General features: G+C 36.9%; 12 protein-coding genes and 1 long non-coding RNA gene across 13 annotated transcripts; 8 read left to right on the top strand and 5 right to left on the bottom strand.

The window, feature by feature from the left end:
• Window positions 1-9,290: 9,290 nt before the first annotated feature.
• Window positions 9,291-11,601, top strand: LOC130726363 (probable WRKY transcription factor 40). Its single transcript, XM_057577623.1, has 3 exons — window positions 9,291-9,871; window positions 9,996-10,112; window positions 10,924-11,601. Exons 1-3 carry the CDS (start codon window positions 9,470-9,472, stop codon window positions 11,284-11,286), a joined length of 882 nt encoding a protein of 293 aa, XP_057433606.1. The 5' UTR covers window positions 9,291-9,469; the 3' UTR covers window positions 11,287-11,601.
• Window positions 11,602-17,833: 6,232 nt separating this feature from the next.
• LOC130709610 (uncharacterized) lies at window positions 17,834-18,760 on the bottom strand. The gene has a single exon (XM_057558964.1). It carries the CDS (start codon window positions 18,758-18,760, stop codon window positions 17,834-17,836), a length of 927 nt encoding a protein of 308 aa, XP_057414947.1.
• Window positions 18,761-24,631: 5,871 nt separating this feature from the next.
• Window positions 24,632-27,647, top strand: LOC130726355 (protein POLAR LOCALIZATION DURING ASYMMETRIC DIVISION AND REDISTRIBUTION-like). Its single transcript, XM_057577613.1, has 3 exons — window positions 24,632-25,082; window positions 25,228-25,715; window positions 27,025-27,647. Exons 1-3 carry the CDS (start codon window positions 24,794-24,796, stop codon window positions 27,361-27,363), a joined length of 1,116 nt encoding a protein of 371 aa, XP_057433596.1. The 5' UTR covers window positions 24,632-24,793; the 3' UTR covers window positions 27,364-27,647.
• A 2,079-nt stretch (window positions 27,648-29,726) lies between these two features.
• Window positions 29,727-35,436, top strand: LOC130726337 (DNA-directed RNA polymerases IV and V subunit 2). Its single transcript, XM_057577592.1, has 7 exons — window positions 29,727-30,300; window positions 30,424-30,636; window positions 30,839-31,722; window positions 31,842-32,133; window positions 33,056-34,000; window positions 34,209-34,504; window positions 34,783-35,436. The coding sequence occupies exons 1-7, from the start codon at window positions 29,806-29,808 to the stop codon at window positions 35,282-35,284; spliced, it is 3,627 nt and encodes a 1,208-aa protein (XP_057433575.1). The 5' UTR covers window positions 29,727-29,805; the 3' UTR covers window positions 35,285-35,436.
• An 8,589-nt stretch (window positions 35,437-44,025) lies between these two features.
• Window positions 44,026-47,979, top strand: LOC130726321 (uncharacterized). The gene is made up of 3 exons (XM_057577573.1): window positions 44,026-44,165; window positions 44,282-44,384; window positions 45,863-47,979. The coding sequence occupies exons 1-3, from the start codon at window positions 44,127-44,129 to the stop codon at window positions 47,695-47,697; spliced, it is 1,977 nt and encodes a 658-aa protein (XP_057433556.1). The 5' UTR covers window positions 44,026-44,126; the 3' UTR covers window positions 47,698-47,979.
• A 2,629-nt stretch (window positions 47,980-50,608) lies between these two features.
• On the bottom strand, window positions 50,609-51,630 carry LOC130709543 (uncharacterized). Its single transcript, XM_057558931.1, has 3 exons — window positions 51,373-51,630; window positions 51,068-51,293; window positions 50,609-50,964 (listed from the first exon to the last, which is right to left on the bottom strand). Exons 1-3 carry the CDS (start codon window positions 51,565-51,567, stop codon window positions 50,609-50,611), a joined length of 777 nt encoding a protein of 258 aa, XP_057414914.1. The 5' UTR covers window positions 51,568-51,630.
• A 2,792-nt stretch (window positions 51,631-54,422) lies between these two features.
• On the top strand, window positions 54,423-56,639 carry LOC130732160 (uncharacterized). The gene is made up of 3 exons (XR_009016956.1): window positions 54,423-54,588; window positions 55,252-55,376; window positions 55,576-56,639. It is a non-coding gene; the product is annotated as an uncharacterized LOC130732160 (long non-coding RNA).
• Window positions 56,640-64,066: 7,427 nt separating this feature from the next.
• Window positions 64,067-74,104, bottom strand: LOC130726274 (uncharacterized). The gene is made up of 7 exons (XM_057577523.1): window positions 73,653-74,104; window positions 73,244-73,448; window positions 72,541-72,742; window positions 71,921-72,114; window positions 71,263-71,416; window positions 65,176-65,340; window positions 64,067-64,747 (listed from the first exon to the last, which is right to left on the bottom strand). The coding sequence occupies exons 1-7, from the start codon at window positions 73,804-73,806 to the stop codon at window positions 64,289-64,291; spliced, it is 1,533 nt and encodes a 510-aa protein (XP_057433506.1). The 5' UTR covers window positions 73,807-74,104; the 3' UTR covers window positions 64,067-64,288.
• A 2,768-nt stretch (window positions 74,105-76,872) lies between these two features.
• Window positions 76,873-81,118, top strand: LOC130726263 (transmembrane 9 superfamily member 8). Its single transcript, XM_057577513.1, has 7 exons — window positions 76,873-77,115; window positions 78,203-78,367; window positions 78,639-78,748; window positions 78,843-78,948; window positions 79,031-79,143; window positions 79,294-79,450; window positions 79,768-81,118. Exons 1-7 carry the CDS (start codon window positions 77,011-77,013, stop codon window positions 80,923-80,925), a joined length of 1,914 nt encoding a protein of 637 aa, XP_057433496.1. The 5' UTR covers window positions 76,873-77,010; the 3' UTR covers window positions 80,926-81,118.
• A 1,744-nt stretch (window positions 81,119-82,862) lies between these two features.
• On the top strand, window positions 82,863-87,199 carry LOC130726228 (transmembrane 9 superfamily member 8-like). Its single transcript, XM_057577466.1, has 7 exons — window positions 82,863-83,125; window positions 84,198-84,362; window positions 84,629-84,738; window positions 84,821-84,926; window positions 85,008-85,120; window positions 85,280-85,436; window positions 85,756-87,199. Exons 1-7 carry the CDS (start codon window positions 83,021-83,023, stop codon window positions 86,911-86,913), a joined length of 1,914 nt encoding a protein of 637 aa, XP_057433449.1. The 5' UTR covers window positions 82,863-83,020; the 3' UTR covers window positions 86,914-87,199.
• A 6,003-nt stretch (window positions 87,200-93,202) lies between these two features.
• LOC130726244 (uncharacterized) lies at window positions 93,203-94,129 on the bottom strand. Its single transcript, XM_057577483.1, has 2 exons — window positions 93,667-94,129; window positions 93,203-93,595 (listed from the first exon to the last, which is right to left on the bottom strand). Exons 1-2 carry the CDS (start codon window positions 93,850-93,852, stop codon window positions 93,245-93,247), a joined length of 537 nt encoding a protein of 178 aa, XP_057433466.1. The 5' UTR covers window positions 93,853-94,129; the 3' UTR covers window positions 93,203-93,244.
• Window positions 94,130-94,351: 222 nt separating this feature from the next.
• On the top strand, window positions 94,352-95,236 carry LOC130726236 (early nodulin-like protein 14). Its single transcript, XM_057577475.1, has 2 exons — window positions 94,352-94,597; window positions 94,713-95,236. Exons 1-2 carry the CDS (start codon window positions 94,426-94,428, stop codon window positions 95,063-95,065), a joined length of 525 nt encoding a protein of 174 aa, XP_057433458.1. The 5' UTR covers window positions 94,352-94,425; the 3' UTR covers window positions 95,066-95,236.
• Window positions 95,237-97,526: 2,290 nt separating this feature from the next.
• On the bottom strand, window positions 97,527-98,644 carry LOC130732159 (seed lectin-like). Its single transcript, XM_057584267.1, has one exon. It carries the CDS (start codon window positions 98,550-98,552, stop codon window positions 97,764-97,766), a length of 789 nt encoding a protein of 262 aa, XP_057440250.1. The 5' UTR covers window positions 98,553-98,644; the 3' UTR covers window positions 97,527-97,763.
• Between the last annotated feature and the right edge of the window lie 28,617 nt (window positions 98,645-127,261).

Below are 127,261 nucleotides of genomic sequence, written 5' to 3'. Positions count from 1 at the left end.
AGAGTAATGGATAATTTGGTAGAGGCCTTTGGAAAGGCTAGCAAGCACAAAGTTGTTGTGGCTTCAGTCCATGTACAACCATCAACAAACCAAATTGTAATCTTCTCCATCGTTTCTACATTTGTGATTATGTATTTTACAAATTCCACTTCAAAATCTCTACCCATAAATCCCTTTATGCTGAGGGTCTTTAGATGTTGACCAATATTCTGAGAGAACTCCCTTTGCCAAAATAAATGTTTGTTGAAAGGTAGACAATCATCTTCGTTTTGATTATACGTCTCACTACCACCATCATCGACCTATATAAGGGGAGAACTATGAAATGCAATGCATTTACCCATAAATAGAAATTTAACAAGAATGTGGATGAAGTAATCATGTCTGTACCTGACTATTAATTTCAAGATTCTCCAACTTATGACATGTTTTAAGGGCTGATGAGAGAATTGTGCCATTTTTTATATTTTTCAAATCTAGATTGATCTTGAGAGTTAGCAGATTCTCAAATACACAGACGAGTCTTGAATCTTGAAGGATCTGAGATAATAATAAAATAAATATATAAAAGAAATGGACAAAAATATCAATATAAATAGTAATTTTACATGATCTAAAAATCAGAGTTAGAACTTTCGTACAATTTAAATAGATTCAAAAGGGTTGTTCTTGGAAATTTTACTAGTGTCACTCGTAATATAATTAACATGTACCAATATTTAAATTTTGTGTTAAAAACTATGAAAATTTTGTTTAACTTTTCTTCACTATGAAATAAAGGTAAGGGTTTAAACAAAAATTCTAAAATAAATTAGTGTAACTTAAGGTTTGAAATTAGAAATTGTATCAACAACATTTCAACTAAATAGGGATAACTCATATAGTGTGTAATTGAATTAGATTAATCTTGAGGGAACTATAATCTCAAATATTGGACTATAACCCTATTCATACAAATGTAACCATATGTATACAACACATCACTAAAATATCATGTGTACCAAATAAAGAGTAAAACACGTACCAGATTTCTACTTGAAACTTCTAGGATCTCCTTTGCAGTCAAAAGATAGTCTCGAATTGGGAAAAAATGAAGCCCTTCCTTCTTCATATCATAGTAAGAATATAGAACCCGAAGTGTCGGAGTCTTAAAAATCAGTTTCTTAGCATTGCAAAAAACCGTATCAATCACAATGACCTCAATGTTAACTGCAAAAACTGCAATCTTTGATACAAACATGTCACATATTTTAAAAAATTTGAGACTTGGACTCTGGATCATAACATTCTCGACATGACATTTCTCTAGGGTTAGGTTTTCAAGAGATAAACAATGAGAAAGAATCTTCTGTAAACCATTTGGCGACAGACCCACGTCATTAAGGGTTAGGGTTTTCAAAAATTGGGGATGATTTCTAGTGGGTGAAATTTTAAGATAATAGTTCTTCAACTCAAGAACCTCAAAACCTGAGAAAATATCAAATGGTAAATTGATAATCCCCCTGATATAAATTTGAAATTGATTTAGTTGTTGTTGGGAAATCGCACAATCAGGTTCCCGCTCCATTGAAATTTGTTTCACCCCTTTCTCCAAAAGCTTCCTCATCCATCCCTCAACTTCGCCACTAATGCAGCTCTCTGGCAAATGTCGAATCCTACAACTTTTCAAGCCAAAGTGAGCATTCACGACCATGTTGATTAACATGGCTGCTTCAGCAATTGCATCCACATCTTCTTCCTTTATCGGAGGTTCCTGTCATTACCCATTTGAAAAAATATGAAGTGAAGATGCATTAATTATATATATTATATATCTTGCACCTCCTTTGAGAAAGAAATATTTTATGTTGCAGACTAATTTATCTTACTATGAAATTTCAAACCATTCACTGAGTAGTTTAAGTAGTCAAACTCTAGACTTGATGATGTGATAGGATATGATACCATACCCTAATGATCATAAAAAAATGTACTAAGTGAATATCAACAAATTAATTTATACCTTACGACCTATGGCTTTTGCAAGACGTTTTCGCGGGCTTGTATCTTGAAGATAATTCTCGATTAAATGCTTCAACATTTTTCTTTGATCGAGGCTGATGTGGGAAGACTCCTTCCAGATAGTTTTCCATCGTTCAGAAAGAACACTTGTTCTCACACGTTCTGTGATCGGAAGGAGAGAAACGATAACAATCAGAAGGGAGTCAGGAAGATTATTGATGAAATCCACACCTGCCATAAGCTTTGTTTTCTCTCCTTCTCTCCTTATTTTGATATTCTTATTTATAATCCACAAAAAACTAAATTTTTAACTCATGTTTGTTAATAGTTAGGTTGACCATTGACGTGAAAATATTATATTTAATATTTTTTTATAGATATTGATAAATATAATATATAATTGTTTATAATATTATATATTATATTTAATCATATTAATAATAATTTTATTGGGTATTATTTAAAAATATTAAACTAATAAATAACGCAATACACGACTTGACTTTTAGTCACCATATAGAAACAAACCAAGATAATACAAGAAGATGGCTTGAATTATATTTATAAAATTCTTTTCAATTTATTCAGAATTTTTGCCATTTTTTATAAACTTTTGTAGAGATGCTAAATGTTAGAACATGCTGAAAGTAAGTTCTAAAGAACAACACATGTTGATTAGGTTCAGCCCCAAAGCGGAACCTTAGAAGTTAGGCTAATAAATTGATCTCTTCAGACTAAAAGTATATTTTTATAAGTTATAATTCAATTCCTTAGTTAGTAATGAAAAGAAAATGACAAAGATAAGGGACAAAGAACCATCACATAAGCGTTTATACTAAGTTCAACTCAACCTTAAACTACGTTTGGTCCCTTAACTAATTAAGGGTATTTACACTACCTTCGCAAACTTACAAGTATGACACTCCCCTTTTTAGGCTAACATCGAGTAGAACTTGACCTAGCATCTTCAAGTTAAAATGAGTATTGTTTTCAATAGCCTTGTTGTGATAGAAATACACACGCAAGGTAGAGCAAGTGCACTATGTCGCTCAAGTAATATAGGAAAGCAAGTCTCAGTTATCAAACCTAAGGGACTATGTGGACAACTAAGCATCAGGTGATTCATAGTTTAAGGAGAATAATACTGAAGATGTTTGAAGTGAGTATGCAAGCAAACATATAGAAGAGATAGATAAACTTGATACGAAAGCCTCAAGATTGTAATGTTATTTGATTATCTGGTCACTTTATTGGACGAAGATGCACTGCGATTTTCACGTAGAGTGTAATCTGGTCAAGGAAGACCAATTATCCTTAATGGATTTACGCTCGAATGAGACTTTGGCGAAGATCATTGTTGAGATGGGTAAGTCCTTTAAGTGTTGGGATCTCATCAATTCCCCCATAAGGATCAGAGACCATCGTGTCAAGGATATCATCAATGTGTGCAATATTTCCTCTTCTTGTTTTTCTTGTCTCCTCGTCAATTCTAAATAATTTATTTTAGTGAGGACATTTGGCTCTGCCATGAAGAAACTCTGTCTAAGGCAGTTGCAAAAACTTGCTTCTTCCTGCTCTACTATCTCCCAAACCAAGAATTATTCTCAAGTAGTGCAAACTGAGACTTCAATAAAGGCTATAGCTGTTGTTCAAGATGGAGTTCTGTCTCGCTCCACTGGCGATTGTGCTATAGGTTGTGCCTCTTGCGAGCGAGATTGTCGTCATTGATGAGAGCCCTAATGAAGATAAGAAGGAATGAGAGGGGGCCACGATTGAGCCCCCATGGTCTAGAGACCCGATTTTCCTCTTTGAGAGGGAGGTGTCAAGAAGGCCTTATACTCTTCTTGGGATAATGAATTTCCAATCAACCGAACCGACACCCAAGTAATTTAGGCTAGAGTTCATAGGAAGTTGCAAAGTACTGGAATGATTCACACTTCGAAAAATGTTAGACCTAATGGCTCAGGATTAGGCCCGTCTTGATGATCACTTGAAACATAAGAAAGAGCTAGCATGTGGAAGGTCTACATTTTTTTTTAACTCTAGGCCTTGTAAGAAAAATAGCTAAACACATACTCCCTCCATTCCAAAATGATTGTTATTTAAGATAGTGCACATAGTTTAAGAGCTAATTTATTGATATAAAATTTGACTAAAGTAGCCCTATTTAAAGTTAAAGTATATTTAAGAGAGAGAATAATAATTATTGATTAAGTGGTTGGTGAGAATTATTATAGGTGAAAATTGGAGGTGACAGGTGCGAAACATAATATTAAATGAGGGTATATATGAAAAAAGAGGTGACAAATAGTCTTTGACTTCTAAAACAGCAACCAATTTGGAAAATATGTGAAAGCTAAAACAATCATTTTAGAATGGAGGGAGTGTGTCGGAAGTATGTCCAGAAACATGAGATTCACGTATCAATACTCTTGATTTTTGTATAGAATTAAAGTACAATTTGTAAATTGTGTGGATATCCTTAAAAATTGAAATGGAAAGTTAATTGGTTCACAAACTTAAGCCTTACGTCTTATTTAGTTAGTGAGAACTGAGACGCAAAGTTTGAGTTTTGGGGCATCCAAGTTGTCTCGAAGTTTTGTTCTAGTTCTGGGGTTCAAGTCAAGGTCCTTTCTAGAGTCAACATTCCTTTTAAAATTGAAACCATTTTTTCCTTCCATTTGCGCGTAGGTTCCTTGTCTTTGTCTTAACACCTGACATCTTGCACGTTAACGTTTCTGGAAGTCTTGTTGAAATTGATCATTAATTTGCCGACTTCAACGTGATATCGTTAATGTCGTTTGTTTGTGAGTTGTAGTTATCGCAGCCTTCATTTAACACAGGTCGACCGGAATCAATTCTACTTTCACACTGAGGTTTGATGCTATATAGGCATTGTGTTTCACATTACCTCCCAGCTACTTTTCATTGAATGCTAATAAATAGGTGTAAAAATAGCTCATCATGTCAAGTTTCGTGTGACCCAAGCTTGGTCTACGTTCAAATTTTAAGGTTTCGTCTGACGTTTTAGGCGAACTGATCTACTTACTAGTTTGTTTACATGTCTATTTAATAGGAAATGTAACTTTTAAACGGACCACAATAAAGCAATGGGTTAATATGCTAGCAGGTTAATAAGTCTTTTCTTCTACACATCATTGTCCCTTTTCAAAAGGAATAAAAAATTATGAGTTTTAAAAAATTAATTAAATAGATATTATATTTATTTATATTAACAATTACAGGTAAATAAGCGAGCCTATCAGATCAAACATACTTTTTTAGTATTTTTTGGTCCTTTAGCCACCAATCTTCACGGGGAAAGATGTCTCATGTGACTAATCTGCAGGCTCGGGATATGGTGGTGATATCCCTGACCACAAATGTTTTATTTTTTACTTTAGAGGTGATTGAAATACTTTTTTTTAGTATGGATCTGCCTTTTTAGTTAATCAGTATTTTTAGAAAAAAAAAAAATTAAGCTTGACATTTTAAATAAATGATTCAGGGTTAGAATAGACTTTTGATGAGCAAGGCAACATGTTCCTGACGAGTAACTTGTTTCCACCCTAATGTTAAAATTAATGGCTCTCCAAATATATATTGCAAATTGTAATTTTCTAAAAACTTATGATTTGTAAGTTCAATAAAAATATTTGTTTGTGACAATATGTTTATGATGTTTGGAACTTGGAAGGATATGAGATTTGGATTTTAACGATCAATCTAGAGGAGGTTGAATAAATTGCTGGACCAATTAGAAGTACAAAGGAGAAAGGAATCACAAAAAGTGCAAGATAAGCCATGTAGACTTAATTAAATGCTGTAGTTACAGAAATCTGACAGGACACGTTGGAGTCAATGAGATAATGTTGCAGTCAATGGGAAAACTTCCAAATCTTAAAATGCACCATCAACTTGCCTTTTAATTTCCGGTGACCCCTAATGTGGACCACTTTTAAAGTGGTCTAATTTTAGACCACTTTTTTTAACTTACTATAACAGATTAACACATTTTTTTTAAAGATATTTAATATATAACAAATTTTTAATAATGTTTTTTTTTAAAAAATATAATGTGTTGACCTGCTATACTCAGTCAAAGTAGGTGGTGTAAAATTACACCACATAAAAATGGTGCATATTAGGTTAGACTTTAATTTCCTTACTAGAAAAAGATGTGATTGACCAAACTGGATGAAATTATGGTTCATGCACTCTGGAATTGTAAAAGAAAAACAAAAACAATTATTTCAGCTACAAACTGTTATTCAGTCTAAAGTTATGTTTCACATGTTTAGCTAATAAGCTAGTTGAAAGTTGAAAAGCTTGCTAAAAGCTTATAAGCTAGCTGATAGCTGAAAGTTGATAAGCTAGCTGAAAGCTGAAAAGTTACGTGATTGAAACAAAAGTGTTTGGTAAAATTAGATGTTAAACAAGCTGAAGTTGTAAAATGACATACTTGTATAATTATTTTTATATTTAACATTACTTTATTTTCACATTAATACCTATATGCTATTAATATTAAAATTATTATCACTTTAAATATTTTTATTAACTCAAGTTATTTATCATATTAATATAATATTTTTAATACTTGTGGTGCGCAATGGTGTGGCGGAAATGGTGGCGGGAACTGCATACGTAAGTGTGAGGGGGAAATAAGTTTAGTGTTTTTATAAATGTATAAGGATAATGATGAAATTTTAATAAAATAATAAAGATAAAAATGAGAATAAATTTAATAAGCTATAAGCCTTAAGCTATAAGCTACCTGAGATAGCTTATAGCTTAAAGCTTTAAGCTACTGAAATAAGCTTCTTCACCAAACACTTTTGAAGAGCTTTTAAGCTAGTCAAATAAGCTATAAGCTAGTATTATCGATGTATTCTCATAATAGATTGAGATTGAGATGAGATATAATTTATTTTCCATGCACCACGTCTAGATATTAAATTATATTCTCAATTAAATGTTTAAGAAATTTAGCTAGCCAACTCTGTTGAGATTTGAGACTTGTTGGTGACAACTCTGTTGAGATTTGAGACTTGTTGGTGGGGTAAATAGCCAAGTTGGTCCCTGAATGTGTCAGCCGCCTTCAACTTGATCCCTAAACTTCTAAAATGTATCCCGTGGTCCCTGAATGTGGTAAAACCCCTTCACGCTAGTCCCTGACTTAAAAAAGGCAGACGGACGTTAACGGAAGTGTGACCTGGAATTTTTTTTTAAATACTGAAGCTTATGTGGCATATGAACATTGGGAAAGTTTGGAAAGACTTCAATTTAGTCCTTGAAGCCTTCCCAAAAAAGATTAATTCCAGAAAAAAAATTTAAAACCCCTAAACTTTTCTAATATTAAATTCATCTTCTTCAAGTTCAAAAAAAAAAAAAAATCATCTTCTCCTATTAAAATCAAACCCATAATTTTTTCAATTCTTCTCCTCTATTCTACAACACCTCTCTCATCACAACTCAATCTCAGGATATAAGAATAGCATTGTATATAAGTGGCATTTTAAAAATCCAACAAAGCACGAGACCTTTTTGTTCTTCATGCACAAAATCAAACAAAACCGAAGCTAGAAACTGCAACGTTGTGGAATCACAAAACCAGGATTGAAGAACCACGAAACCACAATTGCAATTGTAAAGCACTGATTCATAGATAGACAGAGCCATACGCTACGCAACAACCCAATGTCAATTTTCATGTTAATTTGTCAGCACCTCAAATCTGAGCTTCAAATCGGAAAAGAAAACGGAGGACGGCGATGTTTATCTGGTGGTCTCAATTCCACTTTCATCCTCCTCTCCCAACCCAAATCTCCTTCCTAAACCCCAGTTTTTTATCTTCAGAATCTCTGTTCCATAAATAATTGAACACATGACTCATAAAAATTGAATCCAGAACCATGTTCCCCTCTGATTTATGACTCATAACCCATACAAAATGAACCCAGAAGGCCAAAAACTAGAAAAATTGAATCCATAACCCATTTACCACAACAACTTCATCCAGATCTGCAAGCAATGGTTCGTGGAGGCCACGTGAGTGTTTTAGATATGATGTTGATGTTGAATACGATGGTTGAATGGTCGGGCTTGACGGCGGAGGAAGATGGTGGTGCTGATTCATGCTTGGAAATGGGTGTTTCAGAAAGAACCTCCTTCACTGACTCCTCTTCTAGCGGTGGTGGGGGTTCTTCATGGGTTGAATTTGATTTGGGGAGTGAGATCTCACATGGGGTTGCTGCTGGTTCTTCAAATAGTTTTGGTTTTGTGGATTTTGGGTTGTGGCTTTGCTGAAGCAGCGACCCATTTAGATTTTGAAGCAAAATGGAAGGAGGTTCTGATGTAGTGTTGATGTGATGATGAAGAACTATGAGATGATGAAGCTCTAATTTAGGGTTGAAGTTTTTTATTTACTGAAGTTGTTTATTTATTTATTTAACTATTTTATTTTATTATTTTTTGGTGCCACGTAGCTTCAGCATATACAAAAAAAAAATCATGTCAGCACTCCGTTAACGTCCGTCAACTTTTTTTAAACCAGGGACTACCGTGAAGGAGTTTGCTACATTTAAGGACTGCGGGAGGCATTTTAGAAGTTTAGGGACCAACTTGAAGGCGGTTGACACATTCAAGGACCAACTTGGCTATTTACCCCTTGTTGGTGAGTTCTCCTTTTTGTGTAGTTGATAAAGTTTGAACTCCGTAGGCACGGTGATATGTGAAACGTCCATGAAGGAGCAAAAAATTAAATGTACCTGCAAACTAAAGGGACTATGATGCTTAAAGTGCTTGTAAATTAGAGAGAGAAACTCAAAGTCTTAAGAATATTCAACGAGTACGTAAAATGAGTAATGTTTATGTAATTAAGCAACCAAACATGTATTTATAAGGCGCAATATATATGACATGTGTTTGAGATACTTGGCCTTAATGGAGTCATTGTACAGAACTTGAAGATATAATGACTATGTTTGGCCGACTTTTTAGTGTTTAATTATGTTGGGCATGTTTTTGCTCAGCCAACTGTTGGACGAGATAAATTTTACTTTAGTCATCATAGCCAACCAACACGACATTCGCGAATTCCTCTAGATTGATGGAAACGAGTTAATGTAAAATTAAATAGACAAATAGAAATATAGAATAATTAATCATTTTCCTTCCTTTCTGTGTTGAATGCGTGTGTGTTTATGATTGACACGACGAAACTGTAGGAGATTATGACTGCTATCTCACCCTCATTTTCCTGCTACTTTCCTTCCTCTCTCAGACAAGTCTCTCCACGCATCTCTCTACATATTTATTTCCATCCTTTCATCTCACACTTCACAGCCACTCCTTTAATTATTACTCCATATTTCCATCCTTTCATCTCACACTTCACAGGAGTACAATTTTTGCTTCAACTCTATATTTTAATTACTTAGTTTCTGTATTACTTAATTCTTCTTCTATGGAACCAACAACCTGCAGCGTGGTGGACACTTCTCTGAACCTCAACGTTGCTCCTTCTTGGGACACAGTTGTTGACGTTTCGGTTTTGGTTGAAGAGTTAGAGCGTCTGAATAGTGAGAATAAGAGGTTAACTGAGACGCTGAACCACATATGCGACAACTATCTCACCATGCAAAAACATTTAGCCCAACTCAACAGTAACAGCCCGGATGATTTTGAAAAAGAAGCAGGGATACCATCGCGGAAGAGAAAGGCTGAGAATCTGTTTGTTTATGGTAGCAGTGGCTATACTGAGTGCAGCACCATTACTGAGGAGGAGAATACAATATTCAAAAGGCCTAGCACTTCGCCAAAGGTTTCCAAGGTTCTTGTTCGGACTGAAGCATCTGATACCAGCTTAGTAAGTTCAATCTTATTTACCATATATATTTGTGTAGCATTTGGGCTTATGAGTAAAGTTTCTCAGGTTAATTGCAAGTACTGACTAAGGATTATTAATTTATTTGTGTTTTTGGGTATTGAAGTATGTGAGAGATGGATATCAGTGGAGAAAATATGGTCAGAAAGTTACCAGAGATAACCCCTCTCCTAGGGCTTACTTCAAGTGCTCTTACGCCCCTAGCTGCCCTGTCAAGAAGAAGGTAATTGACACAAAACTTTGTTGTTCTTGATTATAGAATATTAAAGTTCGATTCACAATTTTAAAACACACACCAAGTGAAAATAGAGAAGAATGGAAGATTCGATGAACGACGTGATATGAGAGAAGAGATGGATAAAAAGATAAATAAAGTGAACATGAAATGAAAAAAAAAAATGATATGTGAATAAATCAGAACTCTTGATTGTATACAAGATATGAAAAAAATAATCGATCGATGGGCATGCACCGCTTTTGATGGACACACACTCGACAACACCAGCTGAAATTTGTGAAAGGTTTCTAGCGGCCACCAATTTCAGAGTTAGGAAAAATATAACTCTGCAAAACATCACAAGTTGTAGGTGTGTCGTCAAAAGTGGTGTTCACAAATTGTAGATACAATGCATATTTTAAAATTACTCTACAGCTGATTTTAAGATGGGAAAATAGTGAATTATTAATTTCAGCCAATATTTAAAATATTTCTTTTGAAATATATCTCCAAATTTTAGAAATGCATTTGAACTAATCATTCAAAATAACTTTTTCTTTTAAGTATTGACCCTCCCAATCTTTGAAATGTGTTTCAAAGAAAAGAATTTGAAGAACCAAAGTCAATAATTTATACAGGAAAAAAAAAACATATTCAACCATTTTAAAGTGAAAACCCAATTAATTGTGGCTAGAAGCTTATTCCTGAGTGTCAAATTTGATTCCCAATATAAAAATCAGTTAATCTAACTATGCTAATAGACATCATCTGAAATAGTGATCACTTTTATGATCATGATGATCATATGTTAATATAGGTGCAAAGAAGTGTAGAAGACCCTACCATATTGGTAACAACTTATGAAGGAGAGCACAATCATGCGCATCATCAAGCTGAAATATCACTGTGTTCAAGCCAAAGTGAAACTTCAGGTTCAGTTCCTACAGCTTCCTCACCCACTCTCATGAATCCGAGGATAGGTCCAACTTTTACGCTTGACTTGATCCAGTCAAGATTAGTTGACAATCACAATGCTCAAAAGTCACCATCTTCTATCCAGCAGTTTTTAGTTCAACAAATGGCTTCTTCTTTGACAAGAGATCCTAATTTTACAGCCGCACTTGCTACAGCCATTTCAGGAAGGTTTCTAGACCACACTACTTCTATGGAAAAAAGGTGAATTAACAAATATGTATTGTTGTTACTGTTTTTGCTACATGCATGTGGAGGATGGAGCCATGTTACAACTATATGTGATCTGTAATTGTTTATCAATATTGACCAAGCAAGTTCTTGCCATGAGGAACTATATTTCCAATAGAGTTCTAAGAAAACTGCATTGTAACGAATTGAGAGCTGCCATTTGGTAGGAAAAGTGTGTTTCGTTAGAAAAAGTGACAAACAATACGCAGAGCTAATGTTGGTCAGAGTACTGTCGATAGTTGGAGGCTTCAATTACATCAAGAAGAATTTATTGGGAGTCTTATCCACTAAATGTGATTTTAGAGTTTTAAGAGGGAAACAAAACTCTCTCCCACGGATGCACTGCAGCTTGTGTATAAATGGATAGCACAGTAAAAATATAAATAATTAATCTCACACTCCAAATTAATTATGACCCTTAAATTTAAAATCAATGGATAGGATGTGATTGGAGGGGGCTGGAGTAGATTTGGCCGGAGATGACCCAAATCTTTTTAAAAGTGTCTTATAACTTCTAGTTGTGATGAGATACTCCCTTCATTCCTAGTTTTGGAATAATTTGTCACTTTTTTCCATATGCATCCTTGCATTTATTAAATTTTTATAATTTTAAAATTTTGATTGTTAATTTTCTTCAACACTATTCAATATGTAATTAATCAAGAGTAACTATAGAAGATTGTATATTTTTTTTATATCCATCTTAATTAATTAAGTTTATTATATATTTTCTTAACAAACATGATTGTCTCAAAGAAAATCTTACAATTAGGAATAGAGAGTGCCTTATAAAATAAAATTACATTGATATATATATATATATATATATATATAATGAATTGAGAGCTCCCATTTGGTGGGAAAGATTTTTGCAGTAAAATTTACCTATAGTTGATCAGAATAATAAAAATAAGGGGTGTAATAACGTTGACATGCATCAAGTGTTTAAGGGCTCGTTTGGGGTAGTTGCCAATTTTCAGTTTTTAATTTTTAAATGCAATTTTGAAAACAAAACGTGTTCGGCCAAAATGGAGCTGAAGTGGGTTTTTATTGATTTTCAAAACCGCTTTAGCCTGTTTTTCAAAACCACGAAATATGGTTTTGTGATTATGATTTTTTGTTTCAATAACAAGTAACTTCATCACCATCGTCACCCATCGTCATCACCACCACAACCACCTTCACCACCACCGCCGCCACCACCATCGCCGCCACCACCATCATCACCACATGCATCCTCCATCCGTGTCACTTCCATCATCACCACCGCCACTGCCTCCACCACCATCGCCAATCTCCACCGCCACCATCTCCACATGCATCCTCCACCCGTGTCACTATCGCCACCATCACCCTTCACTGCCACTACCACCTCACCACCGCCCCACCACCCTTCACCATTCACATGCGCCGCCACCACCTCCACCCCATCGTCACCACTACTCCTATCGTTGTCACTACCACCACCACCCTCCAATACCACCACTTCCAACTCCACCACCGCTGCCGACTGTAACCACCACAACCACCATGTCGTTGCCACCACTATCATCATCACGAACACCGGGTAACATCCTCTCCACCACCACACCTTCATTGTCACTACAATCACCTCCACCATCACCACCACCTGCACTACTACTTCCACTAGCATCACCATCCCCAACGCGGTCACAGCCCCCACCTCCGCCACCACTGTCGCTTCTGCCACCACAACCATAGTCGCCACTCGCCACTGTCACCGTCGTTAGGTAACATCAAAACTCTATCACCGCTGCTATTCGGCCCCTATATTATCGTGTCGTCACTACCACCCATTGTTGTGAATTCACAAAATTTATAATTGTTGTGACTATTATGAATTTACAAAGTTAGCACCAATGTTTTAAAACTCAAAACCACAAAAAACAAAAATAGTATTTATAAAACTGAAAACTAGTTTTAGTTTTTTAAAATTTCAAAACATAAAACCAAAAACCACCTCGAACGAGGCCAAAGGGTCTGTTTGGATTGAGGGAGGGGAAGGAGTGGAGTGGAGTGGAAGGAGTGAAGGCTTCATTGTTTGTTTTATTTAAAATAGGATGGAAGGGAGTGGTAAGTAATGGTCCAAGCTCCATCATGCTCCATTGGTTTCCCTCATATTTGCTCCCCCCAAATTGGATGGAAAGGAAAACTGACCATTAATTAAATTATGAAAAATACTATTTTACCCCTAATAACCTCACTCCATAACTCCTGCAAGTTGTGACCTAAATTTCTGCCTTCACGTTAGAAAAAAATTGGCAGCCACGTTGATGGAATTGAAATATATTCTTTCATGTTCCTTCTCAGCATCTCAACAGCCATTGAATGAAAACAAGGGTTTTCAAATGCACTGTCCATTGTATTCTTTCCTTGCAATGTGTGTTTGTATACTTTGTTAAAGCAATGTATATTGGTCACTGAGAATTCATAATCAATTGCTTTGCGGTTAAAAAATTAGCATTCATATGTTATTTTCTTGAGAAAAACAGATGTTGATTTTATACCTACATGAACAAGGCTTCTGCATCTTTAAGTCATGATAATTAAAATACAACCAACTATTAGTACAAGTCTCTGGATGGATCTAAATTAGTTATCATGAATTAAGCAAGCAAATTTGAAGAGCAAATCTGTCGGTTGACAAATTTTTAATGAAAGAATTTTGGACTTTAAAGAAAATTAATATGTTATAATAAGGGTAATATAGGAATAATAAAGTTATAACTCATTATGCTCCGTTCGTTATCCAAACAGTGGAGTGGTAACTTTGTTCCGTTCCATCAAAAAATATCCAAACAGGGGAATGAGATCTTTGCTTCATTCCGTTCCGCTCTATTCCATTCCATTATATTCCGTTCCGCTCCGCTCCATTATGTACCATCGATCCAAACATAGCCTAAGAGACTTTTTTTTACATCACGTGTTTAACAATCTCATTTTAAGTGGATTGTTAATTTTTTATTTGTTTATAAAATCTGTTTTAGTGTACCAAATTCCTCTCATAATATATGTGGAAAATATAATTGTGCAATTCATTTAATGAAAAACTGACTATTCTGTACAGTAGAGGACTTTATATAGTGCCTCACACAATTACAAGTTTCAACTAATTGAAAACAGAAAGTGTAACTGACTCTAACTAATCTTGAGATTACTTCTAACTAACTACTAATTAAAACTTCCTCAATACCCCCCCTCAAGCTAGAATGGATATCTAACATTCCTAGCTTGGAGATCAAGTGCTGAAATGGACCACAAGAGAGGGGTTTTGTGAATATATCAGTTGTTTGTTCCTTTGAACCAACTGGTAGCAAGTGTATGGATCCTTCCTGAAGCTTATCTCTAATGAAATGAACATCCATTTCAATGTGTTTGGTTCTTTCATGATTAACTGGATTATTGACAATCTGTAGAGCAGATTGATTGTCACAAAAGATGCTCACTGGTTGCAAGGAGCTTGGATGCAAATCATTGAGCAGGTAAGTTAACCATAAAGCTTCACAGCTAGACTGTGATAAAGCTCTATACTCTGCCTCACTAGATGACCTGGAAACTGTGGTTTGTTTCTTACTTCACCAGGAAATTAATGAGTTGCCTAAGAAGAAACAATAACCAGTGACAGATCTCCTTGTATCTATGCAAACACCCCAATCAGAATCACTGTAGCATTTCAGTGTGATAGAAGAAGTAGAAGGGAAAAAGAGTCTCTTTGCTGGTGCTGCTTTGACATATTTCAGTATCCTTAAGGCTGCTTCAAAATGAACATCAGTAGCACAATCTGGGAACTGACTAAGATGATGGACAACAAATGTAATATCAGCTCGAGTATTGGTTAGATATAGTAATCTACCAATTAATCTTCTGTAACTGCTAACATCTTGTAGTCTCTCCCCAGAACCCTTATGTATTTTAACTGTGGAATCCATAGGGCTGGTTACTGGCTTAGTAGCTGTCAAGCTTGTATCAGCAAGAAGATCCAATGCATACTTCCTTTGGTACAATGCAATACCTTGCTTAGACCTAGCCACTTCAAGACCAAGGAAATACTTAAGATCACCTAAGTCTTTGATGCTGAACTTGTCATCCAATAAGGTTTTGATGGAATTGATCTCAGTTATGTCATTGCCAGTTAACATCAAATCATCAACATAAACCAAGATCACTGTAAATGAAGCATTTCCTCTTTTGGTAAAAAGAGAATAATCAGCCTTGGATTGAATGTAAACTTGTTGCATCAATACTTCTGTCAACTTAGCATTCCATTGCCTACTTGTTTGTCGCAATCCATATAAGGACTTGGTGAGCTTGCAGACCATGCCAGGTTGAGGTAAATCAAGACCAGGAGGAGGTTCCATGTAGACTTCTTCATCAAGATCACCATGAAGAAAAGTTGTGTTAACATCAAGCTGCTTCAGATGCCAATTATGAATAGAAGCCAAGGCTAAAATAACTCTGACTGTTGTCATCTTCACCACTGGACTGAAAGTTTCCGGAAAATCAATGCCTTCAGTTTGTGTGAATCCTTTAGTTACTAACCTAGCTTTGCAACTTTCAACTGTACCATCTGCCCTGTGTTTTACTCTAAAAACCCATTTACAGCCAATAGTCTTCTTACTTACAGGAAGAGGAGTTAAAACCCAAGTATGAGTGTTATGCAAAGCCTGCAACTCAGAATTGATAGCTTCTTTCCAACATGGCTGTGTAATGGCCTCTTTGTATGTTTTTGGTTCTATCACAGCAGATATAGCTAAAGAATAATTCTGGTGAGGTTTAGATAAATGTGAATATGTCATGTGATTGGTAAGAGGATACCTGACAATAGAAGAAGATGGTGCGGCTGAGGTGGTGGTCAAGTTGCAGTAATAATCTGCCAGCCGCTGTGGTGCTACTCTTTGCCTCATAGATCTTCTTAGTTCAGGTATAAGAATCTCCTCATTCAATTGTTCTGCCTTAGTATGATTTTGTGGTTGGTCATCAGAATAAGATAAGTCCAGAGAAGTGGTCTTAGGAAACACAGGAACAACCGGTAGTTCACTTGGGACTAAAGAAACAGTTTTGTCAACAAAAGGATAAATGTGCTCATGAAAATGCACATGCCTAGAAATTGTGACTTCCTTGGTTGTAAGATTTAGAGTAATGTAACCCTTGACCCCTGATTTATAACCTAAGAAAACTGATTTATGGGACCTAGGATCTAATTTACCTCTATGAACTGGCAAAGAAGAAACATAGCAAAGACAGCCAATGATTTTAAGATGCTCGAAGTCAGGTAAAGCATTGTAGAGAATTTGAAAAGGAGATTGAGATTGTAACTTTACTGATGGCAACCTGTTAATAATGTAAACTGCATGTGCCATTGCAAAATGCCATAGAGTTTTAGGCACATGTGACTGAAAAAACAAAGCTCTAGTGACTTCTAACAAATGTTGATGCTTCCTCTCCACCACTCCATTCTGTTGTGGAGTATATGGACAAGAAGTTTGATGAATAATGCCCTGTTTAGCATAAAAATCTAGCATTTGAAACTCCAATCCATTATCTGATCGAATGGTTTTAACTTTTCTATGAAACTGAGTTTGAACATAAGCTATGAAAGACTGAATCAAACTGGAAGTTTCTGACTTTTGTTTCATGAAATAAATCCAAGTGAATCTAGATTTATCATCAACAATTGACAAAAAAATATCGATGACCAGAAGTAGACACAGTTGCAATGGGACCCCAAATATCAGTGTGAATAAGATCAAAAATCTCAGAAGACAATGTTACACTATTTGGAAAAGACAGTTTTTTTTGTTTTGCCATATGGCAAGTATCACAAGGAGAAGTAATATGCTTACAAGTAATAAAAGGGAAAATTTTCTGAGGAATAGCTAACTTCTTAGAAGAAGTGTGTCCTAATCGCAAATGCCACAAATTACAATCAAATTGGCAGAAATTGAAATGAGAGGCTTGAGTCTTGATGTTGTCTTCAACTGGTGGATGCTTGACCTTGACTGCTGGATCTATCACTGCATATAAACCACCCCTCTCCTCAGTTGCACCAATCGTCTTCAGGGTAGGGCGTTCATGAAGCAAACAACATTCATAAAAAATGACTAATCTGCAGTTTAAGGACTTAACAAGAGCTGAAACTGAGATAAGGTTGAAATTAAAAGATGGAACATATAGGACATTGGCTAAAAAGAACTTCTCTGAGAAATAAACTGAGCCTGCCATATGTGCAATTTCTTTTTGTCCATTAGGCATAGACAAAAGCACTGGATGAACCTGTCTTAGGGCTTGAAAAACATCCAAATTATGACACACATGATGAGTAGCACCAGTGTCTAATAACCAATCATGCTTAGCAAAAATTCCAGAAGCTGCTAAAATAACCCCAGAAACTGCAGCAGGAGTACAATGTATACCTGATGTATTTCCAGTACCATTTTCTGCTACAACAGTAGCAATCTGATTACTTGATGAAGCCTGACCAGAACTGGTAGAAAACTGAGACATTAAAGCCAATAGAGTCTTCTGTTGCTCAGCAGTAAACCCCAGTGTTGAATGATTAACTTCAGGCTTAAAAGAACAAGCTGATTTAGCATCAAAATCATCACCATCTTCTTGAGTAACACAATTAAAACTCCCATTCTTCTTGAAATTGGAGGGTACCCATATTTCTTGTAACAGTAATCAACTGTATGACCAGACCTGAGACAAAAACTACACTCTTTTGCAGCATATCGACCACTATTTCCTTTTCCCTTTGAAGGATATGAAGTTCTTTTGGATCTATTTTGTTCATGACTATCATGATCTACATTCGGAGCATACTTCTTTCCAGCATCTGAATGATAGGCTAAGATTTTGCTCTCTTCAAGATTGACTGATTTAAACTGTCTCTCTTGCTGGACTAGCAAGGAAAAAACCTTGGAAATTGGGGGCAAAGGATCCATTAACATGATACTGGACCTCACAGCAGCATAATTCTCATGCAAACCCTTGAGAAATCTTATCACATAATCACTGTCTCTATAGCTTTTAACAATTGGAATCAAATCACAAGTACAAGAAACAGCACAGGTACAAGAAGGAATTGGCCTAAAAGCTTCAAATTCTTGCCATAAACTCTTCAATCGAGTAAAGTAAGTAGTGATAGGCATGTCACCTTGTTTAAGAGAATACAAATCTTTTTGAAGATCTGAAATTCTGAACAAATCGCCTTGATAATATCTGGACTTCAAATCTGCCCAAATCTCAGAAGCAAGATCCATCCACAAAATGCTTTGAGCTATAACCGGATCCATTGCTTGTGTAAGCCAAGAAATCACCAAAGTATTGCAGCGATCCCATACGCCAAATAAAGGATCATCAGCTGCAGGTTTCGGAATGGAACCATCAACAAACCCATGTTTGTTCTTGGTCTTCAAAGAACGCCACATAGCCTGAGACCAAGAATGGTAATTGCTACCAACCAGAGATGCAGTAACCAAATTCGCACCAGGATTTTCAGTAGGATGAAGATAGTAAGGTGATGACCCTAGTTTAGTGATGTTTTTAGGGTCATTCCTTTGTTAGTTTTGAGTCTTTTTATTGAGTCTCATGTAGTGTTTCATGCATTTCCATGCATTTTTATCTTTATTAATGTTTTCCTCGATTTTGGTAATTTCATAGTTTTATAGGGACCTTTCTTGCATTTTAAGTAAGTTTAGGATTTGCATTTATTTTCCGTGGATTTGTGAGGACTAAGGTGGTTAAAGACCCTTTAAATTTCTTGATTTTTCTCTTGTCTTGGTCTTTTAGTGCTTCAGCAGATAACTCATGGAAAAGGAAGACCAAGAAGCAAAGGAATTGAAGGAAGCATTCAAAGGAGGAGTTACAAAAGCTGAAAAGCCACCAGCAACGTGAAGCTGGCGCTCAAGCGCCCTCACCTGGCGCTCAAGCGCCAGTACTCCAGAAGCTTGGAGCTTTGCTTCTGCCATATGGGCGCCCAAGCGCCCCAGGGCAGCGCTTGAGCGCCCCAGTGCGCCCAGATTGCCTATAAATTGACTTTTTGTCATTTTTTTGGAACCTTTTGTCATTTTATCATATTTCAATAAGTTAGAAGAGAGGGTTTGAGTTCTGGAGCTTGAGGAACTTCTCCTAGGCCTTATGTTCCAGGTTTTATCTTCATCTTCTTGTATGGATTCCATAGCCATGCTTGGCTAAAAACCCCTTTGTTTTGGGTTCTTTGTAAGACTTTGGATGTTTTAGCTTTTAATTCCTTTCCTATTCGTAATATTCTGAGTAAACCCTTGAATCTCACTTCTATGCTTAATCTTTCAAGCTTGAATGCATGCTAGCTTCTTACTTTTCTATAATCATAACGATAGTTTGTTATAGAATTGAGACTTGTTGTGAGATTACTCCTTCTATACTTGCTGCTAGGAATAGAGGAAGAGTTGGGGTTGGTTGGTTTGAATTGTATGCTTATATCTTCTATCAAATGTTTAGGTTATCAAGGAATTGAACCTATCTTTTGGTTAGAAAGAGTTTTCTTTACGAGGCATCGATATATGACTATCTAGGCTAGAACTTCAATGAGAGACTCAGGATTTATTGGATAGGAAGGTTTGCTAAAACTGAATTAGTTGGACAAGAACCCAAGGCAATCTCATTTCTGAATTTCGAACACTTTACTACTTGTTCATTTATCTTTACATAATCAAAGAAACAACCAATCTTAAAAACTGAATTTTACTCGCTTTTTAACCTTGAACTTGACTCTTAAACTGAATTGCCACACCAATTCCCTGTGGTTCGATAAATTAAAACCGGGTGAATTACGTACACTTGCGGATTGACCAACATAAGGACTATGAACATCAATCGGAGGATTCACCATGAATCTTCAACAGTCAACAACAAAAAAAAACAACCAACACGAAGAAAGGAACGAACGGAGAAGAAATCGAAGAACAGAGGCCGGAGGGAAAGGAATCAACGCCTCAACCAAAAAAATCACGAAGGCGAGAATGGATCCATCACGAAATCAAGAGTGGATCTATCATGAAAGCGGAAGCAACCGAGAGAAAACGAGGGAAAACGAGAGAAAATATCTGATACCATGTGGAAAATATAATTGTGCAATTCATTTAATGAAAAACTGACTATTCTGTACAATAGAGGACTTTATATAGTGCCTCACACAATTACAAGTTTCAACTAATTGAAAACAGAAAGTGTAACTGACTCTAAGTAATCTTGAGATTACTTCCAACTAACTACTAACGAGTAAACTCAACTTAGAAAGTTGGTCTCTCTCAACGTGGCGTAGAATTTCATTCAAAATTTATAAATGCTCGTGCTAATGCAAATAATGCAGACAAGCTCTCATTGATTTTCATCATATACAACTTTAAAATCTTTTTTTTTCTATGTTGCTTTCATTAATACTAACTAGTTATATATCTCACGATATTTATATTAATGAAACTAAAATCACAAGAGTGATAGCAATGCAATCAGATAGGTTAAAAAAAAAAAAAGCAATGCAATCAGATAAAACATTAAGGACCAAACATACAAGGTAGCTAAAATACTAAATAAAACCAACCCCTAAATTTCTACGAACAGTAAATCAGTGAATCAGGCTGACTTTTTGAACAATAGTTTTCTTTTCCAATTCAATAACCACAACCTAATGATTTTTTTTGGTGGACGACTAACGGACAGAAGCCCAATTTAAGTTAACTTATATTTATATTAAATTAATAGTGCTCCAGGTAGAGCTGTCAATATGAGTTTCAACCCGCGGGCCAGCTCGACGGGTTAGCTAAATGAGTCGGGTTGGGTTGGTTAAACTCCAGCTCGAAAAGAACTTGAGTTAGTGCAACCCGGCTCGTTTAACCCGCGGGTCAAGCGAGCCAACCCGTCGGGTTAGAGTTATTTTTTTATTAAAAATTATTTTATTTGTCTTTAATTCCAGGTTAGTTTTATGAATTATTTTTAGAAAGAAAAATGAAAATTTTCATTTCTTTAAATTTGAGTAGATTTTTTGTGTTTTATTTATTGTTATCCTATTATTTATCTCATTTTAAATGTGACAGTAAAATAATCGTATTCTTAAATCCTGTAAACTAAATTCTTTTTTATATTTTAAATCTGAGATAAAAATAATTGCGTTGATAAACTTCTTTTCTTTCTTATGAGTTGATACCAATTTCTGTAAGTATTTTTTTAAAATTATTTTTTTATAACATTTTAAACATTTCCTAATCAAATTTCTCTATTTTTTATATTTATTTCACTCAACCTGCGAGTTTGTAGCGAGTCGGGTTGAGTTCATATTTTCCTGACTCGTTAAGACCCCGGGTTGACACAACCCAACTCATACGGACTGACCCATATGGGCCGGGCTGTCCCGTATTGACAGCTCTAGCTCCAGGTGTACCACTCTTACAAAATTGCCCCTAATGTCACCTCTTTATGTGTCTGTCTCTTGTGTCTTATGGGACTGTTGACCAACAATTTGAATTCATGGTGTCTTCTCTAGCAACGACCTTCATGATAATGACGACACATATTAGATTGAATAGGGGAAGATGACCATGTGACGATCTCACTGTGTCAAAACTTGGTGCATACGAAGAAAGTCTCATTTCAAGAAACAAAGCGTGAGTGAAAGATAGAGTGAGTGAACTAAACACATAATTAAGGAGATCGACCGAGAGAGGTGAGGGAGACTGATGAGAGAGATAACGGTTTCATTGGAGGCTTAGGCGGCACAGTGAAGGCTTGGTTGTGATTGGAAGCTGATGGTGATGAGGATGGGCTTGAAGGCAAGGGGTTGGGCTTTAAGTTGATGGTCAAACTTGGTTTCCTTAGGGGTGGCTTGAAGCTCGACTGCTCTAGCGTGTTGTGAAGAAGGGTCATGAAGAGAAGGTTATAGAACATATGCGACGATGATTAATTAAGTTGTGGCGAAGAGGGTTTGACCTAGGTTGGAAAGGCTGATTGACAGAGTGGAAAATGTGTAGTGGTTTTCCTTTTTTTCTTCACTCAGCTCAAAGGATGCAATTATGGGTGCGTCAACCACTTTGAGGCACAACTGCTTGGAGCGCGACGCGATGGGGTCTCATGCACGGTGGCACAAGGTTTTATTGGTGATGAGGAAGGGGAGGCCAATAAGGTGGTCTAGTGGTAGACAAACTAGATTCATGTAAGGGTGAGGTCATAAAATCTAACTTTGGAGAAGTCATTTGTTAGGAGGAAATCCATCGTTTATTTAAGTACATTGCATACCATTTTCCTTAAAATTAATTCTACTATATTTTTAAGGGAGTAAAATTTTTTTTACAAGTATTTTAACTTTTTTGAATTTTTTTACAAGTAGCTGTAACATTTATAGCACAAGGTATTAAATACCACTGATATTACACTATGCTATAAGTTTGCTGGGAACAATAAATGAAAATCACGGGAATATTATTATGGTAATTAAATTAACAAATCATGGAACACACGTGGGTTGGATTTTGTGGTACTATTTAATATTTGAAAAACTTGACAAAAAAAAAAACATTTTAAAAGTTATTTTCAAAATTTGAGATTATACACTATAACATTATTAGTTTTAAAAGCTGATAAATAGAAAATTTTAGTTAATTCAATTTTAACTGTAATTAAAAAAAAACTATGTGTCACGTGATTATATGTCGAGCGTTCGATTATTGCTCACATGATGAATCACATTTTACGACCAATTGTTTACCTTTTAATGTGAGTACATGCGATTAAAGAATTAATCACTGTTGTCGACTGCGATGAATATCCTAAACTCATAAAAATTATAAATATAAAATTCTTTATTTCTTACCTTAATTGTTAATATCACAATTAATTATTTTTTATTCAAGAAAATACACAAAACTAATACCTATTTAGACAATCTCTCATGAGGTACAATTCCAACTCAAGAGGGGGAGAATCTAATACAAATGAATTAAAGATATCTTGTTCATGCTTAATGCTTGAAGTTCGAAGACAATCTCTGACAACTTCATGGTTAGTGATTGCTTAGTGCTTATTACTCGGGTTGAATTCGGACAAAAAGTTTGGTCCTGTAACAGTTCGTAGGCATTGGGCTTACTGCTTAGGACCTCAATCCTGGTTTCAGCCCAATAATAGTATCTTATTATATTATTATATTTCATATTGTTCTAAAGATTCCTTCAACCTAAACAAACATAATAGTCATTGTTAGTACGTAATACTCCATTAATTATTACAAGAAAATGTTATCACAATAAGAATATAAATAATACTATATATTTTGATAACATATACTATCTTTTTCACTATAAAAAAGTCCTAACTTTTGATTTGTGGCTTTCATTAGTCTATTAATACAATATTATCAAAGGAAAAAACACCTAAACCAACATCAGGGGACCATTCACAACAACCAAAAGAATAAGCTAAACCAGCAAGGTCTCATTGGAGGAGTCCTTAAATTGAGGTTGTACATTCTGTACTTTTGTGCGCATACCATTTAAAATTCTCATAAAAAAATCAGTGGAATATAATCAAATTTGATTTTGATTTGTTGAATGAATTAGAAACCATATATTATTACATGACCATTTGACCATTTTTTCTATTGATAGCAATTAATAATCCACAAAATAAAAAATATATTATTCTTAATTAGGAGTGGTACCGATATTCTTATACTTTGAATGGACATTATTTTGAAAAATGATGAAATAGTAATCTAAAGTAAAATCCACATAAACTCTAACTATGAGCTGAAAAATACTGTGAATTAAAAAAATTATCATTAACATTTTCATGATCAATCATTATTTTATACCAAGGCATCTTAAAAGGCGACAACAATGACATCTCTTAACAAATTATTCTCCACACATATCGTCAGAGATCGATCGAACCACACCGAAGAGATTGAACCATTAACTATATGTTTTTGGAGTTCAATTATCTATAAGTTGTGCTAGACTTGCTATAATCAATACTTTTTTATTCATGATTTTTCCTCATAGACTCTTATATCACATTAAGTGAATAAACCTCTCCCAACAAATGCTTTTTCAAACGCCACCTAAAGATAGAATCCCGAACTAAATACTCAACGAGTCAAACTATCTAGCAGTTGTATTAGCATACATAATCATCATATAGTGGTTGTAAGTTGTTGAGTCTTAACCCAAAAGAGTTGGTATATAAAATAGTACTTATATATTATAATTATAATTATAATTATGTTTATCTTGAGAAATAAATAAATAGAACGTGGGATAGTGAAAGAAAGAGGGAGAAGAAAAGAAGGACCCACGTTTTCCCTCCAAAATCCAAAACAGTCTCTCTCTTCTCTCCTTCCTCCCTGAGTGCCCTTCGAAATTGAACCCATCATTTTCAGCAACGAATTCAATGCTCTCTCTCTCTTCTGTGCCGTGCGCTTTCTGCAATCAACGATGAAACCCCTCTCCTATAAATCCCCCAATCTCACTCTCCCTCACTCTCACTCCCACTCCGCCCATCGCCGCCGCTTACGAATCGCCGATATCCTCCTCTCCGACGAAGATTTCATGGACGGCGTCCAAAAAACGCCGCCCTCGCCGAGAAGCCGCTACTCGCCTCGCCGGCTCGTTGCTTGGTTGCTGGCGGCGCTCAAACCAACCAAACACCACCGACGCTGCCTAAGCAACGCCACCGATTCAGAGACGCCGTCGTCGTCGCCGATCACCAACGATCTAACACCAGGTACCGATGAATCGAGTCAGAACCTCTAATTTGCAATTTGATGCCTAATTTCTGCAATTTATGCTTGATTGATTTCATTGCAATGATGAATTTCTGTTCATAATTTGGCTGTTAGGTTTATGATCTTGTTGTTGATATTCTGCAGGAGAGTTACAATTGAACGATGCATCGTTCAAGGTAGGAGTTGGTTGTGGATTGATGTATCTGATTGCAGCGAGTAAGAACGAGTTTGGGAAGATGGTTGAGTTGCGGAAAGAAATGGAAATGCTCCTTCAAAACGTGAAAGGAGAGTTAGAAAGTAAAGGCGGCGGCGCGATTCTTAAGCCATTCAAACAAAGTGATGATGGTGGTGGTGGTGGTGGAGCCTTTGCCTGTTCCATTACTGATGTTCCTGAATTTTGTTCTAGCTCTAACAGCCATTTGTCAGTTCACTCGCGGAAACCGCGTGCTCAGCTGGAGAGTAAAAGCAATATGGTTCGTAACCGGTTTCTGGATTATGGGGTGAGTGAACATGATGAGTATGCTGGAGAAATTACTGAGCTTCAGGAGGAATTTGAATTTGAGTTACAACGGTTGCAGCTGTATTTGGATGGAGAAGCTGCATTTGAAGATGCACAAGGAGGAAGAGTTGAGGTAGATTAGTTCATAGCTTGACTTGCCATGATTATATTTATATCTGTTTTCTGATTTTTGTTGATGATGAACATTGAGCAACTTTATATCGGGATGACTCAACCATGGAACAACTTGTTTGGATATGGGGTGAGACCAAAATCATGATGGACAGTTGCAAAAGGTAAAGATAGCTGCTCTGTCCACCGTGATTTTAGTTTCACCGTAATTTTCCACTGTGTAATCGTGTATCATATCAGAAACTATGTCAATTTTGTCTGTGGTTTGTTGTGTCACTGAGGGATGTCAACCAATTTACACTTAGGAAACTAATATGTATGTCAGTATGTGTTAAGGATATAAGTTGAGGATAACATGAATGAATTTCAGTTCAATCTAGAAGTGCATGTTTTCATTGAGAGTTAAAGTGATTTTTCAATCTAGAAGTGCATGTTTTCAAGATGTTAAAAGCTAAACAATTTACTGGATCAGAGGAAAGTCTTATTTTCTTACTTTTTCATTGAACTCAATAATTTTTCAAACATATAGTCCACTTTTTATCTTGAAGTGCAAGTGAATGTTTGTTTGCACTGATTCAACCAATTTACACTTAGGAAACTAATATGTATGTGTTAAGGATAGGAGTTGTGTTAAGGATAGGAGTTGAGTATAACATTAATGAACTTTCAGTTCAATTTAGAAGTGCATGTTTTCTTTGAGAGTTAAAGTGATTTTTCACCTGTTTCAAAAATTTCAAGATGTTAAAAGCTACTGTAAACAAATTACTGGATAAGAGAGAAGTCTTTTTGCTCATTTTTTCATTGAACTCAACAATTTTTCAAACATATAGTCCACTTTTTATCTTGAAGTGCAAGTGAATGTTTGTTTTCACTAATTTAAACTAATAACCTAACATACCCTTATGTGGTTACCTAACTGGTTAGTATACAATCTGGTGTGAATTTCTACTTTTTAAATATTTTTCCACAGATACTATTAGATACATGACTTTTCAAATTTCAATTTGGGAATAGTCTCTCCAATCAGTTGAAAGGCAACATCTAGATGTTTCAATGTAATGCCCTTTGGTTACCAAGAGCTGCTTCTAGAAAAGGAGGCTACCAATGGGCCATGGTAGATGTGGATTATGAAATATGTATTATTACTTTGCAACTATATGCTGCTTTTCCTTCACTTCTTGTGTTATTGATTCTATCTAATCTAACCATTCTTTGTCTGTTGTTGGTAAACTTATCTGATTATACTGTGTTTAATCTGTAATCTTATTCTTGGCTGTTATGACATTCTAGAATGGTTTGCAAATTGGCAGGTAAATGTTAAAGACTCTTGTTCTGAAAGCAATAGCTCAAGTTTCGGTGAAATAACAATGGAGCCTCAGGTAGCAAGTTATGATGTATCATTTGGAGTCCCTCCAGTTGAACTAGAGAGAAGGTTGCATGAACTACTTGAAACAAGACTGCATGAACACATAACAGAGCTGGAGTCTAAATTAGAATGTACCACGCAGAAGCTTGATGAGAAAGAGTTAGAGGTTACTTGGTGGAAAGACACTGCTCGACTCATCGCACTACATGTTCCAGAAACTTATCGATTTACTTTCCAACTTGATCCTGACACTGATTTGAAGTTGAGACAAGTTGTAGGGTAGCTTTTGAATAATGTGAAACTGATTAATGGCATGTTGCTTGAACAGATCTTTTTTCTCAAGTTTTTGGTTTAGTCCTCTCCATTAAAGGGTTGGGAGGATAATGTCCAATAGGTTTTGCAATGAACTAATGATCAATGAGACTATAGAAAACGAAAGAGTCAAAATAGCCTTTAAAATTGTAGAGTGGTACTCATGATGTGTGAAAGTGATTGTTCTGTTGTGGAGCTTTTTTGAGATTATTCTAAAGAGTAAAATACACTCCCCTCCCTTGAGGTTTGCCAATATGACACTCAGCCCCATTCTTAATTAAAATCCACACTCCACCCCACCAACTCCACCAAGTTAACTACATCTTAAAAGATGCTCACGGAATATTCTTTTTAATTCCAAACTAATAGATTTAAATTTTCAAATAATAAAAAAATCTTTTTTTATTATTTTTATTTAAAAAAGTTTTAGAAATTTACGATTAATATTTTTATAATAATCTATTTTAAACTATTTACTGTATTATATGTTGACGAAAGCTGCAAATATTCTCACAATATAATTTATGATATTATATGACTTTTTTCATCATAAAATTCATCTTGGATTATATAATTTCAAGATATATGAATTATATTTTAATTTTATATTGGTACATTGAAAAGATAAATTGCAACTGCCCATACCCAACTCATATATCCTCAAGCTCTTACCACTTGAGTTATCATTGGATGACATGTAACATCATGTGATTGAGATTACTAAGAATTTAAATCCTTTTTTTTTAGATATGAAACTATACCTCATTCAGTTATTCTAGTAGACCAAGCACCTCACGTAATAATCATCTGTTATTTGTTGCATTTCGCATTTTATTTGCTAAGATAATATTGCATGTTGCAAGTGCAACCAATCTATGAAGCTAATAATATACTAATTGAGAAGGTGACTAGAACAATCATAAATTTGTTTTTGGGCTTTTCATTGGAATAAATATCATCTAATTAATCATGAAATTTTGTTAGTACAATTAATCATGAAAATAAGTTAAAAGAAAAATAGAAGTATTTGTTTAGTCTAAATTTATATTTGTAAACTTAAATGTTATTGATATTTCTATACAACATTGTGAAAATATTTAATTGTAAATATCTTAAACTTTTTGAAATAAAAGGTAATAAACGGAATTTTTTAATTTTATTATTATTTAAATATTTAAATTTATTAGTTTGGAATTAAAGAGAATATTCTATTAGCATCTTTTAACATGTAGTAGTTAACTTGTTAAATTGAGTGGGGTGGAGTGTAGATTTTGGTTAAGAATAGGGCTGAGTGTCATTTTGGCAAATCTCAAGGGTGGGGAGTGTATTTTACTCTATTCTAAATTTCTAATGTCAAGATTTTAGTTGAGGTGACTGTAAGATTTTAAATGGAATTAGCCATGAACACAATCTCAGCATGCTCTTGACTCACTGCATCAATTTGGAGGGCTTAGCTTTTAAGCATCCATTATCTTGTTCAAACCTTCTCCTTCTCCATTATATGATTTCATTTTCTTCACCATCATGAATGGTTATTTAATCACTATAATATTAATAACTATAATTTTTTTTGGTTAAAGTCACTATTCTTTTATTTATTTTAAAAGATAATTTCAATTTTTGTTGTTTTGTTAAATGGGCTCTACATCGTTTTTAGCCCAAGATGTAGGCAAACTTTGACCGGCCTGCCTCACTGTAAAAGGCCTTCAAAGGAATTTGGCTCTATTTCATTTTTTTTCTGTGATGTTGTGTTATAAACCAAAAGTCATAATTGACAAAAAAAAAAAAAACCAAAAGTCATCCTAATTCTCACAACAAAAATGGTAAATAAATAATGAATTTGAATTTCTAATTTTTTTGACCAGGGTATGATACTCACACCTGTACTAATTTTAACATTTTTAATTAAAATTCATGTTGCTAATAGAATTGAAATGAAAATCCATATTTTTTTTTGAAAGTAATGAAAATCCATATTGAATTGAAGCGAATGTTTCTTTAAGAAAAAAAAGTGAATGTAATGAAAATTCAAATATTAAGAAATACAATTATTTTTTTTTGCTAACTTTAAGAAAAGTTTAATTTATTTTCGTATTACCTTTTAAAATATACTTTATGTCTATTTATCGGGAAAAACATCAATTAACACTCTTGAAATTTTAAGTAAGTAGGTATATAGAAATAATATTTTAAAATCTGAATGAATAGTTAATAAGCACAAGATTAATAAGGTTACAAAATTCATTTGTTATTTTTTGTCCTTTTTCATTTTGCATTGTAAGGAAAATAAATAATTTGTTACTTAAATTGAAAAACTCAACACTCACTCCAACACTCCAACACTCCATAGAGAGTGAGCTTGAAGAACAAACCCTCTGAACCAAAACCCTAACCCCCTTTCCTTCCATTTCCGATGGGTCACATTGGTAGCAGCAAGGACGGCATTGGCATCAACCTCGACGACGACATCGTCGACGCCATGGACGTCGACGTCGACTTCGACCTCGACGACGACGACGAAGATTCCTCTTCCAACGCCGAGATTCTCAAGGAGCTAGGAGAAGACATGGTCAAGCATTTCTGCACCAAAGCTTCCAGAATGTTCTTCGACGAGCACGGCCTCGTCAGCCACCAGATAAACTCCTACAACCAGTTCATCGCCGCCGGTCTTCAAGCCGCGTTCGATGCCTTCGGCGACCTCAATGTCACGCCCAGCTACGATCCTTCCAAGAAGGGTGACAACGAGCATTTCAAATACGCCACCGTCAAGTTCGGGAAGGTAACGCTTGATCGGCCGAAGTTCTGGGGCGGCGCGGCGAATGCTCAGGAGTTTAAGATGCTTCCGAGACATGCACGCCTTCAGAGGATGACTTATGCTGCTAAAATGAAAGTCACTGTTGAAGTTCAGGTGAGAATGTTAGCTATTCACTGTGAAAATGAAAATGAGGTTATGGGTTGGTGTTGTTTTTTGGTTTCTGATGGGTTTGATTTGAAATTTGTGGCTGGGTTGGTTTGTTGTTTGTTTTTGTAGGTGTTTACGCCGCATAAGGTTCGGAGTGATAAGTTTAAGACTGGGAAAGAAGATTACATTGACAGAGAGATTATAAAGGAAGATAAGAGAGAGATAATTATTGGGAGATTGCCTGTTATGGTTATGTCTGATCTGTGTTGGATGAAGGAAGCTGAAAAGGGTGATTGCGATTTTGATCACGGAGGCTATTTCTTGATTAAGGGTGCTGAGAAGGTTAGCTCTGTTTGATTTATTTCGAAAGTTTTATGTCCTGCCTGTTTTAGTTTTTATGCTTCTCGGTGCTGTAATTTTGGTTTCGGTTGTATTTGTATTCATGTGTTTGATTTTTTAGGTAGATATTTGTTGTGTTTTGACATTAACTTTACTTGCTTTTTTTGTGAAATTGTTTGGTCATTTGTGTGCAAAATTGTTGCAGGCCTTTGTTGCACAGGAACAACTATTTCTTAAGAAGCTCTGGGTTTCAAATACTCCAGATTGGGCAATTGGGTACAAGTCGCTGAACAAGCGAAATCGGTTGATTCTGAAACTTGTTGGCAATTCCAAATTTGAAGAAATAAACAATGGGGAGAAGGTCCTGAGTGTTTATTTCTTGGGTGTGGAGGTTCCCGTATGGATACTGTTTTTCAGTCTTGGCGTCTCATCAGACAAAGAGATCATAGATCTCATTGATTATGGGAATGAAGATACCCAAATTCAGAATATCTTCTTTGGATCCATTCGTGATGCCGATGAGAAATGTTCTGGTTTTCGTAAAGGGAAGAACGCACTGCACTACATGGAGGAACATGTGAAAGGTATCCAGTATCCTCCTTCAGAGTCTATGGAGGAGTGCCTGAACTTGTACCTCTTTCCTGGCAGCAGCGGTTTGAATAGGAAGGCACGCTTCCTTGCGTATATGGTGAAGAGTCTGTTGCTTGCATATACGGGCCGCAGAAAATGCGATAACAGGGATGATTTCCGCAATAAGAGGTTTGAGTTGGCTGCTGAGCTGCTTGAGCGTGAGCTGAAAGTGCACTTTGCACACGCCCGAAAGCGAATGTCTAAGGCTTTGCAGAGAGATCTGAATGGAGATCGTGATGTGCGCCCAATTGAGCACTATCTCGATGCTTCAATTATTACCAATGGTCTCCAAAGGGCCTTTTCCACTGGAGCGTGGACTCATCCTTATAAAAGGTTAGAAAGGACCTCTGGTGTTGTTGCAAATCTTGGGCGAACTAATCCATTACAGACCATGGCTGAATTAAGAAGAACAAGGCAACAAGTTCAGTACACTGGAAAGGTTGGGGATGCTAGATACCCGTAAGTTACTTTAAGCTTTGTCTATTTTAGTTCTTTGATATTATTATTTTCTTTATCTTTAGTTGTGCTGTGGGTGAATAAGTTCTTCCATTTATTGTAACGCAAGTTTGTTGTTGCAGGCATCCTTCTCACTGGGGCAAGGTCTGTTTCCTCTCTACCCCGGATGGTGAAAATTGTGGACTAGTAAAAAATTTGTCTGTCACAGGACTAGTGAGTACAAACATAAGTGAATCTATATTTCCTCAGTTGCTTGATTGTGGAATGGAAGAGCTTGTTGATGATACTACCACTTTTCTGAGCAAAAAAGACAAAGTCTTCCTAAATGGGGATTGGGTTGGAGTTTGTCCAGATCCAATTTCATTTGTGGCAGGTCTACGGAGTAAAAGGCGTAGAAATGAATTGCCACACCAGGTTCACTTTTAATCTCCCATTTTAAGTTGGTTTTCTATTCTATAATAGTCATACTTCATATATTTTATAGAATGTGATTTTCATTTAAGCCATGTAGAGGACCCATTGAGTGGAAAAATGTGTTTATTGTTGTTGTTTTTGTATGCTATAAATTTGAGCCATACATTGTCAAATGTTGTAAAGGCTGGCAGGTTCAATAGCTTAAAGCATGTCTTCCTGCCGAGTGGATGAAGCCTTAATTAACAAATAATATAGTTATTGATTACATTTGGAAACTTAGTCTCTTATCGGGTAATAATTGTGGAACTTTCTTTATGTCTAAGATATGGTATATGTTTCACGTGATTGGATTAACTGTTTGAACTTTGCTTTCAGTTGTCTCTCTCTTTACACTCATCAATAACTTGTCATTATATCAGGTTTGGGTATCTTTATTGTTTTGATGAGGTTGTTGCTCTCCTCTGCTGGGTATTTTTTAAATTAACTTTGCGAGGGAGATACCTTTCGTCACAAGCCTTCTATTGTATATTGTGTGGCTAATTTTGTTTTTCTGGAGGCTGCTGTATTAGCAATAAAATTGTATGATTTAGGCTGCATTTGGAAGAGAGCTTATTTGAGCTTATCTTAGCATAAGCACTTATGCAAGTGTTTGGGTAAGTTTATGAAAATAGCTTATGACCTACCTATAAGTTGTTTTGAGCTTATTTTGATCTTATTTCCATAAGTTGCTCAGACTAGCTTATGAAAAAGCACTTATATTTAATCTACCTATAAGCTGTTTTTAGCTTTTTTTTCAGTAAGCTTCTCAAATAAGGTTGGGTAAGTGGTTGTTGCCTTAAGTGCTTAATTAAACAGTTTCCCCAAACACACCCTTTGTTGATTTGTCTCAAATTGAGCCTAATGATAACTATCTCGGTGGCAGGTGGAAATTAAAAGAGATCAACATCAACAAGAAGTGCGCATATACTCTGATGCTGGAAGGATTCTACGTCCTCTTTTGGTAGTTCGTAATTTGCTCAAGATTAAAGGATCTAAGTCGGAACCTCAAACTTTCCAGTCCCTATTGGATAATGGTGTGATTGAACTGGTAGGACCAGAAGAAGAAGAGGACTGCTGCACTGCTTGGGGTGTTCAGAGTTTATTTGAAAAAGTGGGAAAATCCTCTGTAAAGTACACACATTGCGAACTTGACAAGTCATTCTTATTGGGTTTAGGCTGTTCACTTATTCCATTTCCAAATCATGACCATGCAAGGAGGGTACTCTACCAGTCTCAAAAACACTCTTCACAGGCTATTGGCTATTCCACAACAAACCCTGATATTAGAGTTGATACTTTATCTCATCAATTGCATTATCCCCAAAAGCCACTTTTCCGAACAATGATATCTGACTGCCTGGGAAAACCACAGCCACTAGCTCAAAATCAAGTTCTTCCAAAGGCTGAGTTCTATAATGGGCAGAATGCAATTGTTGCTGTCAATGTACATATGGGATACAATCAGGAAGATTCTCTGGTGATGAATCGTGCTTCTTTGCAGCGTGGTATGTTTAGATCTGAGCACGTACGGAGTTACAAATCTGAGATTGAAAATAAGGACTCTGCAGAGAAGAAACGGAAACCAGATGATATTGTCAATTTTGGGAAGGTTGAAAGTAAAATTGGCCGAGTCGATAGCCTTGATGATGATGGCTTTCCATATGTTGGTGCAAATTTGCAAAGTGGGGATATCATTATTGGGCGGGGTGCTGAGTCAGGAGCAGACCATAGTATTAAGTTAAAACACACTGAAAGGGGTTATGTTCAAAAGGTTGTCTTATCTTCCAATGACGAGGGAAAGAATTTTGCCACAGTTTCATTAAGACAGGTAACTGGTGAAACCCAAAACTGCATTAACGAGGATGCGTGTTATTTTATGCACGAGTACTTCCATGCATCCATGTCGAAATGCACATATATAGATTAGTACATCATTTGAACATGGATGTGTTATGTTACTCTACTGAAAGCCAACCTTTCTAACTTCTAAATTGAATTTGATCACTGGTATAATTTGTTATTTAATTACACTGCAGGTTCGTAGTCCAGTTCTTGGAGACAAGTTCTCCAGCATGCATGGTCAAAAGGGTGTCTTAGGATTTCTGGAGTCTCAGGAAAATTTTCATTTCACAAGCCAAGGCATTGTTCCTGATATTGTCATTAATCCGCATGCATTTCCCTCACGACAAACTCCTGGGCAACTCCTTGAAGCTGCTTTAGGAAAGGGGATTGCTGGTGCTTTAGAAAAGAGGTTTTCTCGTCGTGGATTATTGAGACATGCTACCCCTTTCTCCACTCCCTCTGTCGAAGCCATTATGGACCAGCTTCACAGGTGCAGTTTAATCTTGTTATTCAGTTTACTTCAAATGCAGTTTGGCGTGTTGTATGTTATATGGGCCATTCACTAGAGGTAGAACTTGTATTTTATCTTCTGCTCTTGCTATGATGTTTACTATTTGCCAAAAATGTCTTCCACGCTGATGGTCTCTTGCATTTTTCTGGGGTCACTTTAAATTTAGGAATTACTTTCCTAGTTCCACTTTGAAGTTGTGTATTTTGTTTTGTTGTTTACTGAGCCTTGATTCACTTTGGTTTTTTGGTATATCACAGAGCTGGGTTTTCAAGGTCGGGAACTGAGAGGGTATATGATGGGAGGACTGGTGAGATGGTGCGTTCGCTCATATTTATGGGCCCCACCTTCTATCAGAGACTACACCACATGTCTGAGGACAAAGTAAAATTCAGGAACACTGGTCCGGTTCACCCGCTAACCCGACAGCCTGTTGCTGACCGGAAGCGATTTGGAGGTATCAAGTTTGGTGAAATGGAGCGTGATTGCCTCATAGCACATGGCGCATCAGCAAACCTGTATGAACGCCTCTTCACTCTGAGTGACTCGTCCCAGATACACATTTGCAGTAAATGCAAAAATGTTGCAAATGTGATCTTAAGGCCGGTGGCTGGTGGCCGTAAAATACGAGGTCCCTATTGCCGCTTCTGTGAATCTGCTGATGACATTGTGGTAGCCAATGTCCCTTATGGAGCTAAGTTATTGAGCCAAGAGCTTTTTAGCATGGGCATTAATCTCAAATTTGAAACTGAACTTTGCTAGATGAGACAACAACTGTTTAACATGTAGCATTTCTAGCTCTTTCACCTAAAACTTGTGAACTCTGTGGTGTATATATCAGTTCGGTTCCTGGATGTTTGTTTACTTGAATGTTTATTTTGGAGTAGTGAATGACATGCACCCAGTTTAACTAATGCCTTCGCATTTCTTTTTTGTTGGTTGAAGATATTCGGTCAATGCTCATCATCATGAAGCTCCTTGACTTACCAGTTCACGAATGATGAGCAGTGAGCTCCAAGTACTACGCATTGAGTTATTCTTTTCTTCTCTCGTTTTTGGCTTTACATGTTTATTTGTTAGGTTTTGGTGAATTAATTTAACGAAACAACAAAAGCAGGATTTTTGCATATTGGTTGTGTATAGCAGTCCCTAACTGCCAGAACTACCTTTGATATAAGCTGCTTTTTTACATGGTCAATGTGCTGAAAAGGGGAGTTTTATGTTTTCCTAAGGGTTTTATATCAAAGTTTAGGTATATTATCATTAAGTTTGGTAGAATCAAGCTTGAAGAAATGAATGTGTTTAAAAGTGATTGTAAGTTTTTATTTATTTATTTGGATAGTAAAATGGAATTACTTTTGAGGCGGAGATATAGCTATATTTTATGGCTTTTTACCTATTTTTACTTCTGTTAATGTATTTCACTTGTAAATGTATCTTTACCTAGTAGAAAAAGTTGCCCAGTTGTAATTTATGTTGAATGATATTAATTTCAACACTTAAGCGTAATTATTTTTAATTAAAATTGCAAAGAGGAAACATACTCTCAACGGTTTAATAGTTTAATAAAAAGGTCTGGTATCAACAAGATGTTGGTCTAGAATAGATTCTCATAAGGATGATGTCACAAGGTCGAACTTTGGGAAAGTTATTTGTTGAGAGAGATTATCATCGCAAACATGATTACACCCGTCAAGGACCAAAAAAATAAAAGGTCTTGTGCCTCTCCAAGTGATAATATGGTGATAAATAATAACCAAACGGATCGGACTCTAGTTCAGTTGAATAATCGGTAAGTTACACACCTTGAGATAGGTGGGATCTTATTGATATTCATGGAGATGGAGGGAGGTATAATCATAAAATTTCTGAAGTGAAATTTATACATGAACTTAAGGTTATATATAAAAGTACAAATGAGACTTTCGATCTTGCCTCATCTGAAAAGCATCTATGTTACATTAACAAATGTGCCACAATGGTACACAAAAAAAGTGTCAAAATGAAAGAGCTCAAAACAATTTCTTAAAAACAACCATCTTTATGTGTATAGAAGAAGACCACCATGCAAAATCCCACTCATTTTCCTTGAAGCATTGAAACAATTCTCACTTGTGATAATTATCGCTTCCAATTCAACAAAATATTATTGGTTCATCAGGGGCGTATCTAGGTTGGGGCAGGCAGGGCCATCGCCCCCCAATAATTTTGAAATGTTCATCGACTATAGGTAATTTTATATAGAAGATGTTATAACATTTTGTGATACTCATCAAGTTGAAGTTCCTGACATGAAAACCCCTTATTTTATGGGTAATGATCTTCATAAGAAACAAGATGGAGATATATTGAACATCATTATATGATATATGTATTTTATTCTGCAATTGATTTGCAACTATATGAATTAAATAGAAGATTTAATGTAGAGGTTGTGGAACTTCTCATACTTAGTTCAGCTTTAGATCCTAAAAAAATTTTTAAATCATTTGGCAATGAGAAAATTTGTAAGCTTGTTGAGAAGTTTTATGCAGATGATTTTTTCGAGCTAGAAAAGAGAAATTTGTCGTTCCAACTAAGACATTATCATTCAGATGTTTACCGAGATCCTAATTTAGAAAATATTTCCATTTTATCCGAGTTTTATCAGAAATTAGTTGAATCTGGAAAAACAACAATATTTCCACTTGTTGTTAGATTGTTACGTCTTGTTTTGACATTCTCTCTTTCAACAACATCTACATAGCAATCTTTTTATGCAATGAAAGTTGATAAGACTTCGGCTTTGCAACAAAATTGAAGATAATCTTCTAAGAAATTTATTAGTTGTATAGATCGAGAGAGAAATTGCTGAAAAAATTTATATTGATACAATAATAGGTAAATTTAGTACTATAAAACAACGAAGAGTTGTATTTAAATAATCTTTTATAATTTAAAGTTTATATAATATTCAATGAATTTTTTTTAGTCTTATATTTCGCCCCCCAACAAGAAAATCCTGGATCCTGAAAAAGAGGTGATCCAGCCGCACCTTCCAGTACGGCTACCTTGTTACGACTTCCCTCCGGTCACTAGCCCTGAACGCCCCTGGTGTTCATGATCCTTGCTCCCTTGTTTAAGTTACTTTTCCAAACACAGGTACTACACTCTCTCTCTCTCAACGGTTTTCAAATCCATTTCCGAACATGAAAAATCAATTCAGATGTTTTTCTAGATCTGTAGATAAAGTGTATGGTTGTGAAGAGAGCTTGGTGGTTGAGAATTTATGAGCAGAATTTTTAATTATTTATTGTTGTTAGGATTGAAGTTTGACCAGATCTCAACCTTGAGCTTACAAATATTCATGATCTCTGAAATTGTACTATAATAATAGTTTTAAACGCTTGATGATTTTTTATCTCGTTTTGATTTTTGCTATTTATATATGCGTGTGTGGTGACCAGATTCAGTTGTTAATTAAGGTACAAAGGAAGAAGATGAATGGCAAGGGAAGAAGATGAAGAAGATATACGAAATAAATAAATTTTTGTTGCCAAATATAACAATTTTTGATGTAGCTCAACTGGCTTCGGAGCACCTTAAGTATTAGTGGGATAATTTTTCTTTTAAGATACATAATCTTCGATTTTATTAACGAACGTATTCTCAATTATTATTAATCGAATGTCAGTATTTCCCTTGAAAAATAAATAAATAAATAAATATGTAATAAAAATTATTAAAAACAATATATATATATATATATTAATTTTAATTTTGTAACCAAAAAAAGTATTGATTTTAAATTTTAAAAAGATTGATTATTTGTCTAATGGAGCGGTCAATTTAGAAATGCAACTCTACTCTTTTGATTATATTTCTTTTTTCTTTTCTTATCTTTTTTTTTTCTTCAGAATAAATTTTTAATTTCTTTTCTTATTACATCATTTATCATATTACTAATTTGATTTTCTCTCTTCCCCACAACCAACAAATATGGTGTAAATGTGGAGTTGGAAAAAAATCCAACTCTATTTGGTTGTGGCATGGATTTGGATTTTTGTTTTTTTTTTATAGGTAAAGAAATGCATTCAAGAGAGTACAAGGAGTACTCAACCCATAATACATGAAGAAGAGGGAAGAGAGTACAAGGGGTACTCAACCCATAATACATGAAGAAGTGGGATCATTTTTCTTTTAAGATACATATCTATTTGGTTGTGGCATGGATTTGGATTTTTGTGAACACAACATTTTTGTTAGAAAAGTGAATAATTGAGCGGCAAAAACTTTAAACAAATTGATGATCCTATCTTAAAGATAACAGATAACTAGGGTTTTTTACCCGTGCATTGCACGGTGATTTAGTTTATTGTGTAGATATATTTGTATAATAGATGTACAACAGAGAATAGATTCAAAAATATATGTGAATAGACCAACTTAAAAATGTGAAATAGAAAACGTTGTTTAGCCCACCAATGTCATATTAAGGTAAACTAATTACAGGCAGGAAGTTCATTGCCGCTCTGAATTGATTAATAATTTTTTGATCAGCACAAAGTTTTTTGACACGGTATGATTTCTCAAACTTAGAATGGAAACTATTTGCGACTTCAATCTTGAATAAAAAGGTTATGTTAATCAAATTCAGAATTTCCGTGGGAATTGTTAAAGGATCAGAACCCTGCAATTGTGGAAAAAAAATATTAAAAACTTGTTAATAATATACACATAAATTCTAAATTGAATCATACGCTACCAAAAATATACGTACAGTAGTTTCAAGCAGATCTGCACAATATTTGCCTAGAAGCGCAGTAGCCTCCTGATAAAAAATGACAAAGGTAGCAGTATCTTTTGAATCCATCACACGAAGTTGTAGTCTAACTTGTGAGCCGGAGAAACAACGTGACGATTACATGGCTCACAGAAATACATTTCGTCAGCAAGATATACCTTCTTGCTACATTTGCACGCAGGGTAACACCAATCCATACCCTCTGCAATATACTTAACAGTACGAAGAACAACACAATAGGACTTTTGCAAAATTAAATTCGAAAATAAAAATGTGTAATATATGTTGTAACTAAATATGGAATATAAATTATTATTGAATTGTAAAGTCAAGAGTATACCTTAGCAAGATCTTTGAGTTGCTCAATGGTTTTTTAGGAAATCATCTTCAGGGGTAGATTTTTTTGCCGAGTCCTGCAGCGGGCTAATCACATGTGCAGCAGTATCATTTGATTCCAAGAATCTGGAAGATAGCCAATTTCATAATTTGATATGAATAAAAAAATGAAAGAAATTTAAAAATCAGAATAAAACTCACCGAGCTTGGAGAGGAGCAGCTTCTTGTATGAGAGGATTAAAAAGAACCATTGTAGCCCCATAAACATTTTTGAGACTTGTCTTACCTGTAAAGACTTGTCTTACTTGTAAAAAAAATTAGGATTAAGGAAAAAAAAACACCACCAACTATATTTTGATTATTCGACACCAGATCAAACTTTTAAATACCTTTAAAGGGCTTGATCTTTGCACATTGCACAACCACAACAACATTTGTTGCATCTCCCGATGCAAGATAACATACGACTTCATCAACATACTTGCCAAAAAAGACGCATTCAACCTGAACCCTATTCAAAAAAATGGGAAAATATAAAACCGATTTCATAATAATAAAGATGGATTAAATGTGAATAAGCATTGAACATTAAGTGTACTCATCTTGGTCAAGTTGAATAGTAATTCTCTTCTGCTTTTCCCCATCCTTCTCCTTCTTGCTCACCAGTTGCACCGGTGAGAATTCCAATCACATCTGCTAAATCAGAAAAATATTAATCCAACTTTTAGAACAGTAATTTAAAACCAAAAATCTTTGAAAAGAGTATATACCTATAAGAAAAGACGTATCAATGTCCTTAAACATTATATCAAAGAGTGACACAAAATTGTAAGGGCTTAAGTTAATAGCCTTGTTGGGAACCAATCGCACAGAAGTATGAATATCAAAGTTGATCTTGAATGGATGCGAGGTTGGACGGAAATCACGACCGCTTTCACCAACACCAAAAAAACGAAATCTAATATACACGTCCTTCACTTAGCAAAAATTGAAATCGGTATATAAGAGTCTTTCTAACCGAAGCGTGAATCTTACAACCCTGAAATTCAATAAACAGATAACATAGGAGATTTACCAACCATTAAAAAAAACTTAAAACATGGTGATTATGTGAAAAAGTAATATACCTTGTCATCCATAAGAATCATGTCCATGGAAAATGGAAGCTTCAAGCCATATAAGCTCGGACTAAGCCATAAACGGTCCACCTTTGTAACAATAGTCCAGTTCTCCTTCGAGGCATCGAGGGTGGCGAGATCGTCAATTGCAATTAGAACAAAGTATATTTCAAAGCTAATAATTGGTGAAAAATGGAAGGCCTGATGAAGTTGAATAATAACATTAGGTGATTTATATAGTAATCAGCTAAGTGAGGCTCACAATGATGAGAAAAGGTGTAAAGAATATTTCATTGACTTTTTATAATACAATAATTATTTTTTATGATTCCTATTAGAAAACCGAAATTATTTGAATTGAATAAGATGATTAAATGCAGATTTGATTCCATTCGAACATATGCTCAAATTTGGATAGCAGTAAATAGAATCAATGCTAATTTGACTTTTCCAATTAAATTTGCGGTTTTTATTTAAGAGAATTAAATCAAATAAATAAATGCAAATCAATACTTTTTTGATTGATTTGCGGTTTTTTGAATCCTGTTTGTACCCATTTCAATTTGTCATTTTCATTCAAAATAGCCGTTTTATTTTTTATAAAAATAAAACAAACAAATAAATGGAATCAATGCTGCTCAATGCCAACGAAGAAATTCATTAATGAGGGGGTCAATTTCAAATTCATTTAAGCATTCAAAAGGTTATTCAAAATGCTTTCAATAATTGTAACAAAAAAAAATCTTTCAATAATGGGTCTCCATACAAAAGTCAAATAAATTTTTTAACCATTAATGGGTACACTCAATTTTTTTTAAAAAAATAAAAAAAAGAATTTAATTATAAAAAAAATATCTACATAAGATTTTGATTTAAATAATTTTAACCATTAATGGTTGAATATTTGATGAAATGATGTTTCTCCTAATTTAATCTGTAACGTTATTTAATTATTACTAATTTTGCTAATCAAGTAGATTGCTTAAAATTTTGAAGGAAAATATGGAGTTTTAAAACCGATCATAAATTGCAGAGTTTTAAAAAAAACGACAATCAATCACTGATTAATAAACTAATGCCAACGGAGAAACCAATTAATGAGTGAGGGTCAATTTCGAATTTGAAATAAGCATTATAGTATAAATTTCGAAAGGAAAACTGTTTCTCAAAGATGGAAACAATTGAATACAAAAGTCATTGAAATTAATGTGTAACGTTTTTTATTTATTAATATTTTCAAATTCGAGTTCAGTGCTTAAATTATGGAAGGAAAATAGGGAGTTTTAAATATATGGGCCTCCATACAAAATGCAAATGAAAATGAGCTTGTAATGTTTTGATCCAAATGAATAGGAGTGTGACACTTGTCATGTAAAGATGGAGGTTGGATGAGAATCATTCTTGGAATGTCAAATCATCTAGATGAGGCTCATAACCTTCTCTTTTCTAAAGTATATAGATGATTACTCCCTATTATTAATTTTGTTTGAAATATAATTGTCTATTATTGATGATAGCGTGTAGCATTTCATTGTGTGCAACTTGTTTAATACCAGACGCAACGCTTTCATCAATCATCAAATGAGTCCAAATACAGTTAAGGCAATTTGAAGTCATCTAGTATTAAATTGGAGTGATGAACACACAAAATTCAAATCCGGTGGAAATTTCAAATTTCAATATGAATAATGATTCATAGACATAGGAATAGTAGAAACACCCCAAACACCTCTTTTTCCTGCGGATTTGGCCAAATAATACACTGAACTAACCACCTAAAAACACATGACTAACCATAAAGCACATAACCGTGTAAACTCAGTTGAAATTCCTAAATTCAATTTTACACGGTTCTGTGCTTTATGGTTAGTCATGTGTATTTAGGTGGTTAGTTCAGTGTATTATTTGGCCAAATTCCTAATTTAGGAATTTCAACTTTACGCGGTTCTGTGCTTTATGGTTAGTCATGTGTATTTAGGTGGTTAGTTCTGTGTATTATTTGGTCAAATCCCTAATTTAGGAATTTCAACTTTACACGGTTATGTGCTTTATGGTTAGTCATGTGTATTTAGGTGGTTAGTTCAGTGTATTATTTGGCCAAATCCGCAGGAAAAATGGGTGTTTGGGGTGTTTCTACTATTCATATGTCTATGAATCATTATTCTTTCAATATAGTAGTGTCAAAAATCATTAACAGCTTTGTCCACATTTGGCAACGGGTAGGATCGGTCACGAGTTTTACAATTATCAAACCCAAACTCAAATCTCAGAATTCATACCCAAACCCAAACACAAACCCTTATGGGCGATAAAATGAAATCCATACCCAAACCCATTGGGTTTTGAATTTACCTGAAACTCAAACCCAAATCCAAACTCATTCTTTACGTGAAATAACAACCCGATCCAGAACCTACTTTCATAAAAAAAAGTGAAATTCATAGAAAGAAAAAAAAAATTATTTATCATCCTCATCCATCACCAAAGTGAGACAACAATAGTTTAGAGTTTACTTTCTCAAACATACAAAAGTACAATTAATCATCAAACACTAAGAACAAAGTTTATAAATATATACATGTATGAGAATTTTTTGTAATTTTATGTTTTGGGTATCTTTGAGTTCGGGTATGGGCGGGTATGAACACGGATTTAACTAATACCAAACTCAAACCCATGAACTGCTACAGCCTACAGTAACTAGCAAAACCCAAATCCAAACCCAAATCCAGTCAACTCGAGTTTTGTCCGTCAAATCAGATTGGGTTCGGGCGGGTACCCATGCGTTTGGGCAAAATTGCCATCGCTAGCTCTGTATATTGCTGAAACAGAATCATGCATATCAGTATGAAAATTAAAGACGAAGATCGAGATTTGCTTGATTTTTCATTATGGAGCTCGGAAAATTAAACAAGTTGCACACACAGAAATTCAAATTTGCATCATCGATCATATATTTAATTTCCGTCATGATCGATTTTTCTGCGGAAGCTTCAAATCTGGTGGAAATTTAAATGTAATACGTAATAACAATAATACCCATGATTAATTTTCATTTTCTCAAAATGATAGTAATTTACCAGCTACTGAAGTAGAAGACATTTTGGTAATATGACATTTTGAATCTACGCAATTTCCAGTTGTTTAGTCAACTTCATGACTCACATTTTCTTGCCTTTTTTGATAATTGAATGGGCATGAATCACATTTTCATTATAATATTGAACTCCCGTGATTCTCGTGGTTATTATACTAAAATTTCTTATGGGATGTAAGGCACCTCACTCTTCCTCTAAGTCTCTATATATAGCTGCAGGTTCTCTTTTCTCAGTATCACCTTCTCATCTCTAAAGCATTTCTTTCAGCTATGGAGCCTCATTGCCTTCGTGTTTTTTGGGCTCTCAATGTGAGCTTAAACTTTTTCGTTTTGATAGTATAATTACATTTCTTCATTATCTTTCTTTTTCTAAGTATTCAACTTTTAAAAAGTGATACGATGTGTTTTTGCACAAATTTATGTAGTTGATGATGCTGATGACAACCCATGCTGCCTTACCTCCGGAAATTTACTGGAAAATGATGCTTCCAAGTACTCCCATGCCAAAAGCAGTAATAGAGCTACTGAGTAAGAAATTTAAGACACTAAAGTACAATTTTCTATTAGTTTTAATTTACTTCTCAAAATTTAAGGACAACACATTCGCGAATATGATTAATATGTACTGATTGACTAACTAAGTGAATAAGTTCAACTTTACCTTTTCTTTTACTAGAACAAATTTCCCCTTTTCCATCCTCTATATTTTTATAGTATTGGCTCACTACAACAAAAGAACAGGTTTACCGGCAGCTGTAAAATGAACCGATAGCAGTTCAAGCCGCCGCTAAAATCTAGGGTCGACTATTGGCCAACCGCTGATAAATCGACTGTCGCCAAGAACTTAGGTTTTCACGCCGGTTCCTACCGCCGTAAAAATCCAAGAAAATGTGAGGGTGGGTTTATACCGCCGTCAAAGATTTGTGCACTTAACAACGGCTAGAACCGCTGTCAAATCTAAAACGAAAATTGCAGCTTTTTTTCTCACCATGCTTTGTAAATTTGGGTATATAATATCAATCTAAATAGATAAAAGAATTTCTAGCAAAAAAATCCATTCAAACAAACCAAAACACTTGCATAAATATTGTATCAATCAGTAATTTACAAAATCAAAGGTGCTTAAAATAAATACAAAAGAAAGTTAACATGAAAATAACATTGTACACACACATGATCCACCAAGTACATAACAAGAAAACTGAATAATCTAAATTAAATGGTCTCTTGTGATGGCACTATTTGATCTTCAAGCACATAACTAGACGAGGAGTGCCTCATTTCTCTTGGTGACTCCAAGTTAGTGAACTGAAATTAAAAAGAAACCATAAATTAAGTGAGACAAGTTAAAAATGCTTAGCAAATTTAGTGGCTGGACAGGTTTAAAATGTTTAGCAAATTTAGTGAAAAATTATTTACCTCATTTTCCTTATGAACTTGCATAAGGAAAATAAATTGTTCCTTCAAAACATCCATTTGAGAAACTTGTGCTTTTAAATATCAACTTCAACAGCTTTTGCTTTTAGAGAATCAATTTCAAATTGCATCTTTTCAATCTGTCATTATCTTCATGAGTTGACCTGCTAGGTCCAATGAGCTGAGTTGGAGTAACTCCAAATCTCATGCCACACACACATACATACACACACACACACACACATATATATATATATATATATATCCATGATGACGTTTCCCAAAAGCAAATGACATGAGTGTTTATGAGGGAATTCATACAAATCAGAACTTAATGAATAGGTGTTTACTAAATTGCGTTGATTTAGTAAATTCTTATTCATTAACTTCTTATATGTGAATTCTTTAATAAACTCTCATTTCATATGCTTTTAACTCTAATTTCTAAAGAAGGCAACTTTCAAAACTTATGGTAAAGGAAAAGAAAAAAATGTTAATCTATATTTAAGCATTCGGTCAATTAAAGTCATTTTGAACCGTTGCAAACATAATTTGCTTTGAAAATAACTATATCTTTAACGAACGTGCAGGAGGAGATGTGAGCATTGAGACGTGTGTTGATACCTATACTCAATCAAAAGATAAAATCTCGAAGGAGATTTCATCACAAGATAATCCACTTTGGATTCAATACACTAAAGAGGCCCAATCAAATGATCAACTCCCCATCTCAAACCTTGGTGTTAAAGAGATTCAATCACAGGATAATCCACTTTGGATTCAATACACTAAAGAGTCTCAGTCAAAAGATCAACTCCCCATCTCAAACCTTGGTGTTAAGGAGATTCAATCACATGATAATCCACTTTGGATTCAATACACTAAAGAGTCTCAGTCAAATGATCAACTCCCCATCTCAAACCTTGGTGCTAAGGAGATTCAATCACAGGATAATCCACTTTGGATTCAATACACTAAAAAGTCTCAGTCAAAAGATCAACTCTCCATCTCAAACCTTGGTGTTAAAGAGATTCAATCACAAGATAATCCACTTTGGATTCAATACACCAAAGAGTCTCAGTCAAATGATCAGCTCCCCATCTCAAACCTTGGTGTTAAGGAGATTCAATCACAAGATAATCCACTTTGGATTCAATACACTAAAGAGTCTCAGTCAAATCATCAGCTCCCCATCTCAAACCTTGGTGTTAAGGAGATTCAATCACAGGACAATCCACTTTGGATTCAATACACTAAAGAGTCTCAGTCAAATGATCGGCACCCCATCTCAAACCTTGGTGTTAAGGAGATTCAATCACAGGATAATCCACTTTGGATTCAATACACTAAAGAGTCTCAATCAAAAGATCAACTCCCCATCTCAAACCTTGGTGTTAAGGAGATTCAATCACAGGATAATCCACTTTGGATTCAATACACTAAAGAGTCTCAGTCAAATGATCAGCTCCCCATCTCAAACCTTGGTGTTAAGGAGATTCAATCACATGATAATCCACTTTGGATTCAATACACTAAAGAGTCTGAGTCAAATGATCAACTCCCCATCTCAAACCTTGGTGTTAAAGAGATTCAATCACAGGATAATCCACTTTGGATTCAATACTCTAAAGAGTCTCAGTCAAATGATCAGCTCCCCATCTCAAAACTTGGTGTTAAGGAGATTCAATCACAAGATAATCCACTACGAATTTATGTTGGTAAAGAGTCTCAACATGAAAATTCTGGTGCTAGTGACCATCATTTGCATGAGATTTCAGCACGTGTAGGTTTCTTCCAAGAAGATCAACTCCATTCAGACAACAAGTTCTACATGCACTTGAATAAGATAAGATCTTCAATCCCATTGTTGCCTCGCCAGATTACACAACAAATACCATTCTCACTAGACAAGATGAAAGAAGTATTGGAGATGCTTTCTGTGAAACCCAACTCGAAGAATGCTGAGATTATGGAGAAAACCATTAGTGGTTGTGAAGCGCCTGCAATGGATGGAGAGGAAAAATACTGCGCAACTTCGTTGGAATCCATGATGGATTTTGTCACTTCCAAGCTAGGGAAGAACGTTCATGCGATGTCAACAGATGTGCAAAAAGAAACTAAACTACAAAATCTTTTAGTGAAAGATGGAGTAAAGAAGTTAGCAGATGATCATGTTATTGCTTGTCATCCTCTGGCATACCCATATGTTGTCTTCGGGTGTCATGAACTACAAAAGACTAGCGCCTATTTTGTGCCCCTGGAAGGAGAAGATGGCGTAAGAGTTAAGGCAGTTGCTGTATGCCACAAAGACACATCAAAATGGGATCCAAATTATGTGGCTTTCCGAGTGCTCAAAGTCAAACCTGGAACGGTTCCAGTGTGTCATTTCTTCCCCGAGGGCCATCTTCTTTGGCTTTCCAAGTAGAGTACCTAATTGAATTTGTCCTCCTAGTATATATCCTTAAATAAGTGGACACTTCCATGTACATAGCATCAGCTGCAGAAGTTCCTATATGATGTTTTTATCTTTGTTAAAAACTGGGATATGTCTCAGTAGTCGGTGGCATAGAAATATGCTGATGATTTGTGTATAAAAGTAATAATGTGGCGTGGCTTTGTTTCAAAACTATCCTATGTTGTTGTGAGGAAACATGTATTGTTGCAAGTGTTGAAATTGTGTCACAATATGAAGTAGTTCAATTTGATATGCTTGAATTCTTGATTTACGCTTTTTCGGCTGTTCCTATATATGGCAGCATCCTAAATTTTAAGTATATATCTATAATATATTAATCTTCAAGTGTGATTGCTCCAAGTAGAGATAGACTAAGTCAAGAGATTCAATGTTGGGGAGTCTTAAGTATTTTTTTCGAAAGTTATGAAACCATAGGTTATGTGATTTCGTGCTAATTACACTAGGAAGCTAGACTTGATGGATTATCACCTAGTTAGACCCTAGCTAGAGGAATAAGTGATGATCAAGCAATGATTTTGGACTTCAGAGAAACATGTTAAGGTTAGCAACTGAGATTTGATAAGTTGAATTGGAATCGTAGGGTCAAGATTGATTTTGTAAGTTGAGAATCATGGATGAATAAGAGAGTTAGTGGTTTTAGTTGTGATGATAACAGTTAGATCTTTACAGGTTGAGAGACTAATGATTGATTGACGTGAGACTGATCAAGCTAGAGATGATGAGTCTCGAGCTGTGTAGAGTGTTAAGACTTGAGATAAGTTGTGATTTGATTTGGGACTAAGTGGAGGGTTACTTTTATGGGTTGTATGAGGATAGTTCGGAAAGGAGATTACGTTGATGGATTGTTAGATTTTAAGATTACAATTAGCTTATGAGATGTTGGTCGACGGATGTTGAATGATAGATTGTTGGCAAAAGGAGCTATGTGATGAGATTTGAATGGTATTAGCATGATGTTTTATGGTTGTGAATATTATGGTTGAGCTGTTAAGGTGAGAGCATGACGATACCTGTCAGGTCGTTCATGTAGCGATTGAGTTAGGTTTTGGATCATGGTGCTAGTACGCTAGCATGAGCATGATATCTAAGTCTATTCGATGATGATTGATAGACATTTAGGTTTTGCTTTTGTCTTGTATGTCACCCTTGAGGTGAATTCGTTGTGACGTCTCCCCGTTTTGGGATGTGTTCTGACACTACTTGTAAGGTGGAAGGAAATGTAAGGGAATGTTATTTACGAGCTTCCTCTAACACCAAGTTCCGAGGACGAAACTTTCTTTTTGGGGGGTAGTATTGTAAGACCTTGAAATAAATAACAAGATTATTTATTTATTTTCGTTATATTAATTAATTGAGTATTTATATTCTATTATTTTTATGTTATTTTCTGACTCGAACCCTCATGAAAACTATTTATATGAATTTAAGTTCAGTTTATGACTATGGATGATACTGTAGTCAGCTTAAGTGATAGCACGAGTCATATTCGCACCCGACTAAGGTCGAGAGTGTCCGAAAGAGGCTATTTCCGCTCCTAGAGCACTGTTTAAGCGAAATTCAAAATAGTTAGAAAAATAAGAACCTTATAGTATTTTTTTCATGACTAGTGTTCCGATACTGAACTCTGGACTGTACGCACGATAGGTTTTGCTTATCGGAAGTTTGTCGAAGCTAGACTTTACCTTTTCGGGGACTTTAATTAAGACCATGAATAAAGAGTTTTTCTATTCGGGACTTTTGACAAAGTTTGCATCTGGGTTGCCTTTATTCTTTCGATGTTTGCGATATTTTTCCAGAAGGAAGTTTCTTCATCCGACGTCAACTGCACAAAATAGTTTTTCGGCGTATTTTGATCCGTATTGCGTTTGGATCGATTTCTTCAATTAAAAGAACCTCGAATTAAGTTTTGGCAATCTGTCGCCAAATACTAGTGTTTGCAGAACCAGACTGGCCGGTTGGACCGGTTCAATTGTGAACCGGGACTATCTCCAGTTCGGTTGTCTTCTATAACTAGAGGATAAGAAAACCGGTGAAAAACCGGTAGAACTAGTGGAAAATCGGTAAAATTGGCCAAAACCGGTGTCAAACCGGTTTCAACCGGTTCAGGCAAAACGACGCTGTGAAGCTTTCCGGTCATCCTCCTCGCAGCTTTCCTGCGTTCTTGTGTGAGATCTGATCTGTGAGTTCTGATTCCCTTTGCCTTTTTCATGTCTGCAAGTCATCAATCCATGCAAAACCTTAGGTTGTGTTTGGATGGAGGATTTGAGAAATCCAAGGGATTTTAAATGCTAGGGAATTCAATTGAATCAAAAGAATTCCCTTGATTTTCAAATTCCCTTGTTTGGATAAAGTATTGAAATTCCCTCAATTGTAAAGTTCTTTGTTTGGGCAATGTAATTGAATTTCCTTTATCTTATTTTTTTAATCTAATTAATATTATTTGAATAATTATAATAAAAAAACTTAAAATCAGCCCAGAATTTTATAATCGGCCCAAACCCCCTGAATTGACTCAAAAATCTGAAATTAGTTGGATCACAACAGTGGCATAATGAAAAGTTGGAAACACTTTGTTTTTAACAAGTGCTAACATCAATCCAAACAAACATTCATAAAGATATCACATTTTCTATTACTTTAAATTTAAAACTGTGTTTTTAACAAGTGCTAACATCAATCCAAATGAAAATTAAATAAAACAAAGTCTCAACGGTGGCATAATGAAAAGTTGGAAACACAACAAATGGGTCCATAAACTATAGCAAATCACAAATCAGTGCATAAAAGCTAAGATGTAATCTTTCTTTCCCTCCACGGGAAGAGCTTTCAAAATCTCCAATTTATTTGGATTTTCTGAAAGTCAATCCACTGCTTTTAGCCATTGAGTGCCATTAAGGTCCGGAATGTTCTTTAGCTCATCCATCACATCATGAACCACTTCTTGGACATTTTTCACCCCTTTTCTAGTTGCTTGCACAAATTCACTCAATGACTCAGCCACTTTATTCATTGAAGTAATTATCCCATTCTTTTCTCCACTTTTTCCCTTTTTGAATTCCATTGGTTGTTTGCTTTTCCTTGTTGTAGAGCTTTGTTCATCAGCATCAATATCCACAATATAAGCTCCATCCTCATTTGCTTCTTTACTCATGATGTCATCTGCATCCAAGGATGTCTCCGCTCCAATTCTTGTTGCTCTATCTTTAGCACACAAGTCTACAATGTCATCCCAATTAGCAATCACCTTAAATCCAAGAAAACAAAAATCATATAATTGAATTTAATATAGTAAAAAAAGTATCAAAGTTGAGAATATTACCATTCGGAATTTGAAGGTGATTTTGACGACGTAAAGCATCTCGCAATACTCGTGAATCTCCTGCCGAGCCTTCCCAACCAGGTAACACGTAAATAAACTTTAAATCTGGACCACAAACCCCTAACACATTCGTAGAGATGTCACCCTTTCTATTACGGTATCTAGGTTTATCTTCTGCTGCCACTGTTACTGGAATATGTGTCCCATCAAGTGCTCCAATCGAATTCTAAAAAAGTTTAAAAATCATAAATAAGTTGTAATTACTAGAAATCTCATATAATTACTCAAGCTTATGATAAGTTTACCTGAAACCATCTCCATTTGTATGCCTCAGAGCCCTCTAGATTATTATGGTCTTGAAACTTCAAATATTCCCCACTCACTTTCATCACAGCTCGTAGGACATTGTTGAATTGCCTACTTATTGTTTCTTTGGATCTATAATAGGTAAAGTGCACTACTCTGTACTTTAGGTTGTGAGCAAGGATGTGCAAAAACATTGCCACTGCTTCAATCGTTGGGACATTTCTTGTTCTTACCAACTGTCCTTTATCTTGTAAAATTCCACAAAGTTTAAAAAATGCCCTTTTACTGACTCTTAACTGTTCAATGCAATCACTTTCGGTTCCTCTATATAGACGATTAAGGAAATTGCGTCTTTCCAATTCCCAATTTCGGGACGGTTCCTTAATAAAATGCATCTCATGATACCAAGCTACTACACCTAAAAGCATAGCAACGACACTAGCAACAATGAATGTTATTTGCTCCTGCAATTTTGCCTCTTCTTCTTCATTTCTTTGTTACCTAGAACTGAAGTGTCAACTACTCTAAGATCCATTTGTTAACTATAAAAAAAACATATAATAAAACATCAATATTGCATGACACTATAAAGAAAATAGGAAGTAAGATAAGCTAACTCAATCAGATTCAGAATCAGCTAGTTTAAACATTAAATGGATAAGACCAATCATGATTACATCTTTGTGCAAGTACTCAAGACCAATCAGTAATTGCTTTGTGTAAGTTCTTATGATCTGTTGAATGAATTAGTTGAAATAAACTGGCATTCAGAATTAACAAAGTACATTAGTTTAGTAGCCTAAACTTACAGCCTCAGGGAAAGCTTCAAACTTCCCTAGTAATGATGATAAAGATCCACCAAGAAAAAACTTTGAATCACATGCAAATAACTAATAATCAATTGGCCATTATCAATCTGTTGTAGAGCCTTGACATAGAGAGCTTACCATTATTGGTTAGTGCTTGCATAGGGATTTTATCGATTTATATTTGAGATTTCGGGTAGGTTCCGGTGCATTGCTTTCCTGCGATTCCCCAATGTGGAGATCGTAAGGAGTATATCGGATTTATGGTGTCATTGCATAATATATTCTTTGTTGAATCTGATACTATTTGTTAGGTTTTGTAGGTTGTGTTCTTTCGTTCTTACCTTCGAGTACTTGCCTTGTTCAAAGCTAGATGTAATTTGATTTACAGTTGGGAGTAGGCATGACATGTTTTGGAAATACTTTGAAGAGAAAAAATGATACTCATGTTTTTGAATCTTTTTGGAAAACATTGTACATTTATTTTAGCAGGTTACTATGAATCTGCCGATTACATTGTGGTAGCCAATGTCCCTTATGGAGCTAAGTTATTGAACCAAGAGCTTTTTAGCATGGGCATCATCAATACCAATATATATTAGAAAAGAAGAACTTCTATCAGACTGATTTAGTGACGTGTCATTCTCACGTTAATTCTTAGTGACGTGTCATTCCCACGTTAATTCTCATAAACAGAATTCCACGTGTCATTCTCAGATTAATTCTCATAAAAAAATACATTTTTAAATTTTAGATTTGATTAGGATTTAGGTTTTTTATTTCTTGATTTTATCTTAATTTATTTTTGATTTATTTTTAGAGTATTAATTAATTTTTATTGATTTTTCGAATTTTTAATTAATTCAGGATTTTATGAGTTTTTATTGAGATTTGCTAGATTTTGATAGATTTTATCTATATTTATTTAGTACATTTTTAAATTTTAGATTTGATTAGGATTTAGGTTGTTTATTTCATGATTTTATCTTAATTTATCTTATTACTTATTTTTAGAGTATTAATTAATTTTTATGGTATTTTATTGAATTTTCGGATTTTTAATTAATTCAGGATTTTATGAGTTTTTATTGTGATTTGCTAGATTTTTGTAGTTTTTATCTATCTTTATTTATTACTTTTTAAAATTTTAGATTTGATTAGGATTTAAGTTGTTTATTTCTTGATTTATCTTAATTTATCTTATTATTTATTTAATGTTAATTTCAGGAAATATATTATTTTATTTTAGAGTTATTTTTAGAGTATAAATTAATTAGGATTTAGGTTGTTTATTTTTATCTTAAATTAATTAATACTCCAAAAAAATCACACGTGTCATTCTCAGGTTAATTCTCATAAAAAAAATTCACGTGTCATTCCATTTGATAGATTCTCTTATGTTGTGTATCCCACATGTCATTCTCAGGTTAATTCTCATAATAAAAATTACACGTGTCACTCCATTAGATAATAACTTCTCTTTTGTTGTGTTATTTTATCTTGAAATTGTATTTTAAAAGATTTACCCTAATTATCTAAGATTTACCTAGATTACTCCTTACTAAATTTATTTCCAAAACAAATCTTGAAACCGTTTTCATTATCTTTTTAAATTAGAAAAAGTCTCAAGTCTAATCGACATCGTTCCTTGGATTCTTCCCTACTCCAAATCGCGATCATCGTCGGATCTGGACATGTTGAAGGAGAGGAGTATTGCTTCTACTGGATGGCTCTTAGATGGATGGATTTGTACGATTGTTAAGGTTTTCATGAGGTAAGAGATCATTGAGTTCCTTTTGCAACAACTTTTTTCATCACTTTTGTTGATATAAACATCTAACAAGGGGCAGACATGTAGCAGCATACGCACACATGTGACATGCTGTCATCATATTATGGATTTGATTTTTAACTTTTTATGAATCAGGAACTCTGTAGTCTGTAATCAAGATAAACAATCATTCTATGTAAATGGAAAAGTGATCAGGGTCATGTGGCTGCATGGTGGTCCTAATATAAGCAAAGGTTGCATCAGGAACGTGTTTGTTGAGGTATCTACTACACTATTTTGATTTGAACGTCATTATTGTTTCTGGAATGGAATATCCTTAAAATATGATGAAGTATGAGTATGTATTTTTCAAATCCCTCCAGGCTCTACATTCCAATATTCTCATGTATCTCTATCGCAGATTTGTAATATCTTTTCCTAATTTAAAGCTTTCTACTAAATCAGTATTAATTGCCTGGATTTTGATTTGTGGAATTTGGGTTTTGTAGGCCGATACAGATTCCATGGTAGTTTTTCGTATTCGAGTTCGTCTTTGTCGATCTTTCAAGCAGTAGCTACTCTTACAAGGCTGGGAACACCAAGTTATGAGTGCCGATGGAGTTCATGCCAGTCATAAGGTAGTATTTTATTGATCGTATTTGTCTTCGTTCTGCTCCAACTTTGCTTCTGTGACTTAGTTGTGGCCACTTTAGCCCCTAAAGTTGTTTTGTAATTTATAAGAGTCCAAGAAGAAAGGGAATTGATTTTTTTTCTCCTTTTTGAAGCATTTTTTGGTATGTTCTTTCACAAGTGAGGGGGAGAAAAATTAGTAGATTTTTATTTCATTCTGACTGAATCTGTCTGCGAGGCCTTCCAATTCAATGAGACTTTTCCATGCCAGAAGAGGCATCTGTTATTCTGATTACTATAGCACTCTTTACCACTGAAATTTGTAAGAGTCATTTGGAGGGAAGTTCCAGCAGCTACAGTTAAGTAGTAAATAGTAGTTTTCTCCCTGCCAAATCCAATGTTACTAAGACCCCATGTTTTAGATCACCTACATCTGAAATAGAAGACAACAATAGAGTTAATAATGCTGATTGCTATCCTATTTTCAGAAGTGTTGCAAATGCTCTTTACAATTATACAGATAGACCATTTTAATTTATGTGTGCTGAGTTAAATAATTTCTTTTTAAATCAATTGGAGGCACTCATATGTCAATAAAAAAATGTGGGATATGGTTCTCTTTTTATCTGTGTTGTTTTAGAACTCAAATGAATTTGGTTCAACTAATGCAGGATTAGGCTGAAAGCAGACTGAATTGTGAATACTTGAAAAGAAGTTGTGAGAATCTAACTGAAGGACTATTATAGTGAATATCCAGTAACTCTTCCTTTGAGGAGACCATATTTAGGAAATCCAGGTATATTCCAGGATCCATCTTTTGATGAAAAGAGAATGGAAAGTAGTAAAGTACCCATTGATGAAATTCTAAAAGAAAAATTTAGGAAATATATAGTTGCATTGAATCAGACATGTTCTTGATAATAGGAAAATGAAGTTGCTTTCTTCTCTTATTTATTTAGGCATTACGTTTCTAAGTCTCAGTATTTTTTATGCAGGATGCTTCCAATGTACAATACATAGTTATTGGTGGAAAATTTCGTACCAAGCTATCCACGATAGTTTTCCAAAATATGCCAAATAGTCTTTTGTGGGAAACACATGAGTTCAATATGCAGTTCCTATAAAAGAGTTTACCCTGCTAGATACTACTCAGCTGATGAGTTGCCTAACTACATGCTGCTATCTCTTAAGTTTTTTTGCTTTGATGAATCACTATTAGTATATAAGGATGTGTCTCTGATTTCTGAAATTGTGTTCCTCCTTATCATCCTCATGTCTGAATCATGCTTATTTTGGATTGAAATAGAATATAACTGGATAATGGTGTTGATGGGTGGTGATGTGAAAAATGGTTCTCTAGAGATTGTAGCGTGAAAGAGAAGAAGTTGATTTGATGGAGATTATGGAGGGTAGAAGGAGTGTAGTGTACCCTCCTCCCCTAAATGAAGCTCTACTTTTTATGTGTAAGAGGGGGAAGCAAGAACAGATAGAGAGGAGTTTTTTTTTCCGTGCATCATCACTCTCTTCAACAGCAATAACTCATTTGGTTGCTAGGCTTTCACCTTACAACTACCTTTTTCATTTGAAAATAATCAGCTAATATAAGCTTATTATTATAAGTGATCATAAGTAGTCCTTTCAGTTGTTTGGTCCTTTATTTGTTTAACTTTGGCACTGAAATTGTAATTTTGTGTTCATGGCTCCTTTCAGTTGTTTGGTCCTTTATTTCCTAAGCTTTGGCACTGAAATTATAATTTTGTGTTCATGGCAGGTGTGCAGGGGTCACTTAGAATATGAGATTGCTATTAATAATTTTGTGTTCATGGACGCGTTGTTAATGTTGGGGATGACTCTAACGGTTCTCTCCCAGTCAAGCGCCCTTCCCCTCCTGAGGTTGAAGCTAAGGGTCTTTCTGGTGCAGAAAAGATGTTAGACCCAAGTTTTTAAGTTTAGAATAAGGGAATAAAATTTCTATTCACGATTAGGTTTGATGTATCGTGAAAGAAAACCTGAACAAGTGTTTATTGAATGGAATAAATTTATGAAGGAGAAAGTTCAGGAAAAGGCTAAGGATTGTATCAAAGTCGATAAAAGTTATAGCACGATTAGTATACGCTTAAACCTAGGGCAAGAGCGCTAGTAAATAGCTAATTTGCACTTAAAGACACGATGGAAACTAATTCCAAAAATCTTTAGAGAAATGTTAGAACTTCTCTTAATCCTTCCATGACAAGCGTTTCGATGCGAAACCCTGAAATGTACGAACGTCCGATTCTAATCTTCGGAGGTTTGCCGAAACTAAAACCCTGATAGTTCAAGAAACCTAAAATAAACGGTCAATGAATACTTTTTCTATTCGGAGCTTCAAATGAAGATTCCACACGCATACACCCATTTCTCTTGATGTTTCCAATCTTTCTTCAGAAGGAAGTTTTGTCTTCCGACATCCACTGCAAAAAGTAGTTTTTCGGGTAAAATAGATTTACACCGACTTTGGATTGTTTACCTTAATTCCAAGAAACCTCTTTTGAGTTTTGAAATTCTGTCGCCAAAACCTATCTTATAATTCACGGAGGATGGCGCCGGAAAAATCGAAATCGCGAAATTTTCATTTTCCCGCATTTTCCATCCCCTATAAATAGGAGAAAAAAATCAAAACCTTCACCATTTCCATCACCCAAACCCGCGAGCTTCAAGGAGGAGGAGGAAGAGAAGATTTTCGCCGTTTCTTGCTTGATCGTTGCTCTGACATTTGCTACTTGAAGGTATCGAGGTATAGATGTTAATCCTTACTTCTGATCGTCAATTCCGTCGTTTTTCACTATGTCTTTCTGTGCTCTAAGTTTTGATAACTTCATCTTTGTATCTAAACCTCTTCCCTACGTGCCCAAGAGCATGTTTAGCGGATTACATTTCGCCGATTCTCGCCGAATTGCCGCCGAGTTTCAATTCTGCTCCAAATACCCATTTTTAGACAAAGTTTCATCCTTTATACTGAAAACTCTCGACTTAGCTTAGCGCTAGTAGGATTAGTTGTCATAAACGTCGTTGGTGACGTCCTCATCCAATTTGTTTTTCGAATTTCCAATTTTGAAATTCTGAGCTAAAAATATTGACCAAAATACCCCTGCGACAGTTTTCGATCCGATAATTTTTCCGAGTTTAGATTCGCCTTAGTTACGACTAATGATAACCTAGGAACCAAGTTTGATCGAAGAAAAATCGGCGCACACAATTAAAGTGTGTGGCCGTGAGCTCTCCAAGGGAGGGGAAAAATTCCTTTTTCGAAAACTTGTCCGATCGCGTTAGATTATCGTACTTCGGAGTATATGATACTTCGTGTAACCTTAGTGAGTATTGAGTGCTGAGTTTCTGACTGATTATGATGGAATTATGTGGTTTTTGCTCTAAGGTTCATTTGAGGAGTTTCAAGAAGAGGAAGGCGTAGAGTGTGAAGGAACGCTTGAGGATAACGCTGGAGGAACTGCAGGTGAGGGCTACTCATTGAACTATTAGTTAATGCTTTAGGTGTCGACAAATTCGACTTGATTTACTGTTTATGCACTTGTTTGTGTTTGACTGGGAAAATGTTTTCTGAGGCTTCGACTGACAATGATGATTATTCATCTCTTGATTGTTTTTGAGATTGATTTACATGCTATGTGCTAAATGGTTAAACTAGGATGTGTGATATTTGCCCTATATGCTAAGTGCTACATGGTTAATCTAGAATGTGTTGATATATGTGCCAGGACTGTTGGATTGCGCTAATTTGACTATGCAATTACACATATATATGTTGTACTACCGAGTGAGGATAACGGGCATGTTATGCCAAATTTATTATGAGATTTTGGGAAGTTTGACGGGACGAACGGAGATTCGGGCCTCGTTATTGTTTTAGTGGATCGAGACATTCTCTGAGAGTTATTTGGGATTATGGGATCTTTGAAACTCATAAGATTTGCGATAAAACTAAATGAAAACTATTTTACAAGGAAAATTCATAAGACATTAAACAACCTCTAAATCTTTAAATAATGATAACCATCTCGAAGGAAAGCTTAGGATTCAAATCTTAGTTTTGGAAAATGAGAAGTGTCGTCGAGTCCAAGTGTTGAGGAAACTAATAAGTTCTGAGTATGTTGATACTCTTTTGCTCGAGGAGCAGTTTTGTTGTTGGGATATCTAAAAGATAAGCCGGGAAACGGGTAGTTTCCGAGTATGTTGATACTCTTTGCTCGCTGAGCAGTTTTGACCATCGGATGGAGATGAGTCGGATGATTCGAGAAATCATCATGAGATAATGTGTTTTATAATTAATTGTCTTTTGTCGCAGAATCGACATTTGCCTTAGGGTATGCCTTTAGAGACAATAAGTTAGCTAGAACACGTGGCGACGTGTCGAGTGAGGTCGGAGACGTTGTTTGGCTAATCACTTTGCATTCATGCACACATTAAGAGGTTAATACACGGTGGGATGCCGGACCTCGGTGGATTCCAAAATGGTCATAAGACCCGGATTTCCACGTAAGAACACTGCGGTGATTCTTAGTAGCAGACCGAAATGGCAGACCTTCGGGTTTACTGCTGATCTGACTACCGTTGTTGTTGGTGTAAGAGGCACGCGGGCCGAAATGGTCCCACCGTGGCTGGTGTTAGGGCTGATCCGTTGATGCTCATCCCTCCGGAATGCATCTTGTCAACCGGCATCTCATTCATGCAACATGCATACTGACTTAGTTGCCGAGTGTGATTGATACTTGTTAATCTTACTTGATGCATGTTAATTGTTATTATTGTCATTTATATTCATTGGGAGATATACAATGTTATGATGCTATCACTAACTACTAAGCCTAAGTAGTTATCCCTTAAACTGTATCTATTGGAGTTATTACTTACATAATTCTTTGGAGTTGACCCTCGCGTCTTCTGTGTGTGTTTTGGCGGACTACGCCCTTGGTCAGATGTCCATGGCAGACTGGTTCACGATGGTTCATCCTTCGGGGGGGACTAGATTCGAAATGCTCGATCAGGATGACCCCGACTCATGGGTGGTCGACCCCGCTGGCCACCGAGCGACTTACTCGGGGAGGATTATGGAGGACCGTGTCGACCGTCTGGGACACTTGACGGAAGGAGTGCTGAGGAGATACACTGTGAGCTTCAACCTGCCACCCGGCGTGCACTGCGGACTCGGTGTAGGAGCACCACCACCACCGTCATCTTCGGATGATGAGGACCCCTCAGAGGAGGAGCCTGTGGGAGGGACTTCTCCGGAGTCTAGCTCACCCACTGTTGCTGTCATTGATGACCATGGCTCGGGCCCTAAGCCCGTGAGGCCAGCACAGGAGCGTGTCGCGGTAGCAAGAGGAGGGAGGATGTTGTAAATTGACTTAGTCGTTCTGGATTCCGATTCGGACGATGACCATGCTAGCATGTAGTTGTGAGTGCTGGTGTGAGCTCCTCTAGACATGATTAGTGTAGGAGTAGAGTCATAGCTCTGACCGTCATGTTTCATTTGGGGACAGGGTAGTTTCCTGACCGATAGCTTTTTGTGTGGTTTCTCTACGGAAATCACAGAGAGTTGGTTGGACTAGGGGGTCTTGTTTTAGGCCGTTTGGGCTGACTTATTCTCATTTTTGAGGGATTGTGTTGCGGACACTTGACCTTTCCTTTTGGATTGTACATATTGCCTACGGGCGTTACTTTCTGTCACTTCCCGTCACTGAAGGATACTCGTGACGTGGTTCGCTACTTACAACGGGGGCTGTAATTATATATTGTACATTAGTCATGCTGTCTTTTATCTTGAGTTTTATTTCATTAAGTTCGTAGTTTTATCAGTTAAACAATTCATCAAAAAAAAAATATTCACGTTTTTCCGCTTTAATTTCTTTTTGGTTACTAAAGTGACGCCACCGAAATCGGGGTGTTACAAAAGAAGTGGTTGAAGGTGGTGAAAAATGAGAAGATTTGAAGAGTCTTTCTTTTTAGTCTTCTCCAGTTATTATGTTTGTAATTTCCGGTGGTGTTTTTTCCTTTAGACTAAAATTTTGCGATTTTCATTATGTTGTTATTGCCAAAGTGGTGCTATGCACCCATTCTTTCGTTGTTTTGTGCTCATTGGGAAATTTTGGTTGTTTTTTGCTCATTGAGCAATTTTGAACTGTTTGGATACTTAGTCTTTGTGGTTGAAAATAATGTATCGCTTGAGATTCGTTATTTACCCTTTTATTTCTTTTAAAATTGAAAAAAATAATATTGAGATTTGAGCTTGAAATTTAAATTGAGTACTAAATAATAGTAATTGGAGCCAAATTTTAACTCAGATTTTAAAACCTTTTTTCTTAAACACCTAATACGTTATTTTTCACCCTAAATCATTTGTCAATTCTTTCAAATTAATTAATAGGGTTTCTTTTACTTTTTAAGAAATAAATATAAAAAATAGAATTATCACATAGATTATGGTGTGAATATTCAATATCTTTTGTTACATCACAAAGATAAATTGCACCCGCCAGGAATCGATCCTTGGACCTCCTCATACCCAACTCATACGTCCCCCAACTCCTACCACTTGAGCTACCCTACGGGGACTGTGAATATTCAATTTTAACTAATGCATTTATTATTTTGAGTATAAAAAAGGCAAATCTGTTTTTAGAATAAAAAGGAAATGAATAATTAATTTAAAAAAAACTTTTAATTTGGGATACATTTAATTTCGTAGTAAAATAAATTAAAAAAAGTCAATTCCGTTTTAGTGAGTAGATTTTGATTTATATTAAGCATATTCCGTTTTAGTTAATTAATTCGAATACGGAGTTTAAAAAAAAAGAATGAGTATCCTGTCATTTTTTTTGAGGATCTATAATGAGTAGAAATAATCAAAATCCATTTTTTTGTTATGAAAAAGGGAACGAATATTTTAACTATTTTTTTATATGCACCGACGGTGTAAAGTTTTTTTACACCGTCAACCAACCAAATTTCAAAGATGTGAGAAAATTTCTCATTTTATTTAATTTCATTAATTGACGTGGCACATCCTTGAAATCTGATTGGTTGACGGTGTAAAAAAACTTTACACCGTCGGTGCATCAAACTTTTTCTCTTTTTTAAAACATTTAAGAAAAATAAATTAAAAAACTCAATTCGGTTTTAAATGGGATCAAATTTTGATTTTTCCTTTCATAATAATTATTGGGGTTTCTTTTACTTTTTTTTAGAATAAAATATAAAAAATGGAATAATCACATAGATTAAGGAGTAAATATTTAATTTTAGTTAATGCATTTTTTATTTTTAAAATTGTAAAAAATAATATTGAGATTTGAGTTTGAAATTTAAAATGATTACTAAATAATAGTAATTGGAGCCAAATTTTCACTCAAATTTTAAAACATTTTTTTAAACTCTGAATACTTTTTTTTCACTCTAAATCATTTGTCAATCCTGCAAAAATAATTAATGGAGTTTCTTTTACTTTTTTAAGAAATAAATATTAAAAAAGAATGATCTCATAGATTATGGTGTGAATATTTAAGTTAAACTAATGCATTTATTAATTTGAGTATAAATAAGGCAAATCCGTTTTTCCATATTTGCCATATCCTATGTTTTCTGAAATAGTGAATTTTGAAAATGTTTTATTAATGATTTCTTATATCTATGATTTGTTCTATTGGCTTCATGTTCATGAAGAATGTGAAACGAGTTCCCTATTATCTCGATCAGGCTTAGAAGATGAGTTTTTTTGTCCATTTTGCTTAGCATTTCAGACTCTTCTATTTCATCTGTTGTTTAATATATTTTAAAAAATCAAGGTATTGGTTGATGTATCAAATACAATAGGCATATTCCCCGTGCGGGTAAAAAAACACTAGTTAATCTCAAATTTGAAACTGAACTTTGCTAGATGAGACAACAGCTGTTTAACATGTAGCATTTCTAGCTCTTTCACCTAAAACTTGTGAACTCTGTGGTGTATATATCAGTTCGGTTCCTGGATGTTTGTTTACTTGAATGTTTATTTTGGAGTAGTGAATGACATGCACCCAGTTTAACTAATGCCTTCGCATTTCTTTTTTGTTGGTTGAAGATATTCGGTCAATGCTCATCATCATGAAGCTCCTTGACTTACCAGTTCACGAATGATGAGCAGTGAGCTCCAAGTACTACGCATTGAGTTATTCTTTTCTTCTCTCGTTTTTGGCTTTACATGTTTATTTGTTAGGTTTTGGTGAATTAATTTAACGAAACAACAAAAGCAGGATTTTTGCATATTGGTTGTGTATAGCAGTCCCTAACTGCCAGAACTACCTTTGATATAAGCTGCTTTTTTACATGGTCAATGTGCTGAAAAGGGGAGTTTTATGTTTTCCTAAGGGTTTTATATCAAAGTTTAGGTATATTATCATTAAGTTTGGTAGAATCAAGCTTGAAGAAATGAATGTGTTTAAAAGTGATTGTAAGTTTTTATTTATTTATTTGGATAGTAAAATGGAATTACTTTAATTTTTTGAGGCGGAGTTATAGCTATATTTTATAGCTATATAAAAATACAAAATATTTTTACTTTTGTCAATGTATTTCACTTGTAAATGTATCTTTACCTAGTAGAAAAAGTTGCCCAGTTGTAATTTATGTTGAATGATACGTTCAAATATTTTTTTTTATGTTGAATGATATTAATTTCAACACTTAAGCCTAATTATTTTTAATTAAAATTGCAAAGGAAACATACTCTCAACGGTTTAATAGTGTATGGTACCAACAAGGGGTTGGTTTAGGGTAGATTCCCGTAAGTGTGATGTCACAAGCAGGGACGGATCTATGTTATAGGATATGGGGGCATTTGCCCTCACCAATTTTTATATGTTTCCTTAATATTATGTGTTGTTTGTATTATTCTCCTTACAAAAAAAATTATTTTTTTACTGTCATATGCGTTATTTGCCCTCACTACTTATTTATTTGTGTGTGAGTATGTATATTGCCCCCACAACTCAAACTTTCTGGATCCGTCACTGCTCACAAGATCGAACTTCAGGAAAGTCATTTGTTGAGAGAGACCGTCATTGCAAACATGATAACACCCGTCAAGGACAAAAAAAATAAAATAAAAGGTCTTGTGCCTCTCCAAGTGATAATATGGTGATAGATATAAACAAATGACTCGAATTCAGTTGAATAATTGGTATATTACACACCTTGTGAGATACACCTTGAGATAGGTGGGATCTTATTGATATTCATGGAGATGGAGGGAGGTATAATCATGAAATTTCTTAAGTGAAATTTATATATAAACTTAAGTTTATATATAAAAGTACAAATGAGACTTTCGATCTTGCCCCATCTGAAAAGCATCTATGTTAAATTAAACGTGCCACATGGTAAAAAAAAAGTGTCAAATGAAAGAGCTCAAAACCATTTTTTAAAAACAACCATCTTTATGTCTATGGAAGAACACCATGCAAAATCTCACTCAATTTCCTTGAAGCATTGAAACAATTCTCACTTGTGATCATTATCGCTTCCAATTCAACAAAATATTATTGGTGTTCATGATCCTTGCTCCCTGCCTCCCTTGTTTAAGTTACTTTTCTTTTCTATCTTTTCTGTTGGATCCTTCAAATACCACTGATTAAAGAATGAACATAAAGCTATTTGAAACTATAAATACAAAACTAATTATTAGATTGAACATTTATGATCTTTCTCCAGCTCTGGAACTGGAACAGCATAGGGTGAGGTCCAATCAGCATCGAAAATTTCACTAAGTTGAGAGACTATGGCAGTGTTGTATGTCCCAAAGCTGACACCTGCTGTTGTATAGAAGTAGTCCCAAACAAGATTGCTAGTTCCAATGTGAGCCCTCACATTGCTAACTGCATATTTTCCATGATTGACTCTGCTGAAACCAGGGTACATGTTTCCTGTTCTATTTTCACCTTCAATGGCAGGTCCTGTCTTGTTGAAACCAGGAACCACATAATATTTGATCTCAACTTTGCCAGAGCATTTGTTGTATTTGGAGGAAGAGCATAGAGTGTTGGAGTAGAGAAGAGACTTCAGGTATGCATCTGTGTTACTGATGGAGTGTGCCCAATATGAAACCAATATCTTCACTGTTGCATGCTTTGAAAACACAACCTGCAAGGTGGAACTTTTTGTTAGAGTTTTTTGGATACATATTCTCTCCAGACTCCAGCATCTGCAGACTACAGCCTCTCCAGCCAACAAATAATCATAAACTCTTTAATTTAATATTAATTTTTTATTTAAATTAATCTTAAGTTCTTAACCATTGATTGAAAAAATCGATGGCTATAGTTGTTTAGGATGGAGGCTATAGAGAACATCTGCCGCAGAGGATCCAAATACGAGTTTTTTCACGCTAAAAGTATCAATTACTATAAAAGTTGAGGATTCTTGCAAGGATCAGGGACTTTGGCAGGATCCCTTTATCCAGATAATAAAAAGCAACTTGATTTGTGTAGAACTCATCATAATTGTAGAAATACTAGACTTATTAAAACAAAGAAAGAAAGGAAACAGAGAAAGCCTAACACTTGAGTTACCTCTGATATTGCAGAGGATAAGGATGACCAGTAAATTGTTTGGTCCAGAAACTGTGATTGGCCCAGCCAGTCCATGGTACTGATTCTAACTGTCTCATTCATTTCAACAGATTTTATTGTGTCAATCCATGCCTGCTCATCAGCCTGATAACTGCCAAATGATAGCTGCAACCACCAATAATATTAAAATCCAATGAAGATTGGCAAGATAACAAGTCAAAGATCATCATAATACAATCTAATGACAGAAGTTTTTCTTTCTTGAAAAAAGTTAATATTAATCAAGTTATTCAATAATGCAATAAGGGTATAATATAATCACAATATAATACAAGCCAGTAATATAATCACCCGCTTCTACATAAGCTGGATGGCCACATAAGCTTCATGATCAAATTTATGGGAATAAAAATTCTCACTAAAAATTAGTACCAAATAAAATTACAATAAACATCATGCCAAGGTAATTTAGTTTTCACTAAAGAAAGGGATGAGTATGAGTTGAATAAGAAAAAACAACTCACTTCTTTAGAAAACTGCAGATTTAGATCTTAACCAAACCAACTTCAAGGGCAGAACAAAATTTTAATGACTAATCTACTGGACATGGGATGTTATGGATAAATGAAGGACCATAAATCTATGAGCAAGCAGATTCTGCAGCAACTTGAACTACATAATTGATTTTCATTAGAAACGTAAAGAATGGCTTTGAAGTTTGTCTACTAATTAGAGATGATATATGTAGATTTGACGGCAAATTTGGCCCTTCCTAGATAAAGTATCTAAAGCCCTGTTACAGCAACCTCTAGTTATGCATTGCCATATTTTATTCAAATGCTTAATTGAGAGACCTAGCTGTTTTTCCATTAAGATTACTTTCTGATAGGAGAAGAAGTGAAAGAGAGGAGAAAGAGAGAGAAAGAGAGAGAAAGGAACTGAGAATTGAGATTAGAGAGATAAAATTCTTGTTACAACTAACATAACATCTCTAACTGCCTAATGACCTTATTTATACTACTTTGCTGCCAGCTGTTATGACAGCTGTTCTAATTCTTATTTAACAGATGCTAACAAGTGCATCATATTCCTACTTAACAGATGCTAAGTGATGCTAAGTGCATCATATCCCTCCCCTTAAAACTCTCCTTGACCTCAAGGAGAAGCAGTAACATCAAAGAAGGGGAACTGCTGCTTCAGCTTATATAGCAATTCCCAAGTGGCCTCTTCTGCACTTTCCCCTTTCCACTGCACTAAGACTTCAGTAACAGCTCTATGGTGTTTCTGCACAGAGCGCCTCTTCAAAATCTTGAATGGTTCCTTAGGATTATCCATGCTGCCCCAATCTTCCGGAAGAGGATAAAGAGAAACTGTAGCGTCTGGGCAAGGTTTCAGCAGGGACACATGAAAAGTGGGATGAATGCGTGAGGTAGCAGGTAAATTGAGGGTGTAAGCAACCTTGCCTACACGATGTAGTATCTGATATGGGCCAAAGAAACGAGGGGACAACTTTTGTGAAGCCCTAGAAGTGAGAGAGGATTGCCTATAAGGCTGGAGCTTCAAGAAAACCCAATCTCCAACTTGAAATTCTCTATCAGACCTGTGTTTATCAGCCAAGGTCTTCATGCGAGCTTGAGCTCGAGCCAAGTTACCTTGCAACTTGTTGATCATCTCCTCTCTAGCAACAAAGCTTCTGTCCACAGCATCCACCACAGTGCTTTGAGGGCAGTAAGGTAAATGCAAGGGGGGCGGCTGACCATAAACAACTTCATAAGGGGTAGCTTGGATTGCGGAGTGAAAAGTGGTGTTATACCACCATTCTGCCATAGGCAGCCAAGCAGCCCACTCCTTTGGTCTCTGCCAAGTCATGGCCCTCAAGTAATGTTCCAAGCAACGATTGAGGACCTCACTCTGCCCATCTGATTGAGGATGATAGGCAGTAGACAAGCTCTGAGAAATGCCCAATTGTTGCAGAAATGCTGCCCAGAATTTGCTAGTAAAGAGGGGATCCCTGTCACTCACTATATTTGCTGGGGCTCCATGAAGTTTGTAAACATTGTTGATGAACACCTCAGCCAAAGTGGAAGCTGAGAAAGGATGTGACAAGGCTATGAAATGAGCATACTTACTAAGCCTGTCAATAACCACCCATATGGTGTCCTTGCCATGGGACTTAGGTAACCCTTCAATGAAGTCCATGGCAATACTTTGCCACACTCCATCAGGTATAGCCAAGGGCTGCAGTAACCCTGGAACAGCATGAGGTTCATACTTGCATCTCAAGCAAGTCTCACACCTTTGAATAAACTCAGCTACACTCTTGCTAAGTCCTTTCCAATAAAATAAGGACTTGATCCTATGAGTAGAGGCCCTTATACCCGAATGCCCCCCTTGATGAGAGGAGTGCAACCATTGCAAAATAACCAATCTGACTTGGTCATTATTGGGAACTACCAATCTGTGTTTCCGGAAAAGGAAACCATCCACCACCCTGTAATGAGGATGCTGGTCAGGAGAAGCATACACCTCTTGCATAAGATCCTTGAGGGAAGAATCTGCAACATAGGCTTGTTGTATTAGATCCCACAATTCTGAAGAAATGGAAGAGACTGCCAAGTGTAGCAACTCTCCATGATTGGCCCGGGATAAGGAGTCCGCAGCAACATTGTCCTTTCCCTGCTTATACCTAATTTCATAAGATAGACCCATCAATTTAGTAACCCATTTATACTGTGCAGGTGTAGACAACCTTTGTTCCAGTAAAAATTTCAAACTATGTTGATCCGTTAAGATGAGGAAAGGTTGAAGAGACAGATATTGGTGCCATTTAGACACTGCATGCACAAGTGCTAGTAATTCCCTGTCATAAACTGATAGCAACCTATTCCTGGGAGAAAGAACCTTGCTAATAAATGCAATAGGGTGCTTGTCTTGCATCAGAACTGCCCCAGTTCCTGTACTGGAAGCATCAGTCTCCACTACAAATGGCTTAGCCATATCTGGAATAGCCAATACAGGAGCAGTACTTAAGGCTTGTTTGAGCTGATTGAAAGCATGGGAAGCCTTATCAGACCAAAGGAAGGCATCTTTCTTGAGTAAGTCAGTGAGAGGTGATGCTAGCATGCTGTAATTTTGAATGAATCTTCTGTAGTAACCTGTGAGGCCCAAGAAACCTCTGAGTTGCTTAAGTGTCTGAGGTTCTGGCCACTCTTGAACTGCCATGATCTTGGCTGGATCTGTAGTAACCCCTTCGGGAGTAATGAAGTGGCCCAAGTACTCAATTCGAGTAGTAAAGAAGGCACATTTACTTCTCTTGACATAGAAGGAATGAGTCTTTAAAACAGTGAAAACATGTCTAAGGTGTGCCACATGCTCAGCTATGGACTTACTATAGACAAGGATGTCATCAAAGAAGATGAGCACACACTTCCTTAATAGACTAGCAAAGATGACATTCATGGTACCTTGAAATGTGGCTGGGGCATTGGACAACCCAAAAGGCATGACCACATATTCATATTGTCCACCATGAGTCTGAAATGCAGTCTTAGCTATATCTTCTGGTTTCATCCTTATTTGATGATAACCAGACCTAAGGTCCAATTTAGAGAAAATTTGAGCACCCCTTAGCTCATCCAGCAAATCTTCAACAAGAGGAATAGAAAATTTTGCTTTAACTGTCATGTCATTAAGCTTCCTATAGTCTACACACATCCGCCAGCTGCCATCCTTCTTCTTAACCAAGACCACAGGAGAAGCAAATGGAGAAGAACTAGGTTGGATAACCCCTGAATCCAACAGCTCTTTCACCATGTTGTCAATGACATTTTTCTGTGCAGGAGGGTACCTATAAGGTCTCAAACTAACTGGGTTGGACCCTTCCTTCAGAACAATCTGGTGGTCATGGATGCCTCTGAATGGGGGTAGCTGTGTAGGCTCCTCAAAAACATCCTTAAATTCCTCTAGGACAGTGGTTTTATGTTCTTTAGTTGCAGGATCCTCAGGTTCCTCTAAGCCAAGAGCACAACACACTTTCTCTTGGGAACATGGAAACAATTGTAGCATAAAACAAAAGCTTTCCTCAGCTACAATTTGATTAAGTTTAGCAGCTGAAACTACTCTATCCTTCCCACTCTTATCAGCTTGCAATCTCACCTTAAGGTGTCCCATATCAAATTCCATAACAAGGGCTTTGAAATCCCATGATATAGTTCCCCACTGAGTTAACCATTGTAAGCCTAAAATCAAATCAAAACTACCTAAAGGAAGAGCAATAGCACTAGTGAAGAAATCATACCCTCGCATCTTCAACTGTATTCCATCACATAGGCCTGTACCTTGCATGACTCCACCACCTGCTACAGTAACTTGTAAAGGCTTCAGTAGAGGATGCACGGGTCTAAGGTAGCTCAGGCCTTCCTTGCACAGTTTTTGATCAATGAAGTTGTGTGAGCTTCCAGAATCAATGAGGACATGAATCCTCTTCTTTCCTATCCATGCAGTCAACCTCATCAAAGGATATTCAGAGTCCCCATGTATGGCATTCAAGGATAATGTAGGAACAACTGGTTCAGAATCAACAGAACTTGCAGAGTCAACAGCTTCTGGTTCACCTTCCTCAACCTCCATTAAGAAAACTTGGAGCTTCTTCCTTTGCGGACAATCATGCCCTGGAGAAAATTTCTCATGGCAGAAGAAGCACAAATTTTGTGCTCTATGTTCTTCCATCTCTTTAGGAGATAATTTCCTCTGAAATGTGTAATTAGGTTTTCCTAAAATTTCTTTCTGATTGGAATCACCCCCTGGTTTCTTCTCTGGTAACTTCTTCTCAACAAATGAAGAGTTTCCGCGCCTGTCAGACCATGCGCCGGTGCTTCTGACACCCGAAACAGTGCGTTTCTGGAGCAATTCGATGCTCCTCTCCTGCAATTTCGCGATTCGTGTAGCTTCAAGCAACGTCCTTGGTGCAAACATCTTCACACCATTGCTCAACTCAGCACACAATCCACCCAAGTATACTTGCAATTTCTGAGGTTCTGACAAATCTGTGCGCGCAGCCAAGGTATCAAAAGCCTCTTGATAATCTTCTAGAGTTCCAGTTTGAACCAGGCGCTTAAGTTCCTCTAATGGTGAATCGAATTCAGTACCAAAACGCACCTTCACTGCATCGCTGAACTGCATCCAAGAAACTGGACCAGTCGTGCTCTGTTCCAAGGTCTGGAACCACCGGAAAGAACTCTCGTCCATTGCGATGCTTGCAATCGCTACCTTCTCTGCTTCCGGCGTGTTGTCAAGCGTGAAGAATCGTTCGCACTTCACAAGCCACGATTCAGCTTCGTCGCGGTTGAATTTCGGAAAATCCAATCGCGTCAATCGCGTCGGCATGCAGTGCTCGCCGTCGTTCGCGCCTCTCCGCCGCGACGACATCTCCGTCATCTGCAACCCGAGGCCTCGCATCGCCTCTTGGAACCCGTTCAGTTGGAGCTCGAACCTCTGCTCCAGTTCACGCAAATGCCTACTGATGCACGGCTCGATCGTCGCCGTAATCCGCTCCTCCGCCTCACGGATTGAGCTCTGCAACCTCGTCGCTTCTGTCATTGGTCACCGTGAATCGAGTGCTCTGATACCAATGATAGGAGAAGAAGTGAAAGAGAGGAGAAAGAGAGAGAAAGAGAGAGAAAGGAACTGAGAATTGAGATTAGAGAGATAAAATTCTTGTTACAACTAACATAACATCTCTAACTGCCTAATGGCCTTATTTATACTACTTTGCTGCCAGCTGTTATGACAGCTGTTCTAATTCTTATTTAACAGATGCTAACAAGTGCATCATATTCCTACTTAACAGATGCTAAGTGATGCTAAGTGCATCACTTTCCCCCCCTAGTTGCAACCCAAATAACAAAAGAAAGAAGGAAAATAAGCATGAAAAAAATCCATAAATGAATAACAAATAAACAAGCATGTTATAGTAGCACAATAAGAAAATTATTTAAATGGTAAGTTTGAACCCCCATGCAGCTATTATTCAGCCCGTTTCTGATGCCTAGATTCAAGGATGCAAATGGTTAAAAATATAAACATTACCTCTGGGGGAGCAAAGGAGAGATAAGAGACTTGGGGGAGCTTTGTTGAATAGTTATACCCGGGAGTTTTTATTGAAACGTCAAACATATCAGGCTCAGACAGAATAGGATATCCTGCAACATGAGGAGTCTCTAGATATTGAGGAAGAGGAGACCTGCCACACAACCAAATATACTAATGAATAAAAAGTGTAAGAATATTCTTTCCTCATGCTTAGTATACTATCATTTATTCTTAACTGCTTGTGGATGTAAACGTTAAAAGTTCCTTGTGCTTGCTATTTGAAATTTGCTACATCATTCACTATGTTGAATCCCATCTCTCATGTTGTCCCATGCTCAAGATCATGCTTAAGGCTTACCTCATTTTGTTTAAGCGATTGTTAAAACTCCAATCAAACCTTTACCATCCTAAGATTAAAATTATGCTAACATCTACCCATACACTTATATGAAGTATGAATTATTCTCACTTCTCACAACAGCAAAATTCCAGTGAATGAAAGTATGTAGAAAATAAACCTTAAGAACTTGGTAAGGAGATTTCAAAGACAGTTGAAAATGATACTTGAAGGTTGAAAGTTGAAAGTCACACCAAGTAGCACGTTCTAGAAGGGAAAATTAAGTAAACTTATTTGCATCACAAGGCCCAGACTTACTCGCATCTATCTCTAGGATCAACAAAATGCGACCAGCAAGGAACCTTTCTTTCAACTTGCCACTGTTGATCTAACACTGTTTTTGTGTAAGCCGAAGAATTCAGAGATGCTAGTGTCCATAAATTGTTAAAGTATATTTCAACTGTTTTAGCAACTCCAGGACAACCGGTAAGATAAATTCCAACTTCCTTGACCTACAGCCAGAAAGTAATAAGTAATGAGGCAAGTATCATTGGTTGAACAGATACATGTCTAAAAGAAAAAGAGGAGTTATGGAAAGAAACAAATATCCCAGAAAAAATGCACAAAATGAAAAACCACCAGTTAGATGAACATTAATAATCCATGGAGAAACATAACAGCCAACAAAATATGTTTTAAGCAGAGTTGGTGCTTCAAAATTTAGATTAGTGGAGACCTGTAAATTTTTTAGTGCATGTTTGGAAACTCTTCTACTATTGATTCTGATTCCTGAAGCCAGAATCAATTCTAGAGAGAAGCTTATGAGAGTAACTTTTGTCTTTCATAATGGATTCTGATAAAAAAGAAGCTGATCCAAACATGCTATTGGTTGTCTATTGACATTAAACTGCGAACATATAAAAATGTCAAGAAATTACCTGTGTAAGAGATTTCCAGTCATTATTAGCAGATCCAATATACACATCCCTATTATCGGATATCCAAACTTTGGCATGGACAATGCCTGATCCCCACCAATCCTCTAGTAGCAGGGTCACATTCTTAACATTTGGCCTTCCTGAAGCAAGCTTGGATGGCTCTAGTGTAAATGTTGGATAAACCCCAGAGTGGGACAGTAACCTACATCAGTCTCCATTTGAAATACACACAAGAGTTTTAGATCACAAGCATCCATGTTCAACAAACACAATTCAAAGTTGGTTGATTTAGGCCCCATTTGCAATAGCTTATTTGAGCTTATTTTATAGCCTACGCACTTATGCAAGTGTTTGATAGAGCTCATGTAAATAGTTTATGGTCTACTTATCAGTTATTTGAGCTTATTTACACAGGGTGTTCAGATTATCTAATGAGTATAAGCTTATGCTTTATCCATAACATATTTTCAGCTTATTTCAACAAGTTTCTTAAATCAACTTATGAATAAGGGTTTATGCGATAAGCACTAATAAACACTTATTGCCATAAAAACTTAATTAAGTTGGTTATCCAAACTCACCCTTACACTATGATTGTCAATCTGACATGCACTGGTTATCCTTGTATAAGTTGTATTCACAATTCAATTCATGTTTAACCAAAGCATCAAACATGGGAATGCAAAGCTAAATTGAAACACACCTGATACTAACATCACGGTCTGCAGCAGAATCTAATGCTTGATAAAGAGCAGCACCTTGATCAGCACCAAATTGGTGCATCTGGGGTTGAGTGTAACCATAATCTCCGGAGTGAGGATCATCAGGAGAAGCTAGCAGTTGCCAGTACTGAGCAATTATGTCAAGCCTCTTGGTGGAGTTTTCAGCCAGCCAACGAAGCACATCCCCTACAACCCAATTATGAGTGATAGAGAAGTAGCATCATCTCAATATATATATAATCCTATTCATGATACTATACATAAAACAGATTTTCTTTCATCATAATCAATTCTGAAATTCAAGCTTCAACTTTTAGAAGAATTTCCAAACATGCACTGCGTGCGCGTGAGTGGTAGTGTATATATATTAGAACTATTACTATTACAAACCAGTGGAGAGGACACCAGGAACTTGAGAGAGGTGAGGCATATTGGTGGGGATGGATTGTACTAGCCATGCTTTACAGTGGGAAGGGGATGATGTTGACTCACAAAGGTTGCTCAACAACACCAATAGAGCAATTATTAGAGTGCGTTTTCTCATGATTGGATTGAGATAACTACTATGCAAAAAGCAAAAGCAAAAGCAAAAGTTTAGGAGCTACAACACAGAACAACAGAACACATAACACTTGTGTTTGCTTCCATTTTCATTCCTCTCACTTTTCTTCACCAACCAAACAAAGGCTAAATTTGTTATAACAAGAAGAATGGAGGTCAGAGTGAGAGTGAAGCGACCAAGCTGTGATGGACCGACAGGATTCGCAGGATTTTCTTGGGATATACGGTTGGATTGGAGGATCCGTAATAGTCTCCCAAGGAATGCAGACTGCAGAGGCGCAAATCCAAAAGCTAAAATAGGATTAAAAAAATTGTGACAAATGATATGTTTTGGTGACAAGCAAAAAAAATTGTAATTATATTAACGCTTAATTCTCAAATTAGTCTCTGTCTTTGTGTCGCCGTCTGAACCAGGTCCCTGACCGGAAAAATTTGTGGAATACGTCCCCTTTTTTGCAAAACGTCTGGAGCCAGTCCTCGCCGGAAACCGGAGCTCCGGCGAGTGATGAAATGACATGATGACCGTGTAAATGAAGCTGACATGGCATTAAAAAAATAATAAAAAATAATAATTTACAATCATATAATTAACATAATTAAACCTATTTCTAATTCTAACCCAAATCTAATTAACAAATCTTAATCACCCCCACTAATCCTAATTCCCCCAAATTACCCCAATTCCCAATTGCATCAACTCAGGGTTCATCTGTTCTTCCTCTTCTTCTCCTTCCCAATCTTCTTCTTCTTCTTCCTCTGCCGTTCTTCTTCTTCCTTTCTTCTTCTCTTTTCTTCTCAAACATCATCCTCTGAATCTCAAACATCACCATAGTCATGCCTGACATAGAGGGGCGAGATCGAGGGCGAGAGAGGGGCGATGGAATCCACATAGATGGACAGAGGAAGCTTCATGGTCGTTTGTAACCATCACGACCATATCCGTGGCGTGGTAGTGCGAAGTGGAAGCATCGTCGTTGACGTTGTAGAATCTGGGTCATGGGTTCAGTGGCTGAAATGGCGAGGGGAAGGTACAATGACCTCGATTCGCAACAGTGAGGTTTTCTGAGTTGAGAATGGAATTTTGGTTGAGTTGAACAAGCTTTTTCGTCGTTTTATTCTCAAAGGTTCCTAAAGGTTCAAGTTTGTTCTCCTTCTAACTTCATCAGTGATTTTTTCTGGGTTGAGTTTTTTTTGGGTTGGGGTGCTTGATCTGAGAAAGAAGGGGAGTTGAAGAGGATGCGGGTTGGGGTTTGAGTTTTTCGTTTTTGGATTTCTGATTTGACATGAGTTTTTGGATTATTTGTTTTTGGCTTTCACTTTCTAAATGCAAACATTGGAGGAAGATGAAAAAGATGAAGGTGGAGGTTTTGTGGGGGAGTTTGATTTTCTGGGTTTTTGTTATAGGTTCTGGAATATACCCATGAAGAACTTGGGAGTTTCGGTTTTTGGCTTTATGGTTTTTTACTTTAATTAATGGGTTTTTGTTTTTGTGTTTGGATTTGAGAGTTTGATTTTCTGTGTTTTTATTATAGGTTCTAGATTTCTTGTTCTTGTTTTGGATTGATGAAGATGAAGATTAGTTTGGGTTCATGGCTGCAAGAGATGTTAGATAATGTTGTTAACTTTTTTTTTTTGGCTGCAGATAAAGTTGTTAACTAAAAAACAATCTTTTGAGTTTTTATTTTTAATTAATAGTTTTAATTTAATTTAATTTAATTATTAATATATATGTGCCATTTAAAATTTAATCAATAATGACGTGGAAAATGCAATGTAAGCGTTTTCCTGCCACTTAGCAAACTCGCCGGAGCTCCGCCCTCCGGCAAGGACTGGCTCCATACGTTTTTCAAAGATAGGGATTTATTCCACAAATTTTTCCGGTCAGGGACCTGGTTCAGACGGCGACACAAAGACAGAGACTAATTTGATGATTAAGCCTTATATTAATATGATTATATTCTTTATTTTTTTTAAAACCAATATGATCATATTCATAATAACAAAGTATAATATTAAAAATCCCAACTTTTTAAGAATAATTATTTGTTCACACCTCAAAATAAGTTGGAAAGAGAATTTGACAAAAAAAAAAGTGGAAAGAGGTGGAGGATGAGAGGGATAAGAAGAAAAGAAAAAGTAAGAGAGGGAAAATATAAGATGTGATAGATAATAAGGGGAGAGAGATAGAAATAAAAATAGGTGTAAATGAAGTGTTTTGAAAATGAGACGTGTATATATCATTGTTGACTTTTCAACCCTAGAAATGTATGTAACTATTTATATATTAACACATGTTCGCTCTGGTGGTAAAGACAGAACACTTCCGCTCAGAAGGTTGTGTGTTCGATTCCTGATACCTATGTGATGATATTTGATGAGCGATTTATAAATATCCCTGGAAGCAACTTGTGATCTCGGAAGCATGTCGTCACTCGTAGTGGTGACAAAGCCAAAACAACCCTCATGAGCTTTATTAGTGAAGCATTGCAACATTCTTCCATTGGCTCTTTTGTTAAGTTGGATGTGAAATGTTGATTTCGTCCAAGTAGTAACTTGATGGGTGTCAGTGACATCATTCGTGACTCCTCTTCTAGGTGGGTGGCACCATGACATGTTTATTTAGCTTCCTTTCATGATAGTGGTTGTCCTCTTCATGTTGATTTTGGCTTTGAAACATGATTTGCTATTGACTTTGAGACTTAGAATATCGTGAGATAATCTTTGAGAGTGATTCATTGGATATCATTCATTTGCTTGATACCTCAACCAGATCTTTTCCCTTGTATGATAATGTTCTAAATGAAGTTATCTTCATTTGCTTTCATCTTTCATGATGTCATTCAAGCACATTCCTAATAAGACAAACATTTATGCAAATTGCTTAGCTACTTTAGGTTTGCGCAAATTAACCTTCACTTTATATAGTTATAACTTCACTAATGAGGTAAGAATCTCAATTAAAGTTGGTCAATCCTTTTCTAATTCATGCCATCTAAAATGAAAATAGAAAACGTAATAAAAAAACCAAAGAGAGAGGAAGAGTAGTGAAGTGAAAAAGCGCGTTTTAACCGGAAACACTCACATAGATCAGGTATAAGTTTAAGGCAGTAGTAGAAACCACACGACAAAGAACCATTCGAACGAGCTCACCTTCTAGATCTCGATCTCGATCTCGATCTCGAACGCCATGGCGTTTTTGAGATCTCTCGCTTTCTCTGCAGTTCTTCTTCTTCTCATTCATGGCGCTCACTGCTTCTACCTCCCCGGTGTCGCTCCACAGGACTTCATAAAGGTAACACCGACTCGTTTCCTTCCTTCATCTGTGGTTGAATGTCACGACTCAGATCTGTGATGGATTTCACGTTCCGTGATGTGATTGATGATGCTAGGTTTTTCTGTATGAAATGTTGAATGTTAATTTCAGTGGATCGTCTTCGTTTCTGTGTTAGGATAGGATTGTGAGGTTGAGGTTTTGATTTCTATTACTTATCTTGCATTTATCAGTCTCAGCATTGCTTATGCTGGTTGAAATTAACTAGAAACAGTTGTTGCTGTTGTTTGATGTGAAACTTGACTATGTATCTTTATAGAATGTTGGAGGATAGGACTGGAAACTAGGGTGTATATAAGTATAACTTGTGGATCGCAGTAGTTCCTTCTATTTTATTGCTTTTCCTGGTATTGAGAAGTTGATTTTTCAATTTTTAGTTGAAATAGTACCATTTGATGCATGCAATTAAAACTTCACAGAAGAAACTGATACGATTCATGATAGTGGAATCGGAAACAACAGATCGTCTTGAAAACCAGTGAATGAAGGATGGGAACTAGACCCTAACTGCGTCGGTCTAGTACCTTTTGTTTGTTTATTGGTTTTCAAGATGATTGGTTGTTTCACCGATCCATTACTGTGAATCGTATCAGAAACTTTTTGACTTCATCCTCCTATCTTTCTAATTTAGGTTTACTGCCTCACTTATTTCTATACCTCTAGTCCTCTGCTTTTTTTCGGTTATTTATAAATAGAATGGACATGTGATCAGATTGCCTTCACGATTGAATTCTTGCATCATGTAACTTTACGCGTAGCTGCTACAATGATACTTATGAATGATAAAAAAACATTTGCCGCTTCCATAGCCCTTTTTAAAGTATTTACTATATACATATACTTGTAATGAACCTGTGCATGGCACGGATGGAGTACGAAGGGCACGAATTTTTAATTTAAAGATATTTGTCATGCATTGTTTGGAATAGGATATTTGTTTTGTCATGCTTTCAATCTGGCCAAGATGAAGAATATTCAGATTTTATTACAGATCCACTTCTTAAGTCATTAACTGACGTTTTAGTTTTTACATATTTCTTTGGTGCAGGGAGATCAATTGCAAGTGAAAGTAAACAAATTATCATCAATAAAGACCCAGCTTCCGTACTCATATTATTCACTTCCTTATTGTGCCCCCAAAAAAATACAGGATAGTGCTGAAAATCTTGGGGAAGTGCTTCGTGGGGACCGCATTGAAAATTCTCGTTATGTGGTCAGTTTTACATATTAACGCTTGGCTACTTAATTTTAGGGGAAATTACAAGATAAGAGTTCTTGGTGAAATGTTTTCAGTTTAATAACAACTAATAACTGAATTGGTTAACCATGTTTGAAGAGTTGTTAACGAGTAATCACTTATTGACTTGATTAACTACGTGAGTGGTTGTTTTAACCTAATTTTGTTTAGCACTCTCTAAAACATTTTTTAACATCTCTTAATATTTATGGTTATTAACTGATTCTGATTCCATGATATTCTGCAGTTTAAAATGCGCGAGCCAGAAATGTGCAATATTGTGTGTAAGATTAAGCTTGATGCTAAAACTGCAAAAGCGTTCAAAGAGAAGATCAATGATGAGTATCGGGTGAACATGTATGTTATATTGTTATTCTAGTATTTGATCTATTATTTTCTGCCACAACCTCGATGTGTTGTATCTTATAATGGTTCTGCCTCTCGTTCACAGGATCCTAGATAACCTTCCTCTAGTTGTTCCCATAAAACGGAATGATCAGGATTCTACTGTTTATCAGCTTGGTTTCCATGTTGGACTCAAAGGCCAGTATAGTGGGGTATGATTACTATTTTTTTAGCTCCATTGCTATTGTTATGAATGCCAAGTAGTGCCTTTACTTACTATATCTGGATGAACAGAGCAAGGAGGAAAAGTTTTTTATTCACAACCATTTGGCATTTACTGTCAAGTATCATAGAGATGTGCAAACTGAATCTGCTAGAATCGTGGGTTTTGAAGTCAAGCCGTTCAGGTCATTATTTTGTGCTACAAATGCTGTGTTAATTTATTCCATTTTATCTTTCTATGATTGTAGGAGTCTTGTGCCTTTTTTACTTGGTTCATCTTTTTGTAGTATTTACTATCTAATATTGAATTTTCAAATTTGAGTTTTAATGTGCAGTGTCAAACACGAATATGAACAAGGTCAATGGTTAGAAAAAAAGACTCGTTTGACAACCTGTGACCCTCATGCTAAACACACCGTTATCAACTCTAACACTCCTCAAGAGGTTGAAGAGAACAAGGAAATTATCTTCACATATGATGTTGATTTCCAGGTGAGATTATGGAGATCTTAATATGGTATAATTGTACTTTCCTTTCCTTTAGAATTGTTGTTGTCATACACGTGTCAAGTAGTAAGGCATTCGGTTTTAGGTGGAACTTCTGGTTTATTATTGGGGTTATAAATTATAAAAAACCTCTTGCATTGGGGGCATTTTTATAATTTGGTATTCTTTTAACAAACTTTTCTTTCTCTTCGATCTAAGTAGAGTCTTCTGTATTATCCTCCACCTTGTTTTGCTTTTATGATGAAATACGTTGTTGGTTGTATTTCTTATTATTTTCTCTTACCTTGGGCTGCTGCTTTCAGGAGAGTGATGTGAAGTGGGCTTCAAGATGGGATGCATATTTGCTCATGAATGATGACCAAATCCACTGGTTCTCAATTGTTAACTCCTTAATGATTGTTCTCTTCCTTTCGGGCATGGTGGCAATGATTATGCTGCGGACCCTGTACCGTGACATTGCAAAATATAATGAGCTTGAAACCCAGGAAGAAGCCCAAGAAGAGACTGGTTGGAAACTTGTCCATGGGGATGTCTTTAGGCCGCCTAGCAACTCAGATTTGCTGTGTGTTTATGTTGGGACTGGCGTTCAGTTCTTTTGGATGGTACTGGTAACCATGATGTTTGCAATCCTCGGGTTCCTTTCTCCTTCAAACCGAGGTGGGTTAATGACAGCCATGCTCTTGCTTTGGGTGTTCATGGGACTTTTCGCTGGTTACTCCTCAGCTCGCCTGTACAAAATGTTCAAAGGATCGGACTGGAAAAAGATTGCCCTCAGGACTGCAACCATGTTCCCTGCAACTGTCTCTCTCATCTTCTTTATATTAAATGCTCTCATATGGGGCCAAAAATCATCTGGAGCTGTGCCATTTGGTACTATGTTTGCTTTGGTCTTTTTATGGTTTGGGATCTCAGTCCCACTTGTTTTTGTGGGTGGCTATGTTGGATTTAAGAAGCCTGCGATTGAGAGTCCTGTGAAGACAAACAAAATCCCAAGGCAGATACCTGAGCAGGCCTGGTACATGAACCCAGTCTTCTCAGTTTTGATTGGGGGAATACTCCCATTCGGAGCTGTTTTCATTGAGCTTTTCTTCATCCTTACCTCAATCTGGTTAAATCAGTTTTACTACATCTTTGGGTTCCTATTTTTGGTCGTCCTCATCCTCATTGTTACCTGTGCTGAAATAACCATTGTGCTCTGCTACTTCCAGTTGTGCAGTGAGGATTACTCGTGGTGGTGGCGGTCATACCTCACCTCTGGTTCTTCTGCACTTTACCTCTTTCTTTATGCAACATTCTACTTCTTCACCAAGCTGGAAATCACAAAGTTGGTATCTGCAATATTTTACTTCGGTTACATGCTTATAGCTTCTTATGCGTTTTTCGTGGTAACCGGAACTATAGGATTTTATGCATGCCTTTGGTTCACAAGGCTTATCTACTCCTCAGTCAAAATTGATTAGTTATAGCTGTCCGCGGCTTGATCAGTCTACAACACTTCTTATAGGATGAAGAAAAGATTGTGTAAGGATTTTGAAATTCATGTACTATCATGTTCAGATGTAACCTATTTTTATGCAATTTTGAATTATGATGACAGCAATTCTTTTGTTTCAGTATAATTTTAATTGCCCGTGTCGAAGTAGGCTTTTTTTCTGTGGCAGATGCTTATATATTATTTTAACAGAACTGTAATCTCATCAATTGGGTGGGCATATGATGAATGATGAATGGATGTATTAGTAGTATAGTTAGTTTGTGGTTAACTGTGGTAAAATTCATGTTGCTAATAGAATTGAATTGAAAATTCATATTAACTAATGCACTCATAAAATTATAAATGCAAAGATATTATATAGAAACAGTTTTTTATCCTCTAAATGATCAGTTAATATGTATGCAAGATTAATAAGGTTACAAAATTTGTTATTTTTTTCCCGTCCTTTTCATGTTGCATTGCAAGGGAAATCGGCAATATACGAATATGTTACTTTGAAAAACCTACACACTGTTAATCACACTCCACTTCTCTCACTCCACACTCGAGAGTGAGCGTGAGTTGAGGTAGATCACCAGTTCATCATAATACAATCTAATGACATCAGTTTTCCTTTCTTGAAAAAAGTTAATATTAATCAAATTATTCAACAATGAAATAAGAGTATAGTATAATCACAATATAATACAAGCCAGTAATATAATCACCCGCTTCTACATAAGCTGGATGGCCTGATGGCCATATAGCTTCCTCATCAAATTTAAGGGTTGTGTGTTCAATACCCGCTCCATGTAAGGATTATGTTAGTGAGTGATATGAGTATCTCTATAAGTAACTTGTGGTCCAAAAACATCCCTTGATCTGTGATCAGAACTGAACTCACTCAAACTTCCAATCATAGAATAAAGCATTTATACACTCAAATTTAAGTTGTAGGTTCATTGGGTACTAAAATAAATTTCGTACCTCTTATATTTTTTTTCGCGCTAATTTAGTGATACATCAATTTGTTTAGCTCTTGTAATTTAAATCTCTCAATCATTTAGTGAAGCATTGCGACATTTTTCTAGATATAGTCATCTCGTTCCTCTTCACGATCAACTTACTCGTCATAATTGTTCCTATGACTCTTTTGTTAAGCTGGATGAGAAATGTTGATTTCGCAAAAGTAGTAACTTGATGAGTGTCAGTCTGATCATTCGTGACTCCTTCCGAGTGGGGCACCATGATAGTGAAGCATTGCGACATTTTTCTAGATATAGTCATCTCGTTCCTCTTCACGATCAACTTACTCGTCATAATTGTTCCTATGACTCTTTTGTTAAGCTGGATGAGAAATGTTAATTTCGCAAAAGTAGTAACTTGATGAGTGTCAGTCTGATCATTCGTGACTCCTTCCGAGTGGGCACCATGTTAGGTTTTTTTAGCTTTCTTTCATAGTAGTTGTCCTCTCCATGCTGAGATTTTAGTTTCGAAGCATGATTTGCTATTGGCTTGGAGCTTAGAATATCATCAAATGATTTTTTAGAGTGATTCATTGGATGTCATTCATTTGCTCTCAACCATGTTATTTCCCTTGTATAATAACATTTTGAATGAGGTTATCTTCATCGTCATTCGCTCACATAATGTCTCTCTCAAGCACGTTTGTCATTAAACAAACTTTTATACAAATTGCTTAGCTGCTTTGAGTTTGCGGAAATCAAGCCTTACTTTATAATTATACCTTCACTAATGAGGTAAGAATCTCAAATTTCTAAAATGAAAATAGAAAACATAATAAAAAAACAAAAGAAAGAAAAGAGTAGTAGTGAAGTGAAAATGAAAATATCAAAATAGGAAATAAGGTGAAGAAAAATGAAAAGCGCGTTTTAACCGGAAGCACTTAACATCAGGTATAAGTTTAAGACAGTAGTGGTGACAATCCCAATTTGCACCGGAGAAGAAGAAAATCAACAACCATCAGATCGCGACTACGATTCTTCACCTGCCATCGCTCACAACTCAACAAAACCACACCGACAAAGAAAATCAACATCCCGATCTCGATCTCGAACGCCATGGCGTTTTTGAGATCTCTCGCTTTCTCCGCAGTTCTTCTTCTTCTCATTCATGGTGCTCACTGCTTCTACCTCCCCGGCGTCGCTCCACAGGACTTTGTGAAGGTAACGCCGACTTGTTTCCTTCATCTGTGATTGATTGAATCTGAGGATTCAGATCTGTGTTGGATTGCACGTAACGTGATGTGATTGATGATTCTAGGTTTTCCAGTTTGTTTAGTTTATCATTGATTTTCTAATTGTTGGAAGAGGATCAGGAAACTGTGTGAAATGTTGAGTCTTAATTTCAGTGGATCGATTCACTTGGTTTTGATTTCTATTACTTATCTTGCATTTATCAGTCTCAGCATTGCTGATGTTGGTTGAAATTAACTAGAAACAGTTTTTGGTGTTGTTTGATGTGAAACTTGGCTATGTATCTTTATAAAATGTTGGAGGATTGGACTGGAAACTAGGGTGTATAAGTATAACTTAGCGGATCGCTCTAGTACCTTCTATTTTATTGCTTTTCTTTGGATTGAGAAGTTGATTTTTTAATATTTAGCTGTAGTACCATTTGATGCATGCAATTGAAACTTCACAGAAGAAGCTGATTTGATTCGTGATAGTGGAATCGGAGACAACGGATGGTCTTGAAAATCGATGAATGAAAGAAAGGAATGTGACACTAACCGCAACCGTCTAGTTCCTTTCGCTCGTTTATTGGTTTTCAAGACGATCTGTTGTTTCACTGATCCATCCATTACTGTGAATTGTATCATAAACTTTTTGGCTTCATCCTCCTTGTCTTCTGCTTTTCATTTTACTTTTGTTTACTGACCCATTTATTTCTATACCTCTAGTCTTCTGCTTTTTAAGGTTATTTATAAATAAAAAGGATGTCATCAGATTGCCTTCACGATTAAATTCTTGCATCCTATAACTTTACGTCGTACCAGCTACTGTGGCACTTATGAATGATAGAAAAAAATATTTGACCGCTTGTAGCCCCTTTTAAAGTATTCACTATGCATATAAGACAGTTTGGTATTCAATTGCCATACATTGTTTCAAATAGGATATTTGTTTTTGTCATGCTCTCAATCTGGCCAAGGTGAATAATGCTCAGATTTTATTACAGATCCACTTCTTAAGTCATTAACTGACGTTTTAGTTTTTACATATTTCTTTGGTGCAGGGAGATCCATTGCAAGTGAAAGTAAACAAATTAACATCAATAAAGACCCAGCTGCCATACTCATATTATTCACTTCCTTATTGTGCCCCCAAAAAAATTCAGGACAGTGCAGAAAATCTTGGGGAAGTGCTTCGTGGGGACCGCATTGAAAATTCTCGTTATGTGGTCAGTATTACATATTAATTCGTGGCTAATTAATTTTAGGTAAATTACAAGATAGGATTCTTGGTGAAATATTTTCAGTTTAGTAACAACTAGCCACTGAATTGATTAACCATGTTTGAAGAGTTGTTAATGAGTAATCACTTAACTTGATTAACTACATGAGTGGTTGTTTTAACCTAATTTTGTTTAGCACTCTCTTAAACATTTTTTAACATCTCTTAATATTTATGGTTATTAACTGATCCTTATTCCATGATATTCTGCAGTTCAAAATGCGCGAGCCAGAAATGTGCAATATTGTGTGTAAGATTAAGCTTGATGCTAAAACTGCAAAAGCGTTCAAAGAGAAGATCAATGATGAGTATCGGGTGAACATGTATGTTACATTGTTAATCTATTATTTTCTGCCACAACCTCGATGTGTTGTATCTTATAACGGTTCTGCCTCTAATTCACAGGATCCTAGATAACCTTCCTCTAGTTGTTCCCATAAAACGGAATGATCAGGATTCTACTGTTTATCAGCTTGGTTTCCATGTTGGACTCAAAGGCCAGTATAGTGGGGTATGATTACTATTTTTTAGCTCCATTGCTATTGTTATGAATGCCAAGTAGTGCCTTTACTTACTTTATCTGGATGCACAGAGCAAGGAGGAAAAGTTTTTTATTCACAACCATTTGGCATTTACTGTCAAGTATCATAGAGATGTGCAAACTGAATCCTCTAGAATCGTGGGTTTTGAGGTCAAGCCATTCAGGTCATTATTTTATGCTACAAATGCTGTGTTAATTTATTCCATTTTATTTTCTATGATTGTAGGAGTCTTGTGCATGGGGTTGTCTTTTATAATTGGTTCATCTTTTTGTTGTATTTACTATCTAATAGTGAATTCTCAAATCTGAGTTTTGATGTGCAGTGTCAAACACGAATATGAACAAGGTCAATGGTTTGAAAAGAAGACTCGTTTGACAACCTGTGACCCTCATGCTAAACACACCGTTATCAACTCTAACACTCCTCAAGAGGTTGAAGAGAACAAGGAAATTATCTTCACATATGATGTTGATTTCCAGGTGAGATTATGGAGATCTTAATATAGTATAATTGTACTTTCCTTTCCTTTAGAAGTTTTATTGTCATACTCAAGTCAAGTAGTAAGGCATTCAGTTTTATATGGAAATTCTTGTTTGTTGCTGGGGTTATAAAATATAAAAAAAACTTTTGCATTGGGGGGCATTTTTATAGTTTGGTATTCTTTTAACTAACTTTTCTTTCTCTTCCATCTAAGTTGACTCTTCTGTGTTATCCTCCTCCTTGTTTTGTTTTTACGATGAAATACGTTGGTGGTTGTATTTCTTATTATTTTCTCTTATCTTGTGCTGCTGCTTTCAGGAAAGTGATGTGAAGTGGGCTTCAAGATGGGATGCATATTTGCTCATGAATGATGACCAAATCCACTGGTTCTCAATTGTTAACTCCTTAATGATTGTTCTCTTCCTTTCGGGCATGGTGGCAATGATTATGCTGCGGACCCTGTACCGTGACATTGCAAAATATAATGAGCTTGAGACCCAGGAAGAAGCCCAAGAAGAGACTGGTTGGAAACTTGTTCACGGGGATGTCTTTAGGCCCCCTAGCAACTCTGATTTGCTGTGTGTTTATGTTGGGACTGGTGTTCAGTTCTTTTGGATGGTACTAGTAACCATGATGTTTGCCATCCTCGGGTTCCTTTCTCCTTCAAACCGAGGTGGGCTAATGACAGCCATGCTCTTGCTTTGGGTGTTCATGGGAATTTTCGCTGGTTACTCCTCAGCTCGCTTGTACAAAATGTTCAAAGGATCGGACTGGAAAAAGATTTCCCTCAGGACTGCAACCATGTTTCCTGCAACTGTCTCTCTCATCTTCTTTATATTAAATGCTCTCATATGGGGCCAAAAATCATCTGGAGCTGTGCCATTTGGTACTATGTTTGCTCTGGTCTTTTTATGGTTTGGGATCTCAGTCCCACTTGTTTTTGTGGGCGGCTATGTTGGATTTAAGAAGCCTGCGATTGAGAATCCTGTGAAGACAAACAAAATCCCAAGGCAGATACCTGAGCAGGCCTGGTACATGAACCCAGTCTTCTCTGTTTTGATTGGGGGAATACTCCCATTCGGAGCTGTTTTCATTGAACTTTTCTTCATCCTTACCTCAATCTGGTTAAATCAGTTTTACTACATCTTTGGATTCCTATTTTTGGTCCTCCTCATCCTCATTGTCACCTGTGCTGAAATAACCATTGTGCTCTGCTACTTCCAGTTGTGCAGTGAGGATTACTTGTGGTGGTGGCGGTCATACCTCACCTCTGGTTCTTCTGCACTTTACCTCTTTCTTTATGCAACATTCTACTTCTTCACCAAGCTTGAAATCACAAAGTTGGTGTCTGCAATATTTTACTTTGGGTACATGCTTATAGCTTCTTATGCGTTTTTCGTGGTAACCGGTACTATTGGATTTTATGCATGCCTTTGGTTCACTCGGCTCATATACTCCTCAGTCAAAATTGATTAGTTATAGCCTGTCAGCGGCTTGGATTAGTCTACAACACTTCTTAAAGGATGAAGAACTGATTGTGTAAGGATTTTGAAATTCATGTACTCACTCTATCTTGTTCAGATGTAACCTATTTTATGCAATTTTGAATTGTGATGTCAACTATTCTTTTGTTTCAGTATCATTTTAATTGCCTTTGTCAAAGTAGGCTTTTTTCTGTGGTAGATCAGATATACCATTTGGACAGAATTGTAATCTCAACAATTGGGTGGGCATATGATGAATGAATGAGTCTTTAACTTCAGACTAGTTATTTGCTGTGCTTCCAAGAAAGCAGAATCTGTTTAAGATTGCTATAGCGGCACAACCTCTGTTCTCGTGATTGCTTTCCTCACTGTCATTCAGCAAAAGATGATTATTCAATGATTAATATTTTTTTTTGACTTCCAATGATTAATTTAAATTGTCTGCAAACGTGCAAAATTTAAGATCTATCTCCGATAAGAATCACAGGCCTGAAGACTGAATACCTCCCCATCACAATATGACACTTTAGGAATGTTGCTACTTGTGAAGGAGTGGTTAGGTATTCTTTTGTTGCTTTGATTTTGCTTCCTCGAAGAAGATAAGTCCTTGTTCTCCTCTCATGCGGAGCTATGGGAGTTATTGTTGGGATTAAGAGTTATTGTTGGGATTAAGGTTGCTCCGCCAAGGAGACTCGAAAAGGTTATTACTGAATTGAATTCTTCCTGTAGTGTTAATTTTTTGGGATTCGAGTGTGCTGATTCTCATCTGTGCGCGCAAATGTCGAGTCAGATAAGTTTTGCTTTAGATAGTTTTGGTTATCGTATGAGCTTATAGTTTGTTTGTGATTTCGTTTCTTTGAGCGCCTTTAGCCCTCTTAACTCATCGGAAAAAAATGTGTAAAAATGAGTGTATAGTCAATTTACTGAAAAATTCTCTGATAAAGGGATTAATTTTCCAAATACAGTGAAGGGGTTAAAAGATCCTTCTAACTATCATAATTTCATACACATACTTTAAAGATCAAACCTAAGTAATCCAAACCCATCTACTCTGACTAAACATGTTAATAATAATATCTTTTTTTTTTGAAACTAATAATAATATCATCCTAGCACTTGTTTTTCAGTTTTTCTTATAACCCCATCCTAACCTGAACAAAAATTTCCAACGCCTACCATTTTGATATTTTTTTTTAACCGAATTTAGCGTTTAACACTCATTTTCTGCTTGAATTACACATTGACTGTGAAATCTCAGAGTTCTGAAATTGCAATCCAATTTCAATTCCCACATTTTCTACCGAGTGAATCACCATTTTGGTCCCTGAGATTGTAAGCGTCGGTCATAGTAGTCCCTGGGTTTCATTAATGGTGAAAAAAATCCCTGAGTTTGTCTCCGTCGGTCATAGTAGTCCCTAACCACGTTGGGCCGTTAGTCCCTGGGACGGAAAAGTGACATGTCACTTTAATTGACACCTTGGCTTGCCCCCGTGTCGTGCCACGTGTCATAAGTTACTTTCCCCCCAAAAATCTTTATTTCACAATGATCCCTGATGACGTGGCACCTCCCCATTGGACCAATATGTGGGCAAATTAGTCCCTGCCAACCTATGATCATAATACGTTGTAGAGTAGAGAGAGCGAGTGTCAGACCATCTTCTTCTTCCTTACCCATTGCAGAGAGAAAAGCTTCAACCTTTGAGAGGATTAGGTTGAAAAACACTGGTTCCCGAGCGGCGGTGAAGTTGGGTGTGTTCGTTGTTGTTGTCTGGTGAAGGACGACGACCGACGGTGACGAGTTCCACGGTGTGTCTTCATCGTTCTTCACGACGTAAAGGTGTGTTTTTGCTTTAAGTTTCATCGTTATTTTCGTCTTCTATTTCATGGTTTTATTTGTGTTAGTGTTCGAATGGATGTTAGGTTGGTGTTTGTGTAGTGAGATTTTGGGTCTGGTTGTTGGATTTTATTTGGGGTTGGGGTTTATGATGATACATGCTATTATGGGAAAATGAAGAAAAGTTTTGTTTTTTCTATTTGTGTTCTAACCCGGCGTGCTTTGTTGAGTTGATTTGTGGTGGTTTTGAACGTTTTGATGTTATGTGAAAAACCCCAAATTTTGTACTGAGAAAACCAAAAAAAATTTCATGATATTATTTCTAATTTTGTGTGTCATGCAATGCAGATGATTAATCGCAGGATGACTCTAATTTTGCACCATGGTGGAAATCTAGTGACAAATGCTGAGCCTGATGGTGTTGGTGTGTTGTATGATGGAGGTGAAATGTGTGTGTGGGAAGACATTGATGTGGATACATTCAATGTATTTATGCTGGAAGCATTAGCCAAAGAACACTACTACCACAGCTTTAGCAAAATATGGTTTCGGAATCATGGAGCTGAAGAAGGGATAATGGATCTCATTAAGGTTGAAGGGGATGATTCTATAAGAGACATGTTCATAGTTGCTAGGAAGAACAACTGGGAGATAGAAGTCTACTTTGAGCATATTATGAATCATGAGGAATTTATTGTGCATGGACCTCCTGATGCAGTGGTGCCTAGTGAAGATGATGATGATGTGGAGATCATACCAAATGCTGAAAATGTTGTAGAACCAGAGGGAAGCAAAGTAGCTGATATTGCAAGCAGAGTTCCTGATCCAGTGGTGGCTAGTGATGATGATGATGATGTGGAGATCATACCAAATGCTGAAAATGATCAAAGCATGCATGTGGACAGTAATGAAGACAATGAGGACAATGTTGAGCTGATGATGAGTGAACAAATGTTGGCTGATATAGATGCATGTGTTGACAGATTTATGGAAAGGGATGATACTGCTAATGGGAAGGGGAAGAAGGGAAGCACAAAGGAGAAAGGGAAGAAGGCAAGCAGAGATGAAAAGGGGAAGAAGCCAAGCAAGGGGAAGAAGCCAGTCACAAAGGAGAAAGACTTGAAGGGGAAGAAACCAATGGTGGGAAAGAAAAGGTGTAATTCAGAGACTGATACCAGTGAAACACAATCCTATTATGGAAGTGGTTCTGAGAGTTCTGATGATGAAGACAGTGCATATGAGCCAACACATGTGGAAGAGCAGGAGTGGTCATGTGAAGAACATAGTGAGAACTACCATAGTGAAGAGCTAAACAGCCCTGTAAGTACTGATGATGAAGGCAACTCAAGAAGAAAGGGAGTTTTCCCTCAATTCAAAGAAGGTTCAGGCTTTGGGCAAGTTCACTTGGAGCTTGGAATGGAATTTGCTGATCTGGGCACATTTAAACAAGCTGTGAGAGACTACACCATACAAGCAGGGAGACAAATGAGGTGGTTGAAAAATGATAGTGTGAGGTGCAGGGCTGGATGCAGGGTGGAAAAGTGTCCTTGGGTGATATTCTGTGCATGGAGCAATGCAACAAAAAGCTTCCAAATTAAAACTTTTGATGACATACACACTTGCTGCAGAGGCTTCAAGAACAAGCAAGCAAATACAAAGTGGGTGGCTGGAAAGCTTGTGGACAGAATTAGAACACAACCAAACCTTACTCACTCTGAGGCATTTGATGTAATGAAGATTGAATATGGAGTTGTTTTGGATGACACCAAAATCTTCAGGGCAATGAAGCAGGCAAGGAAGGCTGTGGAAGGAAGTGAAGCAGAGCAGTATGGCAGGTTATGGGACTACTGCCATGAACTAATGAGGAGCAACCCCGGTTCCACAGTGAAGATGGATTGCATTCCAATCACTGATTCTCCACCCCAATTCCAAAGGATCTACATTTGCCTGGATGCATGTAAGAGGGGCTTCAGAGCAGGATGTAGACCTGTAATTGGGCTTGATGGATGCTTCTTGAAGGGATATTTTGGAGGCCAGCTCCTGTCAGCTGTTGCACAGGATGCAAACAACCAAATTTATGTGGTAGCTTATGCAGTGGTTGATGTTGAGAATAAAGACAACTGGAAGTGGTTCCTTGAGCTTTTGCATGGGGATTTGGGGGATTATAGGCAACATGGCTGGCATTTCATGTCTGATATGCAAAAGGTAAATTTAAGTCAATTATTTTTTCTATTTGCTCGAAAAGATGAGGGACTAATATGCCCTTTATATGATTAGTTTAGGGACTAACATTGAATCTTATATTATTGTTACAGGGCTTGATTCCAGCACTGCAAGAGGTCATGCCTGGTGCTCAACACAGGTACTGTGTAATGCATCTTTGGAGAAATTTTACAAAGCAATGGAAGGATAAGGAGTTAAAAAATGCTGTGTGGGCGTGTTCAAGAGCTACCACTGTTGTGGAATTCAATAAGAAGATGGATAGGGTGAAGAGGAAGAACCTGGCTGCCTGGACTTATCTGAATAAGTGGCCAACGAATTCATGGACCAAGGCTTATTTCACTGAGTTCACTAAATGTGACAACATCTGCAACAATGCATGTGAAGTGTTCAATGCCAAGATTTTGAGGTATAGAGGGAAGCCAATACTGACACTACTAGAGGAGGTGAGGTGCTATATTATGAGGACTATTGCAAACAACAAGATGAAGCTGAATGGACATTTGGGTACTCTACCACCAATGCAACAAAGGAGGCTTGACATTGAGAAAGAAGAGAGTAGGAAGTGGACTACAACATGGACAACTGATGGTGAAAAATATGAGGTAGCTATTTGGGATACTAGAGTTGGTGTGGATTTATTGGCCCAGACATGTACTTGTAGATTCTGGCAATTGAGTGGCATGCCATGTAAGCATGCATGTGCAGCTATTGGTTGGAAGAATATGAGGCCAGAGGACCATTGTCATGCTTGGTTGACAATGGGAGCTTACAGAAGCACCTATGAGTTTGCAATTCAGCCAACAAATGGTCCAAATTACTGGGAAGAAACTCCTTATCTGAGGCCAATCCCACCTAAGCTGAAGAGAAAAGCAGGGAGACCAAAGAAGAATAGGAGAAGAGATAGCACTGAGGCAGCTCCAAGTGGGACAACACCTAGTGGGACAACACCTAGTGGGACAACACCTAGTGGGGCAACAAGATCTACTCAAGCTGGGAATGCTCAGGCAGGTGGGAGAAGGACTAGGATTAGGAGAGCTCTTGGTGAAACTAGATGTTCAAGGTGTGGGTTATATGGTCATAACACCAGAACTTGTCATCATCAGGGTGTTGCACTGATGCCTAGGAATTGGGTTCCACCACACCCTGAGGAAAATGAAGGCAATGATCAAGGTCACCAAACTGAGATTGACCTCTCACAAACTGCTCCAAATGAAGAACCATTGTCTCAGCCTATAGCACAGGTATAATCATGCATATTATACTCTCACAAACTGCATATTATCATGCATATTATACTCATGCATATTATATCTTGTTTGTAGGCACCTAATTCCCAAGCCCAAGTTCCAAACAATCAAACTAGGCCACCAAGGAAGCCTAGGCAGCCTAGGGCTTCTGTGCATGTGGCTGGGCCTCCTGTGCATATGACTGGGCCTTCTATGCATATGCCTGGGCCTTCTGTGCCTCAGCCTGGGCCTTCTATGCATGTGCCTGGGCCTTCTGTGCCTCAGCCTAGGCCTTCTATGCCTCAGCCTATGCCTCCAATTAGAGCCTCTGCATTCAGGGCCCCTCGTTTTGCAAACAGGCCATGGTCAGCCCCAGCTCCCCTTGCAGTCCAACCAGGTTTGCAGATCAGGAGTTCACCCACACCTGGACCAGTATCAAATGAGCCCCGTATGCCTACAATGACCTTCATACCAACTCCTAGGACAAGGCCAATGCAAGGTGATCAGAACAAGTGAAGAATTGCAGCATGGAAAGATTTTTTTTGATATCCCTATCCATAGTATGATGGGACTGTAACTTTTCTGGAATAGTGGTGCTTTAAATTGTTGATGGGAACATAAATTATGTCCTTTTATTTATTTGCTATCCAGTAGGTAACTTAATTAGACATATGATGTATTTTGATGAGTATGATATCTTTGATGATCTCAGGGCATTACTTGATTCAGTTTGACATCTATCCATGGTTCCTTCATTGCATATTTTTTGATATCCCTATCCATAGTATGATGGGATTGTAATTTTGAACAGAATGGATGTGCAATCTACAATTTTATGATCATGTGATATCTTTATTATCAATGACAAAACTATGATAGTGCATTACTTAAATTGATTTCTTATTTAGTATTATCATTTGCTTGAATAGACCACAAAACTATGATAGTGCATTACTTAAATTTTCATGTCCATATATTGATTGATTGCATCAGGTCAGCTTACAAACATATTTCAACCAATACAAACATAACCATGTCCCTTATATCCCCCTTATAACAACAAAAGACATGCCAATCACCATAAACATAACCAATACACAAACAAGACCTCTAAGCATCCTAAGTTCTACATTCTTAAACTTGTTCTGCTCCTCAACCAAGGCAACATTCTTCTCCAGAACCCCCTTTATCGTTCTCAACTCCTCAATCAGACATTCATTTTTCAGCATAACTTCCTTCATCATTGAGAGTTCCTCAAGCATAGCATCATTCTTGACCACAAGCTCCTTCAATAGCATAGAGTCTTCAGCCTTCATACCCAGACCACTGGATTCATCTGTGTCCGCTACATCATCTACCCATCGAAAAAAATTGCAGTTTGACTCATGACCCTGTGACATGTGAACTTCAGAAAAAGAAGGATGAGAACAGAGGAAGATGAAAATGAGGAAGAAGACCATACCTTGGGTAGATAGCAACAATAAAAAGCTTTCCCTGGGTTCGCGTCTGTCCTCGACACCCTCACCTTTGCCTCTTCACCGCATTTGCATCGAGGGTTTCCGCCGTTAACAGATGAGCTACCGCCACCATTTCCCTTCGTGCTTGACCTCTGTTGAACGCGGCCTTTGAAACCCTCACCCGTTGTCATGTTCGATTCAACAATAAAGAGCACAGGAATTGCAGTTTGGAGAGAAATCGAGAAGGAATTTTGGAGATTCAGAGGAATTGGGGATTTGGATATGGTTCTAGGGTTCACTGATTTGGGAATTTTAAACCCAATTCGAAGGGACTAAAATGATCGATTTAATCTCCTTATAACTTTGTCCTACGTGGCTGAGTCTATGTGTCACTTAACGTTGGTTCCATCCCAGGGACTAACGGCCCAACGTGGTTAGGGACTACTATGACCGACGGAGACAAACTCAGGGATTTTTTTCACCATTAATGAAACCCAGGGACTACTATGACCGACGCTTACAATCTCAGGGACCAAAATGGTGATTCACTCATTTTCTACCCGTTATTTAACGTTACAATGCCACAACAACCGACACAGAACCCAAAATTCAGCAACCTCTCCCCACAGTCTTCGAAGTCCCAACGGCTAGTTTCTCCCATCTTTATCACCATAAATACAGTCTTCCAAATTCCTAACACCCCACTAGTGAAAACCTTGCACCACACCATTTTACACACACCATTTCAGCTATCAGAAAAAACCATGGCTGGTTCCTCTGCTTCTCTTTTGCTCCTATTCCTTCTCTTTGGCTTCTCTGCAGCTAAGGAACTCTTAGTTGGTGGCAAGACAGATGCATGGAAGGTTCCATCTTCTGAAGCAGATTCCCTCAATCAATGGGCTGAAAAGTCTCGCTTCAAAGTCGGAGACTATCTTGGTAACTATATAACTTCCCAACATGGCAACATTCAATTCCATAATTCAACTCATTTTTGTTACCTTAATTTCCATCACTGAAACTTCTTTTTATGTTTCTTGTTTGATTGACACAGTGTGGAAATATGATGGTGGGAAAGACTCTGTGTTGCAAGTAAACAAGGAGGACTATGGTAGTTGCAACACCTCCAACCCCATTGAAGAGTACAAAGATGGGAACACTAAGGTGAAGCTTGACCGTCCTGGACCTCACTACTTCATCAGTGGAGCAAAGGGTCACTGTGAGAAGGGGCAGAAGTTGGTTGTGGTGGTTATGACTCCAAAGCACAGCAGAGACAGAGCAATTTCCCCTGCATCTTCTCCAGCAGAGTTGGAAGAAGGTCCTGCTGTTGCTCCTACTAGCAGTGCTACAGTTTTGCAGAGTGGCTTTGTGGCGGTTCTGGGAGTGTTGGCTATGTACGTGATGTGAGATTAGATTACTGTGAGCAAAATGTAAATCACAGTGAGGTTATTGTGATTTCTGAGTAGTTTTATGATTATTATTAATTATTCTTTATTCAAAAACTTTGTAAACCTTTGATATCAGATTCGTGTTTTATGCGAAGGTATAAGAAGATATCTACATTCTTATCATGTGAAACTCATGTTTTGTCCTTTTCTTTATCACGTGAACATATTTTCTGCGTTAAAATTCAATTCAAGTGGACGAGGCAGAGTAGAAAAGAAATTGAATGGTACCATTTTAATCTTTGAGAAGCTGCTAATGATAAATAAAAGTTGAAGTAGTTTAAGTTTTGCCCATTCATGTGGATACCAACCGTGAATTAATTAAGTACACAAGCTGCAATGAAAGATTCTGATGTAGTTTGTCTTTTAGAAGTAGTTCATGATCAAACAAACAAGAGGAGCGCATCTATAAGGCACTATGGATAAAAAATTATGAAATGCCGGTGAAAACTTCAAATGGCATTAACTTAAACTCTGTTTAGGAGATGTGTTACATAACTGTAACTTGTGTAACTTATGACGTTGCTATAAGATAAAGAATAAATCACAATTTTCTATTACTCAGAATGCCTTGGTGTTTCTCAATCTCATACTTACAGGAAAAAAGCTCTGTTGTAAATATTTTGGCAAAAAGGGGGTGAAGTAGATAGGTCGCCTTGTGGGCAGTTGCGGATAGTATATAAAATTAAAATGTGATATTGCTTTCTTGGCTACTTGAGAATGGTGTGTGTTTAAATGATGCGCATCAACATATTTCTTATGTTTTCGGTATGATTTGCACCTAAATATTTCATTATCTTTATAGAACTCTTGTGCTTTATGATAAATAAGCAATAAACAGTTCAGAGGTGGAAAAAGTGAAACAGAGAAGGTAAAAATGGCAAAAACAAAAAGCATTTGGTAAATTCAACAAACTATCTACTTTGAACACTTGTTTGTTCACTATTGCATCAGCCTAAAAATTTAATATGTTGCTCCCAATTTTAGATCTTCAATTTAACAGATTGATTCGTTAAATGGTTATACGAAGAGAACGAGCTAAAAAAAAACTAAGACCTTGCAGAATTTTGTGAGGGTCGTGCTTCTGAAATATAAATTAAGAACGATTGTGTATCTTAATTGTAACATCTCAATTTGACGATTGGTCTTAAAGGTAACAACATGAGTATTTTTTTATACCATTTGTAACATCCTCATCTAATGACTAGTCTCACGGTAATAACACGAGTATTTCCAACACGTTTTTTCCTCACTCGCGCTTTCTAGGAAAATTTCTCAAGAGGTCACTCACCTCAATATTGCTCAAAGGCAATCCTCCTTAATCTTGGAGTTTTTATAAGTTGAGCTCCCAAAAAGTAGATGTATCCTGTTGTCATGAATAGTATCAATCAAATCGTTTATGCATTTCTCAGTTGTGTAGTCTCATACCTATACAACCTCATAATACCTCTGATTCGAATGTGAGATTGATTCATCCATGTGTCCCTTGTCAAGAGTCACACCTTTTCTCTACCTTCTCATTGCACTCACGATCATTCCCCGCCCTCGTCGGCCCCATGTGTCGCTTTAAAGGCCACGAATATAGAGGTTCTAGAGCTCATGAAACAACATCAAACCATGTTTTACAATTAAAACGAAGGCTCCTAGGTCAAGAGAACTTCATTTAATTTCAGTATAGATTGGCTGTGAGTGTCATGGAGGCAGAGGAACGAAGAAAAATAATTCATAGTAAAATTCAAGGTAGAGAAATGGCCTTTGTATTGGTTAATCTTTTGCTTTTATTATGATCACTTAATCATATTTCTCAAGGTTACAATTAATTGATGTTGTGAACTTGTTTATTTATCCTTTTGCTTAGTTTCCTTTCATGATTGATATTTCTTTTTTGTTCTTAATATATACAAAATAGCTAATCGTAATTTCTAGTGGTTAATTCGCTATTTGTAGAGCTATTAATTCAATTGAACCATGAATGAATCGAGAATAAACTGTTAAGAATAATCTGCCCCAAACGAGGCTTCTAGAATTAGTTTTTTATGCATTCAACTCGTCTAGATAGTGGGCGGTAAGAACGTCCCAGAGATAGCTCCTATGTTCTTCTTGCCTGTGCATCCCATCACACATGCATAACGGTTGCTTGTTGGTGGTATGTTTGGGTATGGCAATTAGCAACAACTTCGCGATGAGTTAACATTATAAGGAATATAGTTGACTTGCATTCATTAAATATGACACATAAATTGTTGGATCTAATTCAATTGTTATCGTAACTTCGAGACTTTTCTATCTCTAAATCATTAACATCAAATAACCTTTTAATTGCTTAAACAATGTGCTCCTCTTTTGAAATGAAATATTTATGTCTATAAATTCATTGGGTTTGATAACCATATTCTACCTGCACTATTAAACAGAACCCAAGATTTGAAAGCAACACAAGCAAATCTCATATTATTAAAGCAAAAGCAATAGCAACAACAACAACGACCCCTTACAAAAGATTTGATGAGGAGCGTTTTTATTATGCATATGTTACAATAAAATGAAATGACAACCAAGAAAGAACCATTGTTGCAGGTCTTATTGATGTAGAAGTAGTATTATTTTCTGGTCGTCCACACTTGCATATCTGTTTTGGACTTAGCTAGATGGAATCACCATCAATTAAGTCCATAGCTGGAGACATGCGCAACGTTGTTGTGAGCAGCATCACCATCACCACCATTAGTACTACCTGCACCAACATGCAAGTTGGATTCGAAAAACCATGAAAGAATATCATGTGATTCATTGTAGTCTGCAGACAGTCCACTAGCAGCCGAGAAACCAACTCTGACAAACTCAGGAAGAGCACTAGTCAAGTCGAAAGTATGAGAGACGATGTGACTGTTTTGATCATCATTGGAATTAGGGTAGACCAAAGTGGCAGTCAAGGTTTTGGTGAAAGCTTTATAGCTTATGACAACATTAGCTACTTCACCATTGGCCAAATTCCACGGTGTAGTTTTCTCGGATTTGATTCCATTGACATTAATTCCAATGTGTGTGTTCACTGGATCCCAATCCTTGTTGTAGTAAGTGTCGAACTCCACCGCGACAACTTTGTTTGAATAACGTGTTTCTTCGTCGGGGAAGAGTCCAAGCAATCCACCAGAGGCTTGGGGCTTGGTGTCGAAGGCAAGGCCATCAGAGGTTTTGGACGGGTCAGTTGCATTGATGATGAAGGAGAAGGAAGTGACGAAACTGGCCACGTTGCCTGTTTTACGGTCCCAGATGCGGACAGGGGCGGAATAGAGGGCTCGACCCACAGATTCATACACTGGACCACCATCTTTTATCTTGGTGAGTTGCAACGTCCCTGATGCGGTAACAAGGGCGTCAGCTTGGAGGATCAAGTCTGGTTGGTTTGGCACGAATTTGGGAATAGAGAAAGATAGGGAATAAGCCATGGCCTTAATTCTATTAATAATATTCAACTCCAAGCACTGGAATGGAATCAGGAGGAATCGAATGTGATGTTTGTGATGTACGATGAAAGAAATACCCCAACCTCATGTATTTATACTAGCCAGGTCCTTAGGTGAGGTGAGTTATCAAAGAAGGCCACGTACATGCAAGAGAGGAGTATTGTAATTAATAAATTATGTTCCATTACCCACAAAAACATATACAAAGCTGGAATAGATGAGGAAGCAAACTATATAATTATTTTTTAATGAAAAGTTAATAATGACTTGTACAAATTCAAACATACACCAAAAAGCATACACACCAGCGTAAGGATGTGCAGGAGAAATAGCACATCATAGTGTGTGAACCTTTCCAATTCAAACAGAATAGTCTCCCGTAGATAATATCTGAAAGCACAAAAAAAATATACATAACACTTAATGAGAAAAAAAAACAAATGAATATTGGATGTGTTATTGATGTGACTAAAAGAGACCGAAAACTAGGAGTCTATTTGGTTGCAATTTTGTTTTCAGTTTTTAAAAACAATTTTCAGAAATAATTTTTAAAAACAATTTTCAGAAGAAGAAAACAGGTTGAATGACATGTTTTCAAACATTTAGAAAACTGATATCTGAAAACTAAAAACAGAAAACGAGAACTGTTTTCAAAAACAATTTTTGAAAACAGGTCATACCAAACAGGTTTTCAGTTTTTAAAGACTGAAAACTGTTTTGAAAACAGGAAACAAACTGGCCCTAGATGTTTGTTGGATGTTTACATTGTCTTTATGTATAAATACTATTTTTTAAATATATATTATTGATTATAGACAATCACATTGGTGTAGGTGTGTATGAAAGAAAATTGCAAATAAATACATTATATGTGTCAAGACACCAAGATCAATCTCAGAATGACTAAAAAAAGATTTGGAAATCTGGTGTAGATAGCGTCAAATTTAATGAAATAGTCATTTGGTTTGCAACAAAATTTCCCTAATCATAAAATATTTTATTTTATTTTGTTATAAAATTCTTAGATAGAGTCTCAACTCTCAACTTACAATTGTAAGTAGATACTTCAGATTCTCTACTAGACAATCAACTAGACAATCAAATGACCCTTCAAGAGTGTGGCTTCTATTCTTTTGTATAAGGGTTGTAACACCCCTAGTATTACGATTTATTGATTCTTTTTTGCCTTTAAAAAAAAAGAGTGTGACTTCTAAGAACCAAACTTTCAAATTACAGGTTAAACAACAACTTTTAATCATTGCGACCAACAATAATTAGGTAAACAACATCTATTTTCATGTTTGATTATTGTTTTTGAAAACCATTTTTATTTTTAAAAATTGAAAAACTTATTTTTCACAGACTTCTTATTTTCAATTTTTAAAAGTAAAATATCAGAAGGCTCAGAAACGTTTTATATTTCTGTTTTTAGCTTTCTAATTACAATTTTTTTAATGTTGGAAACATCTCTTTCATACATTTATTTTGGTCTTTTATGTTGAAAACAATTTTCAAAAACAGTAAATATAAATTATTTGTAAATACAAAAAAATAAAACTACAATAAAACAAACTCTTACTTTTGTAATGCCATTCTCCGATATAAAAAGGATAAAATAAATTATTTCATAATAGATATGAAAAGTCATAGAGAAATATTATGATATATTGCAAATTTACAAATTTGTGGTTGATTCAAGTGATACATGTTTGATTCTCCATAAGGTCTTGGGTTCAAGCCTAGTGGAATAAAAAACCCTTGCAGAGAGAGTAAGTCATGTAGATGTTTCTAACTCAAACAAGCTTGTCTCGTGACATTTACTTATTGATTTTACAATGTTTGACTCCTTTAAATTTACTTATCGATGTTTCTAAAATTGTACTTTAACTAATTTAGTATGATATATTACAATATATATGTATAAATTACGGTATTCATATTTTTAAAAATAGACTAAAATATTGTGAATCGCACTAGTCATAAGTAGAACGAGACAATCAAGTGGGTTGACATAGTTGTTCAACACTTTGTCCTTTAAGTGTGTGAGTTGGATTTTTAATGATAAGGTTTTTAATGGGGCAATGTTCAATGGCGAACTATAGAGTGATGTACTCTTTCTCCATCACTAGGTTTTTATCTCATTGAATTTTTTCAGGTAAGGTTTTAATGAGACACATTCTTAAGAGAAGGTCATCCAAGAGAGATTTTGAATATTTAAATGTCCAACAAGGTTAAGAGTTAGGGTTAGATGAAGAGTCTATGGGTCAGACCCATATATACTTGTCTCTACACTCTAATTGACTTAATATTATAATTACAAGGGAGGTTGCACCAAGTTGAATATCCTCATTTGCAATATTTCTCTATCTCTTGTTCTTCTCTCTTATTTACTTGTTTACTCCTTATTCATAACATGCTCAAATTTTTTTCGTAAACATTTATAATTTGATCCACCTAATATCTTTCTTACATGTTGGTGCATCCAGTGACAAATCCAGAAGTTTGATGTTGTGGGGGCAAAATTTAATTACTTAAAAGTTTACAATCTTAAAATCATAATATGTTTATTAAAAGTTTGAATCTATATCATAATTATTCTATACGAATTTTCATACTCCTATATCTCTAATTTTAAAATTACCCCATACTTGACTTTTGAAATTTTTATTATCTTTTCCACCGTATACTCCTTGTATTTATTATAATTTTGTAACTCGAAAATTTGATTACTGCTAATATTTAATGTTTTTCCACTTAATTTTGTTTTCAAAATCACTATCCTAAATGCATTAATTAAGGGTAAATATGAGAATTGCATATATAGTTTTTTTAAAGTCAATACATTTATTAACATCATCATAAGTTTTCTTAATGTAATTATCTTAAGAGGACCTTAAAAATGCAGCGCATATGAATCAAATTCTGATCACCCTAAGATTTAAACACACTTTTTTTAAAAACAATTTACTTTTATTTACATGTAAAACAGGCCTTTTTGTTTCTTCTAAGAATGCCAGTGAGTTTGTGAGTCTATTTTTTAGGGACAACGACTTCGTGAGTCTTTCTTTTATTTCTTGGACCGCGTCTCTTCTTTGGTCATCTTTGGGCCCAAATTAAAAAATAGTCCAATCACACTGGCTTTTTTCTGAACTATTATAAAGTTTATTTACTATGTTGTCAGGCATACCAGCACCAAATAATTAGTAATTTTATAATATCGATAAACATTTATGCTGATTTAAACAATGATCTACCACACAAAAAATTGGCAACAATGATACGTTCACACCTCATTTTTTATACACATTATTTCTGCTCATTTTTATCTCTCTCATATTCTCATTTATCACTTCTCATATTTTTTTCTCTCTTACTTTTTATTTTCTTCCTATATATCTCCTCATCTCGACAATAACGTTGTTTTCACACATCTTTTTGGGTTGGAAAGAGGTGGAAGGAGGAGAGATATATGAAGAAAAAAAAAGTAAGAGAAAGAATATGAGATGTGATAAATGAGAAGATGAGAGAGATAGAAATAAAATGGGTGGAAATGAGATGTATAACAAATGAGGTGTGAACGTATCTTTGTTGTTGATTTAATACGTGATCGCTAATACGAGATATGTTAACATTGGTAAACTCACGAGTAGATTCTTAGAATTACATGAGCTTTCCAAAATGAGTCAACTCGCAAATAAATTCGAAAATTCTTTAAATTAAGTTGAATATAGCAAACTCAGTAGACTTGGACAGACTTGCAATTCCACAACGAGTTTATGAGTCAAGGAAGGGATTGATTTTTTCCTGAATCCCCAAATTAAAAGGGATAATTTGAGGTTTTCCCGAAAAAAATTCAACAAACACATGAGAATCGCTTCACAGTTCGTGCATTCCTTCAAATTCTTCATCCTTCAAGCTCTAAGATAAGGATAAGCATTCACCGCAACATAGGGAGAAGCCATCTCCTAGCCCCCTCGCAGCCAGTTGTTTGTGCCGCCGGCGTAGTGGTCGTCATTACTGCATGGAGTGGTCGTCGTTGCCGCTGAAATCCTTGCTTGACTGAGAGACTATTATCTTCTCTCCTTCTATTCTCATTTAGTTTTTGTTTCCAAAGTTTGTGAAGTTGGATTTGTGGGTTTATGTGGTGCTTTGTTAGTGTCCCTTTGGGTTTATTTGGGGTCTTTATTATATTTTATCTATCTTAGTTGGGGTGTTTCTCGTTTCTAGTGTGTTTTTACTTTTTCTAGTGTTCTTTTGATTTATGAATTATAAACTTTTTTCTTCTTCTTTTTTAGCTCTCTTTAAGGAATTGTGGTTATTTATGTATTTTGAACTCTCTTTAAGTCTTTATCATGAATTATAAATGTTGAATTTATTGTCTTAATGTATCCTTGATAGTCGGAGTATGTGTCATGACCGATTTATTGAGTTTTTTTTTGTAGTTACAAGTCTACGAGTCAACTCAATAAAATAAGTTTATCTCCCCAAAATAAGTCTCCAAATACTTTTGAGTCTAACAACCTTCACACGAGGCAAAATGAGTTGTTGAAGGGATGAACCTTTACACCTGAATGAGATTTTTTACCGGGTTTGAGGGATAAGATTGCTAAAATTAAGTCGCATGAGTGTATAAAAGAAAATTGCAAATAAATGCGGTACGATGTGTCAAGATACCATAATCAATCTCACAAGGACTCTGTTTCAAAAAAAATTCTCATAAGGACTCAATGATTAATTAATTGAAATAAGAGTTGTGGGTTGCTTTCTCTTGTTTGCGTTATATTTTAATTGGCAGCCTTCTAGATCTGATACTTCTTTCTTTGTATTGAGTTAAAATATGCCTTACATTTCATTCAATATTATTTGGCTTATAAATTTTTTAAAATAAGAGTAGAAAGAAAAGCAAGGGGTTGGTTTGTTTATGATAAAAAAAAAATTAGATTTGGAAATCTGATGTATATAAATAATCATTCCATTTGCAACGTTAACAGACTTTCCTTGACCATAAAATATTTTATTTTATTAATTTATTAATAAAATTCTAAAGTAGAATCTCGAACTCATGTGGTTCAAATAGAAATGTTTGTTAATTTTTTGATACATTTGTCCCATTGATCTTAATTAACTTTCTTTTTAGGCTTAATTGCAATTTTAGTCCCTGACGTTTACCAAAATCACGATTTTAGTCTCGCACCTAATTTAATTACAAGAATAGTCCCTCACGTTCCCTCCCGTTTGCAACGTTAGTCCTTCCGTCTAATTGTTAACGGAGAAGGTTTATGTGGCAACGCACATGCCTTTCATGTAACCAAGAAAAATGTTTTAATTGCACTTTTGGTCTCTGACTTATACACATTATGTAGTTTTGGTCCTTAAAGTTCAAAAATTGCATTCAAATTTATATAAAAAAAAACAAGTTTCAAAAAAAAAACCAAAAAATGATAAGTATTTATATTCTTCAAAAATAATACAAAACTTCCCTTATTACAAAAAGATCGATAAGTATTCATATTCTTCAAAAATAATACAAATTTGTAGCTTTGAACCGGGGGAAATAATACAAAAAGATCGATAGGCCATTCATTCCTTCCCTTCCCTCTCTCCGAAATTTGCATTATTGAATCATTAGTAAAACAAGACAAGGCAATTAAACAATGTGCACCATATATGGTTATTAATTTCAATTCATACTTATATAGAAAACTTCAATGTGACCGTAAAAAAAAACTTCAATGTTTTGTATAACTAACAAAATAAGTCATACTTTAATGTTCACAAAAAAGTCATATAAACAGCCAAAAAAATAAGTCATAAGCCAAGTTTTCTTACGTGTAGATGCAGCGCAATGTTTTCGGTCTCCACCGTTTTAATTTTTCTTTTATATTCAAAACAAACTATTTTAATTTTCTAATAACTATCAATTAACTTATTGAGACATTTTTATTTTTAAAAAATAAATAAATAAAATACATTTTTATTTTTGGAACAACGACTTCGTGAGTCTTTCTTTTATTTTTTGGACAAAGTCTTTGTTTGATCATCTTTGGTGCAAATTAGTATTTTAGTGCAATGAACGAATCATTGACCCGAAAACATAAGAGTGTTTTTTTCATATTTTATTTTTATTAAATATGGTTGTTTGAGTCCTTTTTGCTAGTTTTTAATCTTAATTTACACTTTCAGTATTTTAAGGCATTTTCATGATTTTTAGTGATCTTTCTATGGTTTATAGGAATTATCATTGGATTTTATTTTTATTTTTATTTTGTTATAATTATTGGATCTTGTTTTCATTTATTTTATTTTGTTGTAGATTGCACTGAATTGATGGGTACGCTGCAAACCCCATGAGAGAGGGATACTATTTAATTACAGTTTTAGTTTTCAGTTTATAAAATAATTTTCAGAAATAATTTTTAAAAATAGTTTTCAGAAGAAGAAAACAATTTTTTTTACATGTTTTTCAACATTTAGAAAACTGATTTATAAAAACTCAAAATGAGAATTGTTTTCAAAAACAATTTTTGAAAAAATGTCGTATAACGTATCAAATATATTTTCAGTTGTTTTTTTTGATACATCGGAAGATTAACAAGTAAATAAAACGAACTAACTAAACCCAATAATGTCCTTCAACAGAAGGACTTCAAGCTCCGGGGAGGGGGTAGCCAACGCACTGTAGCCAGCAACGGGGAGAAGAGACCCTCTCTTCGCCAGACAATCTGCTACCATGTTCACATCTCGACAGCACCAAAAAAGCTCCACTCGCCAGTTCCTTGTCATCAAAGCATGGATTTCACGCAGCACCCACCCATGGGCATGAAAGCTTGCACGGCTAGGGTCAGCTATCGCATCAATCAATTCTTTGCAGTCAGAGTTGCAAACCAGCTTACGAGTACCGTTGTCCCAAGCTAACCGGAGACCATCCCTCAACGCGAGCGCCTCAGCAAGGAAGGAGCAGCTAGCAGCTTCCAAATATTGAGATATGAAGCCATTAACCCACTTCCCCGAAGAGTCTCGAAGCACGCCACCACCTCCCATGACAATCGCATCTTCTCTATAGCTCCCGTCACTATTAAGCTTCAAGAACTCTGGAGAAGGAGGTTGCCACCTATCAATGAGAAGGTGATTATCACTATGAATCAGATCAGGTTCCAAAATGCGAGTTACATCATCATGCTCATGGCATAACCTCCTCCAAGCACAATCCAACGACCAAGGGTGAGGATCCAATATCATGTTACACCGCCATTTCCAGACGTTCCACAAACCAACCAGAAAACGAGTAGCATGGCTGCCACGAGCCTGGGATTGGATCCAGGATGAGAGTTCCAAATTCCAAAAATCTTTCCAAGCCCAAGCGCCAAGCTTTCCCCAAAGCTCCTTCGAGTGAGGGCAGTCACGCAAACCATGAAGCTCATCTTCACGAGGACCAGAACAACGAGTGCAAGCTTCAGAGGAGGCCAAATTGCAGCGAAAGCGATTAGTGTTGACAGGCAGAGCGTCGTGCAAGCAAAGCCAGACAAAGACACGAATCTTTTCCGGGACAACAAGCTTCCAAACCCACGACCAGTTCTGGACAGCTGCTGGCAATGGTGTGCGATCCCGAAGCCAACGATACCCCTCCCTTACGGTGTACCTTCCATCATTAGTATGGTTCCAAGTCCAGTTATCAGCTGCAGCAGGGTTCAGATGAGGAGTCACCCTAGAGAAATAGGCTTTTAGCTCATCGGGCAACCACGTATACAACTTGTCAAAGTTCCACTGGTTGTTAACGACCACATCACGCAAGCATAACTTGGTATCCGTAATATGAACAAATGGAAGCAGCTCTCCCAAATTCCCTTCACCAGACCAGTTGCTGTACCAAATCGAGGTGTCCCCCGATCCCAATCTGAAATGAAATCCCGCTTTAAGCTGGTCATGGGCTTTGATGATGCTCTTCCAAACGGGGGAGGCATTGTTCCGGCAAGGGACAGAAATGATAGAGTTCCCTTGAAGGTACTTATGGCTAAGAGCTTGAACCCACAACTTGTTAGAATCAGTCAAGAGATGCCAAATTGACTTACCAAGGAGGGCTGTGTTTTGGTCACCCATATCTTTCACACCCAGTCCACCATTTTCCTTATTCTTGGTGATAGTTTTCCACTTCACTAGATGCCAACCTCGATTGCCATTCCCTTTGGACCAAATGAACCGACGCATGGCCTGATTGATGCTATTAGTGATGCTCCTAGGAAGCCAAAACACTTGCATTGTGTAGGTAGGTATTGAAGCCATTACTGACTTTGTGAGACAAACTCACCCTGCGAGATTAAGAAGATTAGTTTTCCAAGAGGCTAACTTTCTTGTGATGTTCTCAAGAAGATAGTTAAATTTTCCCCTGGACATCCTCCCCCCTGAAAGAGGGAATCCCAAGTACTTTCCGAGGTCACGAACAAAAGGAATCGGAGCAATTTGCCGGATTTCATCCCGAACCGTGGAGCAAACACCTCTAGAAGATATCGCTTTGGATTTGCTTATGTTAATCTTTAGACCCGAGCTATCACAAAAGGCCTTCAGAGTGTCAGCCACTAACTGGACTTGTCTCGTTGTAGCCTGACAGAACAACAAAACATCATCTGCAAAAAATAGGTGAGAGATAGGAGGGCCCTTAGAAGCAATCCTGATTGGTTTCCACTCACCTGAGTCCACTAAGTGGTGGATCTGTATGGACAATCTCTCCATGCATAACACGAACAAGTACGGAGATAGAGGGTCACCCTGACGGAGCCCACGTCCCGGCTTAAAAGTAGGCAGACGAGATCCATTCCAAAGGATTGTCAAGTTGGAACCACGAACACAACTCATAATAAGATCGATTAGCGGCCTAGGGAACTCAAACAAGTCTAAGGTCTCTTCCAAGAAATCCCAAGATACACTGTCATAAGCTTTTTCCAGGTCAATTTTGAATGCCAAACTCCCTTTCCTTGCATGAGAGTTATTCATGTAGTGGACGATTTCTTGAGCTAAGATAGCATTGTCCATAGTGCCACGGCCAGGGAGGAAACTGTTTTGCATGGGGCCAATCAAGTGGGAAAGAATAGGACGCATGCGATTCACAATTACCTTAGTGATGAGCTTATAGGTCACGTTGCATAAACTAATTGGTCGGAGCTCCTTGACTGACGAAGGATTATCAATTTTTGGAATGAGAACTACAAGAGTATCCAATAAATGATTATTCACACTAGCTGTATCAAAAGCATCCTTAACCACCTTCCACAGATCCTCGCCTACCAGGTCCCAATATTTTTTAAAAAATACCGGATGGAACCCATCTGGTCCAGGGGCTGAGAAAGATCTCATAGACATAAGAGCTTGTTTAACTTCTTCTGTGATCACCGGGAAACTAAGAATCATTTTCTCGGCAGCCTTTAAGGATGGAAATCGCTCATGGTTGAAAGCATCTGCCACCCGAGGAGAACCAGCAGCAAAGAGAGATTGAAAATGGTTGAGGACCTCCACGGCTAGCATCCCTTGATCTGAACACCAATCTCCATCCGCAAGCTTCAAACGATGGATGCGATTCCGACGCTTGCGAGTTACAGCATGAGTGTGAAAGTAAGCGGTGTTGCGATCTCCAAACCTCACATTATTCCCTCTAGCACGCTGAAACCACAATAACTCCTCTTGTTTCAGAATTTGATTATATTCTAGCTGAAGTGCAGCATCAAGTTGAGTCATGTCAGAAGTAACTCTAAAGTTTAGCTCCCGCTGGACCCCTCTTAATCTCCCTTCAACCCAACGCTTCCTCCGCAAGATGTCCCCAAAGACCTCTTTATTGAAAATTTCAGAATCCTTCCTCACACAATCAAGCTTTGTAGTGATGACATCGTCACCACGCTGCCATGCCTGTTCCACCACTCTTTTGTAATTCGGGTGCTCAGCCCAGGCGGCAACAAACCGAAAAGGATGGTTGGAAACTGCTCTAAGTTCAGGTCCACCACATTGCACTAATAACGGGCTGTGATCTGAATGCACACGGGTAATTACTTCAACGGTTGCATCTGGAAACGCTGTTCTCCAGTCAATATCACTCAGAGCCCTATCAAGTCGTTTAGAGAGGATCAACCTGTTGTTTCTTTTGCGGAACCAAGTAAACTTGCCACCTACCATGCCAAGGTCAATTAAATTACAATCATCCAGGACAGTTGCAAAGCGTTGGGCTCGATTAGGGTGGAACTCACCTCCCCTAACTTCTGAAGGAAACAAAATTTCATTCATGTCCCCAATTAGAAGCCAAGGAATAGAGATAGAAGCACGAATGGTAGAGAGGTGTTGCCACAAGATGTCACGCTGGGATGACGCAGGGGAAGCATAGACAGCACTGCAGGCCCAAGACATGTTATCCTGCCAAATTTCAAACGTTACCGCTTGAGGATGATGATGGAGAAGACGAACTGAGAGGCTAGAATTCGATCGCTTCATGACCCAAATCCCTCCACTGAAGCCGTTAGCTTCCGCCACAAAGGATGAGGTAAAACCCAAAGAGTTCCAGAAGAAACTGGCTTGGGCATATTGACATCTAGTTTCAAAAAGGAAAATGAACTCTGGTTTTTTACTCCTAATCAATTCCTTGATGAAGAGTTTACCAGACTCGTGCATGGCACCACGCACATTCCAAGCAATAATTCTGCAATCTTCAAACCCTATCATTAAGAGGATTTGAGTTAGTAAGGGGGCTTGCCCCTTGTTCACATGCATGCTAAGTTTGGATATGAAGAGAGTCATGGAGCCCATTTGCACCAATTCTCTTGTTGTAATCGTCTTCAATCTCTCCTGCTTGCATAGTTTGGCCAAAGACCATACTTTCTAGCTGAGATGCTTCCCACGTCGAGTCGTTAGGAGGATCTTTAGAGGAGCTGGCCATCACTTGTGTCCCACCTGCCTTGTCAGCCTCACTAGTTCGAAATCTTCTCTTTTTATTCTCCTGTGGGGCCACTTGGGTAATAGGCTTGGTAATCCCCATCACAAAGACTGGGTCCACCTTCCGCATGGAATTCACAACATCTGATTCCTTGGATTTGTTCACCTCTTTATTGTGCACCGGTTTTCCATAACTGGCTCCCTTACTTCCAGGCACACTTTTACGGCCTTGATTACTGGGAGGTTTTTTCTTGCGTTTAGTAACTGTCATCCAATCACCTAATAATTCAAAATCCTCTGCAAGCTTTGTTTCCGGGATTGTAGCTTTCACATTATTAGTTTCCTTTTCCGGTGCGCCTGCGGAATCTTGCACCATCATTGCATCATTAGTTGGGCCCGGGTTACCTTCCTGAACCATTGGTTCCTTCTGACCCGGATCCCCCATGGTTGGAGCCGCCACCTCATGAGGGCTTGGAAGGTTTGCAGTGCTCGGAGCAATTTCTTGTGCTAGCGCCGTCCTCGCCGGAATAAGGGCTTTGCACTCACGACTCCTATGACCATAGCACCCACATTTTGTGCATATGACATGCAACCCCTCATATTCTACCTTGTACCAGTGACCCTCCAAGCATACCTTCCCAACCACAGCCTGTGTGAGATCAAGCTCCACACAAATTCTCGCAAAACGACCTCTTTCCGCTTGGAGCGTGTTCCTATCAATTTTCACTGGCCTACCAATTACTCTGGCCACCGAGAGCAGGTAGCTTTCATCATAGAATACCACATTAAGACCCGGGATGCGTATCCAAGCAAGAGTCGAATTAACACGCGTCGCAGGAGATATGAACTCTCGACTCCACGTCGAAACCGCTAGATAGTGGTCGAAAATCATCCATGGTCCCCCATTTATCACCTTCTCCCTATCTTCCTGCATGTCGAACTTCACCATAAAAAACCCATTGTCTACATCAAGCATATCAAAGTCTCCAGCAAGCTTCCATGTCGCAGTCAATTTCTGCTTCATGATACGGTATCCCAGTTTTTTACCCAACAAGCAAACAACTAGAGATTCCTTCCATGGAGCACACATATCCTCAAGAACCTCTGTATCAGTGGTTATCTGCGGTAAAAGCCTATTGCCTTCCACGAGTGATACCTTCATCTTTCCTTGATCAATAAGATCCCTGTACTCCTTAGGCGCAGGAGCCTTGATCCCACCAAGTAGCTTATCGCGAAAGGACATGCGGTGCTTTGGTTCGTCATCCGGCGGCGGCGTTTTCTCGCCCTCAACTTCCATCGCAGCCATCGGCGACGGAAAATCAGTACTAACGGCGGCGCTCCCTTCCAAAACGCTGAAAACCCTTTAAAAAAACACACAAAAAAAAAATAATAAAAAAAAATAATAATAATAAATAATAGGCTAGAAAGTGGTGAAGTTCGACATCGCAGCCATCGGCATTTTTTTTTTATTTTATTTTATTTAATTTTTTTATTTTCAGTTGTTAAACAGCAAACAAACATACCCAAAGTTTCTTGAAACCTATTTTGTGAGATTTCACATATCATTCGTTCTATTCTATTTTGCTAGAAAGTGGTTGAAGGAAGCTCAAACAGAATTTGTGGAGCTCTGGCAGAATTTCCATGTTTCCTTCTTCTGGTTTATTTTCATGATTGTATGGCTAACTTATTCTTTGATTCAATTCCAATTTAATTCATATATATATATATAAAAAAGGAGCATATCAGGTGAGAGAAGTGATATATATATATATATTCTGCTTTATTTTAATTTACTTATGGGTGCACACATGTATTTAGTTATTTCTTGTGAATTTGGAATTGGTTAGAAATAGAAATTTCTACATCTTAAGGTCAAGGGCATTGCCTAGTTTTAATGGCTTGAAGTAGTTGTTATTAATGCTTCGATTAAGATTTGTTTAGAGACTAAGAGCATCTCCAATGCAAGGTTCTTAATTCTTACTTTTGAGTTAAGAATTGAGAATTGAGTTCTTAACCGCTGGAGAGGACTCATGTAGAGTTCTTAGTTCTTAAAAATTTAAGAACTGATTCTTATATAAAATGTTTTACTTTTTAAGTTTTTAGCATGAAAATTTAATTTTTTTTCTCTCATTCATTTAAATTAAGTATTGAATCAACATTTAAATTTAAATCAAAATTATATGGAAATAAAAATTTAATATAATGGTATTGTGGGACCGGATGAACAGTATTAAGAACCCATGATTGAAGCAAAATTTTAAAGAGTTGTTGAAGCACATGTGTCAGTACGAGCTTACATATATATTTTTTTTTAACACCAGTACGAGCTCACATAAATAATGCTAAAAACTGAAAACTAAAATCTAACATTAGAAATGCTCTAAGAGATTAAGACTAGCGTTTAATTGAAGCATCAATAACAACTAAAGGCGTTCCCCAAGGCAGCCTATGCCTCTAGGATCCAGGCCATTTGAGTTAACACCCCACCATGGGTCAGTAGGGATTCTGACCAACCATAAACATCTGTGAATAATAATCAATTCTTTGGAGTTCCAAATCAACCATTTTTTTTTAACCGATGGCTCAATACCAAACACCTCCATAGGTAGGAACCAGCCAAAATATGTGTTCATAAAAAATAAATACTATGCATTGACAAAAAAATAAAGACTAATTAAATTACGTTTTTGATGACTACAAAATAATACATCACTAGTGTTTTGATGACTCGTCACGATGAGATATTTGGGTGACAACTAAGTTACATTTTTTATTTGTAAATTTTATTATCCCTTATACCCTACCCATTACCGAAATCTATTTCACCTTTAAAATGTTAAGAAGATTTTTTTAATCAATTTTCATTGGTTTATATTTCCCTGCGCCCTAGTCCAGTTTAACTAGCTAGTGACAAGTGTATATATAATAAAGAACACACTGACCTATTGCCTTAAGCTTAAGGTTTTGTAGTATGTGGTTCTAACTTAGGATTTCTAACATGGTATTAGAGCTAGTCCGATCCAAGCCATGACTTCCGCTTTCAAAAAAAAAAAAAGAGAAAAAATTTCGCGAAAAAGAAAAATGAAAAAAAATCCGAAAAAAAGAAAAAAATTCCCCAAAAAAAGGAAAAAATTTTTTGTACAGTACAACGCCTCTAAAGACTCATGAACAGAAGTCTAACATCTAATTACGTTCTGCTGAGCTCAAACCCAAGACAAAGCAAGCCAAGGCCTCTAACTCAAACGAAAGAGCACAAGTCCAAGGAACTCCGATGTTCCCGCTGGAGTACTAGCCCTGACAATAGTCAAATACTGCAAGGCCCCAACCAAAGAGCGATAATGCGTAGGATTTGAGTAAGCCTCACCAGAACTGACAAGATGAGAACCAGCAGCCAAGGGCGTGGAAACATGACTGGCCTCAAGCATCATAGCACGAGAAAGCAAATCATGTGCATATTTGGCCTGTCCCAAGAACAAACCATCAGCAGTGCAAGTGATCTCAAGACCAAGGAAGTAGCCAAGCTTACCCAGATACTTAATGGCGAACTCCGCATTAAGACGAGAAATAAACTGTGTCAGAAGAGAGGGATCACTACCAGTAAGAATGATGTCATCTACATACATAAGAAGATAAAGAGTGATATGTCATTTGTAGAAAAGGAACAAGGAGGGATAAGCCCGACTACACGAAAAACCATAACGCAGGAGAAAAGAGCTCAAGCGCTGAAACCAAGCACGAGGCGCCTGTTTGAGGCCGTAGAGAGCCTTGTTCAACCGACACACATGAGTCGGGAAACGAGGATCAACAAATCCAGGAGGCTGCTCCATATAAACAGTTTCAGTGAGATGACCATGAAGAAAAGCATTTTTGACATCCAACTGATGAAGCTGCCAATTATTAAGCACGACAAGAGATAAAATAAGGCGTACAGTAGTAGCTTTGACAACAAGAATGAAAGTAAGAGAGTAATCAAACCCTGAAATCTGAGTGAAACCCTGAGCCACCAAACGCGCTTTTAAGCGCTCTACAGTGCCATCACTATGGAATTTAGTGCGAAAAACCCATTTACTTCCAACAACATTGGTAGTGGAAGGACGAGGAACCAAAGTCCAAGTACAATTTTTATGAAGGGCAGAAAGTTCATCCTCCATGGCCGCCAACCAATGAGGATGCTTCATAGCTGATTTGAATCCCTTAGGCTCAGTAACAGTATGCAAAACAGTAAGAAGACCAGTAGGCTGAGCATGAACCAAGGCATAACGCGGATTCGGCTTAAAAATACCACTTTGAGAGCGAGTCTGCGGACGAGCAGCAACAAAAGCAACTGGAACCTGAGCCACAACAGGAGGAGTAGCCGGCGGCGAAGTAAACGGAGCCTGAGTCACAATAGGAGGGGGGCCGGCTGTGCTGGGGAAGCAGGAGCTGGCGAAGGGGGAGCATCATTAAGAGGAACCGACAGAACATCTGGGTCAGGACAAGACGGACAAGGCAGGGAACCAGTCGGTGGGGGACTCTCAGGAACAACAGGAATAACAGGGTGTGAAGATGGAGAAGATCCCGCAACCGGCTCATAAAACGTAGAAATCACCAAGTCATGGGGAGAAGAGTTTGAACTTGCAAAAGGGAAGCAAAATTCATCAAATTGAGCATGACGGGACACATAAGTGCGAGAAGTCGTCGGATCGAAGCATTTGTATCCTTTATGGATGCTGCTGTATCCCAGAAATATGCAAGGAGTGTTCCGAGGACTAAATTTATTTTTCATGTAGGGACGCAAGCACGAAAACACCCGACATCCAAAAGGATGGAAATTAGCATACGTAGGTGCAACCTGAAATGGAATCTGATTAGGTAACACCTTAGATGGGAAACGATTAATAATGTAGACCGCAGAACTGAAGGCATCAACCCAATAGGCAGTAGGTAAATGCGAGTGATACAACATAGCAAGTCCAAGCTCAAGAACATGTCTGTGTTTCCGTTCAACCCGACCATTCTGGGCCTGAGTGTGAGGGCATGAACAACGATGATGCACTCCAGAAGAAGTAAATAAAGTCTGTACTTTGTTATTTGTGAATTCAGTGCTGTTGTCACTTTAAAAAACTTTGATCGACCGAGAAAATTGATTTTCCACAAACACTTTGAAGCGAAGAAGCACATCATAAAAATCAGACTTACGCTTCAATGGATAAAACCAAGTAAAACGGGAGAAGTCATCAACAAATATAACAAAGTAAGAAAAACCATCAACATAAGCAACAGGAGATGGTCCCCATAAGTCACAATGAATAAGGTCTAAAACTGCTGAAGCTCGCTTATTATTATCATAAAATACTAATCGTTTACTTTTAGTCATCTGACAAGAAGTGCAACAGATGAGCTTAGGCAAAATAGAGGAAACATCTAAACAACCATGTTTATGCAATTGTTTGATAATATCAAAATTGACGTGTCCTAGTCTTGAGTGCGACAACTCAAAAGAGGCACGGGGTAATGGAGAACTGGTAGTAAGCAACGCCTGCGAGTCCTGATTCAACACATAAAGTCCTTGATCACATCGGCCCCTTCCCAGAACGACGCCTGTCTTGCGATTCTGAATCACAAACGAATCATCCAGAAAAATAGCTTTAGCATGATGGTCACGAGTCAATTTGCTAACAGAAACAAGATTTTTGGTTAACTGAGGCACAACCAAAACATTAGATAAAGGAACAGAATGTGAAACAAAACGAGAACCAGTATGAGTAATAGGTAAACCAGCTCCATTACCCACAAAGTCACGGTCATTACCAGAATAATCCTGAGAGTCTGTCAGCTGAGATAGAGAATGAGTCATATGAGAGGTGGCACCTGTATCCATGTACCAATCAGAACGGTTGGAGTTATCCAACGAACAACCTGCAGCGAACGACTGAGCCAAATTTGCAGACTCAGAAGAACGATCCCAACGAACCGGACACTTATCAACAGTTTTAAGACTCGGCTCGGACCGGCCGGTTCGACTGGTTTAACCGGGACTCGGTCACCTGACTGGTCTGAGCATCTTAATGGATCGGTTCTGCTATAAAACCGGTGGGAACCGGTAAGCTCGGCCGGTTTTTATGTTTAAACCGGTGACTCGGCCGGTTCAACCGAACCGGTGAGTCATTAATATTTTCTAGTATATTAATTGCGAAAAATTTTGGAAAAAAAACCTCGCTGGGATTCGAACCTGTTCCCATGAGGTTCTATGTTGAACACGTTACCATTGGGTTGGATAGCTGTTTTGCAATATTTGTTGCAATCAATTATATATATACAATAATACACTGTAAAATTCTTATAGAACATCAATGTTATTACTTAAAATAACTAAAAGCACAACAAAAAAGTGATAATATATATGTGTTACATTTAACATTAAACTTCAAATGAATTATTTGTGTGTTTTTATTGTGAGTAATTAATTAATGTTAGTTAATATTATTGATTTTTAATTTTTTTTAATACAGACTGAGTCAAGCAATCCGCCCATTGACCCACTAGTCCGACCAATGACTCATTAACTCAGTGCCTCGACCGAGTCGACCACCGAACCGAGTCTTAAAACACTGCTTATCAGCATAATGACCCTGCTCATGACAAATTTGACAGCGAGGCGTATAAGAGCCACGGCGGCCAGAGCCACCATTGTTGCGTCGCTGACGAGATCCTCCATTAGAGTTGCCACGATTTCCACCACGAGAACCGCCACCGGAATTACCACGGTTGCCACTATTGGAAGACTGAGTACCAGAAGAGCGGGGCTGATTGCTCGCATGGAAGGCAGCAGGCGGAGGAGTCACGGAGTCCTCAAGAGAAGCCTGAAAAATAGCATGGCTCTCGACCTTACAAAGAATGTCAGTAAAGAATGGTATGGGTACCTGATCAAGCTGACCCGTGGAAAAATTTGCATATGACGGGCCAAGGCCACGAAGGAACCAGTGAACTTTATCATCATTAGGCACAGACGCACCAATAGCAGCTAGCTGATCACAGATAGTGCGAAATTTCCGCCCATACTCAGAAACTGATAAAGAACCACGACGCATGAGTTGAAGCTCATCACGCAGACGAAGTTCACGTGCCTTGCTGCGTGAGGCATAAGCAGGGTGTAAGGAAACCCAAACATCACGAGCAGTAGTTGCGCTTAGAGTCTCAGATAAGGCCTCCTTATTGAGGGAGGAAAGAAGCAGACTGTTGACATTACGATCGCGAGCCTACCATTCAGCATAAAGAGGATTTGGAGAAGGAGCACCAGGACGTAGTGGTTGAACAACAGTTTGTGCAAATGTCTGTTGATTAAATTCTGGCGGAGGCGCGACGGTAGGGTCGACAATATCATACAAGTTCTGATTTTGAAGAAGAGCAGTAACATGTTTACGCCAGAGAAGAAAATTATCTGGTTTGAGTTTCACCGTAAGCATATGCACCAAAGTGTTCATAGAAAAAGTCGGAGGAGTAGCATCGGAAGCCATGTGAAAAAATGAGCCCAAAAATAGAATTAAACTACTTCAATCCCTGGTCAAGAGAAGAATCAAGCCGGTCAAACGTCAAAAACGAAAAAAAATAATGAAGAGCAAACCGGCGTAGATCCCGAGAGATGACGGCTGACGCTTGGAGAGTTGGAGTAGCACAGCACAAAGCACGAGATATGGCAGAGGAGGGAGCTGTCGGGCGCAGAAAAACCAAGAAAGCAACTCTTGGAAGCTGTCGGGCACAAAACGCGATGGCTGGCGGCGCTGAATGTGAGGAGGGCTGCTGGCGGCGCGCAAAAACACGTGTCTCCAGAAAAGAACAAGCACGGTCTCCAGATGACAGATACACGGAAATCCAAGTGCAGAAATGGATGTGGTCAACGCGGAAGTTGAGGACAACACACACAGAGGAATGACGACGCGGACAACGTGAAGACAGCAACAAGTTGGCTGTCGGCGTGGAAGAAAAAACGGGTATAGTACCTAGAGGTAGAGGGATTGTGCTAAGAGAGAATGAGAGTGAGAGAGAGTGCTGAATTTCGAGTGTTATTTCATCCAATGAGCCAAAAGTCCCTTACAATTGGTATCTGCTACCTATTTATAGAGGTAGTGTTGGGCCCCCATATGCTAGGGTCCTTAATGGGCCGTGTGGGCCTGGCTGAACGAGGCCCAACCCTACTGGCTTGGGGCGCCACCGGGCGGTGTGAACCCTGGGCGTTGCCCCTCTAGGGGCTCGCCCAGTCCACAAGTCCACAAGACACCGAGCTCGAAGCATGAGAGCTAAGTGTGTCTTTAAGAAAACTATAACATAACTGCCTAATGCTTATCCATCGTGTATGCAAAAATCCAAGTCGCCAACATGGCGTGAAAAGATGAAGGGCGAGCGCCCTTGGTCCGCAAGTCCACAAGCTCGAAGCAGGAGAGCGAAGTGTGTCTCCAAAATGTGACCGTCAATCTCTGTCCCCTTGTGATCCCCCTAGCAGGTCGCCCGTTGCCACTTTCCACTTGGTACGGCGTTCCTCGGCTGGCGGTTTCGACCAACGCGCAGGAACTATTCCCAAGCTTCTAGTTGCAATAGCTTCCCCGCCTAGAAGATCACCTAGCCACGCTACTTGGCGGGATCAACAAAGAATGTATAAAGCGTGTAGGTCGCCGACATGGCGCAAATGAAACACAAACCGCCAAAAGCGCAAGGAAATACGCAAATACATGAATCTCCGATTGACGCGGGACCTAGAAAGATGGTGTACAAACGCCTACAAGATTAAGGAGTCGTGGTGGCCCGCCTCATATGACGTGACTCGCTGAATAGAAGCTGGCTCGCCTGGTGACATGGTCTCCCGCCAATCTCTCCCGCATCCGCCCCTCGTAGCATCTTCATGGATCAAGTTGCTTCCTTGGCGAGTCCCCTAATATGGTGAAGGGACTCAACCAGTCCACAAGACACCGAGCTCGAAGCATGAGAGCACAATGTGTCTTCAAGCTGAAGTCGCCGCCGCATCGTCCCTAGGAGAAGATCCGCCCAGCACGCATGCCCCTTCACTCGCCATAGTCTACAAGTCCACCAGACTCTGTGTCCAAGTCATGAGGAGTAGGAGTGTCCTCACTTGCCGCATCGCCATCACCATTTTGCTTTAGCCTTATAAGAAATTAGTTTGACTTGCTCGCCACTCTCAGCGTAAGGCCGCCACCATTTTGCGGTAGGTCGCTACCCTCATTTTTGGCGGTAGGTCGCGACCCTCTTGCGGTAGGTCGCGACCCTCTTGCGGTAGGTCGCCACCATTTTGCGGTAGGTCGCTACCCTCATTTTTTGCGGTAGGTCGCGACCCTTTAGCGGTAGGTCGCTATCCTCTTGCGGTAGGTCGCGACCCTCTTGCGGTAGGTCGCCACCCCTAGCGTGAGGTCGCCACCCTTTTGGCGACTTTTGTGTGTCTAAAAACTGAGTCTTACAGGTCGCCACCCATAGCGTTTGGTCGCCACCCTTTGGCATGAGGTCACCACCCTAGCGGTAGGTCGCCACCCTTGGTGTGATCGTCCCATTTCGGGACTCAAAGTGCTTTGGGTTCCAATGGCCAGTTGGATTACCAAAGCGGTGCTCAGTAGAATGGGCAATTTGTACCCCACACATCGCCAATGAATCCGGTTGTTACGTGGGCTTTTCCGGGGCTAATTTAGTTCATCGTGAAACTTGTTTCACTTTGTAACTAAATCGCGCCATCAGGAGCTTGTCCCACCCAATAACAAACCGCTTATGGAAGAGTCTTCCAAGTTTCACAAAACTTTAATGGTGTGCCTCAATTCACCCACTCTTTCTCTTTGATCCGATTTTCTCCTCTCTGTCTGAATCAAAACCAGTGAAGACAATATAACTTCTAATACCAACTTCAAAATAAGAAAATTAGGAAATACAACAACTGAGAAGGGAATCAAATGAAAGATGGAGGAAAAGTTTGAAGGAATTGGAAAATTTGTTGGCCAGCGATCTTAACCATAGCAACGCTTTACTCGCCAAACTTCCATGGTCAAAACAAAACGTGCCCACCAGAATTCCGCCGCCGGAGTAAAACGTGCTTGCTAGATTCCCACGCCAACGACATTCTCTCGCCGTCGAACTCCATCGCCAACAACACTAGCTCGCCGCCTACCTTCAAAACGTGCTCGCCAAAGCCAACACGTGCTCGCCAAAGCAAACGTGCCCGCCAGAATTCCAACGTCTCGGGATTGGCTCTGCTCCTCATGTATTGTGCTCTGGACAGATTCCTCGCCTTTGTTCTTTTCTTCGTCATTACCGATCTGCTCTCCCTTGCCTACATGCTTCCTCGATCTGAAGCTTCACCTCTATTGACGTTCTTCATTGTCGGTCTGAACCGTGTTGCTCCGATCTGCCATCGCTGGATGCGCCTTCACGCTGAATCTCGATCTGTCATTCTCTCGTGAACGCACCTTGTTCTTTCCCCTCCGCCTTGCCACCGATCTGAAACTCCTCCTTTTATCGCTGTTTGGGCGACGTGTCGCCCTTTTCCAACTTCGCGCGCTTTCTTTTGAAAGCGTCGTCCTCCTCATCAAGAATATAAGTGCTGGCGCGAGCACGCATCTCCTCCATCGAACGCGCCGGCTTACGTGTCAATTTGCTGTTCAACCCTCCCGGTAGCAAACCGTTTTTAAATGCTAAAGCACAAGCTCGAGGCTCCTCGTCCTCAACCTTGACCGACGCTGCGCTGTACCTTGCCATGTACTCTTTCAGTGATTCTCCTTCTTGCTGGCGAATATTATATAGGTCGTTGATCGTCACCGGCTGATTCTTATTCGCCGAGAATTGCACTAGAAACTTGGATGAGAAGTCTCTGAAATTTGAAATCGATCCGCGCGGCAAAGTTGTGAACCACGCCATCGCCGTCGATTTGAACGTCGATGGAAACATCCTGCACTTCACCGCATCTGACGCCGCAATTATCACCATCTTCGTATTAAAATACAGAAGATGATCCTTCGGATCGGAATCTCCGCTGTAAGAATCCAGAACTAACGTTTTCATGTTATCCGGAATCGCCACACTCTCGACATCTTCCGAGAACGGACGGAACTTATCCACGGAATCTGCTTCTCTGCTTCCATCATCTCGCTGCTCGCGACGGTAGAAATCTAACTGAGCCTGTAGATGCTCATTCCGCTGCTGGATGTTGCCAATGCTGCGCATCAAATGGCGCCATTGCTCCTGTGTCACCGCCGGTTGTTGTTCCGGAGCAGGTGAATTCTCTGGTGAGCGCTCCAGAGATCCCACCTGTGAAGGCGATGGAGGAGGTGGTGGTACAGGAGGTGATGGAGGAGGAGAAGGCGATTGTACTCATGTCGTTCGTACCGGAGAATCCAGGACCACACGATGAGGCCGCCGAGGCGGCGAAATCCGCTGTCGCATTGGTGAATGATGTTGCCTCCTGCGTCGAGTCTCCATCCAAACCAGAAACGATGCAAACTCGATCGGAAAACCAATCACTAGTCACAGAATCAAAATCAGAAAACCAGAGAACTGCCTAATCACAATCAGAGGTAACTTCATGCACAATCAATCCACGTGAATGGGAGTAGAAAGTTTACGGTCCCCACAGACGGCGCCAAATGTTCTGGGAATGAACATTGAAGAGAGGTATAGTACCTAGAGGTAGAGGGATTGTGCTAAGAGAGAATGAGAGTGAGAGAGAGTGCTGAATTTCGAGTGTTATTTCATCCAATGAGCCAAAAGTCCCTTACAATTGGTATCTGCTACCTATTTATAGAGGTAGTGTTGGGCCCCCATATGCTAGGGTCCTTAATGGGTCGTGTGGGCCTGGCTGAACGAGGCCCAACCCTACTGGCTTGGGGCGCCACCGGGCGGTGTGAACCCTGGGCGTTGCCCCTCTAGGGGCTCGCCCAGTCCAACGGGGAATACCAGAAAAGCTGCAGCAGGGTGGCGTGGAAAACAAGGTACCGTCACTGCAGAAATTACACCAGCGGCAGGCAAGAAATTAATGGCGGCTGGATCAGAAAAAGGAAAGGGTGGCGGCACAGGGAGGGGTTTGGGACTAGGGTTTCAACCTAAAATCTGATACCATGTAAGATTGGATACTCTCACCACAAATTGTGCGTGAGGTAGACAATGTTATTTATAATAATGAAAGTACAGAATATGCTAAGAATATGCTGAGGCATATTACAAAATAAGTCAATAAATAAATAAAGAAATATCACGTAGGATATTATGCCTATTTATCTCTAACAGCAATTAAATTGCAGTCGTGGCACTGGATTAAGTGTAAATTTATGGGGTTTACCAGCTCCTTATTTGAATGGTCCATGGAGCCTGTTCTTTGTTTACAGACTTTGGAGTTGTGTTGGAATACAAGCTGGCAGCGAGTGTGGGCATCACGGTGGGAAAGGGGGGTTTTGGATGTTACTCAATCTGAATTTGGAATCTAGTGGTGTAGATTCAATGAAGGGCACGGTGTTTATTGTATTCAGTTTGTCTGATGGTGGTCTTGCTTTCAGTTTTAGTTTGTTGCTTTGGGGTGGTTTCAAGTTCAAGGTCTAGTTCCAATTCAAGTTCAAGATCTAGTGTGGGTTTGGCTTGTACTTTTCTGTTTCTTTGTTTTTGTTCTTCTTTTTTCTTTCTCTTTTGTATTTGGGCTTAGCATCCCTTGTGCTAATTTTAAATGCAATTCATTGGGTTATAAAAAAATAAACGTATTGATTTTATAATGTTTGACTCCTTCAAATTTACTTATCGATGTTTCTAACATTGTACTTCAACTAATTTAGTATGATATATTACAATATATATATATATATATATATATAAAATTTATGATATTCATATTTTTAAAAATAAACTAAAATATTGTGAATCGCACTAGTCATAAGTAAAACGAGACAATCAAGTGGGTTGTTGTAGTGGTTTCCTTCAAGTGTATGAGTTGGCTTTTTTTTTTGTAAGGTTTTTAATGGGGCAATGTTCAATGACAAACTATAGAATGATGTACTCTTTTTCCTTTACTAAGTTTTTATCTCATTGAATTTTTTCTTGTAAGGTTTTAATGAGACACATTCTTAAGAGAAGGTCATCCAAGAGAGATTTTGAATATTTGGATTCCCAACAGGGTTAAGAGTTAGGGTTAGATGAAAAGTATATGGGTCAGACGCATATATACTTGTTTCTACACTGTAATTGACTTAATATTATAATTACAAGGGAGGTTGCACCAAGCTGAATATCCTCATTTGCAGTATTCTATATCTCTTGTTCTCCTCTCTTATTTACTTGTTTACTCCTTATTCATAACATGCTCAAATATTTTTCATAAACAATTCTAATTTGATCCCCCTAATATCTTTCTTACATGTTGGCGCAGCCACTAACAAATCCAGAAGTTTGACTTTGTGGGGGAAAAATTTATATACAAGTTTACAATCTTAAAATCATAATATGTTATTATTAACTTTTCAAAAATATGTTATTATTAAAAGTTTGAGTCCATATCATAATTGTTCTATACGAATTTTCATACTTCCTATATCTCTAATTATAACTATACTTTTCTTTTCTTTTCAAAATCACTATACTAAATGCATTAATTAAGGGTAAATATGAGAATTGTATATATAGTTTTTTTAAGTCAATATTTATTAACATCTGGATGGGTCTCGCCCCATAAGGGCGACTCGGCCTCTACTCAGGGCATGTGGACCGGTCTCGCCCTATGTGGTCTGCACGGGACCTGACTCCTTAAGCAGATAGAAGACGCGCTTCATCCTTGTTTGTCAAGAGCTTGACGTCTTGCAGGCATGTGGATCGATTTCGCCCTATGTGGTTTGGGCGGGACCTCTGATGTATGTCCCTATATGGGACAAGACGGATTGAGATACTTGTACGTTTGTCGAGACTATAAATGTATGTGTATCGAGACTATAACTGTACGTGTGTCGAGACTATAACTGTTGAGTCTGTTACCTTCGAGGCCCAATAGACTGAGAACAAGACTCAAATGTTATAGATCTAGGCTACAACTTCAGCCGCACTATAAAAGGCTAAGTTCCCAATGAATGATACAAGTTATGATTACTCTACATTGAAGGTTTTAGCGGCGCGAAACCCTAAGACCTAAACCCTTGATCGGGGGGTGTTTATCTTAAGAGGACCTTAAAATTAGGGGCGTATAGAGTATTCTGAAAACATTGAAAAAAAAATTCATTCTCAATAATATCAAATATTTTTCTCTCTTGTGAGTAACTAAATAATCATTCAATTATTCATCTCTCATATTACATTAATTTACAAGATAGTGTAAAAGAGTATTACACAACCACAATGGGTGGCACAAGTGGTGAATGGACATTTCCTTAAGGGATTTTTTTACCTCGTGCATCATTCATAGTAACATTTATGCTGATTTAATGATAAGTTTCCACCTCATTTTTTATACACCTTATACTAGTATTTTTTACCCCATGCATCATTCATTTTTTTTTGTGTTATTTTGTAAAAATATTTTACGGATTAAAAGAACAAAATTTAGTTTAGATATAAGAAATCATAAATTTGTATGTTTTTTTTACTGAATGTTTATTTTTATTTTTTTGGGTAGCTCTTTTTTTAATTTTTTTTGTCGTTGTTTTCCCAAATGCTCGATTTATGAGTTTTCATATTTATTGAATAGATTTTTTATATAGATTTGAAGTAATATATAGTTTTCCGATGTATCAAAAAAAAAGTAATGTATTTGTGATTTTTTTATTTTTTCAATTGAAATAATTGCATTGAGAATAAAATGGAGAACGTATCGTTCCACATTTCCCATAAATAAGGATATTTTATAATAGTCAGTTCAAATCATAATTTAAATCAAAATATTCTATACATTCATTATTAAATAAGAAATAATCTATATATAGGAAATAATTAATCCTAATTAGTTTAGATTTTAAATCATAAATCATCTATGTGTTTACTTTTAAAAATGTATTTAAAATTAAAATTAAATTAAATGAGATTTTATTTTTAAAATCACAAATAATAAATAAAAATACTTTTTTTTTATCTAATCTCTTGCAAAATAATAATGTATGCATGTTATTATTTAACACCTGAAAGTGAAACGATTAAACATTTCTTAACATACCCATTATTATAGAGATGCCTCCTCCAAGTTATTTTTTTATAAATAATTTGTTGAAACAATTAAACATTTCTTAACGTACCCATTATTATAGAGATATCTCCTCCAAGTTATTTTTATAAATCATTTGTAAACAAATATGTTATTATTTATGTTGTGAGTTTTTAATTGTCGTACAAAGGTAATTAATGTAAAATCAATAAATTTCAGTCGTTACACTCGTTTGACTATGAGTATGCTTGATTATCATATACTACATCAAGTTTTTGATGAATAACTTAAAAATAAAATTTGGTGAAGGTGCAGTCATGTGAAGAAACTCGACCATGGAAGCAATTTGTTCTTCTTGAATGTGCCCGGTTTAGCACACACTTTCATTCATTTGGGAATATGATCAATTATTATAGTGGATAATCTATTACTTAATGAAATTGATTTCATAAAATTAACATTCATAAAAGTACATGTGTTAAGCCTGCCTCCCTCTCCTTGGGCGTGGTGGTCTGTGTTGTTTATGCGTTGTTAGTTTAGGTTAAACTCAAAATTCTATTTTCTCAATTTATACTCAAGTAACAGGTAAGCGATCTAGATTGTCGAATAAAAAAATAATATTATATGGTTAAAAAATGTGTTTACCCCTAAACCACCCATGAAATTCTTTACATTTGAAGCCACCAATTAAATTTTACTTCCTTACTACTCACAAAGACTTTGCAATAATTAAAAAAATGTGTGTACTAGCCATCATCTTATAAAACCAAAAACATTGGTGAGACACTATTTTTGGTATAAACACCAAAACATATACAGAGAAGACAAAAAAAAAATAATAAATGAGATATGTGAGAATTGTTGTGACATAGAGATAACAAAAATTGTATACATGAATATTATTATTGTTTTATGGTTCACGCACCAGGGCCATATACAAATCCAACAATCTAGCTCGTTACAAACTTATTAAGGCCCAAATTGGTTTTTTTACCCAATTCGTGTGTAAGTGTAATTTTATTTACTAATTTAGGGTATGTTGCCAGCAAATGGCGATACCTATTTTTTTTTTCTTTAAATCACACTCACAATGCCACTTATACATTTTTTATTTTATTTTTGACTCTCATTGTGACGGAAACTTAATCCATCACAAAATATTAGTGAATAATAGACAAGAAAATAGGGATGAAATACAGAGAGATAGGTTATGTTTGGCATGCATTGCGGATAAGCTAGCCGAAAGCTGAAAAGCTAACTGATAGCTGAAAGCTTAAAGTTGATAAGCTAGCTGAAAGCTTAAAAGCTTAAAGTTGATAAGCTAGCTGAAAGCTTAAAAGCTACGTAATTGGAACAAAAATGTTTGGTAAAACTAACTGTTGAACAAGCTGAAATTGTAAAATGACATAAAAGGATATACTTGTATAATTCATTTTTATATTTAACATTACTTTATTTTCACATTAATACCTATATGATATTAATATTAAAATTATTATAAATATTTAAATTTCACTCAAGTTATTTATCATCTTAAAAATATAATATTAATTTTTACTTATTTAATTTTCTATATTCTTATTAATTTAAGTAGAATGAAACAAATAATTAGTAATTTGTAATATAAAATTACTTGTTTTTTTCCAAAGTAGTAATTATTTGTGTGCGGGAACAGTGTGCATATGAGACAAGTGTGATAACTGATAAGTAAATAGGTTTAATAAAAAACATATAAGGTTAAAAGTGAAATTTTAATAAAATAATAAGGATAAAAATGAGAATATATTTAATAAGCTATAAGCTTTAAGCTTTAAGCTATCATCTCAGATAGTTTATAGCTTAACATACTGTTTGGTTCAAAGAAGAGGAGGGGAAGTGAGAGATTTTAATACTTATTAAGTTTGGTTCATAGAAGGAGAGGGAAGGAAAAATAACTTATTTTTATTTTGTTCATGAGAGGAGGGAAGATATTTTATAATTAAAATTACTTTTAAATCCTTTGCAGCAATGAATTTGGTTCAAGCAATCATAATAACAAACAAAATCATATCAAGCACCACAGGAATGAATACGAAACTCATCAACCAAATCTGGTTACTAAAAAACCGAGATTGGAAAGTCCTCAAATCCAATCCGAATCAAACACGTAAATCCAACAAAAAGTAAAAAAAAAAAACAAAACTTAACATGGACATAAGATCTAACATGTTCGTAATATAACAACAAACTAGAACTGAATCAAACGTGGACACTAGATCTAACATGGACGTAAGACTGTGTGGTTCTGTTCCCCTGGTCGTTAGCAATGATCTCAAGGCGATCATGTTGCCTAACACCGAGAGATGTAGTGGCGGAGAGAGAGACCGGAGAGGGGTAGTGCCGATGGCGGAGAAAGAGACAAGAGAGGGGGAGCAGCCGTTGGTATGAAGAAGGAAGAAAATAACGTGAAATAAAGAAGGGAAACCCTAGGATAAACAATTGGAATTTTTAGATTTGTGCAGGGATATTTTTGTCTGAAATTTATTTCCCCTCCTAATTCCCCCACTTTTGGAGGGATAAAAAAATTGAGTTTGGAGGGATTTTGCTCCCCTCCATTCCCCTCTCATCCCCTCCTAAAGTTTGAACCAAACAAAATCAGATATTAAAAATC

Source organism: Lotus japonicus, chromosome 1 (assembly GCF_012489685.1).
Source record: "Lotus japonicus ecotype B-129 chromosome 1, LjGifu_v1.2".
Classification (NCBI taxonomy): Eukaryota; Viridiplantae; Streptophyta; class Magnoliopsida; order Fabales; family Fabaceae; genus Lotus; species Lotus japonicus.
This window is presented reverse-complemented; position numbering and strand designations above follow the sequence as displayed.

What these genes read in the sequence shown, in the direction of transcription:
- LOC130726263 (XM_057577513.1), top strand. Translation starts at nt 77,011, where the DNA reads ATGGCGTTTTTGAGATCTCTCGCTTTCTCTGCAGTTCTTCTTCTTCTC. An exon ending in CTCCACAGGACTTCATAAAG is followed by an intron (nt 77,116 to 78,202) that starts GTAACACCGACT and finishes TCTTTGGTGCAG; the next exon opens with GGAGATCAATTGCAAGTGAA. An exon ending in TTTGAAGTCAAGCCGTTCAG is followed by an intron (nt 79,144 to 79,293) that starts GTCATTATTTTG and finishes TTTAATGTGCAG; the next exon opens with TGTCAAACACGAATATGAAC.
- LOC130726363 (XM_057577623.1), top strand. Translation starts at nt 9,470, where the DNA reads ATGGAACCAACAACCTGCAGCGTGGTGGACACTTCTCTGAACCTCAAC. An exon ending in AAGCATCTGATACCAGCTTA is followed by an intron (nt 9,872 to 9,995) that starts GTAAGTTCAATC and finishes TGGGTATTGAAG; the next exon opens with TATGTGAGAGATGGATATCA. An exon ending in GCTGCCCTGTCAAGAAGAAG is followed by an intron (nt 10,113 to 10,923) that starts GTAATTGACACA and finishes ATGTTAATATAG; the next exon opens with GTGCAAAGAAGTGTAGAAGA.
- LOC130726274 (XM_057577523.1), bottom strand. Translation starts at nt 73,806, where the DNA reads ATGAGAAAACGCACTCTAATAATTGCTCTATTGGTGTTGTTGAGCAAC. An exon ending in GATCCTAGAGATAGATGCGA is followed by an intron (nt 71,417 to 71,920) that starts GTAAGTCTGGGC and finishes GTTGTGTGGCAG; the next exon opens with GTCTCCTCTTCCTCAATATC. An exon ending in TCTCCTTTGCTCCCCCAGAG is followed by an intron (nt 65,341 to 71,262) that starts GTAATGTTTATA and finishes TGGTGGTTGCAG; the next exon opens with CTATCATTTGGCAGTTATCA.
- LOC130709543 (XM_057558931.1), bottom strand. Translation starts at nt 51,567, where the DNA reads ATGTTTTTGCACATCCTTGCTCACAACCTAAAGTACAGAGTAGTGCAC. An exon ending in ACAAATGGAGATGGTTTCAG is followed by an intron (nt 51,294 to 51,372) that starts GTAAACTTATCA and finishes AAACTTTTTTAG; the next exon opens with AATTCGATTGGAGCACTTGA. An exon ending in TCACCTTCAAATTCCGAATG is followed by an intron (nt 50,965 to 51,067) that starts GTAATATTCTCA and finishes ATGACATTGTAG; the next exon opens with ACTTGTGTGCTAAAGATAGA.
- LOC130726236 (XM_057577475.1), top strand. Translation starts at nt 94,426, where the DNA reads ATGGCTGGTTCCTCTGCTTCTCTTTTGCTCCTATTCCTTCTCTTTGGC. An exon ending in CAAAGTCGGAGACTATCTTG is followed by an intron (nt 94,598 to 94,712) that starts GTAACTATATAA and finishes TGATTGACACAG; the next exon opens with TGTGGAAATATGATGGTGGG.
- LOC130726321 (XM_057577573.1), top strand. Translation starts at nt 44,127, where the DNA reads ATGGAGCCTCATTGCCTTCGTGTTTTTTGGGCTCTCAAT. An exon ending in GTGTTTTTTGGGCTCTCAAT is followed by an intron (nt 44,166 to 44,281) that starts GTGAGCTTAAAC and finishes AAATTTATGTAG; the next exon opens with TTGATGATGCTGATGACAAC. An exon ending in AGCAGTAATAGAGCTACTGA is followed by an intron (nt 44,385 to 45,862) that starts GTAAGAAATTTA and finishes ACGAACGTGCAG; the next exon opens with GAGGAGATGTGAGCATTGAG.
- LOC130726355 (XM_057577613.1), top strand. Translation starts at nt 24,794, where the DNA reads ATGAAACCCCTCTCCTATAAATCCCCCAATCTCACTCTCCCTCACTCT. An exon ending in CACCAACGATCTAACACCAG is followed by an intron (nt 25,083 to 25,227) that starts GTACCGATGAAT and finishes GATATTCTGCAG; the next exon opens with GAGAGTTACAATTGAACGAT. An exon ending in CACAAGGAGGAAGAGTTGAG is followed by an intron (nt 25,716 to 27,024) that starts GTAGATTAGTTC and finishes GCAAATTGGCAG; the next exon opens with GTAAATGTTAAAGACTCTTG.
- LOC130732159 (XM_057584267.1), bottom strand. Translation starts at nt 98,552, where the DNA reads ATGGCTTATTCCCTATCTTTCTCTATTCCCAAATTCGTGCCAAACCAA.
- LOC130726337 (XM_057577592.1), top strand. Translation starts at nt 29,806, where the DNA reads ATGGGTCACATTGGTAGCAGCAAGGACGGCATTGGCATCAACCTCGAC. An exon ending in AAGTCACTGTTGAAGTTCAG is followed by an intron (nt 30,301 to 30,423) that starts GTGAGAATGTTA and finishes TTGTTTTTGTAG; the next exon opens with GTGTTTACGCCGCATAAGGT. An exon ending in CCACAGTTTCATTAAGACAG is followed by an intron (nt 34,001 to 34,208) that starts GTAACTGGTGAA and finishes ATTACACTGCAG; the next exon opens with GTTCGTAGTCCAGTTCTTGG.
- LOC130726244 (XM_057577483.1), bottom strand. Translation starts at nt 93,852, where the DNA reads ATGACAACGGGTGAGGGTTTCAAAGGCCGCGTTCAACAGAGGTCAAGC. An exon ending in ATTGTTGCTATCTACCCAAG is followed by an intron (nt 93,596 to 93,666) that starts GTATGGTCTTCT and finishes CACATGTCACAG; the next exon opens with GGTCATGAGTCAAACTGCAA.
- LOC130726228 (XM_057577466.1), top strand. Translation starts at nt 83,021, where the DNA reads ATGGCGTTTTTGAGATCTCTCGCTTTCTCCGCAGTTCTTCTTCTTCTC. An exon ending in TTGAAAATTCTCGTTATGTG is followed by an intron (nt 84,363 to 84,628) that starts GTCAGTATTACA and finishes GATATTCTGCAG; the next exon opens with TTCAAAATGCGCGAGCCAGA. An exon ending in TCAAAGGCCAGTATAGTGGG is followed by an intron (nt 84,927 to 85,007) that starts GTATGATTACTA and finishes CTGGATGCACAG; the next exon opens with AGCAAGGAGGAAAAGTTTTT.
- LOC130709610 (XM_057558964.1), bottom strand. Translation starts at nt 18,760, where the DNA reads ATGTGGCGTTCTTTGAAGACCAAGAACAAACATGGGTTTGTTGATGGT.